Source organism: Typha latifolia, chromosome 6 (genome assembly GCF_019914945.1).
Source record: "Typha latifolia isolate L0001 chromosome 6, TyphaL0001v2, whole genome shotgun sequence".
NCBI classification, from domain to species: domain Eukaryota; kingdom Viridiplantae; phylum Streptophyta; class Magnoliopsida; order Poales; family Typhaceae; genus Typha; species Typha latifolia.
In genome coordinates this window covers 10,139,753-10,274,593 of record NC_133091.1, presented here as the reverse complement: position 1 = coordinate 10,274,593, position 134,841 = coordinate 10,139,753, and the positions used below count along the sequence as shown (strand labels likewise).

The 134,841-nt window shown below is 35.4% G+C and overlaps 8 protein-coding genes across 20 annotated transcripts; 2 read left to right on the top strand and 6 right to left on the bottom strand.

Annotated features, from left to right (window-relative positions):
- Positions 1 to 1,347: 1,347 nt before the first annotated feature.
- On the bottom strand, positions 1,348 to 6,380 carry LOC140790880 (uncharacterized). Of its 2 annotated transcripts, XM_073141191.1 has the most exons (7): positions 6,238 to 6,374; positions 3,452 to 4,238; positions 3,158 to 3,352; positions 2,918 to 2,980; positions 2,617 to 2,837; positions 2,075 to 2,181; positions 1,348 to 1,670 (listed from the first exon to the last, which is right to left on the bottom strand). In XM_073141191.1, the coding sequence occupies exons 2-7, from the start codon at positions 4,203 to 4,205 to the stop codon at positions 1,562 to 1,564; spliced, it is 1,449 nt and encodes a 482-aa protein (XP_072997292.1). In that variant the 5' UTR covers positions 4,206 to 4,238; positions 6,238 to 6,374; the 3' UTR covers positions 1,348 to 1,561. The 2 variants fall into 2 exon arrangements, with proteins under 2 accessions (XP_072997292.1, XP_072997291.1); XM_073141190.1 differs by having other exon boundaries at positions 3,158 to 4,238; positions 6,238 to 6,380.
- An 8,573-nt stretch (positions 6,381 to 14,953) lies between these two features.
- LOC140791099 (uncharacterized) lies at positions 14,954 to 23,574 on the top strand. Of its 5 annotated transcripts, none has more exons than XM_073141495.1 (9): positions 15,039 to 15,291; positions 15,385 to 15,432; positions 15,518 to 15,584; positions 16,071 to 16,128; positions 16,226 to 16,287; positions 20,302 to 20,597; positions 20,707 to 20,740; positions 20,816 to 20,944; positions 22,980 to 23,574. In XM_073141495.1, the coding sequence occupies exons 2-9, from the start codon at positions 15,385 to 15,387 to the stop codon at positions 23,162 to 23,164; spliced, it is 879 nt and encodes a 292-aa protein (XP_072997596.1). In that variant the 5' UTR covers positions 15,039 to 15,291; the 3' UTR covers positions 23,165 to 23,574. The 5 variants fall into 5 exon arrangements, with proteins under 5 accessions (XP_072997595.1, XP_072997599.1, XP_072997597.1 ...); XM_073141497.1 differs by having other exon boundaries at positions 15,088 to 15,291; positions 20,819 to 20,944; XM_073141494.1 differs by having other exon boundaries at positions 14,954 to 15,432.
- A 7,933-nt stretch (positions 23,575 to 31,507) lies between these two features.
- LOC140790296 (protein EARLY RESPONSIVE TO DEHYDRATION 15-like) lies at positions 31,508 to 33,709 on the bottom strand. Its single transcript, XM_073140317.1, has 3 exons — positions 33,655 to 33,709; positions 32,044 to 32,433; positions 31,508 to 31,946 (listed from the first exon to the last, which is right to left on the bottom strand). The coding sequence occupies exons 2-3, from the start codon at positions 32,405 to 32,407 to the stop codon at positions 31,783 to 31,785; spliced, it is 528 nt and encodes a 175-aa protein (XP_072996418.1). The 5' UTR covers positions 32,408 to 32,433; positions 33,655 to 33,709; the 3' UTR covers positions 31,508 to 31,782.
- A 17,148-nt stretch (positions 33,710 to 50,857) lies between these two features.
- Positions 50,858 to 58,576, top strand: LOC140790808 (acyl carrier protein 2, mitochondrial-like). Its single transcript, XM_073141086.1, has 2 exons — positions 50,858 to 51,169; positions 58,048 to 58,576. The coding sequence occupies exons 1-2, from the start codon at positions 50,951 to 50,953 to the stop codon at positions 58,222 to 58,224; spliced, it is 396 nt and encodes a 131-aa protein (XP_072997187.1). The 5' UTR covers positions 50,858 to 50,950; the 3' UTR covers positions 58,225 to 58,576.
- Positions 58,577 to 59,483: 907 nt separating this feature from the next.
- On the bottom strand, positions 59,484 to 66,055 carry LOC140790807 (probable diphthine methyl ester synthase). Of its 7 annotated transcripts, none has more exons than XM_073141085.1 (9): positions 65,914 to 66,052; positions 65,450 to 65,624; positions 65,225 to 65,349; positions 64,687 to 64,916; positions 63,704 to 63,743; positions 63,404 to 63,495; positions 61,711 to 61,957; positions 60,065 to 60,121; positions 59,484 to 59,852 (listed from the first exon to the last, which is right to left on the bottom strand). In XM_073141085.1, exons 2-7 carry the CDS (start codon positions 65,597 to 65,599, stop codon positions 61,773 to 61,775), a joined length of 822 nt encoding a protein of 273 aa, XP_072997186.1. In that variant the 5' UTR covers positions 65,600 to 65,624; positions 65,914 to 66,052; the 3' UTR covers positions 59,484 to 59,852; positions 60,065 to 60,121; positions 61,711 to 61,772. The 7 variants fall into 7 exon arrangements, with proteins under 7 accessions (XP_072997186.1, XP_072997185.1, XP_072997181.1 ...); XM_073141084.1 differs by having other exon boundaries at positions 65,450 to 65,659; positions 65,914 to 66,050; XM_073141080.1 differs by having other exon boundaries at positions 63,404 to 63,510; positions 65,914 to 66,050.
- Positions 66,056 to 66,764: 709 nt separating this feature from the next.
- On the bottom strand, positions 66,765 to 74,341 carry LOC140790168 (uncharacterized protein At5g02240). The gene is made up of 9 exons (XM_073140122.1): positions 73,963 to 74,341; positions 72,702 to 72,814; positions 72,553 to 72,606; positions 72,368 to 72,452; positions 71,797 to 71,902; positions 69,907 to 69,993; positions 69,680 to 69,777; positions 68,062 to 68,171; positions 66,765 to 67,027 (listed from the first exon to the last, which is right to left on the bottom strand). The coding sequence occupies exons 1-9, from the start codon at positions 74,243 to 74,245 to the stop codon at positions 66,962 to 66,964; spliced, it is 1,002 nt and encodes a 333-aa protein (XP_072996223.1). The 5' UTR covers positions 74,246 to 74,341; the 3' UTR covers positions 66,765 to 66,961.
- Positions 74,342 to 86,151: 11,810 nt separating this feature from the next.
- LOC140790790 (uncharacterized) lies at positions 86,152 to 89,080 on the bottom strand. Of its 2 annotated transcripts, none has more exons than XM_073141052.1 (2): positions 86,629 to 89,080; positions 86,152 to 86,538 (listed from the first exon to the last, which is right to left on the bottom strand). In XM_073141052.1, exon 1 carries the CDS (start codon positions 88,845 to 88,847, stop codon positions 86,640 to 86,642), a length of 2,208 nt encoding a protein of 735 aa, XP_072997153.1. In that variant the 5' UTR covers positions 88,848 to 89,080; the 3' UTR covers positions 86,152 to 86,538; positions 86,629 to 86,639. The 2 variants fall into 2 exon arrangements, with proteins under 2 accessions (XP_072997153.1, XP_072997152.1); XM_073141051.1 differs by having other exon boundaries at positions 86,152 to 86,522.
- Positions 89,081 to 95,669: 6,589 nt separating this feature from the next.
- LOC140790994 (uncharacterized) lies at positions 95,670 to 124,030 on the bottom strand. The gene is made up of 7 exons (XM_073141335.1): positions 123,593 to 124,030; positions 120,232 to 120,566; positions 114,910 to 115,062; positions 109,638 to 109,730; positions 108,005 to 108,063; positions 96,092 to 96,185; positions 95,670 to 95,933 (listed from the first exon to the last, which is right to left on the bottom strand). The coding sequence occupies exons 1-7, from the start codon at positions 123,996 to 123,998 to the stop codon at positions 95,715 to 95,717; spliced, it is 1,359 nt and encodes a 452-aa protein (XP_072997436.1). The 5' UTR covers positions 123,999 to 124,030; the 3' UTR covers positions 95,670 to 95,714.
- Positions 124,031 to 134,841: the final 10,811 nt, after the last annotated feature.

Genomic DNA, 134,841 nt, shown 5'->3' with positions numbered 1-134,841 from the left:
GCCTATTAACCTTACCTAGCCCGAATTAATAACTTAGACTAATAATTGATCCAATGGCCAAGCAAAAATAGTAGGGATATCTCTACAATGTTTATCGTTGTCCATACTCCATCTTTATAAGTATATTTTATGTTGAAAGGCTAACAACATAAGTTCAATAGTATAAGTAACCATCTTTTAGGATTTTGGGATAAGATTTTCTTGTTTATCTATGTAGCTTTTAGAATATCATACATGATTAAACAATCTAGATATTTGTGGTTCCTACAATGTCTAGAATATTGTGGGTATTGATTGTGGTCCTCAATTTGAATTCCCTATTATGTGTGCTTGATCAAAGACCTTATATCCATGTTTTGAGGGATAAAACATTTTAAAACATTTTGTATGGAATTTGGACTTCTAAGTACTAGCTATATATTTTATGGAAGTTTGTAAAAAGAATGGCCAAATGTTTCAGTGATAGAACAAGTTCAGAGAGTTGATCAAAATGAAGTTATTTAGACAACTATCATAGATATTGGTTGATGGTATTGTTATAATATAAATTATTAAATGCTATAAATACGTGTTGAATGATTTGTATGGTAAAATGATTAAGTGAAAATAAAAGTAATCTCACCAAAAATTGGATTATCTGAAAACCAACAACTATTTTTGTAGGTTCCGAAAAACCGAAGAAAAGGGAATGTTATATACTATGTTTTAGAGCGAAAAACTATGTTATTCTTAATTCTTTATTGTGTAGGTTTCTGCATATGTATTTATTTGTATTTGATTTTTGTGCAAATGAAATCATAGATGTTCATTTTGTATATATATATATATATATCCAACTATCATTGTTTACTATGAATGTAATAGTTATTGATGTATGTATGCGTTATATCTTATAGTTTTTTTTTTTTTTGAACATTACTTGCAGTTAGGTATTATATGTTTCTACAAAACTATTTGTGTGTTATGTCATCAAAGTTTCAAATTTTGTTTTTTGGTGTCTTGTCTAAATTATGATTTATGAGCTCTATGCATGTGTACCAAAAAGCAATTTTTCGTCAAAAACTCCACTTAGCAGCACCCATGATTAAGGGTACGAAATAATTGCATCTACATTTCGATCCTACTAGGAACATGAATTAATTTTAGCTTATTAAAATACAAAGAGCTGGAATTGAAAAGCTATATAATTATATATACAAGCAACAGAGATTCCAGTTCCGCCAAAATGCCATTATTTTGGGCACTATTCCATTGGCAATTTTTGACCAGACAACCAAGTTGACTGGAACGAGTTTTAAGTCTACTCAGATGAATATGTAGGTACAATTTCACACTGAAGGATTGAAATTTGTAAGAAGAGCAAAATTATAACTCTTTCCAGATAAAATTATGAAGTTACTGATCCATGCAGTAAACAATTGTTACATCTTGTAATACATCAGGAAACCGAAAAGAACTTTGATCCTATGAGACCAACATGATAATTGACCAAGAACACAAACAACTGAACAATGCACATCATAAATAGAGTACATGAAAGAATGGTCAGACAAGATCAGCATCATGCGATATTCTCAGTTGTCATGATCAAGTTGCAAGTAGAGTAGATAGATGCGGCAGCTGCCTTGACTGCACAATCATGCTCAAATGCTTCTGATTTCTTCAGCTTACTGTAAAAAAAGGAAGCGGCTTGATCAGCTAATTTGATGAGTACTGAGGACATAGCTAAATGTTGTTGTCGAAAATAACTAGAGGAAGCGGAATAAATAAGTTGAAGCCACTTTTTGGACTTTGGGCCCATTAGGCAGCCAGATATTAACATCCTGATAAAATTCTACTTGATTTTGAAGTGACCCAAACATTTATAAATTGTACAGCTATGCAGGTCTACAATAAGTTCTATTACTTAAAAAAAAGCATAACGAAGCTGTAACATCTTGCTCACATTCTACTTGATTTTAGACATTTCATTTACAATTGTGCAGGTATGCTGGTGTAGAGTAAATCATATCACCACTAGAAGCAGAAAGTTAAGAACAGAAGAACAAGCTGTAAAAAGGAGCCAAAATCTAACCTTAAATCATCTATCGATTCCAATTGTGGGAGAACCTCCACACCAGCATATTTCAGACCCTTCTCACAATGCACTCGCATTTCTTGAACTTGTCTCAACCAGCTCTCCTGAGACAGAAGGAAGCATGATTACTCGTCCATCACTTTAAAATAAGTTACATAAAAAATGCACCATAGGAGAAAGTGCTTTACAAGGATTCTTAGTATGCAGCTATCAAGTATAAGAACCACTTAAGCATACTACAGAGAGGAATCTTTTGATAGCTAAGTGTTTAAAAGAACCAGGAGATCAATCCAAAGCATGTACTATCTAGATTTAAAAATATGATCAAAGCACAATCCAGAAAAAGCTCTCTCTTTCTACCAAGATCATGAAAGAAATAACAGCCAAAGTTTACAGAGAAGGATCTACAATTCTAGAAGTAACAGTAGTATAAATTTAGAAAGTAGGTGATGAATTTAGTAAAAGACAAATTATAATGATTCTTTCACATGATAGTGTGTGCAGAGGTCAAAACCACAAAATCTGGTCTCAGTACTCACAAGGCCTCTTGCCTCCTCGTGCAATGTTTTATCCATCTCAATGAAAAGAGACCTCCATTGTGCCGCATGAGTCTCTGAGATTGCTTCTTCTGAACATCCAGCCTCCAAAGAACGAGTCATCGAGGGCACATTTTCTTGGCTTGATGAGAGCTCTGTTGATAGTAGGTAAGGCAGTTCTGTGTGTATAACGTTCCTTACTCTCTTCTTACTGCGCTTCAGTGCTTTACACATAACAAATAAAAGATAATGTGATAAGAAGATGCTTCAGCAAACCCCAAGAAAATGTTAAACAAATAGTTACCATCAAGACGCCCTTTAATGTCATGTTGAAGTAGCTCCAACCATTGAGATGCAACAGTAGCAGCTGTCAATGTAATGTACTGTCACATTAGCTCATTGTTGGCTGTCAACAGAACATGCATTGCAAAGTCCACGGGCTTCTACAAGTCTTTGTACTCACCATAATATAATTTTTTGTTTTGCACTATAATTTATAAGAAAGTCAAAGAGAAGAACTTAAGACCTAAGATTTAAGATATACCTTTTAAAGATAAAGAGGTAATGTTGTCTGTATTAGCCGAGAAATTGTCAGCAGATGTGCTTGTAGTTACAGTTGATGCGAGTTTCAACTTCAGCCGCTCATTTTCGTCCTCTTCAATTAACTGTGGGGGAGTAGGTTTTCCATGGTAGAACCTCTGTTCAGCCATACTCAGTTGATTGATCTCCACTCTGCGCTCTGGAGGAACAAATGGTTTATTTAATGGTAGACTACATGGAGTATTGAATGAATTATGCGCATTATTATGCCCTTTCCCTCTTCCAATATGTTCTTTACCTCCTGGTCCTGTTTGGTCTAACCTACTTTGTTCTAGAGTATCATGCTTCTCTGACCGCACTATAGCCTCTATTATAGAGCGAACTTGCTTGCTATTTCTGACATGGTTTATGATACCAGGGTTTAGTCCAGAAAGAAGCCCACTAGGTGCAGCAACTTTCATGAACCTGTTAACCTGCTCTTTCCTTGCAAATTCAGTTTTCTTCTTGCATCCATCATCCTTTTTCTTTCTAGGCTGGCGGCCACGCTGCTTGGACTCTTGTACGCCTGCATGCAAAGATGAAAGGAAGCCGTTCTGTTTCATTTCTTTCCACATTTTCAGAGGTTCACTCTCTTCCACAGGGCCAGTAGTGCTACCACACTCCAAGCTATCTGCAGACTTCAACTGACCCAATTTTTTGAAAGGACAGAAGGGATTGTAATCAACCATACTTGAAGTATCTACAGCATTAAGGTCGAGTCCTAGGATCCCTGAGTTCATCTTATGCACCGCACATTCTTCATCAATTTTCTTTGGAAAACACAGTTTGATATTTTCTTTATCACATTCTGAAGGAGCACCATAGCCATGGACTGTAGAAGACTTCACACTGCCAGCATGACTCTTGTTCAAATGGGCAACATCCTGTTCAAGAGGACTATGGCCTTTTGTCACTGGTTCAAGGCGATTTGAAGTCAGAGAGGCAGTTGCAGCTGTAACTTGAGAAGATCCTTTCTCACTAAGATCATACCCAAGCACCTCACTTTCTTTCATGCTCAAGGATTTTAACTTTCCAGGTGCCACTTCCTGGAGAATGAAGCTACTAAGTATAGGAACAGAATAGGAATATGAACAAAGAATATAACTAGAGATCCCAAACCTTAAACATATTAGCACGTGCATATTTAGTAGTAAAGTGAAAGTTTCCAGATAAGCTACAAGGCACCCCTATTAGAAGAAGAAAAGAATAATTCCCTATTAAGAGGAATACTTACAGCATTTACCACATGGCGGGTGTGAGTTAGTTTGACCAAACAATCAGGGAGGGGAGATATATTGCAACTTTTCACTTTTCAGTCCTATGAGTGTAACTCTTCTCACAAGGATATGCTTATCGTACATTGAACAGGAGCAATGGTTGAAATAATAACAATTTAGACATAAAGAAGAGCAAGAAGAAACCAGTTTGGAGTATACATCCATCTAAGATTTCTAGAAGATCTGAATAAAGAAACAAATAGTTACACTTAAAATAGTGGAGATTATTAAGAATATGAAAATGTCCTCAGGGTACGGTTAATTACACACACATTTATTTGAATGGTTAGAGCAATGCCAAAAGGCATCAGACCCTATTCTTCTCCAGATTTATAACTGCAAAATAAAACGCCATGCGGTTGATTTCTGTGCATTTACCATACCTTGCCACTTTGATTGTAAATAAGCCACTTGCATAAAAAAGAGCATTCTGCAGCATGTCGCTATTGTGGATACGTGGTTGGAGAGCAAGATGAATGCAACCTTATCCCAATTTTTAGAGAACAAATTGCTGGGCACAGTCTCATGCCATCAGAACGTTATGGCAAGACTTACTGTCACATTCATGATTCAACAATCCCTCAATAGACAACATTATTGATCATTATTTGTTGAAATCCTAATGAACAAAATATTGCTCTTTTAAGATAAAAAGGATGATCTTAGGCCCAGTATCATCAAATCCAGATGCAAGAGCCTATAATTGTAAAACAGCATTTCAAACCTGTGAAAAGGCATTATGAGATTCAATAATATACTTAGGTCATTCTAAATTTCTAATCCTCCATAAATTTTCAAGCATAAAGGAGCAGTATTTCTAGTGAATACTTGCTAAGTCTTCTTTTTTTTAATCTTAGCATTCACTTATAATGTCACAATGGAAGAGCACCTAACTGAATGGAACTTTTCTTGACTGACCTCCAACCTCCCACCTAGTGTTTATAATTTAGGGTCACCCATATACTACAACCTAGTCAGTGGCACATGCTAAGGGGCATGTGCAGACAAGGTGCCAACTTGGGAGATCCTCACATCTTTGTGGGAGGCAGCATCCTAATTGCATCCATGAAGACAGAAGAAGATGGAGTTATAAGATCCTTTCTATAACCATTCCTGAATCCTATTCTCCATTATATGGATATCTCCACATATGAATAGAAAAGTTCTGCATGTGATTATAAAGATTTGCCGACCCTACTTGATCCTATGTCGTCGGCAAAAAGCTTGCATGATGATAAAATAGAATTTGAATACAATCTTGAATTGTCAAATTCTTCAATTCTCCATCCCTCTAAAGGCAGACTAATATATGATTAACTGGATGGCTTCCAAACCTAGGAAGCAATCTCCTTTTCTTGTCTTAGTATAGAAAAAGTACTCTTTTACTCTTCAAACTTCATCAAGCAGCTCAGACGCCTGTCACGCACACTACTAATGAACCATAAATCTTACAAGAAACAAGTAAACAACCAGCGAATCCTTAAACCGACACGAGAACCACCAATCACAAATAAAAGAAGACCCAGGGCATTTCCAAAAACAGAAACTTTTCATCAGAATAGAAAATTCTTCCAACATTAACGCCCTGTGTTAGATTAACAACACAAAAATGTCATTTTTGCTGCATTCTACGGGAGCAACTACAACTACAAGTTAACTCCAAGTGGGGTTTCTAAAGCAAAGGGGAGGAGAGAGAAGGAGGGACGAGATAAGGAATAAAAGAGTAGAGAAAGAGAGAAGAGAGAGTGTAGATAGAGAAAGACACTACCTTCAGGGGTTCGCCGGATCAGCCACCAAGGACCCCGCTATCCGGCCGCCGGATCTCCGAGATCGCCGGGGGAGATGAGAGATGGAAAGAAGGATAGATGCGGAAAATTAGGGCAGGAATTCGAATTTGGGGTTGGTAGTCACGAGGGTTTCAGTTTAGGGCGTATTTCTCGCTTTATTTTGAATCCTTTGGATGTCAACATCATATGATTGTTTTTGGCTTCTCCCCGCTCCAAATGAATTCAAATTAGGAGGGCTTGCAACTTGCGGACTCGCCGACTCGGTGGTTGACTCGGCTGGGTTGGGGCCCGAGTCGTGTCCATGCATATAATGGATCGGCTTGTGATCGTCAGGGTCAACATAACCCCCCACCAATCCGACCAGATTTTATCGAAACACCCTATATTTTGGTTTTATTATGGTCGACATCCTACTATATGTATTTATCATTTGATCTCTATATTTTGCTTAAATCCTTGAATTTTTTTTTTGTACACACTAACCCCTGAACTATGAGAAATACCTCACCCCCTAGCATCATTCAGGCTGACGGAGAAGTCGCAGTCGCAGTCGGCAGCCTTGGGATCAACATAGGTGGAGGAGGTGATCTGGCGGCCAATGGCATCCCACTTGAGGCACTACACGTCTATAATGCTAAGCTTCTCAACACTAAGGCGATGGAAGCAGAGGTCCACCACTAGAGACGGATCGAAGGAAGGAGATTCGACGCTCATCCCTTCTCTCTTCTCTACCTCTTCATTCGTGTTGGCACCAATAATGATTTCCCTGACATTGCGCCGATACAGGAGTCGGCAAGGCTGGTGGAGATGGATTTCATTTCTTTCCCTCTTTGATGGTGTTCGAGGTCAATTATCGTTGCTTCGTCGATGGGCTGGCGTGGGCCACGAACATTCGAGCCCTTGAGGAGGCCTTCAAGCCCTCAACAGGAGACAGTGAGGTGCAATATTGAATCGGGCATTTCAGAACGCATCGTCATATAAATCGGGCGAGAAGGGAGTCGGAGGGGAGGTAGAACACGGCATTGTAAGACTTCGACCTAGTCGAGACCTTAAGGTTGACGATGACGAGGAAGGAGACCTTGCCTCTTTGTTGGCAATGACGGAAGGCCGAGTTACGTGGTTATCGAGGCAAGAGAAGACGTGGTCAAGGTAGGAGGCAAAGTGGAGCCAGTCGATTCCAATGAGGAGGAGAAGCTAGTCACTAGACAATGACTTCTTCCAACATGAGGTGGAGAAGGACGATGCCCACCCGAGAGCCCTATAGCTATGGAAAGAGGAGGAGAGGTATTTTTGTCAACCTAAAATTTTCTTTGACCTGCATGTGCACATGAGGGGTAAAATTATCATATATTTGTCATGCGACTATCACGTGACATTTTATGGATTGAAATAGGTAAGTAAATCCTAATGGAATAGGTTAAGTGAGATATTTCTAATAGTTTAAGGGGTCAATGTGTGCCAAAAAAATAGTTCAGAGAGCCATTGTAAAAATGAGTGATAGTTCAAGGGAAGAAAAAGAAATTATCCCGTAAGTTTAACATAGCATAAGTTAATAGAATGAAATATATATATTCCATTAGTTTTAAAAATAAAAATTATATATTCCATTAGTTTTTTAAAAATAAAAATTATATATTCCATTAGTTTTAAAAATAAAAGTTATGTATTCCATTAGTTTTAAAAATAAAAATTATGTATTCCATTAGTTTGAAAAATAAAAATTTAAAATATCTAAAGTGCCCCCTCATTTTATTTTAAAATTTGGTTTATCAAACACACCTTATATTTCACTTATATTGTCGATCACACTCTACCATATCTATTCCTGCATTTCACTTAAAATGCCTTAAAAATATTCTCTTATTAATTTTCTTAACAGTCAGTTACCATACTGACAAGTTAAAGTAACTATAGATATAAAATAACATTTATACCCCTGCATGCCTTAAATAAAATATTTTAGGTAAAGGTATAAATAAATAAAAAAAACTAGATTGTAAAGTTAAATAGGGGCATCTTAGGTATTTTAGTTTTTTTAGTTTCAAAAGTAACGTATTCTATTTTGTTAGTTAATGTTAGGATAAAATTAACCTCTGTATTTTTGAAGCATTAAAAGTAAAATTAAAAAAGTCGAATGATATATATATATATATATAGGGCTCGAATGATAACTAAGAACAAAAAGTAGAATATTTTTGATAAATTTTCTTTTAAAATTTTTATTTAAGGGTCTTAAGGTCATTTTGTATCTATAGGTGAGTTATTAATATAGTAATGACCATTAAGAAAACTAGTTGTAGAATATTTTTTAGGTACTAAAAGCAAAATACAAGAGTGGAATGATCTATATAATAGATGTTGGTGATAATAAAAGAAAAACATAGGATGCTTGTAAGAAGTTTCTCATTTATTTATTTTTGATCAAGTATTTCAAATAAACATATCATTCTCTCATTTAGAGTGAACCTCATTCCTTCCTTTTAGCTTGGTAAAACACATTACTTACCAACTAGGGTGTTTTGCTGTTGACTAGGGAAATTGATCAGTTAAGACAGCATAAAAAATATGCTAAGATTAGTTTGCTTAACTAAATGTAATTATATACATTAATTAGCATAACTATATGTCTTTCTCAACTTCGCTCCATTTCTCAACTCTAAAACCCTTCTCTCTTCCACCGTGAGAGCTCTTTGAGCTCTCAAACTCACCTCATCCCTCCCTCTCTCTCTCTCTCTCTCTCTCTACTCCTCGTGCCAACTCCCTCCTCCTCCTCCTCCTCCTCCCTTCTCACCTCCCCGCCTCTGTAGGTTACCAAACCGATCTCATGACATCGACCCCTCTCTCACCTCCTCCGACGTTGATAGCTCCCAGTTTTTCCTTCCCCGTGATTTAGTTACATCAAGATTTACAACTGAAATCTGAGTGGGACGCGAAATACCGGGCGACGGCGGACAAGGCCTTGTTCGGGGAGCGAATGTGGTCAAGAAGCTTGCTCTACCTTTAATGGTGGAGGAGGAGGAGGAGAGGGAGAGAACGACGGGGTTGGCGTGAGCGCTGGTTGAGGCGACGGTTGAGCCACCTAATGATGAATAAGTTGAGGATATGGTGGTGAAGGAATAGGACAAGGAGTTGCTCTTGTTGATGAGTTTTATGGCAAAGTTGGTTCCTTTATAAGGTGCAAGGATATATTCTAGGGAGAAAAAAGGAAGGTAGAGATGGTGACCGGTACTAGATTGTTGGTCCAGCATCGAGGAAGGAGACGAAGCATCGTTGGAAGGAGACGAAGGTGATGGTCGGCCAAGGAAGGAAGCGATAATTATCTAGGTTGGAGGAGGGATTATTTAGATATTTAAGATTTTTTCCATGGTCAAGTTAAATTTTAACTCAAAATATTTCTGAGGCATTAAATCTAAAATGCAAGGATTAAATAATAAATACTATAAAATGGGGTGCAAGCGATAATAGAAATAAAATGTAGGATATTTTTTATCATTTTAGGATTAATAGCATACATTATTATAAGATTAGAAGACAAACTACTCCTTATAATGTCATTTGATTAGTAGACATTATGTGCTCATGAGCAATCTTTTAGCAGAGAAAGAGATGCTAATTTCTAATATTCATATGTAAAATCTTTTATAAGGATTTCTAAAGTATTATCTTTTGCAGATTGTGAGATGTGTTAGTATATTCCTACTATTAAAATAGAAGAATGATTGGTTATGTATGTGATATAGGATTGTTAAATGGATGTGTCGGTGCATGAATTTATTTCAACTCTCCTTTAGTGCAACATAGATTGAGCTCACACCTCTTCTCCAATCAGTGTATCCAACTCGAATACAAAATTCATACAATAATTTTATCATTTTTAATTCGCCTCGGCCCAATTACATTGTTGCTGCCCTAGCAGAGCGCACCGCTAGGGTTTAGCTTTTTCTCCTCTCGCTAAGAGGGTTTTCCCCCCGCCTCCGGCGGCTTGCTTCCTCCTCTCCCTATAGTGGGTCCTCTCCTCCCTTTCTTTCTTCTTGGCCCTCTCGCTTCCTCCCTTAACTCCTTCCCTTTCCTTTTTAGTTCTCTTTTCTCCCCTACTACCACCCACCCCTCATCTGTGCTATCGCCAGTCGTCGCTACTGTCTGAGCACCGTGGTACCCACTCGATCCCATTCTCGACCTCTGTGTCACCACGGTCGGATATGAAGACTGCGAATCTAACCGGCCCCGCTCACTACCCGTCTGTTCCTTGCTATCTATGTCGTCGCGCCTCACCTCGCCTTGCCTCGGCCTTCGTCGTTGCACCTCACCATTTTGTCGTAGCCTCCGTCACCATGCCATTGCCTCACCATGTGTTGCCTCAGCCTCCATCATCGCATTACCGGGCCTTGCCTCGCCTCAACCTTCGTTACCGGGCCTTGCCTTTCCTCGGCTCACCTCGGCCTCCATCGCTACGTTCGGACTCACCTTGCCTAGCTTTCACCATCGTCGAAGCTAGTATCTGCCCTATTTCTCCCTATATTAGGCTATCTATTTTTTCAAATTTAATCTGTGTGATGCAATGGGATGTAATAGGCAGTAGATCCTTATTCTTCCCTCACTGTTTGTTTCCTTTCGCTCCTCCTTGTTTGCTAGTGGTGTTGTTGGATTCACAGGTTTACTCAAATGGCGTTCTTAGGTGTTTTATTAAATTCACCGAACCTCGTCACTAGTGTGTTTGTATCCTTGTCAAAGCCAACTCCTTAGTTGGGTGCTTAGCTTCTCAAGACTCATGCTGTTCCACATGTAGTGCTGCCAACTTGCCAAACGAGAGGCTTGTTATTAGAGCATTGCTTTACCTCCTCTGTTTTCACTATGCTTGAGCACTTGTTATGATATCTGCTTTAACTATTGTTCAAGTCGTACTACAGCTAAGTGTGGGACTTGCTTCTAGGGCTCTTGTCCTATTTACTCTTATTATTTTTTATATTAAGTTGTAACCGATATATTGTAATGAAATTTTTTTTATCATTTTTATATGTATAAGTGAATAACCATTCTTCCAATTACAAAAAAAAAAGATCTCCTCAAAAGCTTCCCAAAAGTAGTCATTCAATTCTTCACAAAAAGGGACTTTTCAAATCTTTAAATAAATCTCTTATATATATATTAGGTATTCGTAAAAAGAAAGTTCTAATACTATTTGTTGGCATAATCGGATATCAAGTTAAATGAAAAAAAAAATCATAAAAGAGATAGAAGAATAAAAAGAAGACACAGAGATTTATATGGAAAACCCTAAGAAAGAAACTACGAGACTAATCACTAGATCCAAATAAAAGTCCAAATTTTAGGAGTATAAAATTCATGCACTTACACAAATCTGTCACATAACCAACTCACTAAAACAATGATCTCTCACTAAGTTCATCTCCAGTGTATGAGCCAACTCTACTATGCACACTCCATCCATGCAACCACATGCTAATCTCAATTCCAAAGACTGATATTTAATGCACATAACTAAAATATAGTCTAACTTTTGTAGAAGGTCTATAATATTTGGTATGAAATTAATATATGAAATTATGAGTTTGAATAAGATGCCATATCCCCTAAAAGTGATATATCTTAGAGGGCTATATTACCCCTATATAAGAAATAATATATTTAGATATATAAATAATAGAACTAACAATCTTCATTACTCAAATTTTATTTGTTTAGTTTTATATTCTATATTCTTAAAGTATTGCTATATTAAAAAACTTCACATTTTTAAAACTTTACATATTTTTTATTAAACATTTTTATATAACTTATTCATTATTTGTATTGCTTTTGGTTTTAATTCTGCTTATTTTCAATAATGTGCTTAATTTTTATAATTAACATAATATAATTTAATAATATTTAATGATATAATTTAAGTTTGAGATAATCAATAATAGTTTTAAATAATAATTGATGTTACTAATTTTTTTTATTGATGATAATAATATAATAATATAGTTTTGTATAAACCAAACAGTAGATTAGAATTGTAATATGAAATTAATAATCTTAGGAGATAACTTATCTCTTCTTATCTAATCCTACGACAATCATAGAATTTTTCAGCGTATCATAATATTAAACTGTATTATTTACGTGAAATAGTTGTAAATAATTCACCGGTCAAATTTTAAGGATAAATAGAGATAAATTGGTGGGAAGAAGTAGCTCTACCATTTTTCGAGAATTATTTATTCTACGATAAAGAAATAAAGGTACATTTTCTATTTTTTAAAATTACTTATTTACATCAAAGTATAAAGTGTTTGAAATAATTCTAGGTATAAAGTAGGACAAAGCTAATATATCCCTTTTCCAAACACAAGTTGAAAGTGGAAGGACCATGAATTGTTTATTTCATTTGACCAGTAAAATCTTAAACATAAAAGGGGATAAATTTAAGTATAACAGTGGTTCCATCTTTTAAGTAAAACTATTTATCATTGGATAAAGGAATAAAAGTACTGTTTAAAAAAAAATATAATCTATCTTTTCTAAACAGTAATTTATTTAGAATAACTCTAGGAATAAGATAGGGATTAAACTATGTTATCCCTCTTCTAAACACATCATAACTCTCTCAAAGGATATATGTTTTAATATAATGGATCCATATTACTAACCTCTCTATTTTTTATTGTCATGTGTATAATTTGTTAATTCAAAGTGCTACTTTATATGAATAAAGTAAATAGAGTGTGATAAATCAAATATTAATTAAAAGAGATTATTTTTGACATCTTTTTTTTTTTTTGCCTATATCAATTTGACTGATCTTGATTATTATATAAAGAAGACATTTAATCACAACTGATAACTCTTTTCAATATTTAAAAAGGAAATGTTGGGATGAGTTTATTGTAGTCATTGAATCAAAGTATGATAGAGAAGAATATAAGGTCTTAAAATAAGATGCTAAGGGGTTGGTTGTTTTTCTGATAGGGCACCATCAAAATTGATTAAGAGACCATAATTTATGATTTATCACTATTAGTTAAGAAGAAGAGGTGCAATGGTTACTTTAGTATAAATAATCAAATACTAAATTGCTCTTAAAATAGAAGATATGAGAATAGTGATTAACTTACAAGTAAACCAAGTTCTACCTTATTTCGTTACTGGATTAAAAAAATTAAGGACATAATAAACTAGAGACTTATCATCGAATAAAGGATGATGCTATCTTAATTTTTGTTTGTTTAGTATTTGGTTGAAAAATAAAGGTTAAGCTCATGCTTGCTAAGTATGGGACTTGTCAACCATGGTGTAAGCTTAGCACAAAGACAAAAAAACAAGTAAGTAATTTATAAGCACTTCCATAATTCTTTGATTAGTCTTACATGATAGCTTGCTCAAATTCATCTGTGATAGTAGATCCACTGATATCTTCCACAATCTTCGGATTTTTTTTCTCGCCCTTTGATGTTAAAACCTTAGTTTGTTAACATCGACCTATTGATTGGTTGTATGTCCAATGTCGAGTTGCCTTTTAGACTCTGTCCCAAGGAGTCTTAAAGATCAACACGAACGGTTCTTTCACTCAAAATTTTGCTCGCAGTGGGCTCGATTTTATTTGCTGAAATGAGTTTAGCAATCCCATTTATGCGAGAGCCTTAAGTGCTTCAGTTTAGAATCCGCTCCATACTAAGGCGACTGAGATGCTCTTTTAGGCCTTTGAAAAGCTTTAAACTTAACCAATGACTAACATCTTTGTTGAATCGTCTCTAAAGTATTGATTCATATTCTTCAATGCAAAAGGGCTCCACTGTGGCATTTGAATTTTCTACCAATCCTCTTTATCTCTTATTGCTTCAAGGAGGCCAACTACCCGTGCACTGGTTGGCTTCCTTGTAGATCTTAGAATTTTTTTTCCTTTAAGTAAACTTGAATTTGTTGAATTTGTTAGCTCTTCTCTATAGAGATGTGTCGAATCTATGATAAGACACCAATGTTTTTCATGCTCTTTTTTAACGGTAATATATTTTTACCTTATAATTAAAAATTGAAGGATAAGATGTAATTATATTGAATAAAAAAAGACAAGAATGATGTTTAATTGTAATAATTAGAAAAGGGATACAAATAATTAAATTAATCTTATTGTTTTTTCTTAGGATGTAACTTGATCCTGAGTGAATTTATTGATGTTGCACCCACGAAGTATGGAAAGTGCCAAACATTAGGTTTAATCTTATATTACTTTCTTCTTATCATAAAACCTAGGGAGCGTAAATATAGATTCAACAATGAATCATCTTGCCTCCATCATCCTTGTCATAACTGTCATCAATCACAAGATCTAGGCAAGCCTAAACTTCAAGCTCAAGTTTATTATTCTAGAGTCCGACTCAAAGGTCCTTTAGGTCTAGCTTGGGTTAGATCCACACATGAAGTTGGCCAGAACATGATTTGAAGTGGCCTTGCCTATGAGTACGACTGTTAAAATAATCAAGCCGACTCAAGTTCGGTTCGATATGGCCTGATCAAGGCTCGGCTCATAAGGTTATATTACTAATATATTATATAATTAGTCCCAACTCCAAGTCTACTATGGTTTGAACTGTCCTAATTACCTCAAAAGGCTGTCTTATGGTCCGACTCCTCCTCAAATTACTTCCTTTTCTGAACAAACCAAGGTTAAATAAGAAGGAAACAAGAAAAGGTTATAAACTAACGACCTCTAAACCTAGAACGAGGTCAAACTGCCTTCAAATTCTCCTATTTCTCGGCTCGATCGGAGCTCGTCTCGGTTACATTCCTGTTACCTAATAACGATATTTACTCTCCTTCCGTTTCCGTCTGTCGGTCGGTCGAGAGAGAGAGAGTCTCAGCTCTCGTTTTTCAAAATAAAAACCCTTCTACCCCCATTTCAAAATTCTTCCTTCCCGCGATTGGCGTCTCGCATTTCTCCTCTCCCTTTTGTCTCAACTCAGATCTCTGTTGTTTCTACTCTCTGATCTCCTTCTTTACTTATTTCGCCGCAAGAATTCGCTCTGAGATTTAGGGTTTCCATTCTCCTGCTGCTCTTTGCTTTCTTTTTCTCGTCTGTGTGATTAGTGTACTTACTTTTGTTGTTCTTACCTTGATTTCTGGTGAAGATGGAGCAGCTCAATGCGACGTTATATGAGAAGTACAAGAATTTGAAGGTAGTTTGACCTCGACCTAGGTTTACAGCTCGTTAGTTTGTAAACTTTTCTTGTTTCCTTATGATTTTAACCTTGATTTGTTCAGAAAAGGAAGTTGTTTGAAGAGGAGTGGGACCATAAAAGGGATGCCGAGATAAGAAATTACCAATTGGGTACTTGTTCTCCTCCACAAATTCTCTGAAAATCTGTTTAATTTTCTGCTTTCTTGCTCGTTTGATGAAGACCATATTGAAATCTTTAATAAGGATTGTGATTTTTGTGGTGTTGGTATATTATTACCCTTCAAATTTATCGATCAAGTATTTAAACACTAGTATTTTCTCTGCATCTGTTTATTTTTCCTGCTATCTTTTGTTCATTTCGAAGGGGACCTATCTGGAATTTTTAATAAAGATTATGGGGTTTTCTTGGTTGGCCATGATTGCCTATAGCCTTCAAAAAAATCAATTGCGTATTTTTGCCCCTGGACCACCTGTGGATTTATTGATCTTTTTCTGGCTTCTATGAAGACAGTCGAATCTTTGATAAATTTAGTAATTTTTTCTATGATTGGGTGTGTTGATATATAAGCCATCTGCCAATAGCAACTTGAGGGGATCATTTAGCAGCTTACGGTTTAACCAGTGAACCTTGTGCAGCTACGGAGGACTTGATTGAAGAATTGAAGAATGAAAATGAGCGGCTGTACTCTGAGCTGTAAGACTTATTGGATTACATGCTATAAAGAACGTGGCTTTGTTTTTAAGAACCGAGAAGGTTAATTAATAACTAAGCATTATATATTGGACTGCAGGTCTTCACTGCAGGAGCGTTATGCAGAAAGTGAAAAGCTTTTGCTTGAAGAGACCCAAAAGAGTAAGATATAGTAACTCGTGGAGCCAGTTGCCTATTCTTTTGTTTCATTGAAGGATAATTTTTTACGTATTGGTAAGAGGTTGTGATTACTCTGTGACTAGAAATAGATGTTCCAAACCACCATAGTGGTGCATATTTTAGTTGTCCAGTGACTATATATTGCTTCACTTGTCATTAGAGTAGTACAAATCCTGGAGTTGTCAGATGTTCCATCTCTGAAGTCTAAACTCTAAACCATAGTAGAAACCTTTATGCGCATGTCTTATGTCCCTTTCATGTATCAAGACTATTTCTTTTCTATTTTAACTGATCATGGTCTAAAGTAGGAAGTAGAAGAAAAAAGAACCATCAATGGAATATGAAGATAGGATACAATATTCTATACTAGAAAGGATGGACTGTTCTTACTTCATACAAATGTGGAACTATATCTCCTGTTGAGTTTGATATTAATTAAATCATCATCCTAAAGAATTTATAGTGTCACGTAGTGTGACAGCAAGTTCTACCCCTTGCATCTATGTAGTAATAGGTTTAACTCATGGAAAAGTCCTCTTCAGTACTGAAGATAAGACTCCAACCATCTTGCCTTCCTTAGAGTGCACAAGTCGATGGAGGGAAATAGTTATTATTGATTATGATGATGAGTAAAGTGATGCTATTTTATGCTTTGATAAAGAAGTTTGAATATGGTTCTTTCCATTTTAAATCAGACAAATGATACAGAAATCCGTTTTTTTAAGGAATGTATCAAGAGAAAATTTGATTTTGGTCAGACAATGTGTGTTTAGGAAGCAAGATTGATAGTTAGCAAATTACATAATGTATCAGTAAATGTAAGATATGATCTACAAGATCTACCTTTGTTCAGGTGACGGATTCTAGCCAATAATAGGGATCTTCTGATTAATTCATACATCATTTTGTTTTCATTAGAGACACTATTCTAAAGAGCGGCCCATACACAGGCGTATGTATGCATTTGCAGTTCCTATGCCCCCCCGCAGAAGGTTAAGTTGTTAAGCAACATAGAATACACATGTGACTTATTGGATCTTGGTATACTATTTGTTTCTAACTATGTAACACATTTGCACTAGTATTCCTTTGACTAACGTGCATTGTACAACTGCCTTTTAGAGCATTCAATGGAAATGAGGATCTAGCCAATGCAATTAGTAATGTTGTTTGTGAACTTCTTGAAATCAATTATATCAACTGATACAATTAGATCAGATCTTCGAGACAAGCTTGGGGGTATAAGCTTAGGTTAAACCAATTGAGGGTATGGAATTACTGATATTGCAAAATCAGCGAATGAGTTGTGTGGGTGAAAAGTAACTCAAGCCAGAGAAGTCCCAATCTCAGAACCAAGTCCACTGTCAAATACTAAGTTCCAGTCCTGGGCAGTTGGTGGAAACTACCAAGTTGGTCCCATAAAATTGAGAATGAAATTTGTGCAAGATCATGACTTAGTGACCACATCCAATCTTCGAAATAATCCCAATTGTTTTGAAGTTTTGTCCTTTGGAATGGGATATATATGGAATCCCCAAAATATATGAGAGAACGACAATAGACAAGCATGTCAACTAATTTTTATCTATTATCTTATTAAACTTATTTGTACGAAGTAATGAGCTACAAAAGCATAGACACTTCAAATAACATGTCGTATCCATGTCCGACACTTGTAGGACACTTGTTGAACACGTGTTGAGCAATTCTAAGAAGTATCCAATATTTGAAAAAATATAAAATGATTTTGGACACTCCTTAGACACTTTTGGACACTCTTGAGACATGCGTTAGACGTAAAATTTATCATATTGTACAAAAGTTTATAATTAAAATTATCTATTGCAGGAATTTCCTACATTCGTGCATTCGAGAAAATTATTATTAAAGAAAATTAGGGCAAAAATCACGGGTTCACCTATTTTATCCGCTGTGTTTAACTACTAGTGGTTAGTTATTTATTCTCATAATATTGAATTTTATTGTCACATGTTAGCATTATAATTTTTGACTTGTGATATCTTTGTGGTATTTTGTACATTTTACATTTCTCTCATGAGTAGTTTTTGCATGCCCTATGTATTTATATTATAAGTTAGAAAAATATTTCTTCAAATGTATCAATAATATATATATATATATATATAACGCTTTTGTTTATTTTGTTATGTACTAAATGTGTTGTGTCCTATTTTTTTAAGATTTTTTTTCCTTATGTCTGTATCGTGTTGTATCTGTGTTTCGTGCCCATGTCCATGCTTATTAGGTAACAAGCTAATGAATCTCTTTTCTTTTTGCCATTTGAATTCCCAATCATATTCATTGTAACGTAATAACTAAGGTTCCAAAACTCGGTATCTGGATCGAGATCGGCCATTCGAAAAAACGATACGTATCGGCCTTATCGGTTGTATTGGCTGTATCGGCCGCCCGTATTGGATCAAATTATTTTTTAATCGTATGAATTCTAAATATTATTTAAAAATAAGGGAAAATTTCTAAAAATTTAGAAAAATGACAAGAAAATAATAATTATTTACATATGAAGTCTAAAAACTAAAAATTATACTAACTTATTCAAAACTTTGATGAATATCGAGTTGGCTCTCCCTTCTCTTTCTTTTTCTCTATTATTGCCAAGTTAAATTTATTTTTTTCTAATTTTCTTTTCTTTCTTCTCTCTACCTTCTCTCTCTTATTGCCAAAAGGCAAATTTTAGTTTTTTATTTCTTCTCTCTCAATCTCTCTCTTCCTCCCTCTCTAACTGTCGCAAGGTAATTTTTTTTCTCTGATTTTTTTTATTTCTTCTCTCTCTCCCTTCTCTTTCCCTCTCAATCTCTTCCTCTATCTCTTTGTTACTCCCTCTCAATCTCTTCCTCCCTCTTTCTATTGTCTCTCTATCTTTCTTTCTGTTGCTGCAGTAATAGAGATTGAAGCATAGAGAGAGACGAACAGAGAAAGAGATTGGAGAAAAGAAAGAGAGGAAGAAGAAGAGAGAGGGAGACGCTAGGAGAGAGATGGGGTACCGGTGAGAGAAGAAATGAAAAAAAAATTAGAAAGAGAAGAGAGATGGAGTGAGAGAAGAGAGAGGCAGAGGCCGTATCAGCCATGGATCGGGATCGGCTATGATCTCACTCAGGGACGGCCGAAACTTGGAACCATGGTAATAGCATTCATCCTTCCATTTTTTCCATCCTTCTCTTGTAATCTATTATTTTGTACTTATTGGTATGCATAAGCCAATAATTTGCACTCTATTTAGCTTTTCATTGACATTTCCTTAGACTAGTTGATTTTTGAAGAAATAAAGAGACTGATATGGAGAGCTTATGCAGTTGACCTTATCCAACCTTTGATATTTGTATATTTGAGCCTAAATGAAGGTTAGAAGATTTGGTGTGCTGTAAGTTCTACAATTGCTACTACCTTATATTGAGTGACTAACATCCACATTGTTCTTGCCCTTGAAATGTAAACTTGATTGAAAATAATTGGTTTTGGTTGGTTTCAGACAAGTATGACCTAATATATAGTTTCATCCAATTCCAATGAAATTTTAAACTTAAAATGAAAACTGAGTGGAAGTAGTTAATCTGTTAGTCAATCTGAAACATGAAAATTAAATAGTCTATTGAGATCAATCTAGAATTAAACCAGTTTGTGTTTGCTGAACTTTATAACATGCTCGTAATGAATGAATGGAAATGATGTTTTATACAATGGATATTCAGTTTCCAGTGACTAACTCCATTTATTTATTTTCCAACATTTTACAGTGTAGCCATGGGACATTCCCCCAGTACTGATGTAACATTCAATATTTTTTTAAATGTTAACCACTGCAGCTCTTCACTTGATGATTCAGACAAAGCATTGTTGCTTTCCTAGACATTTATGTCCCTTAAATAACTAATACTTAATACAATTATAGCTTAATGTGAGGCCTTGCGCATATATTTCTTGTCGCCTTTTGTTATAGATAAAATCTCCTTGCAGCAAAAGAGCTCTCTAGTGAAGTTGGGAGGCTTCAGATTTTGTTATCACAGAGGAGCAGGACCAATGATATTGCACAGATGGGATCTCCTAACAGAACAAATGAAGTAGGGTCAAAAGAGTCAGTTAAAAGTTCAGCAGAAAAGAGGACACCTAACTCATCTACAATGAGATCAAGAGGGAACTCAAGAAGTCCAGGAGAGAAGATGATACCGGACTCATTCACCAATCAAGGTGCACTTCAACACAAGGAAGCAGCTATTTTTCCTCATAATGTCTGCCAAATGGAGCAAAATAAGGTCAGTGATAAACATCCAACAACTTACTCTTGATTTGCATGTGTAACTATGAAGGACTGTCAGTATAATAAATGTCTTTTTGCCCCTTCTATTTTCTTGATGATTTTAGCCAGACTGCTGCAGAAGAAACTTGAATTGCTTAGGTATGTCTTTGCTTAATTTACAGTATTCATACTGTTTTTTGAAGTGTCTGGACTTTTAAAAACTGCTGTTTTCAGAAGATCAAACAGGAAAAGGTTCCGTTCGTTGTGTGTTTCATACACTTATTGAAGTCTTAGTCGGCATGAAATTTTCTGTTGGCATTCAAGAAGAAGAGCTATGTCTTTCAGTCAGTCATGATATGAGTGGTAACTGTAAAACCAACTTCTCTTGTCAGTCTTTAATTCCTGCAGTACATATTGTACATTTTGTACTTAATAGCTGGCATTCCTTTCAAATTTTTTATAACACATTATGTATTCGATTTTATAACTATCCAATTAGCTTCACTGCTCAAGTATTAATCTGTTTGTTAGCTCAGATTCCTTCAAAACCTACTGATACTCATATGTCCTTTATCTAGAAAACTTAAAAGTACATCTTTGTACACGTATTCATATTTAGGTTTATAGAATTTATTTCACTTGCAGTAAGTCTTTATTTCTTTTTTTACAGTGCAATATTTCTCTAGAGATGATAACTTGAGAATAGAAGTACGCAAAAGAAATCCATATACATGTTTCACGTCTTTAGTTGCATAATAACTACTGCACATGTTTTTATATATGCATGTCTCCATGTATCTTTTGTAGTGAATAGAAATATAGAACTCTCTAAGCTGCCAACCATGCTCACTCAGTCTGCTTATGCTTCTCATGATTTGTCTATCTCACTGCTGCATTGGCAAACAGATAAACAAAGTTTCTATTTCCTCCGCCCTATCCCAGATTTAGAATTGATTTAAGTTGCTCTAACTCAGTAAATAGTATTTAGTTAGGCTCTTATGAAATAAATGTTCCAAAAGTCTGGCGCATGAACAAAGGGGCCAAGATGATTAATGGCACACAAAGTAGCGGACGTGTGGCAGGTGCTACAAACCCAGGGCAGACCTCGAAGTTTTCGTACTAATTTATATTTGTTAGATGGCTATACTATAAATATGTTGATAGAAAATCATCTATAAAGAGAGAAAAGAAGACATGAAATTAGGTTGAGAAAGAAAAGGGGGAAGGGGGGGGGGGGGGTTGAATAATAGAGAATTAATAAGAAAAGGTTGAGAAAAGGAAGAAATTTTTTTTTACTGATTGTTGGTGACTATTTATTTGTTGTTTCTTTTTTCATTTAGTTATTTTTTCCATGTCCTACCATGTTTTAATTGATGTTAGATCCTAGTAAGCATGTATTCATTTCTTGCCTTCCATATCCCACCATGTGCGATATATCGCCACCATACCTGCCATATTTACCGTCAATGTGTGCCATAGTGGCCACCATGAATCCAATCTGGCATGATAGGCCATGAAGCTCAGTGTGTTAGTGGAAGCTATATTCCGCCAAGGTGGCTGTCATGACTGCTTTCCAGAACAATGTCAGTGAACTCTTCTTTTTATCTATCTAAACTAGGAATTTGGGCTTGTTAAAGATCTATTATCAAGAAAATGGGATGGAGAACCTCTATAGATCCGTATCAAATTTTTACCCCCCAACATTTTTTGTTTCTATCGACCATCAAAACTTCTTGCTTCTACTCCTTTACTGAATGACTGGTTGAGGATTTGAGGACCGCATGAATTTTCCGTCAGCCTGTCTGAACTGCAGAATCCTCATCCTATTCCCTTTTTACCCACCAACCAAGCCCTGTGAGTGTTGATCTTAGTCCAAGCCTGCCTTCGGCTGCTGCCACTTGACCTGAAGAGAATTCATGTGCATTCTGTAAACCTGAATCTTTTAGATTTGAAATTAGTTCAGCTATGCTCTGAAACTGACTCTCATAGAACCCTAGTTTCAATCACTCAACTCCACAATCATCCCCGACATAGCTCTATTCCTCTACTTTCATTTCGTAGGCGATTACAATATCAAAAAGAAAATGAATACAACATGCTAGGCACGAAAGTTGCTAGCAAAGTTCAAAGTTTGCTCTGCTATTCAGGGTTGGTACATTCTTGATCAGAACTTTGGAAAATCCTACTTCTCTACCTAATGACAGAAACCTGTGAAAAGTCTCCGGCATTACAAGGAGGGGATTCGTGATTTGATAATCATACTTTTTTTGACCTAAATGGCTATAACAAGTATTCCAAAGACTGATTTTAGTTCTAAGTTTTTTATTTGATCATCTTCATTATTTGCATTGATCTAAGTAGATAATCTGTTCATGTAAATTGTTTGAAATAACTGCAGGTTACACTTTCAGCCTTACCTGGGTGGCACATGAAAGTGGAGGAGGTGATTTGATGTATCGTGTATCTTCATTGGGAACATTGGAGAGGATAGCTGTAGATTGGATGAAGGAGGACATGATATTCAGCATGACCATGTGTCGCATATTCTTTGACAGGATATCCCGTGTCTTAGGGCGTGGTTGATGATGGTGCCATTTCATCACTTCTAAACAAGCACAGGGAAATTTGAAAGCATGACCTTTTATATGTGCAACAGTAGAGCTTGAAAAACATTTGTCTGGACCTCCTAGACAGAGAGAGCTGCCCATTCTGAATTGAAATGGTCCCTTCTAAACAAAGAGGGGATTCTAAACAACTACTGCTTGCACAGAAGTTGTAGTACTATTTCTTCAAGAAAATGTTTTGTAAATGGTCCCTTCTACTAACATTTGCATTTAATTTACTACCTCTTTGTACTGTTGTGTTGTATGATTAATCATAATTAGATATTGTAAGTATATTTGGGTTGTGCTCCTTTTGGCTCTTTGATTTGACTTTGCCAAAGAGATTAAGAACTTAATACATAAAGAGTTATCATCTTTCTCATTGGTTCACACTCTTCCGTGTTTAGAGGAATGAATGTTTACAGGAACAAGTAGAGGCTTGATTTTTTTTTTTAAAAGGAAGATAAACTGCTTGAGATTAATCTGACAGTTATTGATTCTTCAGTTGTTACATAAAGAAGGCCTTTAGTTGTGCAGGTAGCCTAATCCCGTTAAGCAATTTCTGGATGAAGTCTGTAATGAGCAAGGCTGTTTACTGTAACACAGAATTGATAATGGCTTGAGCTAATTTATTGAATTTACCACATTGACAGTTTTGCTGTGCACCAGAAAGCGCAAGTACAGCAAACATTTTTGCTGTCAATTTACAACATTGACAGGCTCTTTAGCTCACACAGTCATTAGTAATAAATGCAAAGAGTTTATTGAATTTACTATGTAAGTATATGTGTGAGATAAAAGAGAGTAAACATTTATACTGTCCATGTTTTTTTTATCTTTCGGCAAAAGTGATAAAATAGTTTAATTTATTAAAGAAAACTTAGACTAATTTGTAGAACGTAATTCATAGTAATTTTACATATTACAGAATACTGATGAAATGATCAAGATAAAATTTTAGGCATTCAAATCTTTTATCTTTTTTTATCAGTGAAGAACTAATAAAACCTTCGCTAGAGCTTCAATTCACGTTCTTCGATCTTCTCAACCTCTTCTAAGGTTTAAGTACTTATATATATTTGCAAAATAGAGAAGAAAACTATTTTAAGTCGGTCCAGGACTTGTGTTTTTCTAAGGCTGTTTGAATGCACGAAATCCTATTCGAACGCTCATAATAAGTTGGACTCAATAGGTTTACTTGTTTGAACGCCCGCAAAGGTTGTTCGAACACCTATTGGTCGTTTTTACTCTTAGACAATTCATTCAAACGCTCGATGGTCTGCTCAAATGGCTAAGTAGATAGTTTAATACTGAATTGTCGTTCTTATGCCCTTGGATATTTTTTCATACTATTTTAATCATTATGACACTGATTGAGCCCTTCAATAACGATCTTTAAATCATTTCAAATAATTTGACTTTAAAATCAATCTTCCATTTTAATATTTTTGCTCAAATTCTCATAACTTGTGTATATACTTTTACATAAAATCTAGACACATTATATAAATAAAAATTATATTTTGAAATATAATTTACCAATTACATAAGTATGAATAAAACCTAATAATCTCCTTTTCGATAATTTGTGATAAAACATAATTTTCTAGGATACAAAGTGTCTACGTAACAATGTATCTATCTTATAAAGCATAACATAAGTTTTGTTTGCCGTCAAATATCCTACACACTTTCAGTATATATACCAAGTGAAATGCACACATATATAGCAAATCAATCCCAAATTACTAACTATACCACTATTATCTTTTTTTTTGTCATAAATTGACAAAGAATGCAATTAATAAAATGAGAAAATATGAAAGTATGAAAGAAAATATATCACCCAAAAGTATATTTGATTCATGTAATCATTCTGGCACTCATACTCATCCTCTTAATCATAGTCTATTTCACATCATTTTCACCCAATAAATTCAAAAAATGTACAAAATATTCTAAGTCTAATCCAATTTCTAAGTATTCAAAGTACAACATAATTCACAAATTAAAAGATTTAATATTTAGTTCACGTATCATATTCAAATATTTTTGGTTGATGCACTAAAGAATTTCAAATTGACCTATTGAAAAGTCAGATTTATTATAAAGTCAAGAGTAAATAGATGCACAAATACTTATATCAACATATTATAGACTAAGCAATTTGATTACCCAAAACTGTTAAAAAATTTTTTGTAGTGTGTTGATAATTTCTCATAGTTAATGATGAAAACATAAGATAATTCTAAGATATCAAATATAAAAAAGAGACACTAAACTAAAGTCAAACTGAACTTAGTTTACAATCTCAAATTTAAATTCAAAAATATTTTTCATTTTTTCCTATTTTTCCCCCACATCTTTTTTATTTATCAAATAACCATATTGGTATAATGATGACTTTCACATATGAGTTAGATAGCCATTGTTTTGCAATGCACCATATTAAAAATATAGATAACTCATGAATTATATAGAGGTGAACAGTGTCAAATTAAACATTTTTAAGATGACTTTTACATTAATCATGTGGTAGTTTTTTTTATTGATTTTTTAACAAGAAAAAAAATATATTAGAAGGGTGAACGAAGTAAAAATGTCAAACAGTAAATATCAACCTAATGAGTGGGATATCTAAAGAACACCTTTAAAAAAATACTTACACAAAGATTTAATCACAATAACTACAATAAATGTGTATAGAAGGTAATATATCGAGTGTTAACACAAGTGTTAATGATTCTATAGTAGGACTTCATGTCGTAAGAGTCACTCTAATTCACTAAGTGCATCAAAATTTTTAATTTTCCCATTTTCTTTATTTTTTTAAAAAACTAACTATAATTCAAAACAAAAACAAAAATGAGAAACCCAAAATAATTAAACCTAAAAAAAATCCTGAAACACACAAATTGTCAAACAATCTAAAAAATAATCTAAAACTAATAAAGAAGATATATACATAAAGCATATAGCTAGAAAATATAAATAAGCAACCAAATTTCTCATAGCTAACATATCTCCCTAATGGATCACTCAATAGCACCATCCTAGAGGGGTGCTAAAAGGTATTCTTTTCTAACTCAAATTTGTTGAGTTCTCAACTTTTAATGAAAATCATGTTTAGGGTTTTACAAAAATTTACAATGTGGCGTAATATGTGTGATGGCAAATAAGTATGAATTTAGATTTTCTTACCTAAGTATTGTTTCTAAAATTTGAAAACACTTTATTCTTATTTCCTTGAGGTGTACCTTTCATTTTCTTTGGTTTTGATGGAACACTGTGAATCACGGGTACATATATTTTGCTTGAACGCTCATGAGTGCCTGCAAAAATAAAAATTGTCATAGAATTACTAGAGTTTCCTATATTTTTGAAATACTTCTCTTTTCTAATAGTTCGTGCATTCAAGATCTCGTCTAGCTTAGTTTTTCCTTTCAAGAAGGTAACTTCTTTAGTAAGTCTTTCTATTTTCAGTTTAGACTTAGTAAGAAGATCATTAAGCTCCTTATTATCTTTTTCTAACTCCTTCAATTTTTCTAAGGTTTCATTAAGTTGAACCTGCAATTTTTCTTTTTAAGTTTCTGAGAGCTTTAATTTGTCGAAAGTATTAATTTAGTTCTTCTTTAATTTATATGACTCCTACTATAGTTCATAATACGCCGTTCAGATGTTCATGTCTTCTGTCGTCTTCTTTTTTTATTTGTGCTCACATTCTCACAAATGCCTCAAAATCACGGCCACTTGACTCATCGTCATCGTCATCATCATCATCCTAAATGACTTTCATTGTTTTGCCTTTTCTTTTAAATCAGCTTAGACATTCTTGTGCAATATATTTGAAACATTGACACTCATAACAATGAATTACTCCCCTTTGATTTTTTCTCTTAGGCTATTTTTGCTTGAGCCACGTTTAGAATTTTTTCAAAAATGTCTTAATCATTTTCATAAAAATCCCATCAACTCTAGATTAATATCATTATCCTCATGAGACTCTAAAAAAGCATAATCTCTCTAAGATAAGAAAGACTACTCCGATACTAATTAAAAAATCTAGGGCAAACCCTTACATGGACTATATGACCTCTTATGAGAAGACTTAAATATAAAATAATAAACGGTAATAGTAAGCAACTCAAATGCACGAGATTTATATGAAAAATTCAAACTAGGGTAAAAGCCATGGATCATTTTCACTAGCATTAAATCAACCACTACTAAAAAGCAAGTACAAGAACCACTTACAGATTACCTACTGAATTGCTCAGCTATATCTGAAGATCTTTTGTTTGCGTTGAATTATTTCACGTGGTTGATTGCATCGATCTCTTTGACCATTGAGTTCGTACGAACTTGTTTCAGTAACCCTTGAGACAAATGAGTTGTATCATTAAACATTTAAATCTTTTGTCTTTTTTCTTTATCAATGAAGAACTTCCAACAAAATCTTCGCTAGAGCTTCAATTCACGTTCTTTAGTCTTCTTAACCTCTTCTAGGATTCAATGACTTATATATGTTTGCAAAATAGACCAGAAAACTAATTTAGGTTAGTCCCAAACTTGTGTTTTTCGTAGGGCTGTTCGAATGTACGAAATCCTATTCAAATGGCTATTCGAATGCCTAAAGGTCAATTTCACTCTTATGTAAACACGTTCGAACGCCCTATAGTCTGTTCAAATGACTGATTAGACAATTGAATTTAGAATTGTCTTTCCAGTGCTCTTGGGTATATTTTCATACTACTTTAACTGTCATGACATTGTTTGAGCACTTCAATAATGATCTTAAAATTATTTTAAATATTTTGACTTTAAAACCAATCTTCCACTTTAATATTCTTCATTAAATATCTCATATTTCGTGCATATGCTCTTACACAAAATCTAGACACATTATATAAATAAAAATTAAGTTTTAAAATATAGGGAATTTTACAAATCATACCTTAAATTTTATCTATTTTGTGATTCACACCTTGACTTTGAGATTTTTTGATACAACTAGAGTTGGATCATGTTGTATCAATTGAAATAAATTTTTTTGGAAGAAAAATAAATTTTTTTGTCGGGGGGCGTTTGAACGCAAGGGCCGCATTCGAACGCACTATGCTAACGCCTATAGGCGTTCACAAATATAGAGAACAAGAATTATGCATCCAAACGCGCCCGTTTGAACGCCTGCACACGCTCGCAATTATAGAGAACGGAAAATCCGCATTCAAATGGCCTCGTATTTAATATTTAAACTTTAAAATCAATCTTCCACTTTAATATCTCATATTTCGTGCATATTTTGTGATTCACACCCCGACTTTGAGATTTTTTTTGATACAATTGGAGTTGGATCGGGTTGTATCAATTGAAATAAATTTATTTTGGAATCGGGGGCGAGGAGCGTTCAAACACAAAGGCCGCATTCGAACGCACTGTACGAACGCCTACATGCGTTCACAAATACAGAGAATGAGAATTATACGTTCGAATACACCACGACGAGAACACTTTATTTCTAGGGTTTTATTTCTATTGTTTGAGTCCAAAGAATAACCTCTAAGTATTGTGGAGTGCACCCTAGTGGGGTTATGTTATGAAATCATATTTTCTTCCCTATCTCTATCTCTTTCCCTTTCTCTCTTTCTTCCTTCTTGCCCTAACTTCACATCGTCCTCTAACCTCCATTGGTTAGATCTTCCTCCTTGTTTGTCGTGGCCCTACTTCTTCTAGGAGCGACTCATTCTTTCCCTTCATCCCATCTCCATCCGTATTCGCCAATATTCCCATCAAAATATCATCTTCCCCTTCTAACCATCATCAAGATCTCCCTTTAATCCAAATAACCAACCTATCCCCATCTTGGCTTGGGCCTCAACATTTTTGTAACTTGACCCTTTTGTTTTCTTGTAATTCTTATCTAACACCCTCTATTAATTTAAACGGTACCAGCAAAGAAATATTCTATTATAATATATAAAATAATTTATAAATACCTAAATTATAGATTTTAGAACATGTTTGGGAGAACATAGCCATAAATTTTATTGATACATTGCCCACGGTATGAGGTAATATAGTCATCTTAGTGGTGGTGGACTGACTGTCCAAGTACGCCCATTTTTGTTACTTTTGGACATGTGCATCGTGTGAAAAGTGGCTATGACATATATGTGAGATGTGGCCAAATTGCATGGCATGCCTTTAGATCGATTGTGTTAGATCAAGATTCGATCTTCATGACTAAATTTTGGTAGGAGTTCTTCGCTCTTTAGGGGAGCACATTCAGGATAAGCTCAGCCTACCACCAAGATATATGAACAATTAGAGGTGTTGATCACTATTTGGAGCAGTGCCTTTGTTGCATCATTTTATATGATATCGCCAAAGAAGGACTAGATTGGGATGACTTATTTTGACAGGTTTGGCTTCATTTGACAGCAATCAAGAATTGGATGAAGTAAGTATTGATCGGCAACACTAGATGCAGACTTTTGAGATTGGAGATTAGGTCTATGTCCAACTCCAACCTTATCACTCTAGGTCGCTCTGACTGATCTTGAATTAGAAGCTAGCCTACGATTACCTTTTTTCCTTATTTGGTGGAGGAGCATATCGGATTAGTGACATACCAACTCATATAGTAGCGGACTCGAGAGTGTATTTGGTGTAGAGGTGATCATTAGGCGGGTTGAGTCAAAATTTTCGAGCTAATTGGACTAGAATATTCTAGTATGTTACTGCCCACTAGCCCGTTAGATGCTTGGGTTGAGTATAATGAGTCTAACATAATGAGTTAAATATAACAAATATTAAATCTGATTGGGCCAAATATAATGGGCTTATATAAAGATATTTTAGTAATATTTCATTAGAACATACATATATATATATATATAGTTTATTAAATATCTAATGTGGGACTAAAAAAATTACAGAAATATGCATGCACTATGGGTTAGGTCATAAATAAGAGTAGTGGGTCAGGCTTTCGGGCTGAGGCGAGCGAGCAAAGGCTTAGCCCATGTCGCCGACTACTATCTCGGGCTTGGGTCGGGCTTAACCAGATTAAATTAGGCGAGTTCGAGCTGAATTTGGACGGGTCGAGCCTAACAATCATCTCTAATCTAGTGTTCCATTTTCCATGTATTCAGGCTTGGAGCTCAAGTATCATAGACCGAGCATGTGGAGATAACATTACTTGTTTTGATGATGGACATTAGTGAGCTCGTACCAATTCGAGTCCTATCTAGATGTCGAGTCTCACAATACGAGTAGTTGGTGACTGAGGTGTTGATTGAGTGGTATGGATGATTAATGGGTTAGTTGATTTCAATAGTCGAGTCAGAAATAAAAATGTTTCCCGAGTTCTCACCTTGAGGTCAAGATGGATAGAGCCGTGGTTGATTGTTAGGTCCGAATGGAGTTTGAGTTTGACTCCAAGTTAGCCTGAGCTTGCGGGTCAATTGAGTAGGATGAGTCTAAGTCTTTTCTTATTTGCATTTCAGATTTTAATTGCTTATTGTATGAGTGTGTCCATGTAAGGTTCAGTCAAACTAGTTATTATTTGTTTTAGTTGGGTCATACCCGTTAGTTGAATTGGGTCAAGTTGAGTACGCCTCCAATATAATATGATATGTCGAGTGCAACCCAAACTGATTATCAATTTGAGTTTAGTCCAATCTCCCTCCCATAATATTTTAGGATCTTAAAAGGCGATCATAAAGTTTTGGGACTAGAGGAATTATTTGGCCAAAAGATAGGGTTATTCCGTAAATATATTCCTAAAACGACAGGCAAATAAGTAAGAGAGTAGCTCCAAATAAGCATGTCTTGTATGCAGAACTAAAATCTTGCTTTCAATCTAAAACAGGGCTTAAAAGTTGATGATTAGAGAGAATATTACAATATTTGGCCAAAGAAAAAAAAAAGGGATGTTTCGATTTCACACCCCATATTACGCACTTATTATGATTTACGTCCTGTCTTTTAATCGAACACTTGCACGTATATATCTTTTTAATATAACTTATTTTGGAATACTCCTTACTCTAGCATCCGAGTCAGGTTTGAATAGATGACTAATCAAATATGGTTTCATATTCTTTTTACTGAATTCATTTAACTTCCTTACCCAGTCCCCACATACATTTCTACCAGAGCAATGTTTGGAGAGCAAATTATATAGTTAAAATAAGTGAAACTTAGTAATAGGAGGTTGAAACTTTTTGTAGCTTTGCAACATCATAAATTATATTTAATTAGATTGGTCCAGAAACTCTTAGGAAACATATCATTCTCTCATTAAGCAGCTCGAAAGAACTTCGGATCAAGGTAAAATATTTCTAACATTGCATATTTTGCTTTTTCTTGGACCGTAGTACGACATTTTTTCTACATTACTTCGTTCTTTTCTCATAGTTCTGAGGAACAGCTTGAAACAAGCATCATGGCAACTTGAACACTAGAACTGCATTAGTTCTGTACACAAAGAAAGTACAACTACATTCACATAGCAAGACAGGAGATCTACATTTCCAGCCGCTGCAACACCATCAACTCTGACTGTCTTCATCGAGGCTGTTGAATTCATCGTATTCAGCGAGGCTGTTGAATGATGCGACGAACGCTGCCCTTGGGGCTCGGGTACTGCATTGGTTTCTCGCGATACACAGGTGATTCTACAGGAGCTCTGGTTACTCCATTCTTGGGAGATTTCAAATTGAGACTCCTGATAACTGCCTCTGCATTACTCCCTAAACCTGTATACAGACAAAAGAAAGTAATGAAGTCAGCTAATACTCAAGCATTAAATAGAGGAAGAGTTTCAGGTGTAGCAACTGTTACTTCAAAACATACCAGGCCTCAAGTTCTCCTTTGTAAAAGCATCATCCGTTGCTTCTTGCCTAGTGTCAATGCCATAGGAGTACTCTGCCGCATCAAACTCTGCCTCCATAATGGACAACTCGTCCGTGATGCCAAGATCAAAAGAGTCTGGCAGCAGGTCCACGAGATCCTCATCATTGTGATTACCATCGAAAGTTTCTTGCTCCTGGTGCTGATGAAACCAGTGATCGCGGAACCATGCTGTTGTTTCTACAAGCTTCCACCATTGTGGGGAGAAATCCTCCACCTGCTGAAGTGCTGCCGGGATGAAGAGAGGTGCATTTGGATTCAGTGTTGACCTTCCAGCTGCTCCTGATGGTACTGCCATGATAATCATTGATTCTTCAAGCAATAAAACAGTCTCTGTGAGAAGAAAAAGACAATCTTAGATTAAATTCATTTCCTCATCAGAAAAAAATAATCATGGAAATTTACTGAGTCAGTAAGAACCTAACTAGCCAAAGTTTAATTCCACTTAAGAATTCACAGGAACGAGTATGATGAATAACTCGTGTTGTACACCTAGCAAAATTTCCTTACTCTTATCCAAATTATGATGCTCAATCATCACAATTGCACTACCTTTCTCTTATCCATTTTTAACAATGATGACAAGAAAGAGACATTAATGTTCTATGATCTGTAAGTGATTAAGCTGTAAATTAAATAAAATACCAGTAAAACAGAATGCAAGGAGAGATAAAGTAACTAGAGTGGTTGATAACAAATATTAGTGAAACCTTATGCAGTTGCTCTAAAGATGAAAGATATTGGTGAATCAGATCCCAAATATAAAATGGGCAATTCCCAAGACCACTAGTTACATCAAAATAAAGTACAACGATATCTTCAAAGGCACCTATGATCCATGACTAACAAAAGGAGATCATAGATAATAACTTCTCCATTTCAAGGGTAATAACAGTCAACAGCATAGTTTTTCTTTGTTTAAGGATACCAGTTCAGTGATCAAACTAACAAATAGACCAAGTTGCTAAAGGTCTCTCCCGATCAATCGCTACTTCAGAAGTTGGTTCAGATAAATTCTTTGCTTCTAGGCGACGATCACCAAATTTAAAAGAAACAAAGATGGAAAGGGCTTGATGAAGAACTGAAATCAACGGTACTCGATGCCGGAAGTACGCTAAACAAGAAGACAACTTGAATTCCGAGAACGATGAGCTTCGGAGAAACCGATCGAATTACGCAATTAAGGATAAAATAAGCAGATCCAAACCAACTAGTTCTCGACTTTTCAAGATCTGACCATAAGAACGCAGGTCAAACCTCCAGATCATCCAAAATATCAAAGTGCGCATAGATTTCGAAGTCAACGCTATAATCTGACAAGATCAAGACATATCAAGACAAACAACAAAGCAGGAAAACCGCCGATCTATACGATTGCCCTCGGATCAAACCCAATTTGACCCAAAAATTTCCCAATATCTCCAAAATCCAGGCCGGAGATCACCGACCAAATCGTTCTCAACAGATCAAGGAAGAATCGAACCGAGTCTTCAAAGATCCGACCATTGGATTCATATTGATACGAATTAGAGATCTTATGGAGTTAGATTTTACCTCTCGGAGATCGAAATGGTCGATGGGAAAATATCTGATGAAAGGTAACATGATTGGTGGTGGTGGAGGTAGGTATTTATAGCGGATTAGATGCGTTACCGAGCCTCGAGGTTCGGATTTATCCGAAGCTGCAGCTTTGGTCAACAGTTTACACTATACGCGTGGTCTACTATTTTAGGCGCGGTAGACTCGAAAGCGCCTTCTTTGTCTACTTTGGAATTCTAAATCGCCTCCATTCGGGCTTGGATTTATTTATCCGATGTTAATTATTTATTTATTTATTTATCCAACGTTAGATATTAAAATAATTTTATTCTAAAATATAAATCTATTTATCAAAATTATTATACTACATATTAATTGAGTTACTAATTTATCATTGATATCTATACAATTAATATACTTTATATCAAATTAAATCTTATTTGTCTTAATTTTATAAAAATAAAAAATATTTTCTTTCGCTTTATATTATATTAGAAATAATTATTATATGTCTATTTTAGAATACAAGTAAATATAAAATTATTTATTTATAGAATAAGTATCTTAGTTTGAAAATAATAAATATGAAAATTTTCGAAGCAAAAATGACCGGCTTGATTTTTGAAATATGTTTGAAAATATTTTAAGCCAAGCTTGATTATGAGTTGGCTTGATATAATTATAATATATATATATATATATATTATAGAAATTAGTTCTGAATTTAATCTTATCATATATTTTTTGCAAAGATTTCTATTAGTTTATATTTTTATAGTTGAATTAGCCCTTTTTTAAGCTTGATTCAAGCCTAAATCAAGCTCAAAATTGGGCTTGAATTGATTAAGAATTGAAGTTGCTTATCAATTAACTCGTTTAGGCTAAAACTTGGCTCAAGCTTAAAATTGGCTTGAATTGAAATAATTTTAATTTAAGTTTGATCACAAATTTAGGCTAAATACTATTTTCAATTCGAGCTTGATTAGAATTAGACTCGATCAAGCTCAGATCACACCCTAATAATAGTAAAAAATACATGAAAAAGGTAGAAGATATTAGTAGAAATAAAAGTATAATATATGAAAACTTATTACCAATCTTTTGAGAAAGTGAAATGATGATTTTATAAAGTTGTTAACCAATTTTCTATTCCCCTCGTTATACTAAAGTCTTTAAATTGTTTAGCATTTTTTTTTTGCATATAAACTCCTAGAAAAATTTCTTATTTGCTTACAGACTTATCTAAAGTTAATATTTACATATATACCTCTCAGACCACACATTTTTTAATGTGTGCATATTTATCCTTTAAAATCCTCATTTTTTTTTAATATGCATACCTCTTAATATTCGGACAATTTAGGTAAAAGATAAAAATGTTTTTTATTCTAATTTAAATATTTTCTCTTAGTTAAGAGTGTTTTTGTCTTTTTCTATTTAATTATTGAGAGTAATCTAGAGTATTTGTGCAGAAAACATAAGATTTGAGGAGTATATATATATATAATTTAGAAGGGTATAAAACAAAATAAATTTATTTTAAGGGTATACATGTAAAAAGCCTTTACCTGAAATTTTATTAATAAATCACTAATGTGACGTTTATGACAACAATTATAGGTCTTTTTAGTAGATAGTTTAGAAACGATAGTAAAAGAGTAATTTATCTTAGGATATCTAAATGTTTGAACTATTGTTCATTTTTACATAGATCATCTTATTTATTTTCTTATAACATATTAACTTTTTTAGCTATGTGAAAGCATCTGAATTGCCCCTTGTGTTGCTTATCCCTTAGATTTTTGTCAAAAATTATACATCATATGATTAACTTTAGACTATCTCAGATAATTTTACTTTTATTTTTAAAGCAAAAAAGAAGAAAATGTTGACATAAAATGATCATTTAATATATATTTTTATTAATAGGGGGTAAAATATGAAAAATAAATAAAACTAATGGGATGTTCTATATGAGAATAGACTATAATTCTAGGGTTTAGAATTATATATATATATATATAGATTATTCTTTTCACTTCTAGGTCAGAAAGAAATTTTAAAGTCATTCTATAGAATCATTGACAGAGATGGTTTAACTACAAAAAGAATCGAACTCAGACATGGCACAGAATGACATAAAAGTGATATTTTGGTTAGAGAGTTGCCTAAAATATAAAAAAATGAACTATGGGAATAATGGAAACCAAAGGTATTTTATTTGCTAGGTTTGGAATTATAATTAAGGCCAGGAACATATTAAGTATCACACTACTTGAGGTTGAATCACTCTTCTAGTTTCATATTGGTTTTATAGGTCTAACAATCATATAAAAGAAATACACAATCTTTAGAAAATATATTTGTTCACCAACTATTATATATATATGCACACTAGTACTAGGTCACCACAAATAGTCTTTACTTTATAAATTTGCTAAATGCCCACTTGTAAACATTTTATTCCTAAATAAATCATCATAATTAGTAGAATAATTTAGAAATATTAAAGAATAACAACATGGTTAGTGGTAGAATTGTAGGCCTATATATAAAATGGGCACAGATTTTAAAATTCTATATTTTAAATGAATCAAATATTATTTGGCATATCCAATGTAAGAAGAAATATATAGAGTTTCAATATAATAATAATAATAATAAATGGATTTTTATATAGTTAGCAATGAAAATTTAATTTTCACATTATCAAGAAATGATATTATTATCCTCAAAATAACGTAAATGCACTAAAATTGTTGAGCTCTTTCAAAAATAATATTCTACAATCTACCTAATTACCGTTGGAAATAACGTTAGATTAAGAAATGATTGTCTTGCCTTTATATAAATTTTTTGAAATAACTTAATAGTGGCACGGGAATCATCCTTTTCCATATAATCATTATAAATATTTTGTATTTTAAACTTCAAGAGAAAAAGTATTAGATTGATTTAATGCATCTGTTAACTTAATAGTCACTTGTCAGGAATATGTTATAAACATTCCTTCTGAATTTAACCACAATATTTAGTCGTAATTATGATATTTTAGAGCAAATGTCCGACCAACTTGTGACGTTTAATTTTGGAATTGTGGTGACTCATTTCAAAACAAGTTTTAGTTGGGAGGCTGTTAGAACCGGCCTAATCCGATCCGCAATGGTTCTAGAGAGAGCTTTCCAACAAGTCCAAGATCACAGGATTTAAGCGGTTAGATCTCAAGATATCGACCAAACAGTAGCCGAAGGTCAATTAGATACTATCTTGATAGCCCTCCAATGGCTAGATAGATGCTAGGTTTACTCCTTATTATAAATAGGGAGAAATTGTTGTAGAAGAGAGGAGATAGAAGTTGGAAGAGGCTAAAGACAAGTTAAGAAAGAGATAAATACCAAAGCCAATTCAATTATCCAAGATAAACTCCGATTAAAATTTCCTCCACATATTTATAGAGGCTTACCCTAAGGACTCATCAACTGAGTTAAACAACTCTAACAAGCTTTAACAAAATCCACACTTTCGCCGCAGTGCGTTTGAACATAGAATTTTCGTTCTCTATCGATCGAACATATGTAGGCGTTCAAACGACAACGCACAATTTGCGTTCTCTGTTTTTACGAACATATGTAGGTATTCGCATCCCCGTTATAACGTGGTCATTGCGTTCGAATGCGCCTTTGACAAAAATACTTTTATTGCTTCTAACAAATTTAACTAGATAAATAGACTCAACCCAATAAACCCAATACCGCTAGTGGAGCCAATATGGATCGATTTGTATCGGAGGCATGCACAAAAACAGGCTTTGAAGTAACTTTAAAGACCTTTTGAGATAATTGGAGTTGTTTTTATCTCGGTAAGTGCAAGATTGATTCAAATCTCCTTTAGTTTTTATCTTAATCTTTAATTTTTTTCTTTTTTTTTCACTGAACTCTATTTCATTTTCTAAATGAATTCTAATTGGGATTGATTCCCGTTTCTACCAAAAATAAAAGAGTTATGTTAAAAGAAAATAACGATAATTATAATATTTTAAAAGTTTTTACTAACATTTATATAAAAACTATCAAATCCTACTAAAATTAGACAGAGTTATGTCTCCTCGTGGAGGTCGGATTGTTGGTTTCTTGGATTTTTTTTTTTCCACTTCCCTTGGCACCCTCGTGAAGCTAGATGACAAATCAATCCCCAAATAGAGGACCGTACAATTCTTGCAAGAGTTTTTCTTTTTTTTGGGGGGGGCTTTGGAAACTGAAACTAAGACTTCCAGATGGTTCAATGGGAAGAATTGCAGGGATGGGGGCCTCGCAGCAGGAAGCTTTGTTTCCAAGATGAAGGATTTCTTTTTCGTCCTTTGGAGAAATTATTAAGCTTTCCGTGCTCTTTTTCTACTCAGCAGCGACGAGTCTGCGACCACGGACTATACATCAACCATTGATCAACTTTTGACGAGCATAGAGACAGAGATAGGGGATGTGTATATTTGGTGACATCTTGACGTGCCAGCATGCTGGGCGGAGCATAGGTAGCTGCCGCAGCTTAGAGGTGAGTAATCGGGTGGGCTTATTCGTCAGCCCGTCCATGAGTGGGTCAAGCCTAGCATGATGTCTCTGAGCCTCCCCTCGTTCCACAGTCTAGCGTGGTGTCTCCTGAGCCTCCCCATCAGTCCCCACTAGCCTTGGTGCCACGCAGTTTGTCGTGATCATCGTCCCCTTCAGCTCCTTCGACAGGTATCCACACCATCGCCTCCATTGTTTCCATCGCAGCCTTTGAAGCCATGTACGCCTCGTACTTGGGGACAGAGCTGCCACCCGTGATGACACTACCACCACCTGCTATGTAACGCCCCGGTTCGTCATAGGCACGTGCACGCCCACGTGCCCACACGACACACGTAGCACACACGACAGGATGGGCGGGGCCTGTCACGCACAGACACTCTCCTGTGCACATATAATCATGACATCATCAAATAAAACATGTTAATCTATCCATGATCACATAATCCATCACTAAATAAATCATACTATTAACCAAATAAATCTGTTAACATATGAATATCCACATCCATAATAATATATACTAGACCACTATATAATTTAGCAGGGCCCACACAGGCCACAACAAACCATCAAGATATAACTAAAACAACTAATACAAGAGTACGTTATGATTCGACCTATATTATACAAATTATCGTCTAATACAAAAAAGTACAATTATCAAATACTGGTACAACCCAATTTCTATATAAACTATCATCTATACCGTTTTGCATCTATAGCTCATCTCATCATCGCTCTAAAATATCTTCTTAAAATATCTCAAGTCGCTATTACGTACCACATATTTGAAAGAGTTAGAAAAGAAATAAAGAGAGTCATGAGCAAAAAACTCAGTGGATAAACTTTATCCTGAATTAGTGATGCCAAATAGAGAGTAAATCATGTACTGAATAATATGAATCAAAAAGAGCATCATGTCACAAATGAATATATAATTTTATCCTGAATAATATATAAATAAAAAGTAGATAATATGTCATAACTGATAAAAGTATATAATCATCGACAATAAGTAAACAAATCTTCATGTCATACTATCATCATAACTTTCTCTCAAATATGACACATGATGCATGTCGACCATGACCATGCTATGATATCAAATACAACCATATATGATGTATATTGACAACTTGATAATCAGATAATCATATGATAATGAAATCATATGCATTTTTCAACATCTCAATCATCGATGTCATCTATATGTATTATTATCATACTAGACCACTATGCGCAGTCAACACCTGGTACCCGGTCTCAACATCATGTCCGAAGGCTAAGAGCATACTCCACCACCCGCAAGAGTATCTCAAATATAATCATACCCCACCACCCGCAAGGGTATCAACATCTATCCAGACTGGGCACCCTCCTAGCTAATAAAAATCTCGTGAGGATAAATCGCCACATATGCCCTGGCGAATGACATGTGTCCAAATGTCTGCTGCGCACACAAATTAATGACCTCGGACGTAAGGCCAACAAGATCGTGGCTATGTCGAGCGATCAATTATCTCTAGGCACGCTCTAACCCTTGCGCCCACTCGGGTATCCTCACGCTTTCTATCAACTATCATATCAATTACATTTCATGTTTTCCTTCTAAATGCTAGATCATATGCATATATATAATACGATAGCAAATCAATGCATAACAGGAATTTAGGTGGAACAGAAATTAAGAGAAAAATGATGCAATATAGTCTTCAATTATGTATCTAACACATGCATACTCCTGCTAGTTTATCACATGCACACTCATGCTAGAGATCATCTCGGTATACAATCATAATAGTAGAATCATCTCTAATCATCTCTAATCATCTCTATATATCACCAATGTACTCATATCCTAGATCAACCTAATCAAATGCATGATAAAATATGCTTGACTAAAATCATCTATAGATAAAGTCATATAATCACGCTGGAGGTCAAAGCATGCATGTACATAATATATAATATATCATAATTCGAGAAAAATGTCTATGGGATAAGACTACTCATCGTTTGATCAGAAGACCCAATACACGTATCCCTCACGTTGATCGATTAATCATTACAAATCACTAGCAAGGTCTCCGGGGTCTTAAATAAAGGTGTTGGGATCTAAAAATGTTTAAGTAATATAAAGTTAGTTATTTATCCAATTGGAATCCGTTTGTGTAACATATGATAATTTATTAGGTTTAAAATTTCTTCTTTTATTTTTATTAAATAATTTGATCTATATCATATATCTAATTATAATAATATTAATATATTATTATTCTAATTATAGATTTATTTATAAAACCGTAGTTTGCTAATTATATATTAAGTATATAATAGTCAATCTCTTTTAATAAAAGAAACGTAAAAGAGCTATATGTATAATAATATAATTTAAAATACAAGCACCTATATTATATAATATTATATAATTTTACTTTAATTATTTTGTCACTACTACCCTTACTAAACAAATTAAGAGTTGCATATAAAATAATCTTTATTTAATCATGTAATATAAACATTAAGTAAGCCTACTATTATATTACATACATAATAATATAATAAGTTGTACATATATATATATATACCTAATTATAAAGACATGTATTAATCTAATAAAAATATATGAAGTTAAAAATATATTTATGTACAAATATTTAGAATTATAATTAACTAAAATTACACTAATTACACTTGTTACGGCGGTGGCGGTGGCGGCGGCGGCGACGGCGACAGCAACAGGTCGGCGTCAGTAAGAGGAGAGAGAGAGAGAGAGAGAGGTAGGTGATTGAGAGATGAGGGTAGAGAGAGAGAGAGAGAGAGCACGAGAGAGAGGCGGTGAAGGGGTGCGGCGGCGAGAAGCCGTCGGTGAGAAGGAGAGAAAGAGAGAGGTGATAGAGAGAGAGAGAGAGGAGGGTAAGAGAGAGTGAGAGAGAGAACGAGCGAGTTAGAGAGAGAGAGAGAGCTATATATAGATAGAGAGGCAGTGAAAGGTGCGGCGGCGACGACGGCGACAGCGAGAAGCCGTCGATAAGAAGGAGAGAATGAGAGAGGTGCTAGAGAGAGAGAAAGAGAGGAGGGTAAGAGGGAGAGTGAGAGAACGCGCAAGTTAGAGAGAGAACACGCGAGTTAAAGAGAGAGAGAGGCAGTGGAGGAGGTAAGGCTGCAGCTGCGGCGGCGTCGGGCCCACCGCAGCCAGTTGGCCCGGCCGGCGGTTGTGGGTGCACGTGGCACCCTCAACATGTGCCCACAATTTGCATGGCACGATAATTTTTTTCTTTTTGTCTCTTATTTATTTATTTAATTAATTTATACATTATTATTATTATTATTTATTTTTCTAGGTTATTACACGTTGGCCGTCGCTTTGCCTCTTGGCAATAGAGGAAGCCCCCTCGAGTGTTGACTGCGAAGGTGGAGTCCCTGTCCTTGAGATCTGTGCTGGCGATTGAGGGGTAGAGAACCCCGGCGCAAGCCACAAGGATGTGCATCGACCGACCAAAGGAGGATTTAGCCCTATCAAAGACGGTTCGAACTCTAGTCGAGTCAGAGATGTTGGTTTTGACCGGCACAACTATGCATAAATATTAACAATAGAATATGCAAATACTAACACCAAATTCTAGGAATAATGACACATGATTCCATAAATAAGCAAATAAAAAGGGCTAAATATATTTTATCTTTATGTATTTGTGCTCAAAATCATTTTACTCTTATGTACTTACGACTAAACTAAAATCGTCAGTTTTTCTATCAATATTAATGGAGCGTGCTCAAATGACCAAAATGTCCCCATTATGTTTATTAGGCAAAATAGATGGGTTTTTTTATCTGAATTTATTTTAACCTTATATTTGTCTTGTTCCTAGATGTGATATAACTATTAAAATTTATAAAAACTAGGTTTGACAAAACTTAATATATAGTAAGCACAATCTAGAAAGTAAGAGAAGAAAACATGTGGGTATTTTTTAAAGATATAAATGCTTTTATAAAAGGGGAAGGGTATTTTTATTCATAAAAATATAAAAATAGGAGAAATTCAGCTTGCCATTTAATTTTTAAATTTTTTTGGGTGCGCTAAATTAATTTTGATGGAAAAGCTAACAATCTCACTTTAGTCGGATTAATTTGAAACTTTTCAAAGTACATGAGTAAAGTGATTTTAGGCATAAGTACACGAGGTTAAAATATATTTAACCCTAATTAAAATCTACAAAACTCCTCATATCATAACTACATAAATAAACTAATAAAATCTTTATAGATAAACTAAAATAATTACTATATCAAACAAACAAGAACTATAGAATCTCATATATCACAATTAAATAGACAAACTAATAAAATCCATTGATAAGCTGACAAAAAATAATCTAAAAATGAGATCATATCATTTACATCACTCACAATGGGCTCCAAGAATTCAGCCAAGGATTAAGATAATAGAAGTTGAATATTTGATAGACATGGTTATCGAGCAACTCAGGTTTACCAAATAGAGGAAAGAGCAGTAGAGATTTCTCTAGCATTTCGGGTTTAAAAAAGTGAGGAAAGAAGCAAATAAACGGTTAGGGCAAAAAGAAGATTGTTAGAGCATAAGAAGAGATTGTTTAGGCAAGAGAAGAGAAAAGAAAAGTTTAAATAAAGGTAAAAATAGAGAATAATTTTAAAAGTAAGAAGAATATGATAATGATACGTTAAGAAAGAAAGGAGAATGCAATTTGGGCAAGAGGGAGAAGATGGGTTGGGAAAGAATTTATTTTTTAAAATCATGAATATTCACTTTTTTTTAAAAAAAACTTTTGATAGTTTATTTCAATTTCTTAGATGTGACTTATCATTTCTTTCTATACCGTAGCTCCTAAAATATTATGAAATCTTCCTGCAATTAATATTTGGAGATATTCTTTTTTGTAGTGAAAGGGGAGTCTTGGTATTTAAAAAATATTGGGTAAATATGTAATGATAAATTAAAATGGGTAGATATGCAAGAGGGAAAATCATTTTGGTTTTTCGTGCAAATTGCCCATGAATATTCAATCTATAAAATTTATTGTCAAAGGAAAAAAAAACTAACTCAATATGCTATTATATAATTTCCTATAATATATGTATTTTATATATCTATTAAAATCTAATTGTATGTTGGGATATTTGCATTTAACACTTTAATTTTTTTTAAATTACATTAGATTCAAATTGAAATGCCCCAAACCTGCCGTATGTCTTTCACGTGTAACATAGACTACGTGGAGGTTGGAAGAGCTAGAGATATACAATCATCACGGCATAAAATAAAAAATAAAAAATAAAAAATAAAAAATAAAAAATAAAAACACGTAGAAGTCCGCAAGGTGAATAAAGAGTACATGCTGAAGAGAAAATACAATGAAGGAAATAAATATATACCTTTACAATGTTACTATAAAATAATAATAAAAGAGGCTTAGCGCCTCATAAGGTCAATCACCATAAAAGCTTTCATTACGACTGCAATCAATCTGTATCATGTATCAAATGTGGAAAATTTTAATGTTTATTAAATGATACTATCTTTAGCATGGTAATTTATAAGAAAATACATAGCGTGACAAGATTCATAAATTTTTACCCAACATTCTAAGTACACAAATAGCCAAAAAAAAAAAATGATCCCGTGCAATCTCAACTTATATTCATGTAGTATGCATATCATACTAAAAATTAACTTGACAAATAATGTATGAATAATGAACTCATATTCTATCATCTCTTATACAACATAAGACATGTAACGAGTTATATTAACTAGCATGGTTTGGTTCCATACATGTTAACTTTCTTTACATTCACAAGTGTTAATATCCGATCGCGTAGGTTAAGTTAGTCGAGTAGGTTGAGTCAAGTCGAATTAAATTGAGTTATTTAGTTTTATTTTATTTCTTTAAATTTTAAATAAAATAGATAATTCATATGTGGATCTAATTTGCTATGATATTTACTTTTATAATAGGAGCAAACATGTATTGATTATTATCATTGAATGAATTTGAGTCTAGCCAAATTATTTTTATCATCTTTATCTTTTATTATAGCCGTTAGATCGTCTTAACTGTAGAACCATTTCGAGCATCCAAACCCTAGCTACCATCCTCAACCATGAGTCACCCTACTATACAGTCGTTCATCACTACCCTTGACCATCTGCCACCCTTCGATGATCACGGCAACATCGAAAATTTATTGATTTGTCCCATTCTGACATTCCTCTACTATTTTATTTATAACTTTTTTATCACGACATGTGATTCGTGTGAAACTAGAACCATTGGAACTGTAACTCATGGTGCTACCACCCACAAAAGTACTACAAATTTCTTACATCCAAATCAGTGTAGATTTGGTTTGTAACAACAAGTCCATCTATTTCATATGACACAAGGTCTACTGATTATTACCCGTACTACAACAGACACTAGGCCCACTGGCCAACTCTCGTACTCGTGCAAAATTAACACCTCAAGATGGAGGATAGACTTTAAAGATAGAATCATCTGCAAGTTGACTAGTCATCCGTCAACGCAGACTAACAACCTCAATTATGGGCCTATCACCATAATAATTGCCTAGATGAGAACATTCGTCCCACCCCATTCATGCTCAACTCAAAATTATCTGACTTTAACCAGGCTAAGCCTGATCCTAGCTCAAAATGGTAATGGGCGGTAGAGGCCATGCCTTTACTTGCTTGGCCCACCCATTTTGCTATTGTAGTCTAGCTCATTATGCTCGCCCACAACTCGACCGATTACATTTGCCCATAACTTAGCCCATTATGCTCATGCATAGGCTTATCAACGCAAAGTCCACGACATGTGAACAATGGAAATATAATATTTAGTTAATAGGCCTATAGTCTAGGTCTAGTAAATAAAAGGAAAATCTAAAAAATAGGCTAGTTTGGAGTAAAAAAATAAATATTATCATTTTTAATATTTTACTCTTTTTAACAATAATAAACAAATAATTTATAGGTGTACTTTGATAATTTTAAGTTTCCTCTCATGCTTATAAATAGATAATAATTCTCTAAATATCTTAGACTCACTCTAACATTGAAGGCTTGAAAGCTTTAATGCAAGATTAACAAATTGAGATTACTCAAGGGTCAACAAGAAGCAAGCAAATGAATTCTTTTCTTATTTTGCTCATTTTTTCTATGTATTACTATGACAAATTTTTTCTTAATTTTGTTAATATGAATTTCTTCATGCTCAAATAGAATTGCAACCCGAAGATCTAACTCATACACCCAATACACCCGCCCCAGAACATCTACCCAATTCCAAAGAACTTCTAAGAGGTTAAAATCTAAAGCTTAAAAATATTTCAAATAAATTAAAACTAAAGATGATCAAGATATTATTATTAATTGTAGAGCAAAATATCTTCAATGTAATCATTTTTTTGTATTAGCTAAGAATGACACTATTCATATAATGATGCATAAAAATAGGTTAAATAACACTAATACCTCATGAATAATTGCATAATAACACAATGACTCCTTAAACTAAGAAAATTTGACACTAACACCCCTAAATTAATGAAGATTATAAAAAATGACCTTTTGCCATGAGGTATTTTGACAAAAAATTATCACGTGCTTAGCTCATGACTATTTTTTTTTGCATTTCATAACACTGCTGCCCTCATTCCTTATTTTAATAAAATCTAATTGACTAAAACACTTAATTTTATTCTTCTTTCCTTACATCTTTAACTCAACAAGACTACATCTGTTCTCATCCAAAAGTTTCGCTCCTCCTCTCTTCCTTCTCATTGAAAGCTTAGCTCTCTTTCCTCTTCCTTTCTCATCAAAAGCTTAGCCGCTCCCCCTCTTGCCTCCTCCAAAGCTTCATTTCTCTTCCATTCTCCTCTAACACTTGTGGATTGATGGCCTCTACTTATAGCACCATAAGCAGCTATCAATCATAGCCAATTAGAGAGGGGAAGGTGTATTGCCACCGTGAAATAAAGGTTGCGTTGATAACTTCTTTCGTAGATGATAATAATCTTAGAAAAAAGTTTCTACATTGTATAAATTTACTAGGTTAGATTCAAGATTTCTAAATAATCTCTAATTAAACCATTTTTTTTCTATTCATCATTATAGAATCCAAACAGTTGTAGTTTTTTTTTGTTAGGTGGATCCTCCGGTATATCTACGAAGCAAAGAGTTGGGTAAGGAAAAGATTGATGGCATCAAGAAAAGATTATAAGTCTACAATTTGAGAAGAAAAAAAATTAGAAGAAGCTAATGAAAAATTAGAAGAAGTTGATAAAAATTGCTAAAGAGGTGTGAAATTGCAAATGTTGGTTGTATCCTCTAAAATAAAGAGAAAGGAGTCTATTTGTTATTTTTTTTATCTTCTAGTAGTAAGTCTAGTTTTATTGGTTTATATTGGCAATGAATTAGGAAATCTATTAAACGTAAATTTGCTTTGAACTTATTACTAGTTGAAAATAAATGAAGAGTACAAAAATTCTGAAATTACTATGCATTAAGATTCACAGCTAAACAATAAAATTAGTTGCAAATATTATTTAATATCATCGTACCATTAACACATTTGAAACAAACGCATAGAACTACAAAAATATTTTTTTCACATTACCATAGTTAACATCACTAAAACATGTTTACATCATGTAAATATTGTTTTACATCACTATACCACTGCCACATTTGGAGAAAAAAAGACACATAACATTCAAAAAATCATTTCACATCACCATAAATGTTAACATTACTAAAACATGTCTACAATATGTTATGATAAATAATAACATATTATGACACCAACAAGTTTATCATTAACCACAGACCAAAAATTTAACATCAACACGTTTGATGTCATTAAACCACCGTCATGTCTAACAACACTTTTAAGTTAGCATCGTCCATAATAAGTACTAATTTGAACAAATCATTTGGCTACTAATTCTTGAGTACCTAAGATGTTGTGGCCTCGTCCTTTTTCTTGACCTTTTCCACTTCCTTATTTCTTCATCTTTTTTGACCTCTTCCATTTTCTTAACCTTTTCCACTATTTTGCACACCTTTGCCCTTTGAAGAAGATTTTTGTTGAAAGATAAATATTGATGATTAAAAAATAGTTTGCTAAAAAATTGTAACATGTAACTTAAACTTTATTTTAGGATTTGGACATCTTTATCTTGAATTTGTTTCTACCTCTAGATGTTTGTGTTGATCCTACTGTTCTGAAACTTGTTGTTATTTTAATATTTTCAATTGATCCTATTGTTTTGCAAGTCTTGATATTGTGGTCATATTATTTACAATATCTACGCCTTGAAGATGTATGTCTCCTTCCAAGATAAGGAATTCTATATTTATCTTCTGCTTTCTCTCTACTTTTCTTAAGTCTACAAAAGGCTTTTCTATAATATGGATAAATGACATATCAAAAGTTGTATGAAGCCGTTTTGATTGATTAGGAATAGGATAAAACATATGGTTTAAAATTTTCAAGAGAAAAATCAACAATAAAAATCTTCTAACTGTCTTTGGTTAACAAATAATGCAGCGTCTACAAAGGGTTTTTCTATAATATGGATAAATGACATATCAAAAGTTGTATGAAGCCGTTTTGATTGATTAGGAATAGGATAAATCATATGGTTTAAAATTTTCAAGGGAAAAATCAACAATAAAAATCTTCTAACTGTCTTTGGTTAACAAATAATGCAGCGTCTACAAAGGGCTTTTCTATAATATGGATAAATGACGTATCAAAAGTTGTATGAAGCCGTTTTGATTGATTAGGAATAGGATAAATCATATGGTTTAAAATTTTCAAGGGAAAAATCAACAATAAAAATCTTCTAACTGTCTTTGGTTAACAAATAATGCAGCAACTGCATGACAACATAGTATCCCAGAGATGTCCCAAATTTTGCAAATGCGCATATCTTAGCTTCTAGGTCAATATACAAGACTTGAATGTGGTTTTGACTTAAAAAATCTTTTGGCATGTATAGTCTCACATTCTCTAGCCTTTGTCTTCCTCTTTTTCAGCTTCTTCTAAATCTTTTAGAAAAACTTTATGTTTGAAAGTAGCACTAAGTTGCATCCTTTCATTGTATCTAGTTATCAACTGCCTTCATATCATCTCTGCCATTATAATGATTAGTTTATCCATATAATTCTTCGAGTATATATTAAATGCTTCACTTATATTGTTCACAATCCTATCATACTTAATTCTAAGATTTTATCTACTCTTAGCCCAACAAGAAAGATTATCCTTCATCAACCAAGCATAAGCATCTTAAATTACTACCTTGTATGCATCTAAATATGCTTAAATTTATGGATTTTATAAGTTCCTACAACTGCCCATAGATCTTTGTATTCTTTGCCTTTGAATAATAAATAATAAAGAAATATTTGATTATTTCTATCTATTCCTATTGCATGAAGTAATCGTCTACCATAGGACTCTTTTAGATGACAAGCATCTAAGCCAATGATAGGCCTACAACCATCAAAAAATTTTTTTGGCCTGTGCAACATATATAATAAATAATTTTTGAAAAAGTAATAGTTCGTTAGTAGTAGGTCTTTCTACTTGTAGTTGTGCTTATAGAATTTTGCCTATCACTATTTTACAATAATCTTAGAACTTCCAATATTACTATTTGCAATTGTCCTAAATTGCTTTCATAGCATTGCTCTTTGTTTTATAAACTTGCATACTTGAAATATTCAACATCCAAGCTCTTCTTGTTACCCTCTTTATAACCTTCACTTTCCAATCAGAGTTGTCCATTAATTGCTCCACATATTTTCTCGACAATCATTTATATTTGGCTCTTGAATTGATTTAAAATCTTTCACACGAGTGATACCCTTTTAGATTTTTAATCTAATAAGATTTAGTCATTTCCATTGGAGATGCATGATATCTAAATTGACACTTTTCATTTGGAGAAACAACTATAACTTTAGACGGTTTATTCTTTATAAACTTGTGTTGATAGCTTTCTGTAATGTGAAATTATTTAAGCAATGACCTAAAAGATTGCACATTTAGTAAAACCATTTCAAAAATCAACTTAGATTTACATAAGTATTTATGATCTCTAAATTCAAGATATTCAGGTCCTTTCTCCTCACTAGATGAGCGGAGTGGACCATAAACCTCTTTACTATTATTATAAGCATTATCATTATTATCAAAATCACCTCTCTTTTTTCTTTTTTCTTTTTCTTTTCTCATAAGCTGCATCAAAGTCTGCATCTCTTAAATTATAACTATCCCATTCCCTAGTAGAACTACTTGAGTAATCACCAATCTAGTTTGGTATTCTCCTATATCAGCTTCATGTTCATGCTCTCTCATATTTGCTTCATCTTCTCTTAAATTAGCTTATTTCCTCTTAGATTAGTTTCCTTTTCAGCACATTTTTAGCAACCTCATTATCTTTATTAGTAGCCTGTTTATTTAGATATTCAATATATATAGCTTGAGTAATCTCAACTGATACCTCTTCACATTCATATGTTGATCATTACTAATACTGCTTTGGTCCTAACTTATTCTTAAAACATTTAGCAATATCTCTTCATTAGTTCTCATTTATTCGTTCTCAACTTCAAAAGTAGCCTTAGTATTAGTTGAGATACAATGGGCTTGTAAAGCATTTTATTATTATCCAAATGTGACACATTAACGTAGATATCCATTCTTTCAATACCAACATACATAGCTAACATTTTCCAAAATATCTCTATCATAATTGATCTCTTTCAATCTAATAATTAGGTCATGTCTAGGATGGTTGTAATACAATTTAGAATTTAGAGTATATTCTAGTTCCTTAAGAAAGTTTATAGCCTCTATATATGATATATAGTCTGAATCAATTGTCTATTTTATAACTTATCCATTTATATAGGCAGATTTAGGTCCACGAACAAGCTTTCCTTTGTGATAAAATATTATTGTATTGAGAAAAATTATCCATCTATGATAAAAGACACATTCCCATGTAAAAAAATAAACAATCATATTGGTCTAGTCTTGACTTTGAAAGCATAACACACAAATTGATCAAAATTTTAATCTACTAAAACCATAAGCACTCTATCCCATAAATAAGCTACACAATAGGGTGATCGCCCATAATTCACGACCGCCTTTTAATACACTGATTTGAACTTATATATTACAAATGATTTGACTGTTGGACACATCTCCTCGTAGTAGAATGACAAACTTATAAAAAAAAAAGCCATTTTTGCAAGGGAAAACAGAACAACATAAGTGATAAAATAAAAACCAAATATTTATTTTATTACTTTTTGTTGCAAATCACCCAAAAATTATTGATATACTAACTAACATAATGTAATGTTTCCATTTATAAAGCTCTCTTATAAACGAGTGATAAAACTAATAAATAGACAGGATAAATAGGTATCAAAATTTTCACCTTATTATGTTGAATTTTTACATTTTCTTTTCTTAGTCGCATGAATCATAGTTTAACAAATAAAAAGACGGGTCGGGTTTGAATTAGCCCGTATCCGAAGTCCAAACTAGACCACTACGTTGCATCCTCACGTGCCAGCCTCACGTGCGTTCCTCATATTTCCCTTCGTTCCGCTAGACTAGCCCCTCTCCTTCCTCACTTCTTCGATCCTTCGAGCGTTCTCTGCGGAATTTTATCGAATGGCTTTCGCGGCGGCGGCGAGAAGCGCCCTCCTCAAGCACATCCGCATCCCGGTCGGATCTCCGGCGTCTGCGCCGGCTCTGTTCTCCGGCGGGAAGCTCCTCCTCTTCCAGCGGGGATTCTCGGAGGAGGTAAAGGGGACGTTCCTCGACAAGGACGAGGTCAGCGATCGCATCATCACCGTCGTGAAGAATTTCCACAAGGTCGAACCCGCCAAGGTATTATACGACCGATCCCTTCACTTACATCGGGATCTATTTTTTCCCTTAGTTTCTAATTCGTAATTTTCGTTTTTATCTCGTGCTGGTTGAATAATAGGTAGATTTCGGTTACTGGATCAGTTCAGTTTTATGCATGTGAGATGTTTGATTCCATGAATGCCGTCTATGGAGAGATGATTTTTAGTTAGTAGTTGTTTATACTATCTGTGGTCTCTTATTTTCGTTAAACCTCTCAAATTAGTACTTGCGTATGTACCACACAAAATTAGTACTTGCATATTGAGTATTTTAACTGTTGAAATTATAATGATTTAAGTTAATCTTTGCTCATTGCTGAACTTGTTTTGGGACTGTAATAGTAGAGGCGTTTGTTTGAAGGTAGGATAAGGATGGAGTGACCATTTTATAAGAGGTGATGCCAGATGTTAGGATTTATGATGATGGTGAATCCTTTCTATATATTCGGTTATAGACTCTTCAAAGTATGAAAAAGGACTGAAGCCCACTTAGTACCATAGATTTATTCTTCTTCTCTCCTTTGCGACCTTATTAGTCATTATCTCTTTCATTTGCTTGAATTTTCTGCGCACTTGGATCATTAAATTTTTGCAAGGACTATGAACTAGAAGGCTGTTTGTATATGTCAGTGAATGGTTACAAGACTTGATCAATGAGTATTCATGCTGTTATGTTCCTTTGTAAATTTGAATTCCTAAGCTGCATTTTAAATTTGAATATGATAAATGAAAGAAAGATGAGGAAATTTAAGACTGTTTTGCTCCATATTTTCTGTCAAGTGTAACAGAATTTCATGGATCAAATCATACGCATTGCATATGATTTTTATTGAGTTTCTTTAGTTTTAGGTAAATGTTTGAGGAATTCATTTTTCCCTGATTTGGTGTGAAACTTTATCCCAGAGTTTAGAGGGATTTGTAGGAGGTGACCTATGATAAGATATACCTACATAAATATCATTCCATAATAACCAATTTACTTATTTAAGGTTGGCCTAATTCTTATTCAGACTTTGTGAATTTCATGTGCAGAAAAGGATTGCCTCATTACAGAGGCTCCAGCCATTTATGAGATCTTAATAGGGAAGATATATGTGGCATTGCCCTCATTAAGATTCTTGTATATGGCTTATGGACCCCAAATTTCTTGACAAATTTTGAGAAACTTCCATGAGATGACCTAATTGGAGGTAGATCAAAACTATCAATAATTCAATGCCTACCAATTTCTCCTATACCTAATCTGTTCGGACTTTTAATTTTGGATATAGAAGGTTATAAGATCCTCTTTTTAAGCATGTCATATACCAAAACACCTTTTTCTGAATTAAAAGGAAACCCCGTCTTTCTTCCCTCTGCTCATTCTCTCCACCTTATCTAGTGTCCTCTCTCTCTCCACATTCTCTAGTGCAACAAGCCAAAGTAAGTTTGACAACTCTCCCCAAACTTTTGGCTTTATTATCTTTCTCAAGTTCTTATTATCAGACTTCTTACCATGGGGTCCCAATTTGTCTCCTCCCTCTCTACCTTCTAGCTTTATTTTATTGATATTTTGTAGTTAGTTTAACCTTTCCAAAGCAACTCTTTGATTTTGATCTTCCTTCCCTTTCAAAGTGAAATGTGGGACGATATCATTAAATGAGAAAGGGAAATCAAAATTGGAAGAAAGCTTATCCAAGATCAAAGAAGAGCAAAGGGCAACAAGGTTGCCATTGTTAGGATTTTAATTGTTGGCAATTGTGTACAAAATATTCTAAGTGTATTTTTAAATATGTATTGAGCTTTATACAAGTCTAGAAAATCTCTGGTTTAAAGAATTGTAAGATTATTGGAGAAAAGTTTATGAGTTCACATCGCGTTCGAACGCGGGCTCATGCGTTCACACAGATCGAGAGCTGCGTTCACAAGCGCGTTCGAACTCGGGCTCACGCGTTCACATAGACCGAGAGCTGCGTTCACAAGCGCGTTCGAACGCGGGCTCACGCGTTCACACAGACCGAGAGCAGCGTTCACAAACGCGTTCGAATGCAACCTGAAAAGTTCAAGCTGTCACGTTCGAACGCACTTGGGCCCATTCAAACGCACCTAAGATCAAGTCAGGCTGTTCGAATGCACCCAAGCCGCGTTCGAACGCACCAACGAAGTTTAAAATTTTTAAACTTTTGTGAGTTCGGATAAGACTTGGATTTGACTATATCTTAGAGATCATATATAACGATTGTGATGCCCTAACTTTAGGGAGGTTGAAGAAACAATTTTGAAGGAGACTTCTTGTGGCTACATCGATTCTTCAACGAACAAGGTCCTACTCTTCTAAAAAGCTTAATCTTTCGTCTTAAGGGCTATCTAAACGAAAGATCAATCTCGAGGGCTACAGAGGTTGGACATCAATCACGAGAAGCAGTGAATCGTGGTTTCTAGCAAGCAAGACTGAGAGGAACAAAGTCGTTTGGATCGACGGGTTGTTTTATGAGTCAGTCTTGTAACTGCTACTATCTTAATGATTGGTTTTGATCCGAGTTTGGATCCGTGGTTTTTTTCCGTTTGGGTTTTTCCACGTTAAAATCTTGATGTTCATCTCTGCTTTCGTTCTTAATATTTCTTCGAACTTTTACTTAAGCGAACGAGTGATATCATTGCCTAGTATTTAGATACATACTTGTGTCTAGGGGTTTTTCAGCCATGTGATTTATCCCGTTGATGGAAGGAGAAACCTTCCCTTCCAAGGGTATAGGGTTACTAAACTCCTCTACTGGTGCCCTAGTGACCTTTATTACAAGAGTAAAAGGGTAATTGGTCAAATTTCGTCAACAATGTCATAAGTAACAGCTGGGTTGTGTTTTGTAACACACACAAAGAAAAGTAGTAAGTGATATCGCTCTATAATTCATGGGGTGTTTTTGTTATCAAGCCTCGTTTAAATTCAGCCTTCCACCTTCCATTTAAGGGGTTTGTGTTCTTAGGAAGTGATTACCAAGATCATAATGTGCTTGTCTTTTTCTCTTTTGGGAAACAATGTGTTCATGTCTTAATTTACCCCTACAAATTGATACACTTCTTGCATACCTTCTAAAATTACGTTGTTTTTTCTCTATTAGAATAGAATTTCCTTCAATTAACTATTAGAGATCATGATAGTGACATGCACAAAGAAGGATTAATGATCCAACACTTGATTATCTAGGGGCTAAGGAATCTTAATATATTAAAAAAAATGCAAGTGACAATAAGAAACTAGTGTTGGCATAAATCTAGCTTGTTTCAAACAAAATAAATTGATTGAGAACTTATTGTCCCTTCTTATATATCATGCCATTATTCTGAATTGTTTACTCTTGTTGTTTATTCCAACTCATACATGAATATTTTAGATGTCACCTTGGTTTGGGACATGGAAGGCAAAGATTATCGTATAGTCATGCTAGTGGCATGTGCCATGCTGATACTCTATTGGCACAACATGACATGACACGTGTCGATCATTACAGGGCACCCCAATATGCGAGTGTGCCACTGGTATACCTCTAATATGTTTTTTAGAATTTTATACATATTTTTGGTTTGAATATATGTATTAACGTGTCAAGAGAATGAAAGAAAATTTTACCTTTTGATGGGATTTGAAGAAGAATATTTTATATCCCTTCTAGATCTCCTATATTTCTCATATCTTTTTCTTCTCCAACTTTTACCTTTTATTGGGAAAGTATTGCTATTGCTGCCAAAGAGACCAATTTTACTTGCCTTAATAGATTTCAGGTTGCACTCATTGTGTGACACCTGATACCCTACCCTTGCCGGTCAACCTGCCTGGAACGGGCTGTGCCAGTGGCACATCAAATGCTAGGTGCTGATCGGCACGACAAACTGTAATTGAGGGAATGACCAGTAGTAGGATATTGTGAACCGTTATTATTCTCTTCTTGACTCTTAATGTCCTTTATCTAGACAGTAGATAAAACAGATTCACTAGTAAATGGAAGACCTAAAAGCCTAATAGGTTAAATAAAATCTTTTAAGGATAATAGTATAATGCCATGTCAATTATTTTATGATGATTGATTTAAGTAAGCTTACATGGCTGTTCAGAAGTGAAAACTCTGTAAGACAGTAACATCTCTTGTGAGTGCATGCTTGAGCAGCATAAGATACCCAGTGATGTCATATAGACATGGCACTAATAAGTTACCTTAGAGGCCTATCTTCCTACAAAAATGAACAATCAATTTGAAGTTCTTTTGGAATTTCTTGATAAGTAAGTTCTCCGAGTTAGTTTTAAATTCTAACTTAGATGTTGTTGGAGAATCACAGGAGATTCCATGTAATATGTGGTCATAACTATCTTCGAGGATTTACTTAAATACATGTAAAAAAACTCTATAGAGAGAGGTGGTCTAGTCAAGAATTGGGAGTGATGCTGGGTTGGTATTATAGTCTTTTTTTTTTTATTGAGTGAGGCCACATTTGGGTCAACTAGTTGTTCAGAGGTTACTTTTTCCCTTTTAAAAAGATAGCAGGCAACTTCTTAACTTCTTATAAGGATTCTAGCAAACAAATATTTTGGAGCTTCTACATTTTATATGCTGAATTTAAGACTCAAATTAGTTGAGAAAAGTCTTCCTGCATTCTTCTGGTGGTTGCATAGCAAGCAGATCTAGAGAACAGAAACTAAGAGGATTTTTCACCTATCGGGTCAGAGCAATTAGTCTCTTTCTTCATTGGCATTGTTTATCTTTCCTAGTTTTATAATATTCTAGGAACTCATGTATTTTGGAATTTGTTGGTAGTCATGCACATTGAGTTTTTTTTTTTCGCATACATTCATATAACTTACATTAAAGGTTAATGTCTTATAACTCAAGAATGATACCTACCATAGCATGCAAAAGTGATACGTTTGCTTGATTACCTTTAGCAGTGGTATAAAAGTTGGCTATTTAATAGTCCTGAAATTATTAAATATATGTAAAGCAAAGTTGGAAACCAAGAAATGAAAGATCTTGAATAGGAATACGGAAGATAGGCTCTTTTCTCTATTCAAGGACTCATTGTGTATGTGTAATAAACTAATAATAGGTGTCATTAAAGAAGTTAAATAACAAAACTTTAGTTATTCATATTTGAGCCTAAGGTGGCTATCCCTAAGAGGGAAGTATAAATTATAAGTATTAAAATTGCATAAGTAACTGCAGAGGCATTCACATTGTCTGCTTTTTAGAAGAGTGCTCCTCAGATAAGGGATATAACTAAGCATTCTGAAATGGTACTTCCTTTGCTATGGATTAATTTCTATGATTAAGTAGATTGACACATTACATTGAGTATCCAAATCATGTTTTGGTGAAGAGAGAAGCAAATCCTGTACTACGAGGCAGTTGCATTCGATCGCTTCTGAGAACAGTCATCATCAGATAAGAGATATCATTAACCTTTCTGAATGGTGCTTCTTGTGCTATGGATTAACTTAATTAATTCAGTAGGTTTGTACATGACGAGGAGTAACAGAATCATGTGTTAGTGAAGAGAAGTAAATCTTGTACAAAGATCGGTGGGTGCTAAAAGTTGAAATCATCTCACTGTTGACATTCTTTTGCCCTTTGGTGTGCTTTTCTTTCAGGTCTCTAAGGGCAAACTCCACAAATTCCATTTGGTACTCATTGCTACCTACATTGCTCCAAGTGTGCCATAATGATTTGTAAAAAAAAAAAATAGTACATTGTATTTTTCTCCAGAGTTTGGATTAACGATGACTTGTTCTTATTTACAGAGAACCTGGCACACATATATGAAAACTAATTTTAGTTTTGCCTGCTTGACTGTGTTAAGAGAAATATAAGTTATTTTTGTTAGTTTCCTCAAATGTTCTCAATTCGGCTTATGTTCCCCTGTTAGCAGCATATGCTAGTAGAGATAAGAGATACTAGCTATTTTCTGCAGCTTTGAGTCCTCTACATAGATACACTTGAATAATACACCACCTTACTTCATTGGTTATCTATAGAAAAGGTCATATACCTGTCCTCATCTCTGGTGCTCCTCAATCCATCAATTTTCAGTTGAAACCAAATGTTTGGTGTTCTTTGATCAATTAATATTCAATTTAAGCTGACCAAGATATTCATGTTGTAGTTCGAACTTATTAGTTTCATCCTATCCACTTGTTCCACAATATTAAGTAGAAATCCTCAGTTTGCTAATTTATGTGCCATATGTCTTTGCCAAGCAACTCATTTTCAGTACTTTGATCAGTGATATGTCATATCCAGTGGTTGTCGAAAAATAAAATTGTATCACAATCTAGGCTTGAAGACCAATCCTCAGATCAAGTCTCCAGTAGTTGCATCATTGCCTTTCTTTTCTCAGATCTTTGTCTATTGTCTTCCATTTATTCTAATAAGAAGCAATTCCTGCAAGCCTCTTGGCAAAATTAGTTCATCTTCATTTGTAGAAATAGGCAAGGACATCCTGATATACTGTAGGATATAAGCAATTTACTATAGCCTACTGCATCCGTCAATACCAACTGATTCTTAGGTCTCTAGACCCTACCATCATTCTCTATTAGATCTGTGTTTCACATTTAATTGCACAAACCTTTAGATTCCATGCAATTTTGCACCCAATGGTAATTTTTCTTTTCAACTTTAGTTGCACAAATGTGTAGGATTCATGAAATTCTTATATAAGTTAAATATTGGACAGAATCATTTCTGAAAGTTGAAATTCCTGCCTTCCTGGTAGACTGTTGCATAATATTGAGAAGTTGGTGGCAGATAAATTAATCTAAATGGCAATGTATGTCAGAACGCTGCTTGCTCAAATCTGATAGGAAGTGTCTTTTGGACTGGTCTTGTGCAGGTGACACCAGATTCTCATTTCCAGAAGGACCTTGGCCTTGACAGCTTGGACACTGTGGAGGTTCTTATGGCGCTAGAAGAGGAATTTGGGTTTGAGATACCTGACAACGAGGCTGACAAGATTGACACCATCAAGGTTGCTGTCGATTTCATTGCTTCACATCCACAAGCAAAATGAGAGAACGGACTTGTCATGAATTTGTTGCTTTCTCTCTGACTCTTTTGACCTTCTTTAGGCTGCTGTTATTTCCTAAAAGCTCAGTTAGAGCCCAAAAAGTATATTCCTAAGAAAAATTTGTTCATCTTTCAGATATATTTTTGTTTCTTTGGTTCTGGCGATGCTGTGGAAATAATCTGAAATCATTTTGGTCTTCCCTTGTTCTCGTGTCATAAATATTGAACAGCTCTCTTCAGTAAGCTCTCCAGTTTACTTTTGTTCTAGTTGCTGTGAGAGATCTGTATGAAGTTGGCCTTTTTATGTACGATTTGTTGTATCAATATTCATGCAAGAAGGTTGTCCGCGATTGAAATTTGAGTCAACTATGATCATATCTTCATTCCCAAGTTTCGTGTTCCTGTGATACTATCAGGTTGATGCAGCACTGCAGAGACAGATGAATGGATCTCCAATGGTTGGCCACTACCTGGGCCTCTCTGACTGGTATAGTGGAATTAAGCTCCGACTCGAGACTCGGCTGGAATTTGCCTTGTGAATAGAATAAGTTGTTTGAATTTATCTTGTGGCCTAAGCAGGCTCCACTTACGATTGATATAAATGGGATTTATGAGCAACATATATTAAGCTACCTGAAAAGTGAAAATTCCAACTTTTTATTGGTTCAATGCTCCAGTGGATATGCGCATAGCTTGCATATTTTTTCTTAGACTTCACCTTTTATTTTATTCCTAAGTGCAAATCGGTTCCATGTTCTTTTTTTTTTTTTTTTTTTTTTTTTTTTTTTTTGGGTTTTTTGAGATAAGTCACAAGTTTATTTGTGCTGTTGAGATTCAAAATCAGAAATTCTGATACAATATGCTTTTGTCTAAAAATTAATGTAAACATTCAGGAAAGTCTGACCAGAGGAGGATGAGTCGAGAAAATCCACGAATTACTAAGAATGGTGGACTTATCATCCCCAATAGAAATCGATGGACCATCCTTAACCACTCCAAGAGAAGAGTGCAGATATTTAAACATGTAGAATTGCCTAGCTGCGGCCTGCAACCGCCATACTTAGAGGTTATGAGCTAAGCCCAAGGTTTAACTGCACAGTTTAAAAGGTCAAACGAAGTATATCCAACAGGTTTCCTCCCCTCATTCAGTTTCATTAAAATAAAGAAGAGCTGTATTCAACTTTCTACAGAAAATTAGAAAAATAATATGTTCAAATTCATGTGGATGTATTTCAAGAGATTATACACTCAACAACTTAACTATGCTGAAACATCACGAGGTGTGAAGATTTAAATTTTGCAATCATGTCACTGAGTTGTACATAAACACATAGCTACCTGTTAATCTGGTGTCAATTTCAACAAAGTAAAATTTCAAATCACCCTCTTTGGTGTGAAAGAGGGAGCAATCAAGTCCCTAATTCTACATGAATAAATAACTGGACACTGTGGTGTTGAACCAATTTTTGATCCACGGAAAAAGAATTTCACATCACCCTTCTTCTTGCACCCAAACAAGGATACGTTTTTTTTTCTTCTTCACCTCCTCTGTATCTAGGGGGATACAGATAACATTTCAGTTTGGAGGATATCGATCATATTACAACAAAAGAACATTTCTTCCAATGATGGCTGCAAATAAGAAAAAAAAAGCAAGACGTTAGTATGTCTTAGTAGTGGAAGAAAAAGGAAATGTTTGATTTGCATGTCAAATTGTTAATGATATTTACATCAACAATGGCCATGACACAGGCATGGACTGTGCCAACCGGCCGACACGGCATGTGCCGCGGCACTTGCCGGCCGTGCCGTAAGAGGAGAGAAAAAGAAAAAGAGATACCCACCTTTGCCTTCGCCTCCTCTGCCGTTGCCGATCGCCGTCGCCCGAGCGCTTCGGGTGCCTTAGCCAGAGAGAGAGAGAGAGAGAGAGAGAGAGAGAGATAAGTTATTGGTTAAAACTTAAAATGCGCTCGGGCGACGACAATCGGCAATGGGTAGCTCGACGACGAGGTCGACGGCGAGCGGCGGAACTATTAGGAGGGGTGTTGTGCGGCACCCCTCGTGCCATATGCTAGTACGCCGCCGGCACACCCTGTGTCGGTCGGCACGGTCATCCATGATTTACATATTACTTAATTTCTTTAAACCATTTCAAATTCTATAATGCCTTCTTAGATATAATTCATTCACACTTTAATCATGCAATTCGCTGATCCCGTCCATTTCTACGCAATCTATCCTAAAATAGCAGGAGTGACTGCTAGATTGTAGCCCCAACAACTAAACTCGTGTTTTTGAGAGAGAATGATTGGTGGCAGCTTATTCAACTAAATCTCCCAGTTCACTTGGCCTTGAGTTCTTGAATCAAAACACCGACATATTCTAAAGTCTAAACTAATCATTTGCTTGCACATAAAGTTTGTGCTGATACTGTTGGTCAAAGAACAGACTACACTACACTACTCAGAAACAAATTTACGAGGTTTAACAATGCCCAACAAAGAGCACATAGTACACTAGAGACTAGTATGGAGTAATTTCACTCTGAATAGGTGTTTGAGAGTAAAGGAATGGAAAAATACCATATTAGGACCTGATTTTGTAGAGAATTTTGCACTAAATTAAATCTACAATCATATACTAAAAGATTAAAAGCTCGGCGGTAGTAATAGGTTGCTGGGCCATTTGGTCATAGCATAATAGTTCGAGGTAGAAAACTGCTATATAATCACTTAGACCATCTTAGAGAAATTAAGACCACTATGAGACCAGTGATTATCTAAAGATAAAGGGTAGCTAAAAGATAGGTTCATAGTACGAGGCTTAGGAGCATAACAAAGATGAAGCTGCTAAGATGGAAAACTTATGTCACTATAAACAACAAAAGGTTGAATCTAGAAAGTTAAGGTAGCAGGAAATGAATGAGCTAAAATCACTTGAGATGGTTTGGAAATGCCCCATGAATACTACTTATAACATGGGCATAAGCAGGAATTCTAATCAATAGCTGAAAGTGCAAAAGGCAAGAACAAGCACCAAAGACTAGTTGCATGCAGCATGCCATGGAAAAAAAAATCTCTTGAATCTCGCACGCACAAGGACCTCACTGTGAAGCTAACTGATTGTGATGTAAGGATCTTCCTGAACTGCTATTGTTGTAGCTGTTGTTGTTACTTATATGATCTATCATTATAGAGCCAATGTATTTCCTAGTCATGCTTCAATTTTTGTTGCTATAATAATACATACAGATCATTTTCTCATGCAAAAAGTTCTCATTAGCAAAGGTTGTCAAGAGAAACAACATAATGGTGCATGTGGAGCTCTCTCTGGTGCCGAATAACTGCCATGAAAAGCTTAACAGATAAAACAAAACAAAAGGTCAATGTCCATAATTTTTGAAAGAAATAAATGACTTGCAGGAATAAAGAAAATGTAAAAACATAGGAAACATGGCATCTGTCAAAAGTTATTATTAAAAAAAACAGACCTTAATTTTGCAAGGCAGCTGTTAATCAGCACAAGTGCTAGAGATTAGTCTTTTCCACTTGATTACTTAATTAGGTAAAATTGCATCATCTCTTCTTCCACAGGATGAAGTTCTCCTACTATAATGAGGCAATGAAGAGGTGCACCAAAATCAACATCAAGCAATTTCTTCATTGAACCAGCAACAAGCATCTGATCTTGACTTCCAAGGCGAGCTATTCCTACACATATTGAATCTGCATTGTACACTGGTAGACAACCAAAAAGAAGAAACATAAGTATTCTACTATATTTTCTTTCATTTCTTGAACAAAACTTAGTAAGAACATAGTAATTACTATGAAGTCTTCGATGAAGCAAGAGAAAACATTAAGTGCTACATCCAAATGGTCTTAGGTTGTGGTAAGCAGGCCAGCAAAATAATTTCTTTCATTACAAGCTATAGATTGAACAAAGTAAATTTTGAGAGAAGGGGGAAATCCCCAACTACAATTACCAATTCCAGAAATTACCACGATGCACTACGTTGGGCTTGCATTTATAGACATAAGCGACTTTCCTTGAGATATGTGTTGTAATTTTTTATTCACAACGATTAGACATAAGTGCATTATGGGACAACTACAATAATTCCTTCCCCCTCTATATGCAAGACTTGCAAGTTCTGGTGTCATAGATCAAGTTACATCTTCAAAGTCTCTAAACATAACTAATGAAACAGACGAGCATCTTTTTTCATACTTTGAGAAACTTCAAAAGTTCAAAATTAAAAAGAATTAATAATTTTAAATATGCTTTTGTCATCTTAACCTTGAAAATCAACCGATATTAGTCACTCATGACATAGATGCATGTATCATGAAGCTATATTACAAATCCTCTTGATTTTCATGGCACAAATCAAGTTTCTTGTTGCTTTATTAAGATAATTAATATCTGATCTATGCTCGCCTAATTGTCTTCAATATCCCAGAGCATTTCATTGGTTACTATGCCGTTTCTCATGGAAATACTCTAGATCTAAACTGTAAAAAGGGATCCATATAACCCACGTAATTAGCAAATGACACTTCATCTTTGCATGAACCCCATGCATTGCGACAGTATATTTTTACACTTTATCTTTGTTGTATCACATTAAACGTTTATTCAAATGGTTAATTTGTTGTGCTATCAATTCAGTTGATGGAGCACCACTGAGCTGGCCCTGTACCTATTTTAAGTTTTTTCCCTAATTGTTTCAGTTTCTTTTTCCAAACTGAAATTTTTCTCTACTTAAAGGTGCTGGTTTCTATCTTGGACTGTGTTGTACATCCAACTTCCATGTGATACAATGTGTATATGTAAGCTAGCAACAGATGAAGCTACTCTTACCTATAAATATATACACTCGTGGAATCATGCTTTATTTCATGCTCTCAGATAATTTTGAAATTGAATGATCAGTTTTATTGTAACCATTTAAGAGATATGATAGTTGAAACAAAGATGAATTATTTCTATATTTTTATGGGTTTAACTTAATAAAAATACTGTGGACTCATGCTTTGAAGTATCAGTTGATACCGGATAATGTGATCTGAAACAATGGCCGAAACCAGAAAGGTTTCTATAGAAGCTGCGTTCCAAAGTAAATGCAATTTATGGTAATAAGCTCATAGGCTTTATAAAGTTGAGTCAAGTAAAAAAAATACCTGATTCTCCATGCATTTCCTGCACTTCCAAGAGCTGGTTTATAGCAGTGTTTATTGTCATGAATCTTGGTGGTTCATAAACTTTCTTTCCTCTGTAAATACAAGAACTAAATTGGTATTGAGAGGACAGTTGTACTTCAACAACACAAACATATATCTAACTGCATACTGTTTCATGGACGGGCATGCACATGTAGTACTTTATGGCACATTTAAAGATTAGAAGAAAACCTATTCCAAAAGTGTAGTTCCACACAGCCAAGGAAACTCTAAACTAAACCTTGAGGATTTGAGGGTTACCTGCACAACGATTCAAATGACGGTTCCTTTACCCGTATATCTGCAATTTAAAAAAGAATAAGACATAAGATCATCATGTAAAATCTTGATGTGTGTAACTTCAGCACAAGCAGACCTCGACATGACAAGATAAGCATTGTGAGAATTTGGTATTTCTGACATTCAGCACTGCTCAGATCTTCCAGCTAGGTTTAAAAAAGGAAAAGTTGATGTCTACTTTTTCACATAGATGTGCACTATTTCTTGAGTACATAAACATTTTAGTTTCTGTTTTAGATAATTGATAAGCGCATCCTAGTTCACGAGGCTCCTATCAACGCAAAGTCTTGGGAAGGAAAATGATATCAGTCTTACCCCTGTTAGGCAAGAGGCTGGTTCCTTGATCCAGACACCAACAAACCCTAACCATCAAACTGAGTGACTTACTTGATGAACCAATGTTCATGAATTTAATTTAATAAGAGAATAAAGAACTTTAGCATCTCCATTAATCATCAAATATAGCTGAAGTGAGCAACTCAAATAAAATTCTAGAGAAATATCTTTTGAAGGATAAAATATATTGACAAAGTTCTTTTCCACAAAGAATGATGAAATTTCAAGTGTGCTTTTTCTATATTCTACTACTTTCTCATAAATTACATATCAGATTAATATTTAGATCAACGGTAAATCAGAGTTCTCTTCTTTGCAGCTTCTACTCCTATCTTGCATAACAAGTTGATGGATCAGTCCTCAACCTTAGCTCGGGTTACATTGACAGTATATAAAGCATAGAAGTTCTTTGACCAAGTTAAGTACTTTCCAGAGTTCTGTTCATCAACAACTCATACTAGAACCAAAATCAACATGCAATGTCACATTCAAAGTAACCAAGCCACTACATGACTAATTGTGCTCATTTTCTCAAATTACTATGACTTCATGCTTCACATATTAAAGGCTTCTGAGTATAATTTAAGAATAAGGAAAGCTTTACACACCTAGTAGGCAAAGAGTGTGCAGTCCAAGTTGTCGATTATTTTGAATCTTCTCATAAAAACTGTCTGGTCTCCAAGTCTCGGTAAAGAAAGGTATAGAAACTGTCTCACCATAACGGTAGAGTTGCAATCCACAAACTCCAATTGCATTCATAACTGATGCATTGTGTATCACCTTGACTTCCAGCCCCAATTTCTTTGCACGGACAACCAAATCGGTATGTGTTGTTGCGCTGCATCCCATGTTAGGCAGTTGATTAAAAACACCAAAAAGATGATGAAATCATGGACAGTAAGATGATGAAACAAACACTACCTTATACTAGACAAGATAATAATTTCTTTGACTAGCTAAGAAGGTCAGATTGGGTCTCAAAATAGGCAGGAAAAGATGATGTAGAAAAGAAAATGCCTTTTTCCCAATTGACTATTTAATTTAGATTGAATTACCAAAAAGCAAAATCAAAACAATATCATCAAGAAAAATTCGCTATACTTTGAATCTATAATTCATATTACCACATAAAAGAAGCATCCATACCCAAAAGGATCCCCAACAACCAGGAAAGCCACATCAGATTCCAGAGCTTCTTGCAACATGACATCAGCTCGCTCCTCCACCATTTCTCGATCTGCCACCTCAATCTCTTTCCCGTAAAGCTTCTCCTGGTTCAATTAATCGGTATCCATCCCCATGTAAGCATTTCGACTAACATCTAATGGGAAAAAGCGAGAAAGAATAGAAACCCATTGGAGTTGTACGTACCAACTTGGAGAGGCCATCGGAGGCAAGGCCAAAGGAGAGGAGAGAAGTGTAAGCCTCGACGTACACTTTGTGGCAACTTCGAACAGCATCAAGCCCTCGGAGAGTGATGTCTCTCTCATCTCCTAGACCTAAACCAACGATGTAGAGCATTGTAGGTGAAGTGTTTGGAGTTGGCCTGACAGAGACAAAGTGGACGAGTAGCTTGAATCCCTACATTATATGGTTATATCTGATTTGAAAACCAAGAACGCATAGTAACCAGGAAAAAAAAACAGAATAGAACAAGTAATTCGTCATTGCACCCGCACCAATTACCAAACTTTGAGCTTGCTTATTAAGAAATAATAAAGAACTGAGCTTTCTAATCACATTTACTACAAGTTAAATGTAGTTCTCGCAAATTAACCACTAAACCGAAAGAACCAACTAAGGTATTAGCAAACCAAGGTGCAGAAAAATCTCACCTTTCTTCGGAAATCGACGGAGTGGATCTCCGCCTAGTAAGAGGAAACTAGAATCTCCTTAAAGGAGGTTTGAGCGAGAGGGAGGCGGCGACGGAGGCGTGGGGCGACGGGCAACGGAGGCAGCGTGCGATGGAGGTGGGGAAATGAGAGTCCGATGGAGAGGTGGTTATATATGAGTTAGGGTTCAATTGGGCTAGTGGGTCGGGTCGGGTCGGGTCGGGTAGGATAGGATTGGCTAATTAGAATTAGTTGTATTTGCGGGTAAATAGATATCAGATAATCTGAATCCAGATCCGGCCGATTTATATTTAACGGTACCCAAATCCAAATCTGGAAAAATTCTCAAAATGTTTGTCCCCGAATCTGAATTCGGATTTCGGACAGATCTGGACGTAGAATCGAGTTGGGTCGGAGAAAGCCAATAGGGTTGGATTGTCCGTTGACCAGTTCTCGAGAGATTTATAGGATTGTCAGGAGTATTGGGCTTCAATTTGGGTCTGAATCCGTACTCGATATTTGAGTATTTGACCCAACTACATTAAAATTTTATATTAAACTAAACTGTTGAATTGATCGTTGTTTTTAATGTGTTTACTACCCCACAGTAACATAAGGATTTTAACTAAGCCACAATTATAAATAAAACGTTAATAACCACTGAGCGATAGAAGGATGAGGAGAGGCAATTGCTGACTCTAACTGAGTAATAATCTAACATCGAACTATTAATAATCCAGCACTAAACTTCATGTTCACTTCTAAAGAGGAAGTAACTGTTGATGCATGAGTTAAACCGTGGCTTTTGATGAGGTTGATTCAATTTCCCTGCTCACAATAATATCTGCCAAAAATGAATAAGAATGCAAATTATAAATGAACCTTGGAGACGATCTGTATAATTTAGATACAAATGTTACATCCCAAACAATGGATTTACAAAGAATTTTACGGCATTAAAATTTTTACAGAGAGGATGACCTTGCTATGGACAAGATTAAGATCATGGTATATTTTTAGTACTCTTCCTGATAAGCTGCGCATTGCCCAACTAATTTATTTGAGCAGCTTGGAAAAGTTCCCTCCATTTCTCAGGATCACTTCCAGGTCCTTCTCCCTGCAGTAGTCCATTTCAGTTATACAGAGAGGTCAAACTGTTCAACTTATAAAATAGAATCACGAAGAAAAAAAAATTCCAATTTCTTCACTTATTTCATCTACAGTGGATGTCAAAATGTTAATCTTAACTAACCATCACAGTCAAAAAAATATGAATGCATTCAGTTACTAGAAATATTAGCCGTTGCTTGCTTTAAGTTCAGAGGGTCGTCCGGAACTTCTAGCTAAGTTCAGTAATCAAGCATCTTTTTATTTATTTTTTATTTATAACCAAGTTCACTCCCATTAAATACAATAAAATTTTTAGTATAAATTTAAATTAATTTCAATTTTATTCTTGACATAATTTAAATCCATCACTTTTATCATTAAAGTCGAAGGGTATATTGGTCCATTAATTTTATACATTATTTATTTTCCTCCTTTTTCACTTTTTTACAATCATATCATGAGTAATAATTACGTTTTAACGTAGTTTATAACCAAACACCATATTTTCTTAGTCTCGTTTAAAATATCTAAATTAAGACTAAGAAATAGGGTCAACAAATTAAGTTCGGAGCTTTGCCTCGAACCAAACACAATATATTTTAGTAGCGTAGGTTTTGAGTTTAACTACTTTTTGCAAAATACATTTTCATCCTTCCCCATGGAGCCACTCACCATAGGTAATGGGAACATCCACGAAAATTACATAAATTTCTAAATTTAAATTCACCAATAACTAATACTGAAGCCCTCATAAGGAGAATATTTTAGGGAATTACAATATTCCACTTTGAATCTCAAGGTATATTTCTCCATTTGATTCCACTAAATTAACCCAGGGTGTTCTTGGGTGAATAAAAGGAAAAAAAATTAGGGAACAAAGCAGGTAGCCTGAATATGTGGTTCTAAATATAATTTTCCCTTTTGATTATCATGCACTTCGAGTTATTTGCTTTATTCTGAGGGTCAAAAGAGAATGATCATATTTTTTAACTTGAGAGAAAAAAGCTTCATAAAGACATTAATCAAGTGTAAGAAAACTACCTTAACAGAATTAATTTCATATATTTGTCCTTGAGTCTCTTCTATATCCAGAGCTTGTATGCAGGCTTCTGCCACCACTAGTCTGCTTACCTCTCCCACAAGTTTGTCTCCTAATAGGACAAGAAAATGTAACTATTAGGAAAAAAAAAGATATATATATATATATATATTAAATAGAAGCAAAATTAGCATAATAGCATCCAGCCATGATAATATATTACATGAAAACTTTACAAGTGTGTTGTGGAAATGATAGAAAAATAGACCTGGTTTGTATAAGAATATGAATATATAGGTATCTACCTCTTTATTTATTTAGTTTTGGATAAGAAGTAGACATTACTACTGACTACAAGTTAGAACTGCAGGATACCACAAATGAACATTGATTCCATTAAAAGCATGCCAATTTTGGAAAGTACTTGAGTGGTAATGTTGCATCATGCTAGGATTTAATCTGTAGGATCACTATACTGGATTGTTTTGCTAGTTCTCATACATCACTGTTAGCATCACAGGGAAATCGCCATATTTTGTAGGAAGGAAACTCACACTAGGTGCAACTGAGCTTAGATGAGAAAAACTATTGCTGCGGAGCATACAATTGGCAACCAAAACCAACTGGATCAACTTCAAAATCTGTCTTAGAACTCGGCAAAAGCAAGATCTTATATTTAGCAGTTCAGAACAGTTCATGCTATACTCATTTATAGCAAGAACCTACAGATGCCTTCCATATCAGAAGCAAAGCTCGAAGGAGCCCTATTATGCGGACCGAACCAAAAGCATTCAACGAAGTACTTCACTCATCCATGTTCTCAATAGTCTATCTTGTGCTTAATATAAGATCATATACTTCTTAGAATAACATTATTGCATATCTATTTATCATAAGAACCATTTTCTCGATTTCAATGGCCTTCAATGCCAAGTAATATAGAAAAGTTTGAGTTTATAAAAGGTTTGTCTCATATAAACTTGATGCTTTTGTAATTTGTTCTGTTTAAATTAGCATCTATGTCTTTGCTTCTATGGACATGTCAGCAGTGATCAATGTAGACTTAACCTATCTCTAATATCATGTCAATCTTTTTTTATTTCTTATTTTCCCTTTCCTGGTATTGATGAAATATTCTTCATTACAGGGAAAGAGGGGCAGGTCAGATGGATAAGCTGTAGGATCTTTTAGCACGCATGCACAATAAGATCCAAAATGTGTTAAGTGGGAATTATCCTCCTAAAGGATCTACCACATAACATCCATCTCAACCACAGTTAGTGTTTTCATATGGATGGTGAAAATTTAAAATTTAAGAAATCACATAAAAATGGCGATTACCAATCATTGATCCTATGTATGTCAAAGCTACAATATGTTCAGAGAAGTTTTATAGTGCTTTCTCACCATGAAAATTTCTGGAAGATGTGAATAAAATTCTAGATGAATGAAGGATGGTAAGAGTTTTTCATGTAGCACGAGTTTACAAGACATTCATATGACAGACAAATAACAGAACATGCAGAAAACTGGATGAATTTGTACATAATTGTAATTAAAAGAAACAAAATTCTTAATATGTTTGAGATCTCCATCTGGGAAGAACAATCAAAACGATACCTTGACTTATGACAACTGCTCTTCGTTCTCCAGCAGTTGCTTTAAGTAGTGTATTGAGATCATATGAAGTGTAGGGCCCATCAGTCAATCTTCCCGGCCTGACAAACAGAGATAACCATCTTAACTAAGAAAGACAAATTTGAGGGTAGTATGGCACTGTCAATTAGAAACGCCTATTTTGAGTAGATATGGAAGCAAGATTTATGTTGAGATAAAGTATAGTGCACCTAATAATGGTGAAGGGAATGCCTGAGTTGCGAACAAAATCCTCCCCCATCTTCTTAAATTTAAGAACACCAAAGAGGTTCATAACACTACAAATGATAAGCCAAAGTCAAAAGCTCTTAGGAAGACTTCATCTATAAACCAAAAAGCAAACAAGCATATTAGAGAGGATGGACATATGATACACTTGATGCTTTTACACATATAGTAGGACAAAGGTGATGCATACCTTTACAGAATTACATAATCTATACATAATATCCTCCAAAAAAGGACATTAAGTACCGGTTTAAAATCATTACACTGATGACATGTATTAATGATAGGTTACTTAGTATGCCAAAATGAAAGTTTCGTACATAAAAGCTATAATTCCTTATATTAATTCACCAACTATTCTAAAAGCTTAATTTACTTCTAATATGGGACTCAACTTAATTGGGTAGATATTTTTTATATTTAATTGATAAGGTAAGCCTATTAGGATTTGAGTTAGAAGGTGATACCACATTTTTACTCACTAAATACTCTAAAAGTATAAGCAGTAAGAGAACAGTGTTTTTTTTATCTTTTAGATTCTAACACCTTATAATAATATATATTTACTTGGTAGTTCTAGAAGTCCTAAAAACTACAACATATTATTATTTCTCAAAGGTACAACATACTAGTAATCTAGAAAAATCAACAATTCTTTACTAATAAGAAATCATTTCATGCCCAATTGCTTAGAAAGAATCCATTAAATTTTTTTTCAACGCTTCTATTTTGATTAGAAAGACTTATATTTATCTTTTTGATGCCATCACTTCATATGATAGTTTAGGCATACTTAATGTGTCCTGAGCGGTGGGGGAGTTAAAGTTCTGCACATAGTCGCTCTAGTTATGGAAGTGGGGCTGAATAATCTTGCACCTCCCCAAAACATGCATTGTGGGAACCTCATGCTCGGACGCTCCTTTTCTGGTATCAAAGATTGAAGTCTAGGAAAACCATAGTTCAAATTATGGTTTCGGTCTCTTGAGAAAAAAAAGAAACTTTTTGAGTTCCCATAGGTTTTGTCTGCATTTCTCTAGTATTGATGGATATGGTTTTGGTCTTATTAAATATATTAAAAAACAAAATATTTGTATACAACACAAGATAGGTACTAATATAGATAAACTAGCACAAAAAAAGGAAGGAAAGACTCATATGACATGATGAAAATGGTCACTGTCACTTGCAGAGATAAGAAGAGCAGATTTGAGCGTAAGACATAGATATAAACAAATGCTTTGCAGTATTGAATAATTTTGCCTTGATTACTACAGTGCCATAGTAAATCATACTCTAGCCTCTCAAAGGGAAATTTGCCCACAGGAACGGAAAGGAGCAAAGTGAAAGATATCATATTCAAGCCAAATCCCATGAAAACCTGTGTGCATTTATTCTCTCTTAGATTTTCAATGCATTACATTAGGCTTAATAGCTTGTCAGAAGAAGTTCTATTGGGTTGGTACAGTTGGATTAGGGCAGAATCTAGTCACCAATATGAACTGTACTTAAAAGAGTTGTCATTGAGACCATTTTGGACAACACTCAGTTCTAGCTCATTGTTTACCCCTGAAACCAGTCTAATTGCTAGTTTTGAGAGCGATTTCCACTAAGATGCAACCGAAACCAATATCTTTTGAGCTAAAAATATTGCTTTCAGTAGAAACAACAAACATATTTTATGAGGAAAAACTGATTAGCATGAACTATTTAAACATTCTCAATACTCCACTTATAAAGTCATTGATTAAAAGCTGCTTTGACTGCAAATAATTATTCATAAAGAATTCAAATTTAGAATCCTAAATATCATAACTTCTTCAATACTCTGAATTCTGAAAAAATAGGTAACAAACCTCCATGGTAATTCATTATATTTTGTGACACCAACAGATGAGACGAGAATAAATCTGCTCAATGTTGAAGGAATTGCTGCTACAAGATTCCGGATGCCCTCCCAATCTTCAAAAAAAGAATCATCCGTTAAGGTTAAATAAAGTTGTTTAAACAACTCTCAAGTAAAAATATTGTTAATAATTGAAATATTCTGCAATTAATCTTAGAGCAAATTTCTTTGAAAGATAATCAACTGGTTAAATAAGAAGTCAAGAAAGGTTTGCAGTTTTTTCTGACATTTATGGAAAAGGAGAAGAATTTCATTAGCATTTACAAGGAGTATACCATAATATAGCTCGCTAACAAAATTGCCAGAAATTAAGCATAGGAACTGTATTTCCAAATTTCCAATAATTAAGCCTAAGAAACTGAAAAAAAATTTCTAGGCACAGTATTCTCTCCCCCTCCTTTTCTTTTCTTGTAAGTGTATTCTCGAATGCCACATAAACAAAATAATAGTAAAATACACCGAGAAAAAAAAATTAACCAGAAAAGAAAAATGATGTCCTAGGGCAAGAGCACTAGTCCTACCTACTCGTTCAGGGGTATTGTCTCCATCCCAGCGCTTTGAAGGAAATGCTGTAGTTCCAGTGCAGCAAATCACATGTGTGACTCCCTATGAAACAAGAGCCCTATAATCTGATTTCATACTCAATCATGTACAAAATTCTTATGTATTTAAGTTGGAAACTATTATAGGAATCAAGAAGAAAAACCTCAAAGGAAGCTGGATCCAAATCATTAGGATTCCTTGTATCTCCTTCACATATCTATCACAAACCAATACACCAGGAAGAAAAAAATTAAAAAGGAAAAGGCACAACTGGATAACTACAGAGATGTAATTTGGTTGATATGTGCATACCTCTAGAATGCTGTCATCTTGTTCACCAAACAGGTAAGATGCTTTTAAGGGATCTCTCAGCAGCAAGCGTGATTTAATGTTTCTGCTTAGCAATGATGCAACTACCAACTGCCCTGGAAAGAAGCGTTTCCACTTTTCATTACAATATGAATTCATTAGGCATGCTGAAAGTTCATCTGGTGAATGCAGCATATAACTTGGCAAAAAAACAAATAACACTCTATATATGTTTAGGAGAGAAGAAACTTCTTTTTTCCCCTTGATGGCATGTGTTAAGTCAGTTCAACATCAATTAGGAGGAAGGAAACTAAAACAATTATTTCCATCACAGAACCTGATGAAGTGAATATGGAACAACAAAATGAAGGGAAAAAATAAAATAAACTGATGCCTTTATCTGTAGTTGGTAATATATTAAGTGCTTTCATCGACTTTTGGATTTCTAAGGTGTGGATTTTGCCACTCTCTGTCATTAACTATCACTGTTATCTCCTTATCAGTCTTCTTGCCCTTCTGTTTTAGGTTTACTACTGGTGAAATGAAATGGTGGATCCACCACCCTTTACCTCAGAAGAAGAAAGCACAACCTAAGCTGCAAACATATCTAAAATCCATAAACATAAATAGTCATGTTGTATAGCTCATCCAGATTCCCTGTTTCAATTATTTGGTATCAGCATCAACAAGGTAAGCGAAACCCAAACACTTAGGAGTCACCACAATCCTAACCTAACTAGGAATAGATACTTGTACACATAATGGAATCTATCCACCCAAAAGCTTAAACCTATAAATTGTGAACCCATTTTTTAGCATCTAACCTTTATGTAGGGCTAAATATCACGGCTATTTCGCTTATCTTTTGACTCATTGACAGATAACTGGGAGGAAAGACTTCCCTGTCAAAGGAAGCAACAGTTTGAGTGACCGAATCCAACAACAAGAAAAGTGACTTCTATCAAATTGTCAATCCAATCCTGATTACTTACTTAAATCATCACTAGAACCAAAGTCCTATACCAAATGTTAATAAAGATATATTCGTGCGAGGATGAATAACATTTCATCAGTAATTGGTTTAAAAAATCAACTATTATAATACATCAAAATTCAAATTAATCGTCAAGAGTATATTGAATTAAAGCAGAACAGTTCATATTCAACAATTGCTAGTTCTACTTCTACATGATAAGAACATATGTAGGATAATATGATCAACAAGACAAGGAAAACAGAAGGAAAAGGGGATTAAATTGCGCACCAACGCCGCCGGTTCCTCCGACGACAAGAACCAGCTTGGAGGAGGATTCAGGAGATTTGGGCTTTTGGGTCTCGTCCAATTTCACAGACTGGGACTGCTCCTCCTGCACTGCATGAGTAACAAGTCTTCCATGGCTGTCATAGCTCCGAAATGAGGCAGTTTTGGGGAGCAGAGAGCTAGAAAGGGGATTGCGGTTGGATGGTGGAATTGAAAAGCCCTTCTGGGTTTTGTCAAGGGAGAGGGGGAGGTGATGAAACGAGCGAGAGAAGAGATTGAGAGCCATGGCAATGGGAGAGAGAAGAAAGGGAACGAGGAGATAACTAATCAGGATAAAAGAGAGAAGACGGAACTGGTGGTTGGTAGTTCAAATGCACCGAACATTGGACACTTTGTTTTCTCTCTTTTTTATAAATTTTTTAGGTGTACCGTGTACCACACTTTTTAAAAAAAAAATTGAAGAAAAGTGTATATATATATATATATGTGTGTGTGTGTGTGTGTATGTGTGTTTGTGTGTGTATGCAGATATATATTTTGAGTTGAAATTAAATAAGGTTTGCGTACCACACTTTTTTTTAAGAAATTGAACTGTATTAAGATAAGAGGGTACAAATAGAGGTGACCATTGGGTAGGTTGGGCCGGGCCAATCGAGCGAACTGGGCTAGACATTATGTTCGCTAGCTAGCTCGCTAGTAGATCAGGCCAAGCTGGGTTTGAGTCGGGCTAGAATAATCTAGCCTGTTACCGCTCATCAGCTCATGAGAGAAGGGGTTGGCTGAGCTGAGCTAGGCTAGGCTTAATCAATAGGTTGGGTTTAGGTTTGGAGATCGGACTGGGTATGGTATGGATGAGCAGTGGAGGTGGTATGGCTAATGCCGGACCTTAATGGATATATAATCCAAATGATACATAATTCAAATTTGAATCACCCCTAACTCACTAACAACAAGAACAATTGAGAAGAAAAGAAAAAAAAATTGGGACCTTGTTATGGACTTCAATCGTGGCAACATCGACCTGATGCTTGTTCCTTAGAGGCTAGCTAGGGATCACCATTGAGATCCTCGTCATTGCCATGGATTTCTCTAGTGAGTCAGTCAGTCCATCGAGAGAGTCTTAGGCTTTTGGGCTGGGCTTTCGGCTCCTGAGACAATCCGAATGGCAGCGACCCCTCCACGCCACGTAGCTTGCCAAAGATAGAAAGGAGGCCGCTACAAGGATCTCTCGATGGGGAGCCACATGAAGAGAAGGTGTTCCTCCACCGCGATAGTGGCAGCAAGAATGACTCCTTCGCCCTTCTCCTCTTGTGCTCTGTGACTGAGTGATTCGAGTGACTAAGTATGGGCTAGAGCTACAGAAGCCATAGAACCTAAGTCCCTGGTCTAAGTGACTAAGTAATGAGTATATATACTAAAATATTAGTGGTTCTAGATCATTAGATGGATTAAGATTGAAGGCTGCTATCTGAGTATATCTGATCAATAACTTAGGCTTTCGGGTGAGTTTTTGGACCAAGCTTTTAGGTCAGGCCGATGGGTGGGCTTCCAAGTTGGGTGAGCAAAGGGCTAGCTTGTGCCGCCTATTGACAGTTCGGGCTCAATCTAGGCCAAGCTTAGCCTGGTCTAAACGAGCTGGCATGAACGAGTTGGGCTGTTTGATCAACTCTAGGTATCTAGAGGAAATGGATCATTCAGTCCAAGATTAAAATTGTCGGCAGCTATCCTACTTTAATTTACTGCCCAATTAGCAACTCGATTATTCTCTCTAATTTCATGTACTCAAAACTCATTAAAACTTTTAGCCGACCTCGAGTTTCATCTGGATTGCCCATATATTAGTGAAGATGATCGACTCGGTTAGGGCAAGGTTCCTAAGCTATCAATTGGTACCATTTGGTCATCTTTGATTACAACCCCAACGCCATCTTGGTATGCCCTATTTGTGTCTGAGTTGATTTTAACCCAACCCTACTCTACCACTAGCCAACTTGTAGCCAAGAAGCATGTGCAAATAGAAAAGATAAGTGAAGCACTACTTCTCTAAGCTTCAAAAGAGATAAGCTAAAGGTATTATTAGAGGTGATTTGAGAACAATATGTAGAGGGCATAATTTTCTATTTCTCTTGGGATATTTTTGTCTTTTTCTATGAAAATATTTGTAAACTAGGGTTCATAATATTAAATGGGGAACTAGCTTTGTTTTTCCTTTATTTGCTAGGGTTTGGTAAGAGAGAAGAATAGATCGCAAAAGAGCCTATCATCTTAAGAGATCTTAGGTTGGGTTCTTATATAATAGAGAAGCTCATAGTATGCTTAAGGATTTGAGCATAGTCTCTTTGCTTGCTATTAAGGAGGAGTTGGTGGTATAGCTATATTACACTGATAAATCTCTTCTTATTTATTATCTTCAAAGAGGTAACCTATAATCAATCCTCAATGTAAATATTATTCATTATTATAATAGATTTTTCTTATTGTTAGATCATAGATATAACCTAAATTTGAATGAATTATATAAATCTTATGTTGTGGCAATATGCTTTATTTCTTTATTCCTTATATCTTTCAATGTGGTGCATATATTGTAAATATTGGGTGTTTTACTTGTATTATATTTTTACTATGTTGTAGCAAGCCTAATTAAGTTCAAACCTAGTATAGAACATCCTCATCACCACCATATTGGCAATCCTATTGCCCTTTATTACCTTATCACCACCACTTTAAATGGATAAGAGGCTTCTTCTCTTTTATCTATCTCTCGCTACTACTTTTTCCCTTCCATAACTTTTTAAAGTGCCCAGATATCAAAGTTGAGTTAATTATTAAGAACAAGATTCATACACATTTTTTGGAGGACAAAGATATGATAATTGATCAAACATAAGAAGAAAACAACATGCATAAAATTGTTTATTCTCCAAATCTTATGTCTTGTTTTCAGGGTTGTTGGCAAATTCATGCTCTATACCCAAATATTCTATTTCACAGCTATTCAATGTATGGATTATTTATTATTTTTTGTAACAAAATATTGAAACATGTTAAACAATCTCATAAATATAATAGCTACATTATTGTCACAAACATAATAAGAGTCAAATTTAGAAGTGTCAAAGAATGATGCATTACTTGCTATTAATTCAAATAGCATATATATATATGCAAATTGATGCAGCAATGACTCAATTAGAATGTCTTATTTCTTTTAGGTTATTACACCCTCCTATGACTACATATTTGAGTTGTAGGAGAAAGGAGAAAGGAGAAAGTTTGATAGAGATTAGAAGAGAAAGTGATTTGGGGACATTGGAAGAGATGGAGAGCAAGAAAAGAAATTGGAAGTAATATTACTATATAACTTAGCATTGGGTTCCAATTGGGAGAGAGAAATATTGAGGATGAGAGAGAGGATATGTGATATAATGTTTCAAAAAATGTTGTATTAACATACATTTTAACTACAAATTTTAATGATGGATCTATTGTGTAGAGTCTCTATGTTCTAATCTAATATATATGTATTTTGGCATCTATTTAATTAGAGTAGATGACAAAATATATTCTCCATGTTTAATAAGAAGGGAAGGGAGCTTCTACCTCATTGAAAGCGAGTTATACTTTTTAGGCATGTTTGATTACAGTGAAGTGAGGAAAGTATAGTTGGTAATTTTGAAAACTATCTTACTTTCTATTGTTTAGCTAAAAAAATATAAAAAAAAAGTAATTTTTGTAACGAGAATCCATCAAATGCCAATCATAGAAATGACAAAGATATGGAATAAGGCCAATAGGGATCCATCTTAAAGGAAGGACAAAAAGCTGAGGGACTTACATCTATTGTCGGGGCAAGGACCGAGGAGGTCGATGCCCCATGTGTCGAGCCTCAAAGGTCTAGAAGCTTAGGTGGTCAGGGGCGAACGACACCCCCTGAGGCTAATATTGAAATAGACCTAGGTAGTGTGTCCATTAATATAGTCACTGTCAAACTTGGTTCTAGCATTAAGAGAGAATGCAGGCATGCTTTTGTGGCAACAAGGAAAGGCTGTCATATGCTTAGAGTCACATATTCGCCAAAAGTTTACAAGGATGGAGTGGCGATGGTCAATATGTGCCCACTAGTAAAGTATAAGGGGCTAAAGGAAAATCACTCTATAGTGGTTCAAAATCTTCGGCAACTACAAATGGTGGCACCCATGGAAAGACCAAGCCTCCATGGAGGTGGATGAGCTACCAACGGATTGGCTTGCCTTGGTATCCATTGGCAATAGCACGGCTAGTAAACCATGTTAGTTGAAGAGCCTTCTAAACAATCTACTTGTGGTCTAGATGGCCCGACAACTGCCAAGTGTGGCCAAACAGCTTGATTCCTTTCTCCCTCTCTATATCCCCATGTTTAAAGCTATCTACTGGAATTATAGTAGTACTCTAAAGAAGGAACTAGTTGATAGGTGTTGAGATTTGTGCAAGGAACATGGGCCGGACTTCTTGTTCCTACTAGAAACTCATGCAAATTGAGAAAAGACTAAAACGGTCAGTCGTAGTTGGAACTGATCTTTTTTGTCGATTCCAATAGTTAGGACATCCGGAGGTCTCATCATGCTCTAGAAGGCTTTTTAAGATTGGGTGGATGTTATAGCGATATCGTGGCAAGCGGCGCATATGGTGATCTCCTCCCATGATTGAGGAACTTGGGTGGTTTTTGCAGTATATGTCAGTAACTACGTCGATTGGCATGCCTCAAGTCACTCGGCATCACTTGGATAGCGACAGGTGACTTCAATGCCATCCTTTTGGTGGAGGAGAAGAGGAGGTATATACCAGTCACTCTCTAGCCAAAGTTCACTAAATTCGTGGATGATGCTCACTTGTGTGACTTAGGTTTTGAGGACCTACCCTACATATGGTGCAATAATCAACAGGGTTGTCACCATGTATGGGTCAAGTTAGATAGGGCTCTAGCTAGTCCAGAATGGGTGAGGTTGCACCCGGGATGCTCACACTTGGACCGCTCTACATCTGACTATGCATCACTCTTGATTATTGTCCTAGCAAAGAGAAAAGGAGGGATCAAACCCTTCCGTTTTGAACTTTACTGGACTAAGTAAAAAGATTGTGGACATATCATTAATGCTAGCAACGTGCATGACATCCCCATATGTGCATTTACGCACAAGGTCTACAACATGCAATATAGGCTTAGGGGGTGGAGTAAAAATGCTATTGGTTGGTGGGAAACCTCCTTGCTTTCGGTGAAATAAGAGATCAATGATCTGGAGGAGCTTGACATATATGTTTCTCTTGACAATGGAGGACTATTAACTCTTAGAAGCTATTGTAATCAGAAAGCGACGCTAAGTTGGCAAATAAGCATTAAATGGTTGCAATGCTCTCAGCTGAGATGAGTGTAGGATGGAGACAAGAATACTTGCTTCTTCCACCTTTCAGCGACAATGTTAAGAAGACAAAACTTCATCTCAGGCCTTATGATGGAGGATGGTGCTTGGATGCATGGCTAGATAGAGGTAACTAAGCTGTTTATGAATTATTACAAGGATCTTTGAGTGCTAGTGTCTAACAATGAATAGTTCATCCTAGAGGGGATAAAACTCCCCTCTATCTTTGTTGTGGTGGACGAGGAGCTGGTCTCAGATGATGATATCTTGGAAGCACTGCCGAGAGATAAGGCCCCGAGCCCTGATGGCATACTAGTTGAGGTCTACGTCAAATATTGGCAAGTGAGAGCTGATCTATATGCCACGCAAGGCACTTTTTCAAACATGAGAACCTCCCAAGCTAGTAATGCAATACTTTTATCATCATGGTCCCAAAGACTAAAAGGCTCATCAATATGAAGAAATTCCAGTCAATATCGTTATGCAATATAGCATACAAGGTGCTAGCAAAGATTCTGGTTAGCAGACTTGAGCCTCTGCTACTAAAATAAGTAGGGTATGAGTAGGTGGCCTTACTGAGAGGTCGAACATCTGCCACAACATCATTGCTGCCTAAGAGGTAGCTCATACACTAATTAGTGTTAGGAAGGAGAAATCTTTAATGATGCTAAAATTAGACATGGAAAATATTTTTGATCGAGTGAGCTAGGATGTTTGTCATGGGAGTTTTGGAGTGCATGGGATTTGCGACTAAGTGGTGTAGGTGGATTGATGCTTATATCAAGTTGCCTAAGTTTGTCATTCTTGAAAATAGCTCTTTGTCGTGTTGGATCATGTTGCACCGTGTTCTCGGTAGGGCGGCCCCCCTTACCCTAGCTTTTTATTATGTCAGGTACTTTCTAATATCCTAAACAAACATGTGGAGCACAACCTGCTGACTGGTTATAAAGTGGGAAATATCTATATCTCACATATCTTTATGTAGATGGTCTACTGTTGATGGCACAAGCATCCTCCAATAATTTGAGAGAGATTTTAGACTGCCTTTAGACTTACTCTAAGACTACCAACCAATGTGTTAACATGTCAAAATCAGATCTTATTTTGCCAGAGTAGATCAAGGAGGAGCTGGCTAACTAGCTTTGTAGGGAGCTGGCTAACTAGCTTTGTAGGGAGTTGGCTCTATCTACATCCAAAATGTCTTTTGTTTAGCTTGGTGTCCCCATCTCGTGTCGATGGATTTGTATGAGAGGTCACTAATAGTTGGTCGAGAGGGTTATTGGAAAACTAGCTGGGTGGAATCATACTTATCTCTCCTTAGCAGGGTGGCTAACCTTGCTCAGTTATACTATACTAGCAATCCCCACATATTGGCTAGGTTGCTTATGGATTCTAGCCTCTATGCTTGAAGCCATTGACAAGGTAGTAAAAGCCTTCCTCTGGGATAACAATAAGGGGAGGGGGTTACATCTCTTTAGTTGGAACACTATAACTTTACCCTGCATGGAGGGAAGACTCGGGGTTTGATGACTCAAGGCTGCACATCAAGGCCTCCTAGGCAAGTAGGCTTTCCAACTCTTTCATAATGGCAGTTGCCTTGGGTCTGAATCATGCATGTAAAGTACAGACATGTGCTTTAATGAATAGATTAGTCGACCTCCCTTTCAAAAAAAACATTTATTATTGTGGGAAAACTTTTTCCAATAATTTTTAAAGCTTTTGCAAATTTTTTGTTATTTTAGATGTAAAAGTTAACGGTTACACATTAGTCTAAATCAAAGGATGAGAAAATATGGCAAATGAAAGTTTAGAGAATGATTTGATTTTATACACAAGGGCAATTTGTAATTTACTATAAAAATAATGAAAGAGAAAAAATTAGAGAAAACTTAGTGTACAGTCTTAGGACTTAGGGTTGTGTTTGGTTTGAGTTCACCGCTAGTCTTAACTTGATGAGAGAACTTAGTCATATTTAGTAAGTCTAAGTTTAAAATCTTTTCAAATTATAAATTTACTCTTGGAAATGATTACTTTCATATTTAACAAATTTAATAATAATATTTTATTAGTATTCCTTAAATTTTCTAAACAAATACATAGTTTTTACTCTTTGGTGTCACATTAAAGTAATAATGGTACTCATATTTGGAATTATCTTTCATATAACCTTAATTTCTTTAAAAAATAAAACATTTCTCACCAAAAGATTTTTTTCAAACTTACTTAGCCCGCGATACCTTTCAAGGTGGTTAGGGCTTATATACTTTTTAGCTCACAAATGATTGTAAGCCTGCAATAGTTACTTGAATAAAATTTGCAATATTGAGAGATTCTTTATAACAAAAAGACAAACTTTACATATGGGTTTACAATGTGGGAAGATAATTAAAAACCGTAACTACATACGAGCTAAAAAAAATAAAAATAAATAAAAACAAAATAATTGTATTCAAACATGCACACAGGTACTTAGAAAAGAAAACAACTATATGTTATGCCGGCTTGCAAACCCATGAGTAAAAGAAAAAAAAATTGACGGCGGCCATATGATTGCGGATCTAAGGCTAAAAAACTGATAATTATTTTTATTTCTTTCAAAAAAATGTCACTAGTGCCTTGGAGATGGCAGCCTAGAGTTATCCACCAAAGCTTTATGGAGGAGAGCATAACAGTGGCAGAGTTGTTGCAGAGGGAAGGAAGCTCCACGCATAGCTTCGTTGAGACTGTGGGGGAGGAGCTCACTATTGAAATTGAGGCGCTCCTGTTGGGCACCTCCACCATATCAAGATACCTAGATATGGTGGTCTCATCCAACAAGAGTCCCAAAAACAAGCTCCATTTATTAGTTTCTTGTCTAGAAAGCGACAAAGGAGTGCTTCGGCTATAGGGCCCTATGGGCTTTGCAAGTGGCATCAAGAGTGTGTTTGTTTTGCTAGAAGCTCCTCTAGAATCGTCTACCAACAAAGGTGATGTTATATGAATCAAAATTGACAGAGATGATCGATGCTATCTATGTGGGTTGTTCACAAAATCGACGGACCACTTACTATTTGCGTGTCGCTACAGTAAAGAGGTTTAGATAGCTGTGGAAGCGATCCAAAGTGATGGGACTTGCCTTGTAAGCAAGGTGGGGCTTGACTAGATAACGGTTACTTAGGACATGGATTGAAGGAAGAACAATTATACAAAAGCTTTGATTGCGGTCGTAACTTGGGTATTTGGAAGCAAAGGAATCGCGTAGCTTTTGGTGATGAAGTGGAGCCTGTATGCAAGTGGCAAGGCACACGTTCCACATGGCGGACAACTACTTCGTCGATTTAGGGAGACGCCCAAGTGGGTTGCTGAGAGTGGGATAGTGCTAGACAAAATCGAGAAAGGGTTGGATCAAGTTAAATGCTAATGAGGCATTTAAAAATGATGCATATCAAGCAGGGACTAGAGCCATCGTTCTAGATTATTCTATGATGATGAAGTTGGTTAGATGGGAGCCCATCCCTGTAGTGTTCCCTCTATTACAGAGGCTTGGGCTTTGAGAATGGGTTTACGGATGGTTGACCCTAACTTTTAGGTGGAGGTTATGTCTAACTCAGAAAATCTGGTGAGAATCTTGAAGGGAGAGAGTGTTTGTCTGTGACAAGTTAGGACTATAGTCCATAATTGTAAGTCCATTTGTACGAATTTGACAGGGTTTAAAGTCACCCATGTTGTCATGGAGGCAATGTGGTGGATCACTAGGTAGCTCGCTAAGGTATGGACTCCGTTGTCCATCTAGGACCTGGTGGACTGATACCACCCAAACTATAATTTTTGATGGATTCTAACCTTTCTCCGCAAAGGAAGGGTAATACTAGCCAAGCTCAACACTATTTCAAAAAAGGAACTTTATTACCCTATTTTTAACCAAATATAATTTTTCTCCCGAGGATAGAGTCACACTTTCTAACTATACTTGCCAATCGCATGTGTTACCAACCCACCACTTCCCCATTCAGAGCCTTATCCATTGTTATACAGGTGAAGAATCTTCTAACTTCATCACAAATGGCATTGGTCTAAATTTGTAGAATCTTCTTAGCCCAGTCCTCTACACTCAAGTCATTGGTCTAAATTTGTAGAATCTCCTTCTCAATGGCTTGGAGCCTTTTTTTTTTTTTTGTCTACATTCATTTTGCCTGGCCCACTATTTGATTCTGCCCGTGAGCTTAGTCAGCTTGGAAGAGAGAGCCATGGCCCAAGCTTCTTTACAACAAACAATGAAGGAGTTCGTATTAAGCCACCAGCTCTCCAGCCTGAACATGCACAACGCCAAATGAAAGTTCTAATGCAAGCAATTGAGTTGTTCTTGCGCCAGATGATCTTCCAAAGTTTCTTCATGGTGCTTTAGTTTGACGAGCTCGCCAGGTCTGCAGCACAGTAGTAAACGCCACTAGAAATCTTATGATAGTTATCATTTTGTCCAGCAGATCTTTAAGGAAGATGACAGATTTCATATAGTAGATTGGGATTGTGTTTAACACTGACTTGATAAGATGTAAGCGACCAACATGAGACAACTATTTGGCTTTCCATCCGACAATTTTTTTTTTTTTAATTTCTCCACTATGAACCTGAAAGCATCCGCCTGTGATCTTGGTAGCAACAGCAGGTTTCCAAAATATTCATCTTCTTAGTCTAGGCTTTTTTGGCTAGGTCTTCTTTTGGAGATGAATTTGAATGGTTGACTTCTCAAAGTTAATTGCTTGTCTTGACCATCTGCAATAAAGGTCTAGACTACTCTTGAAAATTTTCACCTCCTCCTTGTTGGCCTCCCCAAATAATAATAGATCGTCAACAAACATTAGATGAGAGATAGGTGGAGCTGCCCTAGCTATGATGCTCCTAATTCTACTAAGCTTCATATTATTATCCAAGAGAAGCGATAAAACATTTGAGCTGATGATGAATAAATATGTAGATAACGTACACCCTTATCTGATACCTCTAGATGGAATCAAATATCTATCGGCTATGCCATTTACTTCAATTGCTAAAGTAGTGGAGATGTATGCCTTGATCAAATGAATGAATTCCTCCAGATAACTAAAAAATTTTACAAACACAAAGGAAGTTCCATTCCATTCGATCAAATACCTTGGATAGGTCTGACTTAATCATGAAAATTCTCGACTTGCTTTTAGAGTTTTTAAGGAAGTACATAAATTCCTAAGATAAAACTTGGTTGTCAATAATTTGACAACCATGGATTAATGCGTTCTGGGTCAGAGAAGTAGTGTTGCAAAGATTAATTGGTCAGGAATTGTTGACCATAATTAAACTCCTTAGGGATGAGAACAATATAGAATTGCAGCAGCCATTTAGATGGCACTCATGATGCAAATATTCCTCCATCTATGATCATTAATTCATTTAGAGGTCGAAAAGGGGTGACTCAAAATATCCTCGCAATAGTGCTGCCTGATCTAAAGTTTATGTATGTATTAATTGGTTAATAAGGATCTATAAATAATCCTATCATATTAAGAGATGCACTATCAGGGCCCCACCTTTTGGTCTAAAAGTGATAAAAGGAATGCATTTTATTCAATTATAATTCTTACCTTTAATTACAACAAATAGATTATTAAATATATGCATTTTCTTATGTTTGTAGGCAAATATTATTTGGTAGATGCTAGTTATACAACTTTGGCTAATTTTATTTCACCCTATGGAGACGTGAGTTATCACCTAAAAGAAAATATAGTACCTGCTCACCAATAAATCCAAAGGAGTTATTCAACTTATAATTTCTCTTCTCTTTGATCTAAACTTGATAGGGCTTTTGAGTTTCTGAAGAATTGCTTTAAGATATTGTCATCTCATCCATTTAATTATTTTCCTACACAAATAAATCTTATGTTAGTTTGTTGTGTTTTACATAATGATGTCTTAGTAGTGGATCCTAACAATTCATTCCTGAAATGAATTTGAAATAGAAAAAGAAAAAATGATCTAATAGTGATGCAATAGAAAGCATCGATAAAAAAATTTAGGTTGAATTGAGAGAAAAAGAATGTTAGAAGAAATATGGCATGATTTTAACAATAGCTAGTGCTATATTTCATCATGTTCATAATAATATTTATGCTATGACATTTGATGTTTTGCTTGTTAGAATTTATATTTTTACTTTAATTTTATGAGAATAAATTTATATGGGTTTCTATGTACCTTCTGATAATAGTTTATTGTGCATTATAATTCATCTCAGTGATAAGAATTGATTATTCTTTTGTTACATAAATTTCCTCAAAATAATCCATATATTACTTATTCCTACTCCTTAATTAATGCAAGTATTCTCATGATGCATCAAACAGCCTCCCATACATAATAGTATGTGAAAATAATAATATACTTTATGCGTATAATCATCATGCCTTAACCATATTGTTAACTAAAAATTAACTCCCACTAACCAAGTGCACCATGAGCTTCTTCTATACAATTTTGAGCAGCTTATGTTTATTATCTTTTTTCCAATTTGGCAGTTTTGTCTACGATTTATTCAGCAGCATAGGATCTTCTGTTCATTTCTTCATATGCTGATAATAGATTAAAGGATAGTGCAATCTATGAGCACATATAGCTTATTAAGCTCCATGCCTTTAAATAAAGCTTTCCAAAATTAAAAAGGTCATGCTCCAGATCTTAGTTATATTCTATAAGGATAGAACATAAACAAAGTTTCTTTTAATGATCATCTTTCTGGATTTGCTATAAATGCAACTGGAGATATTCAGAGACATAATAGTTTAAGCACAACTATCTCCATTCATTCACACGTCGTGATCTCTTAACGTTAAGTATATGTAAAGATATTATCTACAGGAGAATTCCAGAGTCAGACACCTTTGTTAAAGAATAAAAAGCACACACCCATCTATTTGTTCTACAATTTTTTTCTTTTCTTTTTTCATGTGACTAACCATATGATCACATATTATGCGGCATTTACATTTCAGTATACTCTCTGCAGATGATACCCTTCCATCTTGTAAGGAGTTCAAACGCCAAAGAACTTGTTGCTATAGACAATCTCTTCTCTAGTGCTGGTCCCTGGCTCTAATATTGCAGTGATCCAGATTTATTCGCTTGGAATTGAGATTAGATTTCAGCATATATCTACAAGAAAGTGTTTCTTGAAACAAATAAGGAGATATAATAAAGTACACCCAAGATTCTTATCATCAAGATAACCATCTAAAATTAGTTTTCTCACTGTTCTTACCTCTAACACCATTAGCTGCAAGCTTGGATTGGTCTCACTTGCGTGAAGCTTGTTGTGACATGCTGCATCGGTTCCTGATACATAGGTAGAGGTAGAACAGTCTCAAAAGCCTCAACCATCAGTGCTACCTTCCTTTTTCGAGCTGGAGCCAGCTTTGTCACTGCCTTCTGAAGCGCGTAATCTAGCATCCATTCCTCTGCATTCTTTCTATCATCCATCATTTGATGCCTGAGATCAATTCTTTCTGCTTCAGGATCCGGCTCCACTGGAAGGAACCGCGGTCCCCGTGGATTGAAATCCTTCATTTCTTCTGGTTCTTCATTTGTTCTCCTCCTCGTAATGTCAAACCTTCTCTTTTGCAGATTGTTCACTGTGAGGACATCACTAGATTTATCTTCTTTTAGGCTCATTGCACTGAAAGCAATACATATCTCATCAATTTCAGATGCATCTTCATCCTGAACATTGAATGTATCATGTGTGCCAGTGCATTCATGTTCTTCACTGGCTTCATCCTGCTCCCCTGTATTGGATTGGTTGCAGAAAGAGAAATTCTCGCTCTCCGGCTGAATCCTTGGCTCTTTAATTGTAACTTCCTCTTTGTTTATTGTGATCTCTACTTCCTCCTGCATGGCATCACCTTCTACCGGAGATTTACTGATCGTATCAAATCCTTGACTAGTGATGGAAAGCTGACCTATCAAGGAGCTAGTCTTTGTGTCTTCTCCCTCATAACTATCTTCTTCATTTGTGATATCATTCTCTGAGCTGTCATTTGCTTCATCTTCTGAGATAACTATGGCACAGACGTCTTGTTCGGGAAAAGAATCTCTTATTTCACTTTCTTCATCTTCCTCCAGGATCTCCTCGTAGATGGCATCCGCAATGCTCCCCTCTATTGTTGATGAATAATTTGGATCTTTTCCCTGTGACAGTTCATCAACTTGATTCCCAAGAATGTCGCAAGATATCTCTTCGTCGCATTCAGCAGTCTCATATGTGTCTAAAGCAAAGTATAACTCAAATGACAATAGATCATTAGGATCATCATTCTCAGGTGGATATCCTGGTGTAGGACCCAATTCATCAACAGTGCAATCAAAGCTATCAGTATCATTACCAGGATAAGGATTTAGATCCTCTACAAGACCCATATGACAAGTTTTGCCGGATTCTTCCAGTCTGCAGCATTCCAAATGCTGCTCTTCATCATCTTCTGTTTGTAGCTTCAGGGAGATGTCCTCAGCTACATATTGCTGGTCGCAACTCACACATTCAAGAGATTTCATCATTGAATCCATTTCTGCTATTGAAATATCATTATGCGAATCTCCATCGTCCTCCAAGCTAATATCAGAAATGGCTTCAGTTATCTCATTTACAGCGCTTTTTACGTCCTCTTCTTCCGTTTTGCCATCTTTAGGATTAGCATAGATCTCAATAAAGAAATCATTAACTACTTCTTCTATCAAGGGGGTAATCTTTAAACCAGAATGTGTTCTACTAACACTCCCTTGCCCAGTGTCTATGTCCTTCTGCCCCGTCCTTAGCCCTTTCTTTCTGAATGGAGAAAAGCCTTTCAGCTTCATGCTCTGTTGGGTTTTCATCAAATTCCTCCTTGATCGCAAGAAACACTTGAGAGGAGGCAAAGGCTCATGCCAATGGCCATTAAGAGAACAATATTTGTAAGGACAAACCTTAAACACCGAAGTCCCTTCGGCCTCGGTGGCGCCGGGATTAAGGTCCAAGAACTTGGGGAACTTGGAATCCTTTATGGTTGAGGAGCAAGTTGCCCTGTTCACGTGCAACTTTGAAGGCCTAATTGGCTTCAAACTGGGTTTTCTCTTTATGATTCTTGCAGGGTTAGTAGTAGAACAAGTCAAGTTGTTCAAGTTCCTTGGGCTTCTATTTCTACAAGTAGCAGCTGGGGAGTGATGAGTTACCTGCAGCTGCTCCTTTCTTGCAACTGAACTATTTGTGGGCTTCATATAGTTAGGCAATCCATCCAACTTTTTGCTTGCAAAAAGCTTCTTAGTCTTCTTCCTCTTGGATGAGGATGAGGCCTGGTGGTTGAGATGATCACATCCACTCTCCATGTCCATGGTCTTGATGGAGCTGAGATGCTTCACCTTCTTCTTGGTATCAGCTCCTCCTTTGCTACTTTTATCTTGAGGGCTGTCAGGCTTAAAAGGCTTGTTGGATGCTTTTCTTTGAACCATGGTGAAAGGAAGAAGAAACCCAAGTTGAGATCTGGATTAATTAAGCTTTTGGTACTTCCTTGGAAGGGAAGGAGTACAAGGAAGAAAGGAAGTCTTGTACTGGGGGAATGAAGGTGGTGAAAGGAAAGCTCCAAGCCTCCAAGGAGACCCAAGAGGAAAGAGATTCTTCTGGAGTTTGATGTTTTGTTAGAGGGTTTATCTTTGCTTAAGGTGAGTCAGAGGGCAAAGCCAAAGTTGATGAGAATGGAGGAGGTTGATGCTGACACACACTTTAAGGGTGATGGATTGTAAATGGGGTCTCTTGTATCATCATCAACCACCTTTATCTGCTTCTTGGATTCTTCTTTTTTTTTTCCTAAGTAGGTATGACACATTGGAAACCCTACAATTGGCTTCTTGTGGTCATTTTTCACATTGTAATGTAAACCTTCTAGTACCCTGTATGCAATGCACACACTGGAGCTTTTTAACAATTCCTGTCTCAGTACCATATTGATGATCATAAATCATTGGTTCTGCTAGTATATTCAGGGTGATGATCTTCCAAGGATTCACTCTCCTTCTTGTAATAACTTGAGATAATTACACTTTAACTCTCACAATTTTGGCACTCTCAAGAGAAATCAAGCGTCTTAATCAGTGAAATAGCAGTGAGGTTGAGAGACAATAATTGAAGGAAAGGTTTTAATCTTATAATTTGCTTCGATTATTCCTCCTAGGATAGCTAATCGTGTTAGGGTTTGAATCAGATCGAGTTAACTTCGTGCGAGTTTAAGAAGAGAAATCGATAAATCACAAATAAAATGACAATTATACTCGAACTTTTCTTTTTGGTCTCACTCACAAACATATACCTATAGGGGATGCTCTGTCATTATAAAAGTAATCAGAACTGGGACTGTTACTCGGATAGGTATTAGTTATACTAACCATAATTTAGTTCTAAATTTAAAGTATTAAGTTTGTATAACTTAATTGCTTCTATGCACTTAAATATAAAGATTAGTTAAAAGTAAAGATCTAGAAAAGCATAAACTGCGGGTCCAACTTGGTGACTCAATTGGCTAAGCTCGTCACCTAATTTCAATCAGGTCAAAATTCGTTTCATTCCTAATAACTATATATAATTATATTATTCAAAGTTGAAATTCCATGCCCGACACATTTTTTCATGAAATTATAGTTTACACCCTATATTTTTATTATTTATAAATCAAACTCTATAATTAATAAATATTTGCAAAAAATTTCTTAGATTATATCTAAACTAATATCATAAAGATATTCCGTTAAATAAAGATATTTTATTTCTAAAATGACTAAAATATCTATAGTATAATTTAGTTGAGTGTATTTTTATAATTTTTTAGTATAGTTAACTTAATTAAAAAAATTTGTTAAATTTAATTAATAGTGTACAAATTCGTTAATTTATATAACTCAATTTGTAAATAATAAAAATATAAAATACAAACTATAATTTAATTAAAAGATAAGGTGTTATATGTAAATTTAAGGTTAGCGGAGAATACGACGAAAGTAATCCGTTTGAAATCTTCACCGCTGGGTCAAACATTGGCACCCTTGAACGCTTGCTCAAATCCACGTGTCTACTTCTAAGCGTTCAGAAGACGAAAGAGAAGATACGCGCAGCCACCGGCGAAGAAGAGAGAGAGAGAGAGAGAGAGAGAGAGAGAGAGAGAGAGAGAGAGAGAGAGAAGGGGGAGTGGCCGAGTGGGGCGGTTGCCGACACGTGCGGTTTTTGGATACGAGAAGGACAAAATAAATCTACAACTACTAGTGGTGGTGTCCCACCTGAAGGTGGTCGGCAGAAAGTAGTGGCGGAGCTCCGGAGATATGAGGTTTTCCGGGCCCCACGGCTCGCCGCCCCCTACCTGCAAAGAAAAGATCATAAAGTTTATGCCCACCTCTTTTCCATGCCTTTTACTAAGGATTTTTTTTTTTCCACTATTTTTTTATATTGATTATGAGCTTATAGGGTCCAATTATGCTGTAAGTTTTATCCTGGTGTAAACTATGCTCATCTTTTATACTTGCATGAAAGAGATTATATTAGCATTAATTATATAAATTACTAGAGCACTCTTTGTAATAGAAAGATGAGAAAAGATATAGAGGTAAAAGAAGAGGGAGTGATTGAAATGATAGTTAATTGAAGTAATATATTTTTTAGGGTAAAATAGTAGTTAATAAATATAAAAATATTATATGAGAGATGAGAGGGAAAAAAAAAGATATTGAGACTTTTGCTTTAGAAACCTGAGTTATATTTTAGGTTGCAATTTCTCTCCTATTTTATGTTTTCATTATAAATTCTTCTTATTTCATTATTATTTGACTGATTTGTCTTCACCTTACTTTTTAAAAGTTTTTAATAACTATGTTTTTCATTTAATAAATATAGAGAAATAATAAGACATGTTTTCAATTCATACGCAAAATATACAGTATGTCAGAGGAAAAACTCTTTTTTATTAGGAGAGACCGGGTGCTAAGACAGAGTTGTGATTATTTTTTGAGCTCTTTATCCTCGTTCCAATCATCCTCGCTATCATTTAAAAAAGAAATTTGTAGTGCAATTTTTAGAGTCTTTATTCCTCTCCCTACTCTAATAGCATTACGATCTTCCCATACCAAACTCTAATCACAGTGTAAAATATGAGCTTTCCAATGCAATATGAGCTTTTTTTGTAGTGGAATATGAGTTTTTTAATACATATAAAATAACGTCGATCTAATTTCATATAAGAAAGATATGACAAAAGAGCAAACAAAAGATAATTTTACTAAGTTTATATGAGAAAAATAGTAAATAAAACTATACAATTATGTTGGTAATACTATTCACTTATGTAATTATCTGTTCACTTATATAGACCATCATAAGTGAATTTTAAGCCTCTAAAATAGTCTAATTTAAATATTCTTATTAGAGATGAAGTTGTAGAGGACTAAATAAACTTTTTAACTTATATATAATAACATCAATTGAGATTCATATGTCAAAAATACGAGCAAAGCAATGAATAAAATTTATTGTAGTAGAGAGATGTTCGTCAAAAAAAAAAATATTGCATTTTATTTTTTAATGATAGGGAAGAAGATGAGGATGAGGACGAAGAACTCAAAATACAGTTATAGCTATTTCCTCGTACTCAATCTCACCTAATAAGAAATAGTTTTCTTTCAAAATACTCTAAGTTTTAAGTATAAGTGGAAAACATATTTTATCATTTCTCTGTACTTTATTAAATAAAAAAGTAAAGTTGTCATCAACTTTTTAAAATACAACGAGAGCAAATCAGTCAAAAATAGTAAAATAGAAAGAATTTGCAATAGATATATAAAATGGGGAGAAAGTGTAACCGGAAACATATCTCGAGTTTTTAACCCAAAAATTACAAAGATATTACTATACTAATATTGAGATAAGTAATTCTTTTACTCCTTATACTAATATTAAAAGCCTATATCAGAATAATATTATTCTTATTCTACATGTGAATAATGCAGATTGAATAACTCGTGTTATATCATTTATCATTGGCTAGATCTTTTCTTTAGGTAGATATGGTTTGTGCGACACTTAACTTTCTGATTGTAAATTCAAACCAACTGGTATGCTATGAAAATATAATAGCTCCTGAAGGTTAGATGACAGAACAAATATAAGAAATAAAACTCTTTTAATATAGTTGATTTTTTATTTTCAAGCCAACATGCAGGCTCATCGTCTCTTTTTAAGAGTTCTTTTGCAATTTATAAATTAACTTTATAATATAATATTAAATTACTGACATATGATATGACACAGGTAAAAATACATAGCAGTAAGATTGAGCGGCAATGGAAGAGTAAAATATACTTTTATCTCTACTAAAATCAGATTAGATGATGGCATTCTGAAATCCAATGCTAATACCAATGGGGCTATCAAAAATAATAATGCCGGCTTGTTTCATTTAAGTTTGGCTTGATATATATAGTAAATAAAATTTAATTAGATTGCATATTTAATTTAAATTTACAAAGACGTAGACTATTCAAGATTCTATTTAATCTGGTTCGAACTTGATTCAAACTTGACTTAAAATAGACTTAGCTACTGTTTACTTTAAGAATATTTTTTTCTTCTTATTCTAAAATATAACATTCTTATTCTAGAATAATAATTAAACATCATAATAACCCCATTATAAAATACATATACTATTTATCAAAATTACATCTTATATCATACATTAACTAAATTACTAATATATCTTTCATATCTATCATATCAACCTACTTTATATCAAATCAAACTATATTTAAGATAATTTCATAAAAAATAAAACACATTTTTTAATCTTGTCTTTCCTTTGTATCACATTAAATATAATTATTACACTCTTATCTTATAATTAGAGTACACATAACAATAGTTATTTATAGAACATATATCTCATATTTTGAGAATAAAAAAAAAATCTATTATAAAATTGATCTCATTTCTAACGTAACCGAGGCAATTTAAGTTTACTTATCAGTGGGAATGGAGAGTAATTTTCAAGGGGATATGAAATACTTTTCTTTTTGAAAAAAATGTACCATTCTACTAAATGACAGCTTTAATACATCGCCAGATCAATTATTCCAGCTATTAGCCAAGTGCCAGCATAACCTGCTTACATACAACGCTAAGTACTTACTTGATTGTAAGTAGTCCTGTGGTTCGAATATGATTAAACTACTTTAGGCTTGCATTAATTATTAATTACTGCAAGTTAATTTCTAGATTGGCCTACATAGTAATCGACCTCAACTCCCATATTTTAATATTAAATGCGCTGATAATATAATGTGACATATAAAATATAAATACAGGTTCAAAAAAAAATTAGCAGCAATAGAGGAGCATATTTAGGGAGGATTCAGAGTTACTTACATGGAACATGAAATTATTGCTGTCGATGTAATCAATCAATCCTTACATACCTCTGATCTGCAGGACATGATTTCTTGGACATTGAACACTAATGGGATCTTTTCCACCAGTTCCCTATGTAAAACTATTATTAATAGTAGTTGTAAATACCTTAAGTATCTATTTCGAAGCTCTCCTTTTCTTTGAAAGTTGGAATCTTTTTTTAGTTTGTAATTTCTAACAAGCTTCGTACTAAAGATCTCCTGTTCGGATGAGGAGGTCTTAATAAATTTTTCTACAAAGGATAATAAAAAAAAATAAAAAAAGAGTTTAGAAAGAAGTGGGGAATCAATGATCTACCTACTGTTTCTCGTGATTGTTCTTGATTATCTTGGAACTGCCATTGCTATTGGTTGGTTGGTGAATTGTTCATTCCATAATAAACGCTACTACGGACCTGACAGTTCACCTACTAACGAATAAAAGTACATTGATAAGAGTTTTTCTTTTTTCTTGAGGACATTTGATTGAGCTGTAAATGACAAGGCCACAAAAGCGATCTTCATATCATAAGTTGGAAGGGAAATTTGAATAATATAACATTTTATATTTTAAAAAATTATGACTTATGCTCTACAATTTTATTATTTACAAATAGAGCTTAGTAATTTACTAATTATATACAGAAATAACTTGAGTTAGACCGTTTGAACAAATAAAAATATTATGTCAAATTTAATTATTATTTTTTTAAATTATAAAATACTATTAGATTATGTTAGGTTGGATTGAATCAGTTTAGGCTAGATTTAATTAAGTTTAGTATAGGTTAAGTGTATTTTCGTAATCTTTAATTAAGTTTAACTAACAAATCTAACAGTAAGATATTTTATATACATATTTGCTAAATTATAGAGTTTGATTTATAAACAGTACAAGTATTGAGCGAAGAAAAACCAATAGAATCATAAGAAGCAAGAATAAAACAAATCTCTATGCTTTTGCTGCCGATTCACAGATAGCAAAGGATTTAATCAAATTATGAACTTCTGACACACCTCATTACCTGCAGTTTGCCATCTGAGATTGATAGTGAAGCACGGGTGCAGATCAAAGATATCTGGGTTTTTTTTTTTTGGATCTGATAAGCAATTAGCTGATCTAACATGAAGCTGGATGAACTTTCAGCATATATCCCAAAATATGTAGAGGAAAACCGTGGATTAATGAGGTAACCTAGTCCAAATCAAGAAAAACATACAGGCAATGCAATTAAAAGTTTATGAGTTCACATACTAGGAATCAATACAAGATATAACTATATAAACAACATAAAAGCAAATTCTCAATAACCTTCTACCTTCAGCAGTCATTTGCGCTTCCAGGCCGGAGATAGAGATAAGGGCATTTATTCATAAACAAACTTCTCATGAGTGAAAAGGAGTCAACACTTTGAACTCTCTTCCTAAAACATTGATAAGACATGGTCAAAGGGAGTTCATCAGTATTTTCTTATCTAACCTCTCCTCTCTGATAGCTGGTAAGTCCCTCCAATGGAAACCTATACCAGAAATGCCCTCTGTGCCGCAATCTCTCCAATATATGGTCAATAAGCTCAGCTTTCACATTTTACATAAAGAATTATCCATTATTTAAGGTAATCCACCACGGCCTGGTGGAGCTAGAACTATATATTAAATATATCATATTTGACTTTCAGTAGATATTTCAAATATTTGTATGTCTTTTCATCTAGAAAACTAATGATAATTATATAGTGATACACACACACATACACACGAGTATTAACATGAAAAAAGCAGTGTAAAAGATTACAGTGCTGTGTATAATATCTTTAGGTCATTAGATCATGAAGGAAAGGATTGGAGCAAATGTAAAAGAATTATGATGCTGTATATAATTGTATTTCTGTCAATAGGTTATAAAGGAAAGGATTTTCTTACAGCAATCAGAAGCAAAAAAAATATCGGGGAAATTAGAAACATAATATACGGGATAACCTGTTCTATTCCATCTTCATTTTGCTCCTCTTCTTTAGCAGTGTAGTTGTTTTTATTGTCAACAAATGCATCAAAATATGTTTCATATCCAGTTGTTTTTGATCGTGATGAACTTGTAACTTTCATCATTGCCATAGCCTGTTTTGGGGAAGAACAGAAAAAGAATAACCATATGAAACCATGAAAATTTGCTTACTTGATTTTATAGTTGAAAGTACTCCTCACTCCTTGAGCTTCAATTATATCAAGAAAACTAATTAGGACAATTTATTTTATCCCATAATATAATCTTGTACCTGAAAACTGTACATGAACTGCCTTGCCTTTTTTCTCACTTGGACATTTGAATGAGACTGGAGTTTCTCATACATTAGTTTAGCTTCATTTGGCCTGTCAATGTTCAAAGTTCAAGGAAAAATGAACTAAAATGATACAAACTGCACTTCAATTTCAGTATCATCATCATTATAATGCAGCGCACCACAACTTGTCACTTGTTTGTAAGATGATCAAACTTGAGTATTCGATATAAAAAGTATTAACTTTGTTTAGTACTTGACAATATAATATAAACATGAACATTTTGACTGAAACATAAAAATTGCAACCTTTATTTCACATTATAATATATAAATGACCTGTCCGCATGACTGAATAAAACACCATTACATTATATGTCTTTGCTGCAATGAATGCATAAAGATACCAAGATGGAGATATAGATTTTCGTGAATTGGTACAGCAATATGCAAGCAGAATTCCGGAGGCGAATTGGTACAGCAATATGCAAGCAGAATTCCGGAGGCCCTAGATGGGTGAATCGAATGACCCCTTTGCACTAAAGTTTGTGGAAAAGGTTGAGAGCCTCAGCTTAATCTGTTTAAAGCTGTGAAATTAAACCTGGTAAATAATAATTCAGACTTGATGATGTGACTTAGTATGAACTCCTCGCGAGGGCAAAACGAGACAGTCGATAAAGATTTAGCGAGCTGCCCTACCAGGAGTTATCAATGTATATGATTTTAATGTAAACTGAGAATCCTGACATTCAGACAGGATAGTTCCAGAGTTATTGACCAAGTTCTTGCCCAGAATAACATAAGATTTAGTCTTAAGGTTATTGATTATCAGCAATAGAGTAGACATATTGCTGAAAATCACTTTATGCATCTCTTTATATTTTAGTAATCAAAGGACTCGAGGGCAAACAAATAAATTCTGAACATGAGGTGAGACGACATTTTCTTGGACAGTAAGTCTGTAAATCAGTTCATATTCAGCCCATGTTAGTGACAAATATTCTGCACATATAGTATTGCCTACTGACGAGTGATCAATAGCATCATAAACTGAGATCTCAACCAAGATGAAACCCATCACATAAACTGAGATTGGCAAGGGATGAAACAGAAACACTTTAACTCATCATTCGTACATGGGAAGAGCTAGAATGAAAATGAAGATGAGAAGATGTTCATAGTTAACCAATGAACCAAATGAAAGACAATCTGTCAAGTCCTTCCAAAAGATAGGATCAAATGAGTGGATTTGCTGATCATGTAGGTGAACTCTTTAATGGCACAACTCATATGAGCATCCCTAATAATATATCATGTAAATGAACCCTTTGATGGAGCAACTTGTCGATTTACCCTTAAGTGGTGTATCCCAAATAGTCTGATAGTTTGATATAAATGGGTAAAATGGACTTACTCAATTGGTAGTACAATAAGCACATATGAATGAAAAAAACAATAATAATATAGATGGTACTGTTGTTCTACTATATAGCTTTCATAATTGAATCAAAAGGGTAATCGAAATCTATATCAATGCATGCCAAGGCGATCAAGCATATGAATATGGATATGGCTATTCATGTGTGTATGGCCAAATGGACTTGAGATGAGAAAGTTGTTACAGACTAAACGTTTCTGAGCATTTTGGCAAATCCGTTCAATGCTTCAACTTCGCAAGATAAAGTAAGCCTCAAACTAAAGTCAGTATAGAAGTAAAAAAGGGGAGAAAGCCTTCACTAACATTTAGAGAAAAGCTATCTTGATAAAATCTCACTTCTTTTCATTTACTTAAAATTTAGATAAAATACTAGTGAGTTCAAGCCTTTTATATAGGAAAGGAAACTTAGCTACTAAGTTACCTTAACAAATATCTTTTCTAAATATTTAAAAAAATCAAAGAGGTGTCATCCTTTGCCCTTATCAATCCAGCAGTGGATAAGCTTAAGGCCTATTCAGTAGTGAATATGATCAAGCCTAGGCAAAATATTGCAGTGTCATTTGAGTTGGCTTGACTACTGCATCGCTGATGCACTTGACTTCCATGACACTTTAGTTTTAACTAAAATTTCGATGGGGCATCACATTCTCCCCCACCTAATGCGTGACCGCCCCAGTTGCACGCTCACAGCTCTTCAACTGCATTCTCGTTGCTTCTTGTCATTAATGTCTTGCGTATTTTGGCATTTGTTGTTTCATACAACACATAGCATAACTTTGTCCAAGATCCTTACCGCTCCAAGATATGGCATTGGCATGACTTTGGCAGCAATAAGGAGCTCTAACCTGACGATGAGTTGGAAGTCTTCAAGATTTGTAACCGGTATGCCAGTCTGCCCTCTCCATGCGCCAAGCTGAATTTCTAAGTCTTTGGCCATGGCTAAAACTGAGCAAGACTTAAAGTTTATAGCCTTCACTTGGCTATTTTCCTTCTCTAGCTTGAGGCAAGCCATTTGGCCTCCGTGAGTGGCATGAAGTTGTGGGTTATGTCAGCGTCGATCATCACTCAAGTGGCTTCATCGTTTACTTTCATGTTAATGTAGGTTAGACTCTTCTCTTAAAGGGACTTGCCATCCTAAGTCTGTCCTTAAATGGCATTGATGAGTTAAATGGCTACAATCATCTTGTCATCACCGCTATCCTCTTTCTCTGCGAGTTGGATAGCATGCAATTTCTTTCGATTTGGGCAGTCGTGTGCCCAACAGTTATCCCCGCAAATATAGCATGAAATCTTTGCATTTTGGGGCTAATATGTCGACTCTTGTTCCGTCCTTAGATCTTCTTGACACCTTCCTTGCAGACTTCTTGGCTGCCATTGCCATTGCCATTGCTATTGCCATCGCCAAATGTCAACGGTTTTGGCTTGGCAACATGATCGCTTCTCTGCTCATATTTAAAAAGGTTTTTCTACAATAGAAATGGTGGTATTGAGGTTATTAACTCCTCTAGCCACCAACTCTTTTTATGCCTATGACTGCAATTCATCACGGAAAAAGAGCATGCGATTGTCTTCTGACATGTTTGAGATGGACAACATCAAACGAGTGAACTCTTGGGCATAGTCGACAAGAGTCCTGCTATGCTTCAGTTTTGGCAAGTCCTTTCAGACCAAGAACTAAACATTTTCAAGATAGAATTGCGCCTTTAGCTCACGCTTCAAGTCCACCCAAGAGTCGATATGGCAAAGACCCTTCTCGATCTCCGCCGATCGTCGATGCCACCACAACATGGCATCGTCTATGAAATACAAGGATCAGTTGACTACGATCTAGACCAGATCCTAATCAATTGACTGCGATCAGGTGGGATCAGCCGATCTGAATCAGAATCAGCCGGTTCGAGTCAACTAGCTAGATCCATAACGAATCTGACCTAGATCCAACTTGAGGGCATTAATAATTGACGTCCCTAATCCACTATTAATTTCCTTCTCTCTTACTCCCTTTCTCTCTTTCACTCTTTCTCTCCCTACCATACCCGTTGTTTCTCTGATAGAGAGATTCAGCTCCGACAAACTTTGGCAATGCAGATTCAACTTCCACAACCTTGGATACGTGTTTTTAAAATTTAAATCTTTCTTTCTCTCTCAGTTTTTTTGTTTCTTTCACCCTCTCTCTCTTTCATCTTCACTAATTGTAGTAGCTCTTTTAGTTTTCTTTACATTTTCTTCCACTCTCTCTCTTCTTCTTCTTTACTGCACAACAACCTTTTTTTCTTCTTTTAGTTGTCTTCCACACTCTCTTTTCTTCTTCACTACACATCAACTTTTTTATCTTTTCTTCCAATCTCTCTCCTCCTTTTTCACTACACAATAGCTTTTATTATTTTCGTTTTCTTCCACTCTCTCTCTCCTTCACTGCACAACAATTATTTTCTTTTCATTCTCTTCCATGGTTCAACCACCTCTCTCTTTTCTTCTTCATTGCACAAGTTTTTTTTTTCTTTTCATTTTCTTCCACACACTCTCTTTTATTCTTCTTCACTGCACAACGGCTTTTTCTTTTTATTTCTTCGATTCTCTCTCTACACAATAGAAAATTATTTTATCTTTTAATATTCTATATTTTTAATTTGATCTCTATTTAAGAGTTAACGCTAAAATTAAAATATCTTCAAGAGAGAAGTCACAAGATATCAACATTGTTTGACAATATTGCGTCCCTTTTAGCTTAAGATAAAAAACGTGTCAAATGCAACTAATATGAAAAAGAAATAAGCAGCAGTGTTAGCCGACTAAAAGAACTAATAGCTAAAAGATAAGGAAATATAGCAGCTTACACTCAAATTAGTTTGAAAGTCCAAAATTAAATATCGACCCATTTAATAGGCAAAATTAAAGTTAACAACAATCTGCACAATGAAGAGAGTCAATGGATCATTAAGAATTAATACATAACCGAGAAAGGATTGATGATAATAGCAGTGAATAGAGTGGGAAGAATGGTGAAGTGAGACAGACGAGGACAACGAAGAGAGCATAAATACACAAAGAGATGAGAAGGAGATGTGAAGAAGTAACAATTTTATCTTTCAAAGATTTAGATCAATTCACATGTAGGGAGAGAATATAGGAGCAATAGTTCTAAGACTCTTAATGTTACAAGCCTTATGGCGAAGTCTAAAAATATTAAATCAATGGATACATATCTTCAGATAAAAAAGGGGTCATACACAAAAAACTATCAAGATAGTTCTCAAAGGGATAAAAATTCAAAGAAGCACATGGGTAGTGCTATCTCTAAATTTTTATTTTACAATCATATTATTTTTGTTATAATTGATAGTTTTTATTATCACACTATAGTAAATATTATATAATCAATAAGGTTTGGTATTTTGTCTCTTAATTCAAAAGATATTACTACTAAATATCTTAAGTCATAGGTATATAATCTTCACTTATATTGAGATATTTAAAAAGTATTTGATAAATTTGATTGTATACTAATGTATGATGGGTGAACTATATAGAATAGGAGAAATATAATTAATTTCTCAGTGTACTCTAACATAGAAAAATATTTGAAGTCTGTGGATGCTATTGCTCATTTCGAAGATGCAAATTATATTTTTTACTTGATGAATGAGATAGTAGAAGAAATAGGTAAAAATTAGTAATCCAAATTGTTACTAATAATATGACAAATTATAAACCTAGTAGGCAATTACATATGATGAAAAAATAACATTTATATTAGCACTGCTACACATTGTTTTGACCTTATGTTGGAGGATATTGCCAAAACTCTTGAAATTAATATGGCCATTTATAAAATTCAGAGATTGACAAACTTTATATATAATCACAGTTTGTTTAATAATTTACTTAGGCAGATGACTAGTAGTAGAGAGTTCATCAAACTTGGTCTCACTAAATTTGTCACTCATTTTCTAGTATTAAAGAGCATTACGCGATATAAAGATGAGACTATACGGATATTTACATCAAAAGAGTGGTCCATAAAAGTTAAAAATATAAAATCTAAAGATCAAATGACGTGGCTCTTGGAAATATATTTTCAGATAATAATATAATTGCCACCATAATATTGGAGTCTTTTGTCAAGATATTATGACTTGTAAAGAGCGACGACAAGTCTAAGATGAATTTCTTATATGAGGCTAAGGACATAGAAAGGTAATCAATAAAAAAAATGTAGGCAAAATTTATAAGAAGTGGCGGAGATGATCGACTCCAGATTGGAGCAATTACACAGAGATATACATGCTGGTGGTAGGCATACTTTTAATATACTAATTTAGTTTTATTGGTAAATATTTTAAAGTTTGAATACTTACAAATTTGTACAATATATTTTCGTAATCCTAGATTTCATTCTCTACAAATGTCACTAATGATGTTGAGGTCTTACTTGGAGTTAAAAAAGTAATCAGTAGACTAGAGTCTGATATTCATAACAAATCCTTTCCGATAAATAAGTGATTTTTATGATTCAATTGAATAATTTTATTATTATTAGTTGCAAGTTTCAATATAATCAATTTTTTATAAAATATATGCAATAATATATTTTACATAAAGAGATAAAATGCTAACTAGGCAATTCAGTATTACTAAAGTTGCTGCAGCTATATCTCATAACAATCCAACTGAATGATGATTCATTTATAAATGCAAAAATGCAACAAATTTAACACTAATGGCAAAAAGATCTTAAATCAAACTATGTCTTCATCATAGTGCAAAAGAAATTAGACTACTTTCTCATTGATTCACACCAAAACTCGTAATCAATTGACAATAGAGAGATTGAAGTTAATTTTCTGCTATAACAATATGAGATTGAGGGAGAAGAATTTAAGAAAGAAAACAAACAATGATCAGTTGATTAATTTAAATCATATTTTTGATTAAGAAACTACCTAACTCCATAAATCAAAGAAGTAGATAATAGATTATTAGATGATATAGATAACCATGAGTTAGATGAGGCATTAAGGGAGACTGTGACAAGAGTAGAGGCTAATATGACTCGTTCAATAGCGAGAAATAGTATAACTACTAGCATTAGCAATAACCCTGATGAACCTGATAATATATATGATAGTGAGATCGTCGCTTCCACATTTGCTTTGGAAAGTCAATAAGGTATAAAGATTGAAGACAGAGAAACTAGGGATGTACAATAACTTCGTTATGAGGATGTTGCTCCCTATGATTATAATATATCAAGTATTTATTATTTGAAGCCATTGCAAGATGCATATGCTAAGTGTTATCTTTTTTAGTATTATTCTCATTATTCTCAAATACAAAATCTATATACTAATTATTATCCTCCTTAGTGATAACAAGTTCAATTTAATATGACTAGTGTGATGCAATTATTCTTTGAAGCAGAAAGGCTAGACAATATAATCTACAAATTATGGTGATTATGATGACGACAACCACAAAAATTTATAAGAGTCAACCTAGTATTCATCAAAATTTTTAGTAAGTACTTATTTTTAGTTTTTAGGCTTCATATATGAGTATTTATTATTTTCTTTTTTTGTCATTTTTTAAAATTTTGAGTAATTTTTATGCATTTTAAATAATATTTCAAATATTATATAATGCAATATTTTTTCGAGTGGTTGATCCTAATTTTGACCCCAATTTTGGAACCTTGGTTTGAACCCATGATTTCAAAAAAAACTAGTGTAGATAATATGTTAGATAAGTAACATAAAAACAAGGGTTGTTACGCAACAAACTAACAATATATATCATGCCTTTAATAAGCACTCCCATATTGATAGATAAATTAAATCAAGTGGACCCAATAAGGTATAAACTACTCTGCCAAAGCTGGATAAAAATTTTACTGCCAAGAAGTAATTGCAAATTGCAATTAACTTGATGGTATGCACTAAAATTGTTACGAACCAAATTTGGAAAGATGTAATAAAATTATGATATTTTTATAAATTGTAGCCTCATGAGTTAGGATTCTAATAGCTTTGATTTCATATGAATTGGAGGATGGAGTGAAAAATTAAAATTAAAACAGTGAAGGAAGCTTAGAATTGGATAGATTGATAATTATCTGACGTTGCGGCGGTTGTTGGAGGGTAGCAAATGACCAAGAGGATGGCGGACGACTGTAAAATTGGGTGGCTCATGGAGGTGATGGTGGCTAGGATTTGGTAGTAGAATTAGGGATCTAAGTTGAATCTACTCCTATGAAAATAAATAGCTATGATTAATTTATTTCAACTCCTAGATTATCTTACTCTTACTCCTAAAATAAACTCAAGGCTAAAATAATTTCTTAATGCTTAGATGCTTAAACAAAGAAACTCAGCCTCTCTATATATAGAGTTAGGATAAAATGAGGTAAATTTGGATTAACCTTAAAGGTTTATACGACTCGAACTAGAATTTGCCTTAGAAGCTTATATAACTTAATTGGACTTACTTTAGTGGCTTATATAACTTATCTAGACTTGCTTTAAGGGATTATAAGACATAACTAAATTTGTCTTAAGGGCTTACATTATGAATTAATTAAAATATAAATAGAAATCAATCTATCGAGCTCAATGTCCCCATAATTCGATCTGGATAGAACCGATCGTATCAAAAATTGAAGAAAATATCAAAAAGCTATAGGAAGAATGAGCATACGTTGAAAATTCAAGATAGTTTAGAAATAAACAAAAACAAGAAATCTAATTAGATAAAAAGTTAAAATTCATACATACAATCTAAAATATATAAATGTATTCTTGTTAAGAAGCATACTAAGCAATTATAACCCACTAATCTACAATAATTTGAGTTTCAAAGTTAACCAACATACTAAATTCAATATACTAAGCCCATCACCTAGGCTAGATCTAAGCAAAGCCTAGTTATATTCTATCTAAGGTGGGAGCCTAGGCGTTAAGACCAAGGTTCATCAGATCGATTTGGATCGGCCGATTTTGATTAAACTAGGCCTGACCAGGATCCGACCCGGGGACATCAATCATTGATATCCCCAAGCTTTTTCTCTCTTCACTATTTTTTCTCACTATCTCTGTTTCACTCCTTTTCTTCTCACTCTCACTTTCTAACGAAGAGATTTAGCTCCAACAAACTTCGACAAACTCCGACGACGCAAATCTACTCCAGCAAACTTCAACGAACTATGGTTCATCAAGTATTCATTGTTTGAAACTATCACATAATCCATATGCTGATTATTATCCTTCTTAGTATCCTCAAACACAAGATCCACATATTAATTATTATCCTCTCTAGAAATAACAAAATTCATTTGATATAAATGATATGATGCAATCACTCTTTGGAGCACCAAACCTCAGGAATCATTATTTATAAACGTATGGTGATTATGATGATGATGACCATATGAATTTACAAAAGCCAGCTCAATATTGATTGAAGTTTTGACTTGAGTAAGTTAGTACTTTTGTTTAATTTTTAGGGCTCATATGTGAATAATAATAATAATAATTTTTTTATCACATTTTCTAAATTTTTAGAAATTTTTTTATATTTTTAAATAATATTTAGAATTTTATATAATTAAAAAAAGTCCGATCCGATCAGAGAGACCGATACGGCCGAACCAGTCGATACGTATCATTTGTAGGAAAGGCTGATCCCGATCCTGATTTTTTGAACCTTGGTTAAGACGAAAGTTTTTTCAAACAATGCTTTGATATAGTTTCTTTCTTTTCATTTCTTTTTTATAATTACATAGCACAACTGATGTGGTATAGGTTGGCAAAAGGGCTAGGCCTACATGAGATACTTAGGCCCACAACTAATTTAGACAACTGATCCAAACCTCCCATGAAAATGGATCATAATAAGCCAACTCAAGTAACAACGCATTTTGCCCTCATAAGAAAATTCCTCCCACATCCATGTCAGGGTTCGAGCCTCACATCTCTTAATTGAGAATATAAGACCTCAGCCACTTGTGCAGTTGTATTAGTGATTGGGCCTTTGATTTATGGATATTCTATATGGCTGTTGGTTGTTTCATATGTATGTATGCCAAATTATGGTTAGGCATGACAGAGCTGGCCCCAGTTCAATATCATGCAACTTGGCTTCATAAAAGAAGCATGACTATCACAGACCTAATTTAGTTAAAAAGCCTAGTGACCAATGTCAGATAGAATCAAGTCACTTAAGATAAGCATGATGTGAGCTCGATCAAATCGGACCACCTGGTAGATATTGGCGTGGATATTAGGCTCATGGCTTAAGTCATTTATCTTATTAGGTTTTTAGTGTTGGCAATTGTGTACGAAATATTCTAAGTATTTTTATACATGTACTTGAGCATTTATATAAGTTTTGAAAATATTTGGATTGAAGAATTTCAAGATCAGAGGAGAAAAGTTTCTGCGTTCGCACCACGTTCGAATGCAGGGTTCGAATGCGCACTCAGGAGTTTATAGATACAGAAAACACGTTAAGGTTGTTCGAACGCATGCACAGGTGTTCGCAGATACAGAGAACGCATTCAGGCCATTTGAACGCATGTACATGCGTTCGCAAATACAGAGAACGTGTTCAGGCCGTTCAAATGTGTGCACAGGCGTTCACAAATACAGAGAACGTTTTTTTGCCGTTCGAATGCAGTTAAGGGTTGTTCGAACGCACCCTGCATATGTTCACAACACGTTCACACATACAGAGGAGTGTATTTGCGTGTTCGAACTCAACCAGTGAAAATCAAGTCATTGCGTTCGAACGTATTTGGGCCCGTTCGAACGCACCTGAGAAACAAGTAAGCTCGTTCAAACACGCTCGGGCCGTATTCTGAACTTACGTGAGTTCTAATATGACTTGGATTTGGCCTTATCTTGGTAACATATATAAGAATTGTGATGCCCTAATTTTAGGGTGGTTGGTGAATGCTTTTGAAAGAGAATTCTTGAGGTTATATCGTTTTTCTACCAACAAGGTCTGTCTCTTCTACATTACATCAAGCTTTCGTTTTAAGGGTCATCTAGACGAATGATTAATCTTGAGGGCTACTGAGATTAGAGATCAATCACGAGAAGCAGTGAATCGTGGGTTCTAGCAAGCAAGACTGAGAGAAACAAAGTTGTGGGGATCGACAGGTTATTTTTGTGAGTCAGTCTTGTAATTACTATAATTTTAGTAATTGGTTTTGATCCGAGTTTGGATTCGTGATTTTTTTTCCCGTTTAGATTTTTCCATGTAAAAATCTTGGTGTTCATCTTTATTTTTATTTTTTAGTATTTATTCCGCATTTATTTAAGCAAAAAGGTGATATCATTGCCTAGGGTTTAGATACATACGTGTGTGTAGATTTTTTCATATCTAACTAATTATTTAGTTTAGCATTTGGTTTAGTTTTATTTCAGCTTGTGTTAGTCGATTTGATTAAATGTTAGATTAATCATAAACTTGGTTTAACCAAGTAGTTTGGATTAACCGATTAGCCTCCAATATATAATATGGAGTGCAACCTAGATTAAGCATGAATTGAGGATTGATCATTTCCCTAATCTCCTCTCTTCTCCTTTGACTCAACCATAGCCGCAAGCCTTATCCTTGGCTGCCAGCAACCCTCTCTCCTCCGTCGGACCTCCCCTTCCCTTTGGGCACCGATCACCTCCTCTAACTTCTTCCCCATCTCCCTGCCATGTCCAAGTACCACTTGGATAGGCCCTACCTCGCTCTTGATCACAATCTTCCCGTCAGCCCATCCATCACGTGCTACCGATTTTTGGTCACTATTTTGATCATAACTCTCAATCTATCTAGTCAAACATTGATATCTTGGATGCATTGGATTCTTCTCTTCCAAAGGAATAGCAAACCAATGTTCCACGAAAGTCTAATTGGTAGATCTTCTAGAATCACTCTCGAAATTCCACCCAAGAATTTGCTACCAACCCACCACACACCTCCACCGTTGCCACTATCTCTTCCCCTGTCCTCATCGCACTCTTCCACCACTCCTCTCTGTCTCTGTCTCTCTCTCAACCCTCCTCCCTACCCTTTGAACCATTAACCACACCTCCACCATGTCTTGGACACCATTAGAGACCAATCACTACCATCGATCCAGAAATCCTCCTACCTTTATAACGGTATCGCCAGAGGCTAAACCTCATCCCTGACTTCTCCTCCACCACACCCTGCCAACACCATCTTCCTAGACCTCCTTGTCACGTCCTAGATCTTCCCTAACATTATTAACTACGTCCAAGCTCTTGGGCCCCACCAGATCTACAAGCCGATCCACCTACCTAAACCGCACCACAACCGATCTTGAGCCGGTAGTCAAGAACAGTTCATAACAAAGCACCACATTGATCATCAGTGATCTTTATCTAACAATGACCACAATTACCAAAATCTTTGATGCAGAAAGAGGATAGTCATGCACTGATGAAAAAGGGCAATACCTGCTAAGTGAATCTTGACAAATAGACCACTGCAAAGCAGCCCTGCCATGAAGTTCACTCTGCATAAAAGGTATCACAATGAATAAAAAGAAAAAACAAAATCTTAAGGCAAGAGAAATGGAAATTGGAACAGAAAAGATATAGAAACTAATACAAATTACAAAGTTGCACACGGACAAGGTATTTTTCATCAGTCATTTTGTAGTCTTGATTCTACAGTATCTCACACAGATGCTTGTTGTGTTACTGTTTTGATAGATTTTACTCTCACCATGCGATCCATTGGGTAGGATGGAATTTTTAAAGTTGATATTTTGCTCTATATGATTTACTTTAGCCATCAACCATCATGATTCGAATTATCCCAAATCCCCAGAGAAATTATTGTTGATCATTATAAAAATACTGAAAAGTGAAAAACAAGCAGCAGATTTCGTGAATAATTGAACCAGATCTTGTACAATAGTTTTGATATAGACCAGCATTTGACAGACATAATATTGTAGGTAGCAGGTGTGTAGGACTTAAATGAATTTAATTGGGATGAGCATAATAGTATTGGATCAGCACTGAAGGACTTTTGGCAGCTTCACCTTAGTCGAACAAGATAGAGAAATTGGAAGAGAATATCTCCTAATGCTATAGCAAATATGCCATATGGATCAGCTATCTACCTTCCCAATAAATTTGACAAGTTGATAGGTACAGAGACAAGTTTGACGAGTTGAGCCAATACGATGAACAAGAAAATGAATGACTGCAATTTTCTCACTTTCCATAATTATTTTCATACATTTGAATCTGGACAAAAATTAGGGAAAGAATCCATCTTCCCCTAACTTAACCGAAATTTCAAATGGAAAACAGAGAAAATTAGGTGAGATAAGAAAAACCTTTGGAGAGACTGGGTATAACATCAGTGATTTGATGCAAAATCACCTCTTCCTTCTCTACCTCATATTGCGCTCCAAAAGAGTTTTCAAGCAAAGAAAAAGTATAAATATAAAATCCTCTTCATTCTTTCCCAGACCTACTCCCCATTGCACCCATGGAACCAGCAGGAACCCAACCCATATAAACTCAATAGAAGGGTGCAATAAGGGACACATGGCACCCACCATCCATGCCACCAAGCTGGTGGCAAAAGACGCCAAGTGGCATGGTGTTGCTGCAAGGAATGTCTATCCTTGGTTCACATAGTAGGCATGATAGACAGACTGACATTGAATGAAGGCCACTTTGGTAATGCTATGTACAGATATATTACAAAAAGCATCAAGCATGTATAAGTTCAATAACGTTTGTTGTTTACTAACACATCTACTACCATCACAAATCCTAATCAATTAATAGCAAACTATGCTTATACTTCTATTTTCTAGTAATAACCTAAATTTACTTCGATGTCCATAAAGTAAGTACTCTTTTTTCCTTTTCTCTGCAAACTTGTATGTAATTCATATCCAACAAATAGTATATTTTTACTGAAAATCAGGCAAGAAACTGGATAGCAACAAAGTAAAATCTAGAGAACCTGAAAATTAAGCATTTCTTTTCATACTTATCCAAGTTCATCGAACAAATGCAATTCCATGGAAGAATAGAACAATTATAGTTGCAAAGTTGTAAGTACCTGAAAGATCACATCGTTCATTACTTTTTCATAATATGGCAATGCTTCTCTAAGCTTTCCACGCTCCATCAAGTTATCACCTTCTTTCAAAGCCTTAAAATGAAGAATTAATAATCATAGGATTTCCATCATATTGTTTGATATTTAAACAGAAGAAGATGCTATCTGAGAAGAAATGCATGAATAGGACTATTTCTGCTATATAACAGACAAAAAAAACAGACTACTAAATTAGACTACTAAAATAGTGATATGAATTCACTCTCCTGCTTGGTGATAGTTGAAAACAAGAAATATAGGACAATTCCCTAAAGTAGCACGTCATATCAGAATGTGGAATTGGTGATCAAGTACACCAGCTCTTACATACATCAGTGAATGAAATTATTTAACATAAGTACATATATATCATCATTATCCCTTTGTCTCAGTACTACTACAAACTGAATAAAATGCACTCAGAGGCCACTAAACTTTAGGCTTTAACCCATAACACAAATATCTCAACGCATTTGTGATAGATTCTGACCCTATGGAGCCTTATCAAGCAATATCACAGCAAGATATAACAGTGAAAAGCAATCACAAATCCTAGCCCCCTGGCTAGACTTGAGAGAGAAGAGATAAGAGAAGAAAATACTTTTATTGCTTGTCCTAACTTACATAAAACAATTATATATAGTCTCTCAATTGGATTAGTCACTTGAGAAAAAAAAAGAAGCCAAACTCTAATCAAACTCTGAAATAAATCAATTTAGCGTTTATCGGGCATTCAAACAGCTTGAAGGGCATTCGAATGCATTAGGAATTTTCTCAAGCGAACAAGATTGGCGTTCGGACACTAGGAAAGCCGTTCAAATGCACCAGAGGCCCTTTTTGCTCTCAAGATCAACATTTGAACGCCAGGATGGTCATTCGAATGTACGGCTCAAGATTCACCCACTCTGACAAATCTTCTCCTCCCGCGACTAGACATCGTCTCCTTTGATACGTAGACTGGAATGGAGTGATTGGACCTCTATTTCTATCACTCCGCTCCCCTGAAGACGAACCTTGTCTTCAAGTTTCAGATGTAGACCCCGAAGCTTTAGCTCCTCAAAATCTTCCCATATAACATCCTTCAATGGCAATTCTTCCCCTCTATTAACAGCACTACGTAATGTCCAGACCATCTGACCTAGATCTCATAGGTTTCTCTAGGCTATTGACGGCTTGATTGAAGTTGTCTCCATCTTCATTATCAAGAATACCCTCATTTTATGACTCATCATCCGCTACATCGAGTCCATTTCCTTATTCGAAGGCCCACCCCTAAATCCCTCTGCAACCAATACTTCTTCCCACCCCGATTGAATTCCACAATTGAACTTTTCTAGTTAAAGGCAATTGGTCCCAAACATTGCAGCCACTGCACCCCCAAAATGATATCAAAGCCTTATAATCATAAAGGATACATATTCTTGCAATATAACCTTTGCGACATGACAAATCTCTTTGCACTCCAACCTATTTCTGTCAGCCACCAATACGAAAAAATGGGTACCAGGCTCTCTCTTGCCCAAAGCTCTTGAATGATCGACTTACTTACAAAATTAACTCCCACTATCAATCAACACTAACACCAGTCTTCCTTCAAAAGATCCTGTAATCCATAAGGTCCATGGCACCAGACATCTTGATAAGGCATGCAAGGTAATCTCCAATGGTTCTACCATCTCTTTTAGAGTGACTTCGGTAGCCTCCATATCCATCATCTTATCGAAGTCAATTAACTATGAGAATGAATAGTGTTCTCCTTTGCATTGGTGTCCGTGGATGAAGTTCTCATCACAATCAAAGCACAAGCCTTTTTTTGTTGCTCCAACATCTGCTCATAAGTTAATTGCTGAAAATGATTACTCAGTAGAGCTATAGGTTGTGCAGTGCCTACCAGCCAAGCCCCTATTGGCGTCCATAAGTAGCATCAGACTTAGCCTTGCGGTTACCATAGGTAAAAACCCCGGTCGGCCCTGTATTCGCCTCCCTCTTACAAGTCGATCCTTATGCACCCATGCTAGGCCTATGGCATGAGCTATCGTTTGAGGCTTAAAAGGTTTCACTTCCAATCATAGTTTCTAGTTTCAGCCGATCCCGAGTGGGATCGGCCGAAACGGATCAGGATCGGCTATAGCCGATCTCGATACCTGGTTTCGACCTGTACAGGTGGTTTCAGCCTGTATAGGTGGCTGCAAGCAGCCACCTGCAGCAGCAGCAGACAGCTGCTGCAGCAGGCAGCTGTCTACTGCTAGCCTAGCTGCAGCTGTTGTTGACAGCTACTGCTTTTAGCTGCAGCTGCTGTTGACAGCTACTGCTGTTAGCAGCAGCTAGAGAGAGAGGGAGAAAGAGAGAAAGAGGAAGAGAGAGTGAGGGAGAGAAAAGGAGAGAGAGAGAGGGAAAAAGGAAGAGAGAGTGAGGGAGAGGGAAAGATAAAAAAAAGAGGGTATGAGAGAGAGAGAGAGAGGGAAAAAGGAAGAGAGAGTGAGGGAGAGGAAAAGATAAAAAAAAGAGGGTGAGAAAGAGAGAGAGAGAGAAAGTTAGAAAAAAAAAAGAGTGTAGAAGAGAATGGATAGTTCAAACTAACAGTTAGAGGGATAAAAAAGAAGAGGGAGAAAAAGAGATTTTTACTTTTTAGGCTTTATATGTGAGTAATTATTATTTCTTATTTTTTATATTTTTTTCTAAATTTTTCTAAATTTTTAGAAATTTCTCAACATTTTTAATAATATTTAGAATTTTATTTAATTAAAATAGTCCGATCCGATACAAGTGGCCGATACGGCCGATATGGCCGATACAACCGATACGTATCGTTTTTCCAGAAAGCCGATCCCAATCCCGATACCAATTTTTGGAACCTTGCTTCCAATTATATCTCCTTTTATAGCCCTCTGATAAAACAACCCAACAACGCCAACTCCAGCCATCAATAGACTCTCAAAGCTAGTTTTTCAAAATCGTTCTAATCAAGGTTCCAAGTATCGGAATCGGGATCGGGATTGGCCGTCTGAAAAAATGATACATATCGGCCGTATCGGCACTATCGGCCGTCCGTATCGGCCTGTATTTTAAAATAAATTTTAAAATACAGAAAAATTCTTAATTTTTTAGAAAAATAATAATAAGATATAAATATAAATTATTCATAAATAAAGTCTAAAAACTTAAAAATAAATATTATTTTCTCAATTTCTATTTCTCTCCCTTTCTACTACTCACTCTCTCTCTCCCACACAAATTAAAAAAATTCTTACCTTCTCTCCACTGATTCTCTTTTTTATCAAACTCTCTCTCACTAACTCTCTCTTATCAAACTCTCTCCCACTAACTCTCTCTTATCAAATTTTCTCCCTAATTAAATCTCTCTCCTACTAACTCTCTCCCTTAAAAACTCTCCCTCTCCCTCACCGACTACGACCTCTTTCCCTCTTTAACATAGTTTTTTAATTTTTATTTTTTCTCCGTGTCTCTCTCTCCTCTTCACTTCTCTCTCTTCTTCCCTCTCCCTCTTACTGCTGCAACCCACAAACTCTATCTCTTTCTCCATCTCTCTCTCTTTCTCTCTCTTTCCCTCTCTCTTGCTCCATCTCTCTCTCTTTCCCTCTCTTACTTCCTCTCTTTCTCTCTCTCTTTCCCTTTTCTTTCTCTCTTACCCATGCTCATCTTGGGCGAGATCGGCCGATACGATCGATCCCGACCCGAAACGAATCGGCCGATCCGGCCAATACCCGACCGGCTAGGGATCGGGATCGGCCGAAACTAGGAACCATGGTTCTAATAATCTCTAATGGTTCTCGTTTGCTACAGCTTGCTCCGCCTTAAATATTTAGCCTATAGAATCTTCCTTTGAGAACTTCAGAAAGTCCAAATAGGTGACTCAAGGCTAAACTCTCCCAATTTGGCCCCCTCAACCCCTCTAGCAGCCGCTGATCTTCCCTCCATCCTAGCTAGCATCTTCGCAATGTGAAGCATCTGCTCTTTCATCTCTTCCATGTTGTTATTGATTGTCTGTATGGCTTTCTCATGCTCCAATTGTTTTCTTGTTTGTTGATAATAATTTAACTCTAGCACATCGAAATGGTCCTCAACCAATGTTGCCCGTGTCTTCAAAATACTTCTAACCCTTGTGATAAGTTGAAGTGCAAGGTTCCGTCAATTCACCATAAATGCTCTGATACAAATTGATAGTTTCAGATCCAACGGAGCCTTATAAAGCAATATGACAGCAAAAATAATAAGAGATCACAAACCCTAGCCCTCTGGCTAGACATAGAGAGAGAAGGGATAAGATAAGAAAATACTTTTATTGCTTGCCTTAACTCACATAAAACAACTTATATATATTCTCTCAATCAGACTAATCACTTAAGGAAAGAAAATAAGCTAAACCTAATCAAACTTTGAAATAAATCAACTTAGCGTCGCGTTCGAATGCATTAGGAATTTCTCCAAGTGAATCATATTGGCATTCAAATGCCAGGAAGGCTATTCAAGCACTACCAAAGGCCCTTTTTGCTCTCAGACGCTAGGGTTCCAATGTTAGGAAGGCCATTCGAATGTCCAGCTCAGGATTTGTCCGTTCAAACAAATCTTCTCCTCCTGCGGCCAAACGTTGTCTCCTTTAATAAGTAAACCGGAATAAAGTGACTACACCTCCATTCCTATCAATTTGTAACAATCAGCCATTACTATCTTTGTTGCTAAAGTTTAGGCAATGTCTAGAGCCAATTTCATAGTAACTAGTTTCAACAAGTCATACAAATACAAATAAGATACGTGTACAAGGGGAACTAAATTCAACATAAATGTTATTTCCATGAAAATTTTAAATATAAATACATAGTCTGGCATGACATTTAGTGAACAGCTTGCTCATCTGCTTCACTAATTTGACTAGTAGAAGGTTCACCATTAATTTCTAAACTTTCATGCCTTTGGCCTTATAACATTCCTTCCAATCTGTGCTTACTCTTATCCTAGGTATGTCTACATCATCAAAAAGTTGTTCACAAATCAAACCAAAGTGAAACAGTATACCATAATAACTCTCTGATCCAGTGTTACTATAAAACAAAGATCTCCTACAAAATTAAAAAATAAAGCCAGAAGACATAAAAGGTATGCAATAGAAAAGAAACAATCATGAAATAAATATAGATGAATAAATGACCAAGGCAATGCATCATATGGTAATCCATAAACATGCAGAAGCAAATAAGTTATGTTTCACATATACCTTCTCGCACTCAGCTTTTACTTTTGCATCAATTGTTAAGCCCATTTTACTTTTATAGGCAGCAACTAACTCCTTACTGCGTTTTTCTTTTTCTGCTTTATCTTCAGCAGTTTCAAGCACTTCCCCAGGTTGAATATTTCGCCCACCACCATACTAAGAAAAAAGAAAGAAAGGAGATATAATTTAACTTCAAATAATAAAAGCTAATGCAATGAAATCCTAAATGGGAGAAAATGTGGATATGAAGATCAGATCATCATAATCATCAATGCATATTCAACTTTATTTCCAAGGACATTACTTGGTTGTAAAATAACCTTAGAGTTCATTATGGTTGATGACAGGCATAAACCACTATCTTACAAAACAAGAGTAAACAACCAAAGTAAACAACCAGATCCAGTAAGTGTGAAAGGACTAACCTGAGTAAAGCAATAGAAATGACATCACAAAGCAAAGGTCAAATACATTTTACCTTCTTGTACTTTGGACCAAATCACTTTACCCTCCAAACTTTGTTTTGTATTACTATGTCCCCTATACTTTTACTAAACTGTAAATACAAACGCCATTAGCAGAGCAAGAAAATGACCCTGTTTCTATTAAATAAAATATGTATTCAAAGAGAAAGTTTAGAGCAGCTTACTGATACAAAATAAAAATATAGGGAGGTGAAATAATTTTTGTTCAAACTATTAAATATTTTTAAATTGAAAAAATATAAACACTGTTACATTCAGATGAAAAACCTAACAGTTGTAACTTAATTAAAAATGCAAAGGAGGCATAGTGATACAAAACAAAGTTTAGAGAGTAAAGTGATTTTGGTCCAAAGCATGGAGGGTAAAATATATTTACCCATAGAATACCTATTTCCTTTCCATTTGATAATTGGTTTGAGATTATATTATGAGAAAAGGTTAAGTATTAGCAACTAACATCAATAATAATGTTTCCAATCTCCAAGCACCTAGTGACAATTATAGATGCATAATGATGGTTGTTGTGAGAAGAATAACTCTATGGTATATTCTCATTAAGAGATCATATACACATCACCTTAGACATAATATAAGGATGCATGAATATATTTTATATTCTAATACTCTTTCTCACTTTTGGCCTTCAAATATTTTGATGGAACTGAGAAGTGGATTTGACTCAAATGAGTGGAGATTTTTATATTTTTAAATAACAGATAGGCCTGACAAGATTTGAGCTCAAAGCCTATGCTCTGATACCATTTGAGGAGAAGAACAATTTTATAGTATTTTATCATCAGGAGAAGAATATATACATCATATATAATATGTTGGCCCTTAGACATAATATAAGCAAGACATGGATATATATATTCAAGGATTGCCGTATCAGTAGCACGTGTCATGTTAATCCCCTATCGGCATGCCCTAGTGTGCCACTAGCACACCCCAATGTGCTACTACCATGCCTTTAAATAGATTTTTTAGGTATTTATACATATTTTAAGTTCTAATATCTGTATTAAAGTCTTTATGTTTTTTATCCCTAAATAATGTTGTAAAGGATTTAATATAACAATAGTCAAACAGAAATATGATTCAACACATAATATCAAATAGTTATCAAATAATTTCTCTTTCCCTTTGATTCCTATATTTTGAAGAGTATTTTATATAGATCCAATACAAATTGCTAGATTTATTAGAATAACTTTTATAAATAATAGATCTAGCTTCATTTTGCCACATCATTTTGCTACATTAAGGATGATTAATCTCGGATTTGGTTTCTAAACAAAAAAATTAGGAAGAGAAAAATAAGAAAAGAATATTTTTAAATGGGATTTGAAGTTCCCAACCTTGGATTGACCTCCTCTCTTAAATCTCTTTCTCCTCCTTTTCTTTCTTTTGGTTTTGGAAAATAAGCATAGTACTTAAGAGACCTCAAAAAGGGATCTTTGTGAGCATGCTAAATAGGTATTAGGCATCACTCAGGACATGCTGCTTGATACCCTACTTGTATCGAGCGATAGACAATGACACACATTGGCATGAGGTGACACACCTCTACACGGGAGAGTGACATTTACACGGCCTGTGTTAGGTGCCGGCAAACCAGCGCACAACAATCCTATAGATAAAAAAATCTATTAGATTCTTCTGGTTACACCATAGAAAGAAATTTCGACATTCGATATTGGAAAACAAATAGGTAAAACACAGAAGAATTTTCAGCAAACTCTCAGGGACACAGGAGAATTCTCATCTAGAAAATGCCATTATTGCTCTAGTGTTATAGATCTTATTATGTACTCTACATGTTGACACCTTTGAGAAGTTTTGTAGCACAACATAAGTTATTTTATGCAACTCCATAGCAAATATCTCTGCTCACTAAGACAACTTATATTATGCAAGAAATTGGAGAACTATCTTCACTTACACTAGCTCTTTCTTGAGATATACACGGAGTACCAAGAATATTAAGCATTTCTTTTCTTATCAATATTCAACATTTTCAATTTCCAAAACACAATTTTTAACTTTAAGTCTCTTGCTGAGCCACACATGGGGTCATCTTTAAAGAACTTTCCTTGTTTCAAGAATCTGTCATTGTAAATCTTTTCAATCAAGAATCTTCTTCTCTAGCACATGGCCAAAATTTTCCTTGTTTCAAGTTCAAATAAAAAGAGCTTTCCTGAGACCATATAATGCACCAATATGAAAGAGTTAATTTACTGAAGTAGAAGGTTCATTGAGAAGGAGAAAACAAAATTGACGTGAAAGGAAGTAGTAAGGAAACATGATACCATTTAAGCTCATGGTTGTTGGTGGTACAGATAGGTGGCAGATGTTTCTCCGCTCGGATGCACTAGTGTAATATCAAGAACATAACACCAGTACTTACTAGTATAATATTTTAAGAACGTCAAGATTTAGCTTATCACTCATGAACTTAAAAATGGTCACACTTAAAAATGGAAGAGTACAAATCAACTATGAACTTTCTCCTTTCCTACAGGATCATTGACAAAAGAATTTTTCACAAATATAATATAAACTGGATAGAGCCACTTTTCTTACTCTAAGAATTATAGAGAGGCAGAAATCACAACCTTATAGATATTTGACAATATGTTTGTTAGCAAGAAGGGAGATCCCATTTCGGTGAAAACTGAAAAGGCCTTGACACAAAGCTTAGCATAATGGGTGGAGAGATTGAATTGAAACATCAATCTGATAACATGGCAGGAATTAAAGTATGCAACTTCTTGATTTCAATGACATAGTATCATGTTGTTTTGCACCAGGCGGGTCTAAAACTTTAATAACTCAGTTCGGAAAATTTTCTCCTTGAAAACATTAATTACCTTGTCAATAAGCAAGGTGGGCACGTGCAGATTCACGGTATCCATGCCATACAGATGTATCATGTACTGTTGCATACATCAAGTTGACATAACCTAAGTTCAGTTGGGTCTTGAAATATGGAATTACCTAAGTTAGGGATAGATTTCCTTGTTAAAATAGGCAAGTCAACCATATTTTGGAGTCCCTATGTTGATAGGCAACTTGCATTCCTAATATAATTAGGTGGGACACTGCTTAAGAAAAAGAGACCATCTCTGGAGGTCTTGAATATTAGAATTCTAAAAGGAAGGAGTCCTAGCCTTATTCTAATGTAAACTGAGCGAAAATTAAACTAAACTTAGTTTTATGTGGCAACCAATTGAAGGACAGATGATATAATGTGAAAAGCCCCTGCAGAATCTCCACTCCTTTTTTCCTTCTGTCATATAGGCCTTCTTGTCCCTCATTGCGGTCAAGCTGCAAACACACTATCTTCCATATCTTTCTGCCCACAGAGTCCCTCTTCTTCTGCTCCACCTATTCCTCTCCAAATTTCCTCTGTTTCTACTGTTGAACAGCTGAAATATTGCGGACCAGTTTTTCTGCTAGCATTCCCTCTGCTCATTGCTGCTGCTTCTGCTGAATCCTGTTCTCCCGAGCTGCTGCTGTATCTTCTTTCCTCACCTTTAACATTGCTGAAACTCAACCAAATTTTGACCAGAATTACTGTTGCCAGGATCACCTGGGTGACGGGTGAGAGCAAAGATTTGCGGTCCTCACATATTCACCTTCAGATTAAAAGGACTCCTTCATAGGATTAAGCAAACTTGATTTTTGGTCCAAAATGCTGTTCTAGGTACTTTGTGATCAACATAAATTCGTTCCAGATTTGTTCAGATGTGCATTAGCTTTCATAGGTGAATATGAGATAAAAGATGCATTGTTTTCTATTGATCCCTACTTATCTTCCTTTCGGTGAATTTCATCTCATATCAGCTCTTCCTGTGCAAGAACTAGTAAACTGTTGAAGGTTATCTCATAATACAATGAATATCTCTCACCCCAATAACTTGCAAGTAACAATAAACATTTTGCAAAAATGTCCTTTTTTTTAGTATTACTGGGAAAGTAATCTCTTATCTACTATAGTTTGGTGTTACATCAAATTAGAGAAAAATGATAACAAGATTGTAGGGTTCAAAGATCTTTATATGCATAGATAATGTCCAATCTTCTCTCTATTTACCCCCCATAGCTTGTGGTATAATATCCTTTTCATCCAAGTCTAATTCAAGGATGGTTATGCCGACCAGAATGGGGGGTGCCAATGACGTACCAGCACGTGGCACAAGGGATGTTGCATGGCACACCCTCTCGGCTTGTAGCAACGACTCGCTCACCATCTTCGTCATCATCATTGCTCGATGTCCCTATCACTATTGTCGTCACCCTTCGCATGCCCTAGCTCGACGAAGAAGACTACACAGAAGCGGGTTGAATAAAAATGATTGACTTTGTAGATCTGACTTAAATTGCGGATCATCCGCTACTTAAGTTAGATCATAATGCAGATCTTTTTAATTTCGACCCATTTGGGTCATCTTCTTTATCTGTCTTATTCCTCCCGCTACAACATGGTAGAATGAAGGCGAGCAACGGTGGGACGATGATAGCATGGTAAGTAATCTCCCTCTCTCCTTTCTCTCTCTTCTCCTCTCTTCTTTCTCTTTCATATCCTCTCTCCTTTCTCTTTCTTCTCATCTTCTTCTTAGCCATGCCAGTCGTGCCACCACGTGCCAACAGAAGACAATCATTGGTCTAATTACCATAAACCTAGATTTGCGACTACATATGGCATTTAGGATGATATCTCACACAACCAACCAAAATCTACATCTGTGTGCTTTAGAATAAAGGAAGTATAGATGTTAACAGAAAGAGAAGGGACAGATCATAGATCTAGTGGAGGTACGCACAAGTAACATCATACCGTCCTTGAAATGTTGTTCGGCCTTGGAAACACTCCCCAAGTAGATACTTTAGGCTTGTATAGGACTGCATTATCATCTTTCTCTGATTTCATCTTGGTTGATGCTGTAGAGTCATCAAACTTGCTAGAATCACCAACAATAAGCTCCACCTCAGGCACATCACCGTCCAGAAAAGATTCCACAACTGGAACCAAACCAGGTGGTGCACCTCTATAACTTTTCTTCTCAGAGAATTCAAGGCCCAAAAAGTCAATGCTGGAAATTCTTGAGGCTTCCTTCTTACTTATTTTGCTATCTAAGATGTCATCTGCTGAAGTTGTTATATTCCCTTTACCTACAAATATGAAATTACCAAGGACAGTGATCATGACCAATGTATGAGCAAGAACAAACATAAAAATGAATGTCAAATCTTTCCAGAGTAATGCAATACATACATGTTCTTAGCTCTGCTTATGAAAAAATAACAAAAATCCTTAATTAAACAATAGAAGCATGTTTGATAAAAGACAGTAGCTAATGGATTCACCTTTCACTATTGTTTATATATGCTTCTTCCATGGGAACCATATCATTGGTTCAGTCAGTTGTCGAATTTTCTTAAAATTTAAACCTAATGTCGCAATTAAATTTGGCTCTTGGGTAATGAGATTTAGCAGCAACAGTAGCTCTCACAATTTACTAAAAAATTGATGCCTACTTAAATATATATTTCGGCATAGTCCATATAGTCCCCAAAGCATTACTGATATGATCCAGGTCAGGTTGGACCACCTTGTGGGACATTGGACATGTTGGGTCGAGTCACTTATCTTAGTTAGTCTATTTTTATTTGAGCATCAATTGATTTCTATTTTAGCATATGACTTAGATGGTTTAATTGGTTGTTCAAACTTGGTTTAAGTATTTAGTTGAATTAAACCAGTTAGCCTTCAATACATATTATGAAGTGCAATCAGGTTAAGGCAACTTTTTGAGTAATAGAATCATTCTCCCTAGTCTCTATTCTCTCCTCTCTCTCTCTCCCTCCGACCTAGACTCTCCCTCTCACGTCATTAAAACCTAGCCGAGCAAGCCACAAAGGCCACTAGCTGCCTCCTCGCTTCATTCATCGGCATCCCCTCTTCTTTGGGCACTGACCACCTCCACCCTTCTCTTCTCTCTCACCCTGCCACATCTAGCCACCACCTGGATAGGCCACGCCTTGCCCTTGTCCACCATCTCATCACCACCAGCCGCAAGCCACCATCGTTAGTTCCCTCCTCCATCTCCTATCTCACCGCCATCAACCACCACCCTCCTAAGCCTTCCTCCTTCATCCTAGATACCCAACCATCTCCCATTGTCCACCCTCCATTACAAACTTGCAACTCCACCTCTAGCTCTCTAACCCAAGATTATCTCCACCTGTCGCCAACACTACTGTCAAAAACTTGTCCAGATTTAACCTACGTCGAGTTCGAATCTGGCGAGGGGCTGAATACAAAAGTTATAGATCGAAAAGTCACGAAGTCATTCCAACTGGTTTCGTAAATTTTTGACATTGGAAGAATATTTGGCAAATATTTTTTTCTGACTGAGCAGATCCAAATCTTCTGTGACCGCACTCGTTAAACCTAACCAGTATCTAGGATCGGGTCATATCAATTGCCTTCAGATTTAGTGCATTCTACACCTTACTTCTATATAAAATACATTACTATCTCAATGCCCTAAAGTCTTTCAAATAACTCATGTTCTCTAAGAGGTAGTAATTATGACCATGAGTTGCCTTACCGGTTAGCACATGTTGATGCATATTTTGCTAGTGAATTATCAACAACAATAAAAAGGGAGTATCTCAATACACTCTCATGGCCATCCATGGCGATCAATGCTTCTAAGTATTGAGCATATCCTACCCAAAGTTACTTGATTTTGAATCTATTTAACCCATTTTGATGCTTGTTTCCTTTTGATGCTTTATCTATATAAATTACACTTCAAATTTTAGAAATCAAGAAGAAATTTCAGTTTTTCCCCCGGATCTCAAAATCGGCCAATTCGGACCGGAAACAAGCCTAGTGACTGAATTTGGTCTGGGATCAGCCAGTTTCAATTGTATTAGCTGTATCTGCCAAAACTTGATCATATCGATCGAAACTGAACTTTTTCATCCAATTTTTAACTCTTCTTTGAATTTCGACTTGAATTTGACAAATTTTTATATTCGTAAATTACTACTATGGAATAACAATAAAGACAAATCTTTCTCTTCACTATTGTTTTGCGATAGTAATTTACAAATATAAAAATTTGTCAAATTTAAGTCGAAATTTATTATAGTTTTGAGTAAGGCTTTTTTTTAGTTTTTAGGTTTCATGTGTGACTAATTTTTATTTTCTTATTTTTCTATTATTTTTTATAATAGAATCTAATATGCATATGATTCAAGTAGATCTTTCACTTTCTATGATAAATTCCATATGTTACACTAATATCTCGTCCCACTTTCCTTTAGGACAGGTTGGATCAGATAAATATGTCTAGAGAAAATTTGCCAACCTTGAAAGGTTGAAATGAGGATTATCCATCATCAACATCAAAAAGACAAAAGAAAAGTTCTAATGAGTAACCATTGATAAGTAACCACCACTTCTTTCTTCAAAGTCCTAGATGCTTGCGTAAAATTTTATGGAGGAGGATATGCCGTAATGAGAAGAGGGGAAAACAGTAGGTCCCCAACCACCCTTTGAATAATTACCAATAATATCATATCAAGGTTTATGCATATACAGTTAAGCTATGAACATAGAGAAGTTGCGTTATCATATCAAATCTCATCAACGGTCCTTAGATATACTCATTAACCAGTGCATTGGTTGCTAAAAGACATAATTATCTTACATATTTGCTTGCCTTTTTTCTTGGCAGCTCTTTTCTGGATGACTCCTTAAGTTTTAACTCCAGAGATATACATGAAACCCAACTAACTTAACCACTTCTATACATCTCAAATATTTTTCGTACTCTTTATCATCAAAGACATCATCGAATACATTAATTCCTAGATATCTATTTCTACCTCTCCTTTACATTTTCCGCAGCAATTTCCTGGCATATAATATTTGGATATAAGACTGAGAGGAAATGCAAGCACAAAGGCAAAAGTGTTCCAAAGCATTTTTAGGATTCTCATTCCAAATTTCTTACTTTTGATATACAGTACGCAGATGGATATGTAAAGCAATCAAATCCAGTACCAATATTGCAACTGACATCGAAAAGATTGGAAAAGGCTAAAATCTACGTGAAAATTCAAAAGATTTTATCGTTCTATTTAACTTCAATTAGAGAAAATGAATTATCATCAGAAATTACCAGAACTGGTCGGACTTACGACAGAAACCTGCTCGCCCCCGCCCACGGCTCCTTTGTTTTTCTTATACTCCTTGGCTCGCTCCATCGCGAGCTTAACTGACGCCGAGATTTCAGGGGCCGGCTCGCCGCCGCCATCGGCTCCATTGCGAGAATCTGGAGCTGGGTTTTGATCCTGGGTCGGAGCCGACCTCTTCGCCTTCTTGTAAGTCTCGGCTTTGGCGAAAGCAAGCTTGTGGGGATCGCGAGCACCAGGTGGGTCTTCTTCCTCGGGTTCCCCCTCGGTAGACGAGGCGTGGATTGGATTCACCGACTGAAACCTCCGAGGAGAGAAGAAGCGAAGAGGCTTCGAGCGGATGTTCGAGGGATTTGGAGAGAAGGCGAATGTGGAGGGGAGGAAGGACGCCATACTTGATATTTGTGCCTTTTTGGAGTATTTGAGACGAGAAAGATATATATATATATATACGCAGTTTGTGGAGTGGTGGTGAACTGTAGGGGTATCAAAAATAAAGTTTTTGACCATACTAGCCCTTTTCTAAACAATGATAAATTTACCATTTTATTTTTAGATAGAAATGTCAAAAGATTAATTTTATAAAGCATTAAATTGTTCAGCATTTTAGAAAACACTGAAAAGTTGAATATTTTATTAGAAAAAATTAAAAAAATAGAGAAGATATGGTCTTTCTATTGTGTTTTTTTTTTGCAAAAATATATTTTATGACTAAATCGGATAAACGAGTATAAAATAGGATGCTACAAATTTTTTTCTTTATATTTTTATCTATTTCTTTTTTGTTTGAGGTTGATTATGCTTCGATCATAATTATTATGTTCGTTTTTCTTTCATAATGACATTATTTGTCTAATAAGGTAATGCCTAATGCATGTGCATCTCTTTCCCTCCTTATCACTTATTACATTACGTATTACATTGACAAAGAAGGTGGCCATAATTTTCTCCGTGGAGTCATTGATTTTCACAATAGCTAACCCTAAAAATATTCCTATATAAAAATCTAAGGTATTTCTTATCACATGTTGTCGAATTGAATAGTCGGAGCAATATCCGAGCAATCAAAATTTATGGATTGACTCACCTATGAGTCTTATATCGTCCCCTATAGATAAATCTAATTTAATTAAGTATAATATAGTTTATCCTCATTTTGAATTTTGGTTTTATTTGGGAATTTCGCTAGTTGGTGAGTTCCGATCGCATTTAGATAACTCGAAAAGGTTAGTATGGCCATCCCAATGCTATAAGTTACGGGGTACCCTTCATGAGTACCTACTCTATGCTTCCATGAGAGATTACACCATGTAACTTAGCCATTGTTGTTTTTGCTTGTCACATTTGGTCACCATTGTCGACGTCAATTGTGTCCCACCTTCTGGACAAGTTTTTCTATAACACTGTTGCCCGGCATGGGCACATACACGCCCACGCATCCACACGGCACGTGCAGCACACGCGATAGGTTGGGCGGAGCCCATCACGCACAGATACACTTCTGTGCCCATATTATCATGACATTATCAAATAAAATCTGCTAACATATCCATACTCACATAATCCATTACCAAATAAATTATACTATCAATCAGATAAACTTATTAACATATGAATATTCTAGTCTATAATAATATACACTAGACCACTACATAATTTGGCAAGGCTCACATAGGCCACGCCAAACCATCATGATACAACTTATAACTACCAACACATGAGTATAATATAATCCGACCTATGTTATATAAATCATCGTCTAGTAGAATAAAGTATAAATATAATAAACAACGATACAACTCAATTTCTATACAAATTATCATCTATACCGTCTCGCATATATAGCTCACCTCATCATTCTAGAAATATCTTATCAGAATACCTCAAGTCGATATACGCACCACATATATGAGGGGCTTAGAAAAGAAATAAAGAGAATCATGAGCATAAGGCTCAGTGAATAGATCTTGCCCTGAATTAGTGATGTCAAACAAAGAGTAAATCATGTACTGGATAATATGAATCACATAGGAGCATCATGCCATGAATGAGTATATGAATGTATTTTCAATAATATATAAATGAAAGATAGATATTATGTCATAACTGATAAAAATATATAATTTTCGATAATGTATAAACAAATCTCCATATCATACCATCATTATAACTCTCTCTCAAATATGACACATATGATGCATGCCGACAATGACTATGTTATAATATCAAATGCAACCACATATTGAATACTCGATAATTAGATAATCAAATGATAATGAAATCATATGCATTTCTCAACATCTCAGTCATTAATGACATCTCTGAATATCATCATCATATTAGACTACTATGCAAAATCAACACTCGGTACCCGGTTTCAACATCATGCTTGAAGGCTCATAGTTTACTTTGTTATCCATAAGGAGTATCTCAAACATAACCAAACCCGTGGACATCGACAGTGCCATGGAGATGGCAACCGCGCATCATGCATCGGGACTTACTGCGCACAGATCTTTTAGTGGCAGAGGTTCTTAGAAGCAGAGAGAACAGCGGGCACAATTTTGTGGATGTGGCTAGGGTGGAGTTGGCGTTTGAGATAGCCAGCACCACCTTGGCGACCACAGGGGTCAAGGACACGTGGATATGGTGGCCACACACCCTGGGGATCCCGAAGGCTTCATCCATCTACAGATTTCTCAAGCCTGCGGAGGGCGAAGTGTGGCCTGGCTGGTGGGAGCTGTGGAAGCTAAAGGTGGCGCCTAGGGTACGAATGTTTTGCTAGAAGCTCCTATGGGGAAGATTACCCACGAAAGAGCTGCTGCATGCTATCCGAGTAGGAGGAGAGGACAGATGTAGTCTATGCGGTTTGTTCATTGAGACAATTGACCATTTGTTCTATGGATGCCGATATAGCAAAGAAGTGTGGGCCAAGTTGGGTACGGCAATACCGGAGACTGCGGAGATGTGTGAGTCAGTGAACTCGGAGTGGATAACTACGACGTGGAGGAGGAGAACTGTAGGCGACGACTACGTCAGGGCGCTAATAGCGAACACGTGCTGGGGTATCTAGAAGCAGCGAAACCGAGTGGCCTTTGGCGAGAGCTTGGAGGGTGCAGCAGTGGTGGCGAGATGAAGTCTAGTCATGACTAGCAAGTATGCGGCGGCCACGACAGAAAACGCAACAGTAGGAAGACAAATGCAGGAAGAGTGGCGTAGACCACGAGAGGGACAAGTGAAATTGAACACTGATGGGGCATTCCGGGCTGGGGCTTGTCAAGCAGGAGCGGGGGCAGTTATCAGAGATGACAGGGGAAGGATTGTAATAGCTAGATGGGAACCAGTGCCGGCAGTGTCAGCTTTGTTTGCGGAAGCCTGGGCTCTCCGAATGGGATTGAGTCTTCTCGGGGCGGAGCAGCCAGTGGAGGTGGAGTCGAATTCAGAGGTTTTGGTGAAGATAATGAAGGAGGAGAGGCCCTGTCCTTGGCAGATTAGAAGTATCATTCGCGACTGTAAAACCCAAACGAATGGGTTAGTGGAATGTACTGTAGGTCATGTAGGGAGGAGTTGTAACAGGCTGGCCGACTGGGCCGCGGTGAGAGGATTGGATTCAACCCGGGCCGGCATGATCCGAGCCAGGGAACCAATCCCTCAAGAGTTGTATGACTTGGGCGAAGTGGGGTAGAACCCATGTGTGCCAATTATTAATAGCTAACTATAGCTCATTCCATCAAAAATAAAAAAACATAACCAAACCCTGCCATCCGCTAAGGTTAACAACATCTATCTAGACCGGGCACCTTTCTAGCTAATAGAAATACGTGAGGATAACTCACCACATATGCCCTAGCAAACAACATGTGTCCAAATGTCTGTTGTGCACATAGCGACGTCCTAACCCTCACGCCCACTCGGGTATCCTCACGCTTTCTATCAACTATCATATTAATCACATTTCATGCTTTTCTTTTAAATGACAAATCATATGCATATATTCAGTACGATAACAAGTCAATGTATAACAGGAATTTAGATATAACAAGAATCAAGAGAAAAATAATGTAATATAGTCTCCAACTATGTAGTTAACATATGCATACCCATGCTAATCTATCACATACATACTCATGCTACAAATCAATTGGACATAAGATTATAATAGTATAGTCATTTTTAATCATCACTATTTATCATCATCATACTCATATCCAAGATCAGCCTAATTATATGTATGATAAAAATATGCTCAATTATAATCATCTCTAAATAAAGTCATATAATCATGCTGAAGGCTAAAACATGTATATACATAGTATATAATATAACCTAATTTGAGAGGCGTCCAGCATGGTGGATGATATTTAGAGTTGAGACGGATGATTGTGATTGTGAAAAATATGTGGATTATCTAGTGGTTGGCATGCATCATGCATCATCATTGATGTGACTAGTATCGTTAGATCATAATTGTTATACATGATATGTTGTTATATTCGGTGATGTTATATAATCATTTCATCATGTGATATATTTTTAGTTGAGGATATAATATGTTCATTCATGAGAATTGATTTTATTCATATATATGTCATTGATGATACATATATATATATTCATACATGGCAGCATGCTGCTTTTTGATTCATATTATCTAGTACATAATTTATTCTCTATTTAACATCACTAATTCGGGGTAAGGTCTATTCACTAAGCATTTTGCTTATGATTCTTTCTGTTTTTTCCTTTCCAAAAACCCAAGTGAACGATTGGATCAAGATACTCCCTTGGAGGTCTTGCCAGTGGATGTAGAGTAGAGTGTGGTTAGTGTTATATGCTAGATGAGTTATTTTATCTGATGTATGAGTGAACATCCCCCAAAGTGTATCTTTATCCTTGTCTTATATTTTAGCAGGTGACTTTGTACTTGTATAATTACGTATATACTATCATTGTATATATATTATGGTGAAAAGCTCTTGATGATGTGTTGTGGCCTGTGTGGGGCTCAAGTAGAGTTATCCGTATGCTGTGATAGTTAAACTTGAGTTATTCTTAGTTTAGATATTGTGGATAAAATTATGATGTTATATAGATTTATTTGATTGTTAGTAACTAACCAAAAAGTTAAGTGCCAAGCACGTGCCATGTGAGCTCGTGTCATGCACGTGTTTAGGGTTTGTGGGTTTACACTAACGAATAACATGCTAATTTCTTCAGACCTACTATCTAAGATCTCAAGTGTGGACTCTATTATATAATAATATAGTTCTCCCGCCTTTTACCCTGACTAAGGAGGTGTTTGGTACTTGTCGATAAATAGATGTCACCCATTCATAATGGTGTACGTGTGCTAGTGGTATGATAATATACAACACAAATAAGTATACTAAAAAGTATCATTATCGTGGAGTAGCATATATGTGCTATTATACATAAGTATGCATAGATATGCATATCAATCATGATAAAACTAATCAAATCAACTACTAGGTTATATTAATATGTATAACTACAATATTTAGGCTATGATGCCATCGACAATCATTTTACAATACAACTTAACACCTCACATCAAGTAATAATAGCAAAGGTTGATAGTCTGAACACGCTAAATTTCCCTAGTGACAATTTGGCCTACACTATTCCTAGTCCACTCTGGGGCGGGCACTAGTTTCGAAGATATCTACGACAAAAGGTTGAGTTAGAAATCAATTCATAACACCCTTAACTAATTTAAAGTCTAAAACTATCAACTATAGGTTAGGGCTAAGGTTTAGCCCACAATGGGCCTAGGCTACGATTCAATAGCTGCCCTAATGGGCTTGGGCTTGCCAGCCCATAGTCCAAATGTGCTCAAGCAAGATAGCTCGGCCCAATTCGAAAGGGATCGGGCCAAGTTGGCCCAACTAAGCCCACAAAGGAGGGAGTTAAACTCCCTCCTTTGCTCGCACCTCGTAATGGAAGTGGGTAGCGAATCCGACGACCACTTGTCACCGGTAGACTAGAAGAAGCAAGAGAGGAGTGAGGGTCACAAAGGAAGGAAATCCTACCTCAAAAGTGCCTAACCATCACTAGGTGGCCGTCGGTGAGGCGGAGAAAGGGGGGATCAAAGGTCGAGATGGGTTTGGCATTGGGGAGGGGAGAAGTAATACGACAAGGCACCAAAAAAGTGCGATGGGGGTCAGGGAAAGTGGTGAGAGGATCGTCATGGCCCGCGGAGGATGTCGCTGAAAAGCCTAAATGCCAACACCGACGTGAAACAACACAGCATGGGTGGGATAACCCGGGTCTCACCGACGATCGATGATGGCACTAAGCCTTACTAGGTGGCTCCCAAACTCCCCTGACCTTGAAGATCGCCAGTTGGAGCTCATCGACCATCAAAACTCATCACTGTCCAACCATGCCGACAAGCGACGCTAGATTATGAACGCTTAGGGAAGAGAAAAGTCAAAGGGCTCACCGATGATGAAGGAAACAAGGAAGGTGATTGTCGAAATCCGATCGCGACAATGAAAACGCTGACCGAAGAAACCGAGACGACCCTCGATTGGAGAACGCTAAGAAAGAGAGAGGAGGATGAGAGAAGATAAAGTGGGGACGAGATCGTCGGTCCTCTACTTGAGGCCATACTCCCTGCACACGCAGTTGGTGGCGTGTGCAGGACCACTTGCCAATCCGCCCTAATAGAGGACAAGGATCCTCCGTCGGGCAAGTAGTGAGGGGAAAAGAGGTGAAGGGTCCTTACGTGTGTTACACAAAAAGTTGTGGAGATTCATATCGGACTACACTCTAAGTCATATCTACCATAATTTAAGTTCCCATGTTTACCCATCAATATATTTACTAATTGCATTAAGGATAACAAATTCTGAGAGTAATATTGTACAAAGATAATATAATATATGTACTGCATGAAGAAAATATTGTATTGTTGCACGAAAATAATATAGTAACATAATAACATAAAAGATAAGATGAGTACAAAGTGTGAGTGAATCCACTCATGTCCAAGTATAATACTTAAATCTCTAATCTTGGTAAGAAAAAAATCAGCACCATACACATTTTAATCAAACTATAAATAGAATTTCTACAATTAATACTAATTTAATCGTTAAATTGAGTCAAATCAAGCTCAGGGAGTCCAAAATCCAAACAGGAAGCCTAATTAAAAAAATAAAGTAATTCACTTGAGTTGAGCCCGAGTCTGGCATCTTCTTTCTCAAAGGATCAATGATGATAGAAGGATGGTTGTCGGCGATCGCCGCTACCGACGAGCCAATTGGACACCAAAACAACCCTCACCACTAATGACACCCACACAAGGTGGGGCAAGGTTGTCGGAGCCGGTTGACGATGTGAAGTGCACCTTCCATGTTTGACGACCAGCTTGGTTCTTCCAACTACGCTACGAAAGCCATTACCAAAGATGTCACAAAGTCCTCCCCAAAGATGTCACAAAGTCTTCATGAGGAGAAAATATAACAATCAATTCCAAAAAAGAATATAAAATAAAATAAAAAAGTAAAAAAATATTTTCATGGCACAACGTGGCCATGCCATGTTGGGGTGGCACGGGCTAGGGGTGCCACGCACCCCTAGCCCCCGACTCGGCCAACTAGGCTGAGCCATCTAGCTTCGGTGGGCCCGCCGGCGAGGCAGCTGCAGCGCCGACGTCTCCACCGCCTCTCTCTCTCTTGCTGACGCCGGCCTACCACCGTCGTCACCGCCGAGGTGAGCTCTTCTCCTTACTTCTTCTCTTTCTCTCTCTCTCCCTCTCTCCTCTCTCTCTCTCTCTCTCTCGTCCTCTCTTTTTCTTGCCCGTGGGCTCGGGCTCGCCGGAGTTGAGCTGCCAACGAGAGGCCGCCGCTGGCTGGCCACCAGGGGTCGGTGCCCTCCCTGCCGGCGCCAATCCTCCTCCTCCCTTTCTTTCCTTTCTTCTTCTCTTCTCTTCTCTTCTCTTCTCTTCTCTTCTTCTTCTTCTTCTTTCTTCTTTCTTCTTCTTCTTCTTCTTCTTCTTCTTCTTCTTTCTTCTTTCTTCTTCCTTTCTTCTTCTTCCTCAGCTTCTTCTCCTTCTTCTCATTCTCTTTTTGCAAGCAATGCTATTTTTTTTAATTTTATTTATGTTATTTGTTTAGATATTTCTTTCTTAATTAGCGCAAATAGATTATTTAGATATTAATTATTTTAATAGTGATATATATTCTTCAATATGATTATTAATAATTATAATTAGTATAGTTAATGATTAATTAGGTTATAAACTATTACACATAGATATAGGTAATACTTATATTTATTTATATTTCTATTAGATTAGTAGATAGTTTTGTAAATTATAATTATTAGATTTATGTACTAATATTCATAATATATACATTTTAAGTAATTTTAACAATTTATTATATACTATTTTGTGTAGAATAAGATACTAATCTTATTTATTTATTTATTTATTATTTTGTATAATTAAGTAAAGACTATATAATTTCCGATTAATCAAGATAGAGTAAGAATAATAAAATTTATTATAAAATAGATCTTGTCTATACTTCTATCTTATTTATAATTATTTCTCCTTATATTATAACTAGCATTTTATAATAAGAGTATAATTATTGTAACACCCACGACCCTAAACACGTGCATGGCACAAGCCCACATGGCACGTGCGTGGCACCTGACTATTTGGTTAGTTACTAATAATCAAATAAACATGTATCAATATAATAAATTTATCCACAATATTTAAACTAAGAATAACACAAGTCTAACTGTCAACAGTACACGGATAACCCTACTTGGGCCCCACACAAGCCACAACACATCATCAAGAGCTTTTCACTACAATATATATACAATGGTGGTATATACATAATTATACAAGTATAAAGTCACTTGCTAGAATATAAGATAAGGATAAAGACACACTTTGGAGGATGTCCAATAATACATCGAATAAAATAACTCATCTAGCGCATAACACTAACCACACACTACTCTTCACCCACTAGCAAGATGTCTAAGGGAGTATCCTGCCCCACTCGTTCACCTGGGTTTTTGGAAAGGAGAAAACAAATAGAGTCATGAGCTAAAGGCTTAGTGAATAGACCTTACCCTGAATTAGTGAAGCCAAACAAAGAGTAAATCATATACTGAATAATATAAATCAGAAAGAGCATCATGTTATGAATGAGAGTATGAATTTAACATCAATAATATATAATTGAAATGTAGATAATATGTCATAACTGATAAAAGCATATAATCCTCGACAATAAGTAAACAAATCTCCATGTCATATTATCATCATAACTCTCTCTCAAATATGACACATAATGCATGCCATCTATGACCATGCTATGATATCAAATGCAACTATATATGATGTAAATTGACCATTTGATAATCAGGTATTTAGATGAGAATAAAATCATATGCAGTTCTCAACATCTCAATCATCAATATCATCTCTATATCTCATCATCATACTAGACCACTGTGCACAGTCAACACCCGGTACCCGGTCTCAACATCATGTTCGAAGGCTCAGAGCATACTCTGTCATCTACAAGGAGTATCTCAAATATAATCATACCCTACTATCCACTAAGGGTACCAACATCCATCCAGACCGGACACCTTTCTAGCTGATAGAAACCTCGTGAGGATAACTCGCCACATATGCCCTGGCGAACGATATGTGTCTGAATGTCTGCTGGGCACACATACTAACAACCTCGGACATAAGGCCAACAGGATTGCGACTATGTTGAGCGATCAATCATCCATCAAGTGCGTCCTAACCCTCGCGCCCACTCGGATATCCTCACGTTTTCTATCAACTATCCTATTAATCACATTTTATGCTTTCCTTCTAAATGACAGATCATATGCATATATCCAGTACGATAACAAATTACTACATAACAAAAATTTAGGTGGAATAGGAATTAAGAAAAAATGATACAATGTAATCTCCACTATGTAGTCAACACATGCATACTCATGCTAATCTATAACATGCATACTCATGCTACAAATCAACTCAGTATACAATCATAACAGTAGAATCATCTTCAATCATCTCTATATATATCACCAATGTACTCATATCCCATATCAGCATAATCAAATATATGATAAAATATGCTCGACTGTAATCATCTCTAAATAAAATCATATAATCATGCTGGAGGCCAAAATATGCATATACATAATATATAATATAACCTAATTTGAAAAAGGCGTATAGGGGATAAGACTACTCACCACCATTGTAAAATATCAAACAACCGCTCATTCACATTGCTACGACAACGATCAAGCCTCAATAGCTAAGTCCACGGGGTCTTGAACAAGGGGGTTGGAATATGAAATTATTTAAGTAGTATGATGTTAGCCGTTTATCCTATTTAGAATTCATTAGTGCAAAATATAATAAATTATTTGATTTTATTAAATAACTTGATATACAATATATATATAACTCAGATGTCCTTATTCTAATTATATATTAGGCATAATAATTAACCTCTTTAAGCATAAAAGAATCAGATATACAATAATATAATTAAAATATATGTACATAAAATAACTAACTATAATTCAATTATTTAGCAATTACTACTTTTACTTAACTAGTTACTAATCATACACATAATAATCATTATCCATAAATATAAAAATAATTATTTGAGTACCACATGGGAGGAGTACGGCCACTGGTGGCCACTCAAACCTCTGGCGGTCTCGAGAGGAAGTTGACAAAGAGAGAAAGAGAGATAGAGAGAGAGAGAGGGAGAGAGAGAAAAAGAGAAGGAGGGAGAGAGGCTCACCGATGGATGGAAGGGTCGACGGCGGCTCTTCTCGGCGGTTAATGACTGCTAGTGCACTAGAGGGAGAGAGAAAGAGAGAGCTAGAGAGAGAGAGATCGAGAGAACGCGGCGAAGAGAAAGAGAGAAAAATATTAAAGAGAGAGAGAGCATGTCACACGGCGGCGGCGGAGTGGCTGGTGGGCCCGGTCCCACCTCCACGCATCGCCGCAGCGTGGAGGTGTGTGGCACCTCCATCGCTGGCACTGCATGCAAGGCATGCTGGGCACGAGGCCGGCCACAGCGTGACCGGTCGCGTCGTGCCCATTAAATATTTTTTGTTGGGTTATTACATTTTCCTTCCCCCCTTATAAAAATTTTGACCTCGAAATTTACATACCACTAAACAATTCTGGATA

Bases quoted from the DNA above. Each gene is read 5' to 3' on its own strand.
- LOC140790880 (XM_073141190.1), bottom strand. From the start codon at position 4,205: ATGAAAGAAAGTGAGGTGCTTGGGTATGATCTTAGTGAGAAAGGATCT. The intron at 2,838-2,917 runs GTAACTATTTGT...TTATGTGTAAAG, and splicing joins CATTAAAGGGCGTCTTGATG to CACTGAAGCGCAGTAAGAAG. The intron at 1,671-2,074 runs GTTAGATTTTGG...CTTTTTTTACAG, and splicing joins GAATCGATAGATGATTTAAG to TAAGCTGAAGAAATCAGAAG.
- LOC140791099 (XM_073141494.1), top strand. From the start codon at position 15,385: ATGGAGCAGCTCAATGCGACGTTATATGAGAAGTACAAGAATTTGAAG. The intron at 15,585-16,070 runs GTACTTGTTCTC...AACCTTGTGCAG, and splicing joins GATAAGAAATTACCAATTGG to CTACGGAGGACTTGATTGAA. The intron at 16,288-20,301 runs GTAAGATATAGT...ATCTCCTTGCAG, and splicing joins GCTTGAAGAGACCCAAAAGA to CAAAAGAGCTCTCTAGTGAA.
- LOC140790296 (XM_073140317.1), bottom strand. From the start codon at position 32,407: ATGATTATCATGGCAGTACCATCAGGAGCAGCTGGAAGGTCAACACTG. The intron at 31,947-32,043 runs GTATGTTTTGAA...GTCTGTATACAG, and splicing joins AAAGGAGAACTTGAGGCCTG to GTTTAGGGAGTAATGCAGAG.
- LOC140790808 (XM_073141086.1), top strand. From the start codon at position 50,951: ATGGCTTTCGCGGCGGCGGCGAGAAGCGCCCTCCTCAAGCACATCCGC. The intron at 51,170-58,047 runs GTATTATACGAC...GGTCTTGTGCAG, and splicing joins ACAAGGTCGAACCCGCCAAG to GTGACACCAGATTCTCATTT.
- LOC140790807 (XM_073141080.1), bottom strand. From the start codon at position 65,599: ATGCTCTACATCGTTGGTTTAGGTCTAGGAGATGAGAGAGACATCACT. The intron at 65,350-65,449 runs GTACGTACAACT...TAATTGAACCAG, and splicing joins CCGATGGCCTCTCCAAGTTG to GAGAAGCTTTACGGGAAAGA. The intron at 61,958-63,403 runs GTATTTTTTTTA...GTTGTCTACCAG, and splicing joins GGAAATGCATGGAGAATCAG to TGTACAATGCAGATTCAATA.
- LOC140790168 (XM_073140122.1), bottom strand. From the start codon at position 74,245: ATGGCTCTCAATCTCTTCTCTCGCTCGTTTCATCACCTCCCCCTCTCC. The intron at 72,453-72,552 runs GTTTTTCTTCTT...CTTGTTTCATAG, and splicing joins TGGATCCAGCTTCCTTTGAG to GGAGTCACACATGTGATTTG. The intron at 69,994-71,796 runs GTTTGTTACCTA...TATCATTTGTAG, and splicing joins TATAATGAATTACCATGGAG to TGTTATGAACCTCTTTGGTG.
- LOC140790790 (XM_073141052.1), bottom strand. From the start codon at position 88,847: ATGGTTCAAAGAAAAGCATCCAACAAGCCTTTTAAGCCTGACAGCCCT.
- LOC140790994 (XM_073141335.1), bottom strand. From the start codon at position 123,998: ATGGCGTCCTTCCTCCCCTCCACATTCGCCTTCTCTCCAAATCCCTCG. The intron at 115,063-120,231 runs GTATGATGTTAC...CTTTTTTCTTAG, and splicing joins CGAACAACATTTCAAGGACG to TATGGTGGTGGGCGAAATAT. The intron at 95,934-96,091 runs GTACAAGATTAT...TCCCCAAAACAG, and splicing joins AGTTCATGTACAGTTTTCAG to GCTATGGCAATGATGAAAGT.